General features: G+C 58.7%; 9 protein-coding genes across 13 annotated transcripts; 5 read left to right on the plus strand and 4 right to left on the minus strand.

Annotated features, from left to right (window-relative positions):
- Window positions 1-6888: 6888 nt before the first annotated feature.
- On the plus strand, window positions 6889-11106 carry CYP11A1 (cytochrome P450 family 11 subfamily A member 1). The gene is made up of 9 exons (XM_075160522.1): window positions 6889-7148; window positions 7721-7876; window positions 8082-8281; window positions 8695-8898; window positions 9419-9579; window positions 9657-9823; window positions 9961-10039; window positions 10254-10445; window positions 10563-11106. Exons 1-9 carry the CDS (start codon window positions 6889-6891, stop codon window positions 10683-10685), a joined length of 1542 nt encoding a protein of 513 aa, XP_075016623.1. The 3' UTR covers window positions 10686-11106.
- CCDC33 (coiled-coil domain containing 33) lies at window positions 11085-56510 on the minus strand. The gene is given in 23 exon segments (XM_075160521.1): window positions 11085-11203; window positions 11566-11678; window positions 11774-11853; window positions 12082-12240; window positions 12477-12521; window positions 12724-12855; window positions 13071-13159; window positions 13280-13508; window positions 14552-14645; window positions 14967-15073; window positions 24608-24733; window positions 30292-30363; window positions 30644-30765; window positions 30874-31003; window positions 35030-35150; window positions 35310-35401; window positions 35597-35698; window positions 36469-36578; window positions 38305-38429; window positions 43205-43368; window positions 54073-54249; window positions 55362-55822; window positions 56201-56510. Coding segments are annotated over 23 exon segments (3279 nt in total).
- A 9622-nt stretch (window positions 56511-66132) lies between these two features.
- Window positions 66133-78393, plus strand: STRA6 (signaling receptor and transporter of retinol STRA6). Its single transcript, XM_075159534.1, has 17 exons — window positions 66133-66257; window positions 68702-68780; window positions 69208-69293; window positions 69460-69599; window positions 69792-69958; window positions 70123-70248; window positions 71077-71144; window positions 71288-71364; window positions 72090-72151; window positions 72426-72606; window positions 73482-73557; window positions 73628-73761; window positions 74966-75083; window positions 75280-75381; window positions 76197-76360; window positions 76897-77034; window positions 77368-78393. The coding sequence occupies exons 1-17, from the start codon at window positions 66133-66135 to the stop codon at window positions 77544-77546; spliced, it is 2022 nt and encodes a 673-aa protein (XP_075015635.1). The 3' UTR covers window positions 77547-78393.
- Window positions 78394-81115: 2722 nt separating this feature from the next.
- On the minus strand, window positions 81116-85478 carry ISLR (immunoglobulin superfamily containing leucine rich repeat). 2 transcript variants are annotated; one of them, XM_075160539.1, is made up of 2 exons: window positions 85397-85478; window positions 81116-83870 (listed from the first exon to the last, which is right to left on the minus strand). In XM_075160539.1, exon 2 carries the CDS (start codon window positions 83860-83862, stop codon window positions 82612-82614), a length of 1251 nt encoding a protein of 416 aa, XP_075016640.1. In that variant the 5' UTR covers window positions 83863-83870; window positions 85397-85478; the 3' UTR covers window positions 81116-82611. The 2 variants fall into 2 exon arrangements, with proteins under 2 accessions (XP_075016640.1, XP_075016639.1); XM_075160538.1 differs by lacking the exon at window positions 85397-85478 and adding an exon at window positions 85189-85218.
- A 4613-nt stretch (window positions 85479-90091) lies between these two features.
- Window positions 90092-93288, minus strand: LOC142086474 (immunoglobulin superfamily containing leucine-rich repeat protein 2-like). Its single transcript, XM_075159535.1, has 2 exons — window positions 93125-93288; window positions 90092-92601 (listed from the first exon to the last, which is right to left on the minus strand). The coding sequence occupies exon 2, from the start codon at window positions 92593-92595 to the stop codon at window positions 90496-90498; it is 2100 nt and encodes a 699-aa protein (XP_075015636.1). The 5' UTR covers window positions 92596-92601; window positions 93125-93288; the 3' UTR covers window positions 90092-90495.
- A 5386-nt stretch (window positions 93289-98674) lies between these two features.
- On the minus strand, window positions 98675-107827 carry LOC142086877 (protein PML-like). Of its 2 annotated transcripts, none has more exons than XM_075160552.1 (10): window positions 107774-107827; window positions 106858-106959; window positions 105508-106075; window positions 104533-105110; window positions 104040-104092; window positions 103458-103538; window positions 103152-103368; window positions 102395-102447; window positions 99546-99702; window positions 98675-99452 (listed from the first exon to the last, which is right to left on the minus strand). In XM_075160552.1, exons 2-10 carry the CDS (start codon window positions 106907-106909, stop codon window positions 98878-98880), a joined length of 2334 nt encoding a protein of 777 aa, XP_075016653.1. In that variant the 5' UTR covers window positions 106910-106959; window positions 107774-107827; the 3' UTR covers window positions 98675-98877. The 2 variants fall into 2 exon arrangements, with proteins under 2 accessions (XP_075016653.1, XP_075016652.1); XM_075160551.1 differs by having other exon boundaries at window positions 106858-106963; window positions 107774-107821.
- STOML1 (stomatin like 1) lies at window positions 107712-113775 on the plus strand. Its single transcript, XM_075160554.1, has 7 exons — window positions 107712-108484; window positions 108675-108781; window positions 108927-109076; window positions 109578-109781; window positions 110637-110856; window positions 111477-111692; window positions 112793-113775. The coding sequence occupies exons 1-7, from the start codon at window positions 108337-108339 to the stop codon at window positions 112993-112995; spliced, it is 1248 nt and encodes a 415-aa protein (XP_075016655.1). The 5' UTR covers window positions 107712-108336; the 3' UTR covers window positions 112996-113775.
- A 1330-nt stretch (window positions 113776-115105) lies between these two features.
- LOC142086879 (protein PML-like) lies at window positions 115106-128277 on the plus strand. 3 transcript variants are annotated; one of them, XM_075160555.1, is made up of 8 exons: window positions 115106-115208; window positions 115851-116329; window positions 118538-119115; window positions 121725-121762; window positions 122786-123020; window positions 123485-123543; window positions 124320-124458; window positions 125103-128277. In XM_075160555.1, exons 1-8 carry the CDS (start codon window positions 115176-115178, stop codon window positions 125846-125848), a joined length of 2307 nt encoding a protein of 768 aa, XP_075016656.1. In that variant the 5' UTR covers window positions 115106-115175; the 3' UTR covers window positions 125849-128277. The 3 variants fall into 3 exon arrangements, with proteins under 3 accessions (XP_075016656.1, XP_075016657.1, XP_075016658.1); XM_075160556.1 differs by lacking the exons at window positions 121725-121762; window positions 122786-123020; window positions 123485-123543; window positions 124320-124458; window positions 125103-128277 and adding an exon at window positions 120334-121685; XM_075160557.1 differs by lacking the exons at window positions 121725-121762; window positions 122786-123020; window positions 123485-123543; window positions 124320-124458; window positions 125103-128277 and adding an exon at window positions 120352-121685.
- LOC142086880 (zona pellucida sperm-binding protein 3-like) lies at window positions 128277-132134 on the plus strand. The gene is made up of 9 exons (XM_075160559.1): window positions 128277-128682; window positions 129553-129671; window positions 129749-129852; window positions 130086-130263; window positions 130361-130481; window positions 130870-130961; window positions 131145-131287; window positions 131454-131543; window positions 131631-132134. The coding sequence occupies exons 1-9, from the start codon at window positions 128281-128283 to the stop codon at window positions 131744-131746; spliced, it is 1365 nt and encodes a 454-aa protein (XP_075016660.1). The 5' UTR covers window positions 128277-128280; the 3' UTR covers window positions 131747-132134.
- The last annotated feature ends 1694 nt before the right edge of the window (window positions 132135-133828 follow it).

Genomic DNA, 133828 nt, shown 5'->3' on the forward strand with positions numbered 1-133828 from the left:
TTATCGCTCGGGTGCTGTATGCGGACACCGAGATGTTTGCATTTCCATTGCTGCCAAGCGTTGGATTACCAAAGCTCTAAAACCCCCATTAAAACCCCAAACACTGAAGGGGTTTGCAGCGCCCTGGGAGGGCTGGGAGCAGGTCGGAAGCGATGGGCTGGGGCTGTGCGGGGCACAGGGCTGCGATAACGCCCTTTCGGCTGCCTGGGCTTGGTTTTCTTGCCCAAGAAGCAGGTTGGGAGCACGGGACCGAGCGCCACAGGGACAGCCCTGGGTGACATAGAGATCCCACAGACCCGCGCAGGGGCTGCAGCAGCATCTCCTTCCCCAGCCCAGCCCTTGTCCCCGCTCCCTGGGGACAGCCAGGACAAAAGACGAAGCCTTTTTGCTAAATTTCCTGAGAAAAGCAGCAAAGACTAAACATTTCAGGCTGTGTTTTGTTCTGGGCCGCGTTTCCCCCGGCCGCCAGCTGTTTCCTATGAATACAATGAACCGAAAACCGTGGGGCTGCTGAGCAAATACATGCGCCGAGGTTTATTGCGGGCTTCAGGGAAAAAGGTTTGCGTGGGGAGGGGAAAGCCGAGGCGCCGCCGCCCTCACCCCGACTACGGCCACACTGCTCGAGCGAGTTATTTTGAGCGCCTTGTTTTGATGGGAGCAGGCATGCCCAGGAAGGTCAGGTATTGCGGCGGCTTCTCCGGGCTTCCTCCGGCACAGGCGGAGGGGGGGATGACCGCACGCCTGGAACAAAAGCCTCGAGAGCATTTGATTTTTCCCAGCGCTGTTTTTTGGGGGGGGGGGGGCTATTTCTGTCTCCAGCCTCGCCGGCGGCCTTGGAAGCTGCTCTGGGAGGAGGGTTTGCTGGGCAGGACAATAGACCCAGGAAAGCCTGTATCCGCCTGAATCAGATGCAAGAGCTGGTGAGAAATCCCACAGCAGCTCCATGCAAGCACCCGGGGATGCGCTGGCTGTAGGCTCCTCCGAGATGCTGTCTCCAGCCACAGCATTCCCCTCGGCAGCCTTTCCCGGCGGGATGGGGGTACAGAGCAACCCCAGAAAGAGCCGGCTGGAGCCTGGAATTGGGATGCCCCGTCGGCCACCCCCGGTTTCACGAGAGCTGGGATCCCAGGGATGGAGAGGTGCTGCCATTCCAGGGCTACTTCTTCCATCCTCCCCGTCGACCAGCCTGAGCCCTCTCATGGTGTTTTTCTTATTTTATATCTTATCAGCCTGTCCAGCACGCACTGCCCTTCCCGGCCACGTCCGCGCTGCGGTTAGAGCTGGAGCCGGCCCAGTGCGCTCCCGCACGCCGTCACCCCCCGGGCCAGCTCTCCCATGGGTGTCCTACCCATCCTGCCCATCCCGCCTGACGCAGCCGGTGTCACCGTCTGCTTCCCCTGGGATGGGCAAAGCAGAGCCATAAACTGAGCTCAGTGTCCCGAAACCACGCCGCCCACCCGGCTGCCTTCATCCCTCGCTCCTCTTCGTCCGACCTGTTTTTCCCGTCTGTGATGTGGCAACTCTGTTTGCAAGGGGGGGGGTTTGCTGCCCTGCAGGTCTTTCCCCCTTTTCCCTAAGGATCTCGGGATTTAAACAGCCTTGGGCAGGTGTCTGTCTGTCCGCACGTGGCTCTGGGCTCCTTTTGCCCGTGGTCCACGCTGGGGCATGGGGGATGTGGCGTGGGTGACGCTACGCCACCGAGGTCGGAGCCATGCGAGTGGGAAATCCAGCCGCTTACTGGAAATGAGATGACCCAGGAGATGCTGGAGGAAGTTAAACCCGGGATAAACCAGTGTGCCTTCCTCCCACGTGGCTGTGCTCCTCCTCCCCGAGCTACACACGTGAAAGCTTTTCCCCTCCAGCCATGAATTTCCACCCTGAGATCGCCGAGGGGTGATCGTGGCCAAAGGACACATCCCACCAGGGTGAGATACCCCATCCCACCCCAATGGAGACCCCAAAAGCCAGGCGTCAGCCCGGCAATTTTTAGGTCTGGGACTGCACATAATAAATTAGTAAAAGGAGATTCAGTTTAACGGAGCAGGACAATAAAGACAAGCTAGAATCGCCCCTGTTTCAGATTAAAGCTTGTCCTGGCTGGGTCCGTGATGAGATGCTCTGGCAGCTCCTCAGCCCCGAGTGCCTCAGGGATGCTGCCCAACGCGCCGGGTCGTCCCCTTCTCTCTGCTCCCCAGGGAAACCTCCAGCAAGAACGGCTTGATCAGGGCTACGGTCTGTTTGCAGCTGAAATTTTTCTCTTTTTCAATATAATATTATGAAAATGAGTTTTTTTCCCCCTCCCTTCCAGCCCCGGAACTGAATCACAGGGGGTTTCTGGGCAGGAGTTTTACTACTGAAATTTTCCCAACCACCTGCTCGTGGGCAGGAGCTGAAAGCTTGTAATGAATGGATTCGTTCAGGCAGAGAGCGGGGAAGACCCCAGGATGAAACCACTGCAGAAAAGAAAAGAGCTTGTTGGAAAATACATGAAAAACACCGTCCTTCCCAAGGGACAAGCGCGATGGGTGGGGAGCCGAGCAGCGTCGGTCCACCTAGGGATGCGGGCTGTATTTTTAAGGTAAGAAAGCAATGCGGTCAGCTCCACGCCCTTCTTCCAGCCACCGATTTCACGCCTGCTGTGCTCCGCTCTCCACCCCAGTGATGCGATGCAGCCGCTTTATTCTCCCACTTCCAAACCAGATCCGCTGCCAGCATCACCCTGGCTGAAGTCCCCCCCATCCCGGCCGGTTCCCATCGGAACAGAGGTGTCTGCAGCGGCGTAGAAACAATGAGCTGCTCCGCCAAAACACCTTCCCTCTGCTAAATCACCACGGTCTTGGCATTCCCAGCCTCAGGTGCCTGAGGGATGAGGTCGAGGAGGGGGGGATTTTCCAGGGAGGTTGGGGTTTCGCCGGGGCTGGGGCGGCGGCGCTGGCTCAGCGAGGTTTCCTGCCGCGGAGGAGGAAGGCGGGGGGGTTCTCAGCAGCCTCTCGGAGGTGTCATTTACCGGGGGGAAGGTGTCATTTACCGGGGGGAAGGTGTGAAGACGCTGGGCGGTCAGTCACCCCGCTCGCTCGGGAGGTGATACACGCCAGGAAAGTCCCGCGGGTGGAAAGCGAGAACCTGACGCCCACGGATGCCACCTCCGGGTAGGAGGAAACCCGGCTGGAGGGACCCTCTTTGTCCCCAGCGTGGGTGGCACGGGGAGAAAGGCGCTGGGGAGGGGAGAGACTCTCTGTTTCGGCTTATCCAAAAATAGTGGGGGATATACCTGAGTCATGCGGGCTTTGGGGGGCAGCTGCTGCCTGCGGAGGCGGGGGAGACGCCTCCTCCCGTCCACGTGCCGCCCGCTTTGCTCGTCACGGCTGAGGCCATCAGCAAGAGCAGTCAGAGCCCCATCCCCGCTGCCGTTTCTGCTGGCTGGGGAAAGAGCGATGCTGTGGGTTTCTGAGCACCTCCCCGACCTGTTTCCTGCCCCTGCCCCCCCACTTTCCATCAGAGCCTCCCCAAACCGCGCGGGTTCCTGTGCCCACCGCAGCAGCCGGAGGTTTCCTCTGCGAGCAGCGTGTTCGGGGACTGGCGGAGGGGGGAAAAAGCGTCACGGTTCCTTCACGCTACAGAGGTGGCAATGGTGTTGGGGGGGGTGGCGTGAAAATTTGGAGACCTCCTGGGGTGGGGGGCATGGAGGGAGGAGGGCAGGTCCCCACGGAGGATGTGCGTGGGACCCCTTGGAGATGCGGGGGATAGGAACGGGGTGATGGAGCCCATGAGCTGGCTCCCCACGCTTTGGGGAGATGGTGACACTGAGTGTGATGGGTGGCTGTCCCCTCTTGGGGCTGGAGCTGGTGGCCGACAGGGCCACCCAGCCCCAGCCGCGTGGCCGTGTGTCCCTCCGTGTCCCTTGGGCCCATGACTGTGTTTTTATGAGCACCGAGGTGGCCAAGCTGCTCTGGACTGACCCCGTTCCTGCGGGCAGAGGGGAGGCAGCAGATCCCACCCTGGACAGTGACAGTGCAGGGGTGAGGTACAGTGGTTGGCACTGTGCCACCATGTCCCCAGGGTGTGGGGCAAGCCAGCAGGTGCTCACCCAGGGCGGGCATCTTCATGCAGTTGGTGGCAGCTGGGACAAGCGATGGGTGGCTGGGACAGGAGGGGACAGAGCCTGTGGCCTGGGAGGGGACAGGGAGCAGGGGGCAGGAAGGGACAGAGCCTGTGCCTTGGGAGGGGACAGGGAGCAGGGGCAGGAGGGGACAGAACCTGTGCCCTGGGAGGGGACAGGGAGCATGGGACAGGAGGGGATAGAGCCTGTGCCTTGGGAGGGGACAGGGAGCAGGGGGCAGGAGGGGACAGACCCCCCTGCCCTGGGAGGGGACAGGGAGCAGGGGGCAGGAGGGGACAGAGCCTGTGCCCTGGGAGGGGACAGGGAGCAGGGGCAGGAGGGGACAGAGCCTGAGCCCTGGGAGGGGACATGGAGCAGGGGGCAGGAGGGGACAGAGCCTGTGCCTCGGGAGGGGACAGGGAGCAGGGGGCAGGAGGGGACAGAGCCTGAGCCCTGGGAGGGGACAGGGAGCAGGGGGCAGGAGGGGACAGAACCTGAGCCTTGGGAGGGGACAGGGAGCAGAGGACAGGAGGGGACAGAGCCTGTGCCCTGGGAGGGGACAGGGAGCAGGGGGCAGGAGGGGACAGAGCCTGAGCCTTGGGAGGGGACAGGGAGCAGGGGGCAGGAGGGGACAGAGCCTGAGCCTTGGGAGGGGACAGGGAGCAGGGGGCAGGAGGGGACAGACCCTGTGCCCTGGGAGGGGACAGGGAGCAGGGGGCAGGAGGGGACAGAGCCTGTGGCCTGGGAGGGGACAGGGAGCAGGGGGCAGGAGGGGACAGACCCTGAGCCCTGGGAGGGGACAGGGAGCAGGGGACAGGAGGGGACAGACCCCCCTGCCCTGGGAGGGGACAGGGAGCAGGGGGCAGGAGGGGACAGAACCTGTGCCCTGGGAGGGGGACAGGGAGCAGGGGGCAGGAGGGGACAGAGCCTGAGCCTGGGGAGGGGACAGGGAGCAGGGGACAGGAGGGGACAGAGCCTGAGCCTCGGGAGGGGACAGGGAGCAGGGGGCAGGAGGGGACAGATCCTGAGCCTTGGGAGGGGACAGGGAGCAGGGGGCAGGAGGGGACAGAGCCTGAGCCTTGGGAGGGGACAGGGAGCAGGGGGCAGGAGGGGACAGAGCCTGAGCCTTGGGAGGGGACAGGGAGCAGGGGGCAGGAGGGGACAGAGCCTGAGCCCTGGGAGGGGACAGGGAGCAGGGGGCAGGAGGGGACAGAGCCTGTGGCCTGGGAGGGGACAGGGAGCAGGGGGCAGGAGGGGACAGACCCTGAGCCCTGGGAGGGGACAGGGAGCAGGGGACAGGAGGGGACAGACCCCCCTGCCCTGGGAGGGGACAGGGAGCAGGGGACAGGAGGGGACAGACCCCCCTGCCCTGGGAGGGGACAGGGAGCAGGGGGCAGGAGGGGACAGAGCCTGTGCCCTGGGAGGGGACAGGGAGCAGGGGGCAGGAGGGGACAGAGCCTGAGCCCTGGGAGGGGACAGGGAGCAGGGGGCAGGAGGGGACAGACGCCCCTGCCCTGGGAGGGGACAGGGAGCAGGGGCAGGAGGGGACAGAGCCTGAGCCTTGGGAGGGGACAGGGAGCAGGGGCAGGAGCGGCATGGCGGGGACAGGCGGCGGCGGTCCCCGCGCCGGGGCAGCGCACGGGGCAGGCGCGCCCCCCGGTGCCCGCCGCCGTTCTCGCAGCCGCCGCGGAGCCCGGCTGGGCATCCCGGGCCGCAGCATCCCCCGCTGCCTCCTCCCTCCTCCCAGTTCCCGGGGCAAAGGAAAACCTAAGAAAGGTTTAAAACCAGAGCGAGCCCAGCAGAGCCCTCCCGGAGCTCCTCCTCCTCCTCCGGGCCGTGGGGTGTTGTCCTCCAGGGACCCCCAGGTCACCCCAAGGAAAGTCCAGGGACCCCCAGGGACCTGCCCGGAATCCTTCCTCCGCCTCCAGGGTCACCCCAGAAACCCCCCCAGAGATCCTCAAGACCAACTCCAGGGACACCCCAAAGGGATGCACAGAGACCCCCCATTAGGGATGCCCGCCCCCCCATTAACTCTCCCACACCCTATTGATAACTGGTCATGAGTGGGTGTTGCTGGGCTTGGGGACAAGGGAAGGTGTCTGCCACCGTGCTTGGGGGTGGGGGCCTTTGTCCCCAGCTCCATGGGGGCCATGACACCCCAAAAAACCTCTCCCTCCTGGTAGGGGGGGTGTCTGGGGTTCCTGCACTAAATGGCAGCCAATGCCCTGGGACAGGAGAGCCTGGGAAGGGGGGGACCTGCCTCCCCCAGCACCCCCAGCCCTGGGGAGGGCGGAGGTGAGACACCCCCGGCAGTGGCCAGGCAGTCCCCAAGCCTGTCCCCTCCTGCGGTGACCCATCAGGCCTGAGCTTTATTAAGCCCAACCCGCGCTATTTTGTCCCCTGGATCATTTTTGTCACTTATTCTGCAGACAAAACGCTTCTCCCCTCGGCAGCTGCCGTTTCATTTTCAGTGCTTGCAACAGCCCCCGCTTTTATTGGGGTGGCACGGGCCAGCGTCACCCCTCGCCACCCCACGCCGCTCGAGGTCTGTGCATCCCCTGGCAAAGCCCCCGATGGCAAGGCTGGGAGAGGACGATCCTTGGCAAACCCACTTGCCTTCCCCCATGTCAGGCCACCTTGGTGCGGGGTCGAAACGCCCCGTGCCTGTCCCCGTCCCTGGGGCGGCCGTGACTCATCGGGAGGCGGGCGAGAGCCTCTCGCCTTGAGCGGCGGCCGAGGGCGGATAAGAGGGAGGCCACCCTCTCCTCCTTCTCCTGCCACCCGCTCCCATGCTCGCCCGGGCTGCGCCCAAGCCAGGCGCCTTGCGGGGACGTCCCCCTGCCCGAAGCGGGGGATGCCACCCAACTCGGGGGGCTGCCACCCCATTGCATTCTCCCCCCATCCCACCAACTCCTCGACCCTTTAACCAGTTGCCCGGTGACTGGCGAGCCGGCTGGCTCAACCTTTACCGCTTCTGGCAGGAGGGCGGCTTCCACAATGTCCATCACATCATGGCTCGCAAGTTCCAGCAGTTTGGGCCCATTTACAGGTGAGGCAGCGTCTGGCCCCGGCATCCCCCCCCCTGCTTCCCGGCTCCGGCAGCCTTTCCAGTCCGGGATGCCGCTGCTATTCCCAGCCCTGCTCCGGGTGAGAGGGGGGTAAATAGATGGCCGAGCTGCCAGAGCGGCTTATCTTGCCATGTGCCAGCCAGGCTCAATGCCACGGTGAGGGGCGAGAGGGGAGAACCTTGCGGATCTTGGGATCGTACCTTGCGGATGTGGGATATCGGGAGGAGGGGGCGGCAGGGCTGGAGAGGGGCTCTGCCCCCGTGATCCCCGAAGGTCCGGAGCTGACATCCCCAGGCAGAGGGGGATTGGGGGGGGGGTCCAGGTCCAGCACCCCCCGTTGTGTCTGCCTGAGCCCTGGGGGCCTGATCCTGGTGCCGAGCAGCTGCATCCCCTGGGATGGGACCTGCAGGCAGGATTTTTGTGGGGTGCGAGGGGGAGGGTGGTTGATTTGGGGATGCCACGGAAAGGAGGTTGATCTGGGGAGATGAGGGGCTGCGGGGGGATGCAGGTGGGGGTTGGGGTGCAGGGCTGACCCCCCTCTGTGCCCTGGCAGGGAGAAGCTGGGGGTCTACGAGAGCGTGAACATCATCAGCCCCCGGGATGCTGCCACCCTCTTCCAGGCGGAGGGGACGCTGCCGGAGCGCTTCAGCGTGCCCCCCTGGGTGGCTTACCGCGACTACCGCAACAAGCCCTACGGCGTGCTCCTCAAGTGAGTCGGGGGGCCGGGGGGTTCCCCTCAAAATGGGGCTCCCAGGTCCTATCGCGGTAGCCCCGGCACACGGGGTGGTGAGAAGCTGGAGCGTCAGGAGGGTGATGGGGACATTGGCTGGCCCTGTGCTTTGGGGGGTGGCACCCTCCGAGGGGGGGGTGGATGGGGAAGGACACGTCTGACCCCCCACTTTGGTGCCCCACAGGACGGGGGAGGCCTGGCGCTCGGACCGCCTGATGCTGAACAAGGAGGTGCTGTCGCCGCAGGTGGTGGAGGGTTTCGTGCCTCTGCTGAGCGAGGTGGGCGAGGACTTCGTCCGGCGGGCACGAGCCCAGGTGGGGAAGAGCGGCCGGGAGCGCTGGACGGCCGACTTTACCCACGAGCTCTTCCGCTTTGCCCTGGAGTGTGAGTGTCAGGGGCATCGGTCTGCGAGACGTGTCCCCCTGCCCAAAACACCCCTTTGCAGGGTGCCCGAGATGGGCAACACGCTGCGTTTCCCCCAGCTTCATCCTCAGAGATGGGCAAACCAGCTTCTCTCCCAAAGCCGTAGGGTCCAGAGGGATGTCCTCTCTCCGGACAGATAGAGAACAACTCAACACTGTTGATAAAACACTGGTTTATCACCTACTGGTCATCAACTGGTAGCCAACCCTACCCAACAAGGGATGCCTCCACGGCCCTGTGATGCTCGGAGTGAGGAGGAGGCCAAGCCATGTTCCCGAAGCCATGGAAAGGCTGGAGTTGGCCATGGGAGGGTGGAGGGGACGGGGACGGGGTCTCCTCTGGCCAGGTCCCCTCATTGGGTGATGTGCTCGCAGCCGTGTGCCACGTGCTGTACGGGGAACGGCTGGGGCTGCTGCAGGACTTCGTGGACCCCGAGGCTCAGCGCTTCATCGACGCCGTGACCCTGATGTTCCACACCACCTCGCCCATGCTCTACCTGCCGCCCGCTCTCCTCCGCCACCTCAACGCCAAGACGTGGCGGGACCATGTCTGGGCTTGGGATGCCATCTTCACCCAGGGTGAGCGCTCCTCTTGCCCGCACCTCCCTGTGTCACCCAAGGCCCCTTTGAGGACTCGGCTTCATAGTGCAGCCTCATCTCATCAGCATGGAGACCTTCTCCTAGGTCCAACCACCCAGCACAGGGCCACCAAGGCCAGGAAGGCCTTCCACATTCGGAGCTTGTGGGATGGAGCAGTGGGGGACCATCCAGGAGCGATGAAGGGCAGATGACAGGCATTGTGTTTAGGGGAGCAGCTCTCCCAGAGGGATTTGTGGCCTCAGAGAGCTTTTGGCACCTGGGACCACTCTCCCGCAGGGTGTCCCCCCCTGGGGCACCCTAAGCCCCCACCCTCTGTGCCCACCCCACCACTGCTGGGTCCCGCAGCAGGGACCGCAGACCCAGGCTGCTGCAGGGACAACTGTGATGGAAAAGCCACCGGCATGGGGCAGTGATGTCCTAAGGTGCCACATCTGGTGCCTTCCTCCTCCACCATGGCCTTGGGGGAGGAAGACCACGCCGTGCCTCTGTGTCTCCTCAGCGGACAAATGCATACAAAACGTCTACCGGGACCTGCGGCTGCAACGCAAGAGCACCAAGGAGTACATGGGCATCCTCTGCAGCCTCATCATGCAGGACAAGCTGCCCTTGGATGACATCAAGGCCAGCATCACCGAGATGATGGCGGGGGGGGTGGACACGGTAAGGAGCAGGCAGGGTTGTTGGGCAGGACGAAGGTCCTGGCTGGTGTTGAGCCTTGCTCTCCTGCCCCGCTCCAGACCTCCATGACGCTGCAGTGGGCCATGTTCGAGCTGGCACGGTCCCCGGGGATCCAGGAGCAGCTGCGGGCAGAGGTCTTGGCCGCCAAGCGGGAGGCAGCGGGGGACAGGGTGAAGATGTTGAAAACCATCCGGTTGCTCAAAGCCGCCATCAAGGAGACGCTGAGGTGAGGAGGAACCCCCGCTGAAAAACACCCCCAGCCTCCCCAGATCTCTGGCACTCCTGGGACATCGTGCACCGAGGTGGGACGTGGGTGGGCCAGGCTGTCCCCAAAACCAGGTGCGTGGGACCTGTGCCCCCCAGGCTGCACCCCGTGGCGGTGACCCTGCAGAGGTACACCACGCAAGAGGTCATCCTCCAGGACTACCGCATCCCCCCCAAGGTGAGCACGGCCACCGGCTCCCTCCTCACCCTGACCCACTTCGCATGGGGCTCTGGGCGGAGGTGGGACCTGGAGCATGGGTGGGTGACATGGGGGGAGCAGCCGTGGGGCTCATCCGGGGCTGGATCCCAGACTTGCATCCCCTTCCTCCACCCCAAGTGCTGGTGAACCTCCATGGGGAGCCCAGACCCACAGGGCTGATCCTTCCCTGCAGACGCTGGTGCAGGTCGGTCTCTACGCCATGGGCCGGGATGCCGAGGTCTTCCCCAAGCCGGAGCAGTTCAGCCCCCAGCGCTGGCTGGCAGCCGGCCCCAAGCACTTCAAGGGGCTGGGGTTCGGTTTCGGACCCCGCCAGTGCCTGGGCCGCCGGATCGCTGAGCTGGAGATGCAGCTCTTCCTCATGCACGTGAGCATCCCGCTGCTGGGGACACCGGGGACTTGGCGCTGGAAAGGACCGGGGAGGTGGCACGTGGGTGTTGGTACCTCCAGCATTTTCCATCCGCTCTTTTCTCCTCTATCCCAGATCCTGGAGAACTTCAAGATTGAAACCATGAGAGCGGTGGAAGTCGGGACCAAGTTCGACCTCATCCTGATCCCGGACAAACCCATCTACCTGACTTTACGGCCACTCGAGTCCCGGGCGTGAGGAGCCCAATCCTGGGTGACACCCAGCCGGTCCCAGTTTGGGGGACATCCCCAACAGCCCGGCAAGCGCTTTCGGCTCCTTACAGCCAGACTCCGGCGCGGGGATGGGATTTGGGGGACGGCTGGGACGCTTTCACGGCCACAGCCTTGGCTTGGCACATCCCTGCCTTCGCTCCAGCCCGCTCAAGGCTGCGCTTACGCCACGGGGGAGATAAACGGGAGCAACCCCAGCCCCCCCGCTGCCCCTGTAACCCCCAAGGGAGCGCGGGGTGGGTGGGTGGGTGCTGCTGCACCCCTCCGGCTGCTCGAGGATGCCCAGGGACCACGCCGGGGACCGCGGCCGTGCTCCCCCGCCACCCTCTAATGTTTTGCTTCGCCTTGAATTTGCTCCGTAATTTCATCACGTGCTCCTTTTTGCCAGCGTTAGGTTTCTCCGTCTCTCTCGCCGGGGGCGGGTTAGGGCAGGGGGGCCAGGGGCTGGGGTCTTCTCAGGGGGGCCGTGGGGATCGCCGGCAGGTTCTGGTGGGGAACGGGAAAAGGTCTCGGGGAGCTGTAAATCCATCCCCCCTCCCCGCTCCCCTGGGGACATCGGCTGGGGATGAGAGGGCTGCGATAAGGGGGTCTGGGGTTGGTAAGGGGGTATCCTGGGGTGCTGGGGGGGGGGTCCTGCGGCCCTAGAGACCACCCACCCCCTCCCTCTTGCCCAGGGGAAGGGAAACTGAGGCAAATCTCCCCTGATGTGGGGGTGGGCATGAAGACCCCCCACTATCGCCCCACCCCAAGCTCTGAGCCCCCCTCCGTCCCCCTGGCAGCAAACACCAGCTGCCAGCCCCCACGTGGGGTGGCCCTGGTCCCCCCCGGGTGCTCACCGAGGTGGGGGCATGGGGGAAGCCGTGCTCCCGCTCCAGCAGACGAGTGCCGAGCTCCTGCTTCTCCCGTCCCCACCTCCTCGCCGCCTCCTCCAGCTGGGACAGACCCAAACCAGGCTGGGTCTCTCCAAAGCGGGGGGCCAGAGGTGCCCCCCACCCTGGCCAGACACCTCAAGCCCCTCGCCATCAAGCGGGGTGCGGGAGGCCAATGCCCACCTGCCTCTCCAGTACCCGCCCGCGGGTTTGTGCCTCCTCCAGCCTGGCCAGCAGAGACAGCTTCTCCGCACCCCCAAAACTGCCCTGTGGGCCACGAGACAGGCAGGAGCAGGGAAAGGCAATGCCGGATAACCCCCCCTTCCCACCCCCTGCTCACGGGGGGAGCAAGCCATGGGGGTGGCTATCGCCCTACGGAGCCGGAGATGCCACCTGGGTGATGGCCCCGGCGTGCCGTCACCCCCCAGTGTTGCTTTCTGGGGTGTCATGGCTCTGCCCCCCTTCCCAGCCCCAAGCCACCCTCCCCAGTCTCACCAGCAAGGTTGGGGGCCGCGGGGCGATGGGGGGCGAGGGGTGAGGGGGCTTCGCCAGCTCCTCCCGCAGCCTGCGGTTCTCGGCCAGCAGCACGGTGTACACCTCCCCGGAGAGGGCTTCGCCTGCGGGATGGGGTGGGAGGGGGCACTGGGACGTGTCCTACACCCCCCTGGGCAGAGACGGGGGCTAGGAGCAAGCCCTCGCCTCCCCCACACCCAGGGATGGGTGACAGGGGGCTCAGGACCTCCTCTGATCCCCACCACAAACCATCCCATGCTGCAAACCATCAGAAGGGGATGGCCACCAGCGGAGCCCAGCAGCTGTATATGGGTCCCCCCCGAGGGCACCCATCCCCACTTGCACCCACTCGCCGGCTTCTCAGCGCTCCTGCCTGCCCTGGCGAGCTTCTTCTGCAGCGTCCGCTCCATCGCCTTGATCACCTGCGGGAGAGAGCAGAGCCATCCCCATGTCACCAGGGCATGGGGACAGCTCGATGCAAGGCCATGGTGGCCATCACATCCTCCCCGACACCAGGTAGTGCTCATGGAGGGGTGGAACAGGCCAAAGGGTCCCATCTTCTCCAAAGAGCCTCGTGCCCCTCAACCTGCCCTTCTCACCCCAACCTCATGCGCCCCAAGTCACCTTCTCCTGCTGCTGCACTGTCTCCTCCAAGCTCTTCGTCTTAGCCACCTTCTCCTGGCACCTCCTCAGGGTGGCTTGCTGCTGCTGGTGGGCTCGCTGGAGCAGCACCAGGTCCTTCTCCCGGTCATATTTCTGGGGGGGGAGGAAGGGGAAAAGCCCCCAGGGACCTCTGTGCTCAGCCTCAAGCCTTGGGGCATCACTTGTAGGGCTGGGAGAGCCTCATAGTGGGGGTCCTGGGGCTCTCAGGCACTTGCTTAGCTATGGGGGTGCTGTGATGCTCTCCCTGCTGTCCCCCTGCTCCTCCGCCCCCACCCCATCCCTCGGGCAGCCCCTGCCCACGTCCATACCCGGATCAGCTCATTCTGCAGCTGCTGGACACGGTTCTTCAGCCTCCTCATCTCCGCCGTGCTGGCCACCAGCTTGCGTTTGAGGGTGGCTGCAAGAGCCCATGCCACGTCCTCGGCACCCGGCCCGGGGGACGGTGTGGTCCCCTCCGCTGCGCAAGGGAGAGGGGTCCCCTAATTTCCACCCCCACGCCCCCTTCCCCATCACACACCAAGCCTGTCCAGCAGCTCCTCCCGGGTCATGACGTCCAGGTCCACGTCGGCAAGCAGAGAGTGGCCCAGCTCCTCCTGCGAGGCCAAGCTGCGCCGCAGGTGCCCGTTCTCCACCTCCAGGCTGGTGACGTGCTGGCGCAGGGACAGGAGGTCCCCCGCCATCCGCTTCAGCGCCAGGTGGTAGCTGCTCACCTCCTGCCAGCCCAGAGCAGAGCCGCTGGCACCCTGCTGCCAGCCTGGGCTTCCCCCGGCACCGAGAGCTCAGCTGAGGATATTTGTCTTGAGGGTTAGACCCACCAGGAGGAGCTAAGAAACATCCAGGTTTTCCCCTCCTCTTGCAACCATCCATCCTTCTCTTCCCCATCCATCCATCCATCCATCCATCCATCCTTCTCTTTCCCATCCAACCTTCTCCAACTATCCTTCTCCAGCCATCTATCCTTCTCTTCTCCAGCCATCCATCCTTCTCTTCTCCAACCATCCATCCATCCATCCATCCTTCTCTTCTCCAACCATCCATCCTTCTCTCCTGTCTCTCCAAACCTTCTTCTGTCTACCTGCCCACCTCTTCCTCCACCCTGCAGACCGCCTCTCCCCATTTCCCCATCTCTTCCTACCACCCCCTTGGTGGAAAAACAACTCTCCCAAGGACATGGGGTGGAGCAGCGTCAGAGCTGGGGGTCAGCCTCAAGCTCTGAGCCTTACAGGGCTTTGCAGGTCTTCAGAAGAAAGGAGGTGGTGAAGAATAACGGAGGGGTGAATGTTTTATACAGAAGAGCCTGAGGGTTTTTTAGCACCCGTGCGGCTGGGGAATGTTTTGCCAGGGGATGCTGGGGGGAAATAATTCCCTGAGGGTTGGAATCTTCTCAGGCTGACCCTCCGGAATCCCTCCCTATCATGCTGGGCTGCGGAAAGGATCCTGGCAACGGGGACCTTGGCTGGGGGGAGCCGCGTTCCTCCAGCTCCCCCGGTCCCCCGCTCCCAGCCTTGGGGATGGCCTTGGCCAGCGGCCCGCGGGGGGGGCCGGGGCGCGGGGAGGGGGTGCAGCAGCATCACGCGGCCTTGGGGAAGGGGGGGAAAGCGGGGAGCAGGTGCTGCCAGAGGCTCGGCTCCTTCCTCCCCATCTGCCCGAGAGCTGTTTCATCCAGGACTCGGTTCATGCCCAAGATAAAGCCAAGGGCTGCCCCCCCCAGACCTTCACTCATCAGCAGTGTGGAGCCAACAGCAGCCTGGCTTCGGTCCCCACAGGAGCCAGGACCCACCTCGGGGACACTGCTGTCCCCCCCGGTGCCCCCACAGCCCCCCGCTCCTCCTGTCTCCCTGGCACTCACCGGCCTCTGGTGGTCCCTGATGACCTCCTGGGACCTGTGGAGCAGAGAGCAGGGGGACACCCTTGGCCAGCTGCTCCTGCTGGAGTGAAACACCAGCAAAGCCTTGGCCAGGGAACCCTCCGGAGGAGACAGGAGCCTGTTCAGGGTGCTGGGGGGCAAGGCAAGAGCTGGGGGGAATGGGGGTGCAGGGAGGGTGGGAGCCTGGAGGAGACGAGGAGGAAGATTGGCCGTGATGGGGCAGGAGGAGAAGCTTCTGGAGAAAACATGGGGAGAATGGAGGAAGGAGGAAGCCACCCCAAGGAAGATGAGAAGAAGGAGCCAAGAGGGGGCTGCAAAACCGGCGTGGCCCCTGTACCTCCGCTCCTCCGACGGCACTCCCGTCCCGTGCGGGAACGGCTGCTTTGCAGGCAGGATGCTGGCCATGGCATCAGCCGCCGGGAGGGACACATCGTCTCGGTGGAGCTGGCAGGAGACATCAGAGCAGAGGGTGAGGATGAGGAGCAGGCTGGAGAAAGCCCTCTGAGAGGAGCAGCAAGCTCCTTCAGCCCCTCCCCCACAGCCGGGAGCAGCTCTCTTGACTTTAGCTGGAGCAAAACACTTTTGCCATCGTTGCTTTGGGGTCAGGATCCAGCCCTGTCCCAAAAACCTGTGGCATCGCTGGCTGCGATGCTTCAAGTGTCCTTCTTTGGGGCTTGGATGCAACATGGTGTGGCCACAGGGCTGGAAGACCTTCTCCTGAAGGTGGGACACTTAGCAATGCCTGGCTTTGAGCATCGTCTCACGGCTGGACCGTTGAGCCATGCACCCTTGAGAGGAAATTCGGCTACGACCGAAAGCAACCGGGTGCTGTCCCTGTAACGGGTACCTCTAGGTCCATCAGTTCCCATTGGTGACACCAGCGACAGGCTGATGTCCCCATCCCCACCCGCCGCCCCCCGGCACTCACAGTGGAGGAGAAGGGTCTGTAGTACAGCATCATCCCCGCTTCTGGGGTGCCCCGGTCCCCCCGGCACCCTGCTCCCGGCAGCCAGCCCTGCCCGCCGGCGGGTTGCCAGGCTCTGCCCGCCCCAAACAAACTCCCCAGCAGCTCGGCCACCCCTGGGCGAGCATCCCCTCCCCGCGCCGCCACCCGAGCTGCCGGCCAACGGACTTACGGCGATGCCGGGGCGTTGCAACATAAGGAAAAGCTGGTTTTCCCAGGCCCTTTCTGCTGGCAAAGGGATTTAGGTGGCGCGGGGGCTCCCGGCAGCCTGGCACGCCGGCGGCTGTTGCTACAACACAACCCTCCTCTTAGCAACTCCTCCCTGCAGCAGCTCAGCACCTCAAATCCCCCGGCTGCACCCCGCGGGGTGCATTCCAGGTGCAGGAATGGCTCTGTTGCTCCTTGCCCCCGGGCACCCGCATCTTTTCCCCTTTAGCATCCCTCCAACCATCCCGTTGGCATCCTATGGCCGCTTCCAAAAGCAGGGGGGGGCAGCAGGCAGCGCCTGCCCGCAGTGCTGCCTGCCTGCCAGCACCCCCTTCGGGACGCCAGCCCCTCGCTGTCCCCAGCCCTTGCTCCCCAGCCCCAGCTCGGTTTCGGCTGCCGTTGCCTTATCTCCTGCTCCCAGCTGACCCAAGGAGGTGACTCGGTGGCAGTCACTGCCGGGTCCCAGCGTGGCCGGGTGGCTCTGGCGGTGACAGCGCCTCATTTCCATGCCTTGGATGAGGGCATGGAAACGCTCTCCCCTCCCAGCACGCTCCTCTGATGTTTCAAACGCTCAATTAACTTCTGAGGACCCACGTCTTGGAGATGCTGGGCGGCATTGGGCTTCAGCTCTGCCTTGGATGCAACATGGTTTGGCCTGATCCCGAGCAAGAGAATAATTGGCTGAATAATTCACTGATCAAACCCCACTTTCATCCCGAGATTGAATTTAGAGCATTTTAAGGCAAGGGATGCTCTGCCCCAACTGGTCCCTCCCCTTTCAGGGTACCCACAGAGGCTCTTGTGCCTCCCACCCGCCGCGGCATCCCGCATCCACCTCTCCTCCGGTGTTTGTTAAGAAACAAAGAGGCCGGTGTAAGTCGATGGAGCCCCTCGCTACCTCGTCCCGTGCCATCAATTTTTCATCAAAGAGCCGCTGGGAAGCGCGCAATTATCTGCTCCATCAATAATGCACGGGACTGCACTTGGCTTGCCCGGGCTGGGCAGCTGCTTTCCCTGCCTGCGCTGGAAGGTGCTGGCTTGAACCAACGGCTTTTCTGGGCTCAGACGACACCTGCAGAAGCTGGAAAACCATCTCCAGCCTTTAGTCCCAACCGAACGTTGCTCAGAGACCCACCGTCCCGTATTTCTGCCCGTGCTTGTCCCAGCATCACCCCGGCGCTGCCTCGGGGGACGGGGGCAGAGTTAAGGGTGTTTGAAGACGCTGTCCCCTACCCCTCCTATCTCAAATCCACCTGGAGAGAGCTGCGTCTCTCCTTCCCGCAGGGGTCCGGGATGAAAGGCTGGGAATCCACAGCTGAAATGATGGAAGCTTTGAAACTCCTGGCACTCGCTATTTATTTTTTAATTTTTTGTTTTCCCCATCATTTCTCAAGCCTCTGAAGCTTCCCCTGCCTTTAGAGACTTTCATCCGCCCCGACGAGCCGCCCCCCTCCTTCCCGTATTTGCTTAGGCCAAGTCTTTTTTTTTTTTTATTTACTTAACAAATTGCTCCGAGACGCTTTGATGTATCCGATTAGCTTCGACTGCTGGAATCAATTCATCTCCAGATGGAGCAGCACGGAGCAAAGCGAGGCGGGGGCGGAGGGGGGTAGCAATAGACCTCCGCGGGAGGCAGGAAGGTCCGAAAATGGCTGAAAATAGGGTGTGCCAGAGGATTCAGCATCCGCATGGCATGGCCTGACCCCATCCCTGGCCGGCGAGGGGACGGCAATGCATCCCGGAGAGGGGCTGAGGACGGGCCAACTCGCTTCACTTGTGAGCACGGAGGCATTTGAGTCCCTGGCAGTGCACCAGCCTCTTCTGCAACACAATCTCCCTCCAGCCCAACAAATAACACGTCCCTGGATGAGTATTAAGCCCAATTCCTTCCTTGTTATGAAGATGGGATAAGCTTAGATTTACATATCTGAGAAAAAAAAAAAAAATTGCTGCAGCAGCTTAGGAAGATCAGAAGGAAAAAAATCCAATTTTTCCCGCTTTTCTGTTACAAAAGCTCATGAAACCATCAGGAGATAATGACGCCTTCATTTGCTTTGCCCGATGCCCCCATCAACCTTACCCATCCCCTTGGGACACGGGTACTGGCTGGGGCTGGGGGGGGATGTCAGGGCCCCGATGCCCCCAGCCCCTCCCTGGTGACACACCGGTACCCAAACCCATCCTCAGGACAACACCTGGGTGGGTGGATCAGTGGGGCAACTGGTTTTTTTTTTCCCCTTCTACTTCCAAAATCAAAGCGTTACCCTGGGGAACCCCAACTCCCGGGGAATTTTTTTAGGGAGATTTTTTAGCCCGGCCGCTCCCCGCACCCCTTGGCAGGATGCACCAGCTGGCGAAAGGCAGCAAATAAGCGGGGTTTTATCTGATTAAACCAAGGCTGAACTCCCTTCCCATGCATCGGGGCTGGGGGGGAGCGGTGCTGGGGCGGGGTATATTAGCCAAAGCATTACAATTCAATTTAAGAGTTAATTGGATTGCATTGAAAAGCGCTTAATCTGAGCCGAGTTCGATTTAATAGAGACACCACATCTTCTGCTCCCTTCCCAACCGGGATGATGATTTTAGGGCGGGCGATTACCATCGCTATCCGACTCCGGGCCCAGCTGCCGGCTGCTGATATCGTGTCGTATAAGGAAATAAAAGCCTCTGGATTACACTGGGTAACTCGGGGAGGCAAGACGCTCAGCGGAGAGACGACTGCTCCTCGGGCTCCCACCCGCCCGCCTGCTTCTTCAAGATAAGGCTTAAGAAAGCAGTCGTGCCACCAGCAGGGACTGCGATTCCTCTGCGAGTCGCTGCTGGTTTATTTTGCTCAAAGAAAAAGGGAAAAAAAAAAAAAAAAAAAAAGAAGAAAGTCGGCAGCTAGGAAGAGGTGGGATGACTTTTGAGAGCAAACTGCAGCTGAGTCAGCTCCTGGCTCCTGAAAAACAATTTTTCCCCCTATCCCGCTGCAGGGATGGGGACAGCGGAGTGATGTCCCCAAGTGATGTCCTGCTGCTCATGGTGACCAGGGTGAAAGGGAGGCAGGGGAGGTCAGCAGAGTCTCCCAGGATGGGTATCTCTTCCCAGCGTGGGTCAGAGCATCCCCCAGTGCTGCTGCTCACCCATGACCACAAACTGGGGCCAGACCTAAAAAAACCCCCTCCTGAGATCAAAAAATTAGGGAAACAGGTTACGACTGTCACCCTGGGTTCCCGCTGGTTCTTTGCAGGTTTTTTTTTTTCCTCCTAGGAAAACACCCTCATCTGTTCTTAAGATAAACACGTTTCCAGCAACTGGGGATGTGAAGAGGTGGAGAAATATCACAAAAAAAACCCACTACTATGGGAGACTTGGCAGCCCCCCGAAGAGTCTGTTTTCCAAGCATACCTTTTAAAATCCGTGCATGGGACGCGAGTTAAATACCCTCCCCTAAGCCCCACACTTTTTAAGTGCCCTCAAAGCATTTTCATCCCCTGGGCTTTGAAAAATAAGCGGCCGCAGAGGGATAAAACCCAAGCATCCCCATCACCCCTGGTGACAGGCGCTGCCGTGACTTGCCCTTGGCCTGGCAGGCGGTTTAGTGCCAGCGCTGTGGCCATCCATTTTCAGGTTTGCTTACGTATTGACTCGATTTGCTGATAAAACGCCTCTTGCATTTCAGCAGCGAGCATAAATCCATCAACGCCCCAAGCCACTGCGCCGAGACATCCAGCGCTGTGCAGCACCCGCTGCCCTGAGCACCCGCCACCCTGAGCACCCCCCACCCTGGGCATCTCCCCCCGGCCATTGGGTCCCATCCTTCATTAATTAGCACCGGGAAAGACTGAGAAGTCACTAAACGAGGATGGATGAGCCCTTCTGTGTTACGTTCACTGAGGGTTTAGTAGTGCTGCCGGGACTGGGTCGGAGCAGGACACACAGGGCGCACACATGCCAACCCACGCACCCCCAGACACACAAGAAATGGTATTTTGGAGCCAGTTTTCTCTTTTTCCCCTGCTCTGGCTCACTGCTGGGGTCCCCGGTCCATACCCCCAGCAGCCACACCCACGGCCACCCAGACCCAAGCAGAAGAAGCACACGCAAAGCCCACCAAGCCCAACCTGTTTCCCATACCTGCCCGGAGCCTGGATCACCAAAAAAACCCTCATGCAACATAGCTGCGGCACTCAGACCATTTGTAAACCCCCCAATCCACTCCCACCGCCCCGCCGTTGGGTCCCTGCCCCTCCAGCACCCTCCGCTGCCCTGCAAAAGCCACGTCCTTCTGTCCCCCTCCTCGCCATCCCACCTCGCCCCATCTTGCCCCCAAGAAAACAGCATTTCCAGCTGGTTTTACTCTCCCCCAGCCCAGCCAGGCTGGGAGCAGGGACTGGAGATATTGCAGGTGGATTTGGGGTGGCTGGGGGGCTTCTGCCATGCCCTAAAACCCATCAAGAGCCTCTCCCTGCTTTGTGGGTCACCCCATCCATGCCCCGGTGTCACACAGGGGGGACACGGGGGGACCCACCCTCAGCACCCTTCGTGCACCAGGTTCATCGTCAGCAGGGCAAAAAGCTGATTAAATAAAAGGGGAAGCAAATTGCTGAATCCTTAATCTCCTTGCGAAGTAAGACGGGCATAAATATCACCTGGGGTCACATTAGCTGATTTATGGGCCTCTTTTATTAATTGGCTTAATCCTGCGGAACGGGCGTGCTGGGGAAACCCACCCGGCCCGGCACGCGCTGAGCCTGGTGCCTGTGGGTGCTCGGGCACCCGTGGGTGTCCAGCTCTGGGGCAAACCTAACCGTGCCCCACCCGGGGCGGGGCGGGGCGGGGCGGGGCGGGGCGGGGCGGGGCGGGGCGGCGGGCGGACGCTAGGTGGGGCTGTAGCCGCGCGCGGGGCCGGCAGCCCGGGCTGCGGGGGAGGGGGAGCGGGGCCGCGGCGTCCTCGGCCCTTGCGGTGGCCTTCGGCCTCGCAGCACCCTCGGCCGCCGCAGCACCCGCTCCCCTCGCTGCACCTTCAGCCCCCGCAGCACCCGCTCCCCTCACAGCTCCCTCGGCCCTTGTAGCATCTTCACCCCTTGCAGCAACTTCTCCCCATGCAGCACCCTCTCCCCATGCAGCACCCTTTTCCCTTGCAGCATCCTCATCCTTCACATCCCCCTCTCCCCTCGCAGCATCCTCTCCCCTCGCAGCATCCTCATCCTTCGCATCCCGCTCTCCCCTTGCAGCATCCTCACCCCTTACAGCTCCTTCGGCCCTTGCAGCATCTTCACCCCTTGCAGCACCTTCTCCCTGTGCACCACCCTTTTCCCTTGCAGCATCCTCATCCTTTGCATCCCCCTCTCCCCTCACAGCACCCTCACCCCTCACAGCACCTTCTCCCTTTGCAACACCCTTGTCCCTTGCTGCATATTCGTCCCTTGCTGCATATTCACCCCTTGCAGCACATTCACCCCTTGCAGCACATTCACCCCTTGCAGCACCCTCTTCTCCCCTTGCAGCACCCTTGTCCCTTGCAGCACCTTCACCCCTTGCAGCATCGTGGCCTCTTGCAGCACCTTCACCCCTTGCAGCATCGTGGCCTCTTGCAGCACCTTCTCCCTGTGCACCACCCTTTTCCCCTGCAGCATCCTCATCCTTTGCATCCCCCTCTCCCCTCACAGCACCCTCACCCCTCACAGCACCTTCTCCCTTTGCAACACCCTTGTCCCTTGCTGCATATTCGTCCCTTGCTGCATATTCACCCCTTGCAGCACATTCACCCCTTGCAGCACATTCACCCCTTGCAGCACCCTCTTCTCCCCTTGCAGCACCCTTGTCCCTTGCAGCACCTTCACCCCTTGCAGCATCGTGGCCTCTTGCAGCACCTTCACCCCTTGCAGCATCGTGGCCTCTTGCAGCACCTTCTCCCTGTGCACCACCCTTTTCCCCTGCAGCATCCTCATCCTTTGCATCCCCCTCTCCCCTCACAGCACCCTCACCCCTCACAGCACCTTCTCCCTTTGCAACACCTTCATCCCATGCTGCATATTCACCCCTTGCTGCATATTCACCCCTTGCAGCACCCTTTTCTCCCTTTGCAGCATCCTCTCCTCTTTGCAGCACCCTCTCCCTCACCCTTGTCCCTTGCAGCATCATCGCCTCTTGCAGCACCTCAGCCCTTGCAGCGTCTTCACCTCTCGCAACACCCTCTCCCCTCGCAGCACTCTCATCCTTCACATCCCCTTCTCCCCTCGCAGCACCCTCATCCTTGGCATCATCGCGGCACCCTCTCCCCTCGCAGCACCCTCTCCTCTCACAGCACCCTCATCCTTGGCATCCCCCTCGCAACCCCCTCTCCCCGTGGGCCACCTTTGCAGGCACCAGCCCCGAGGGGCTGCTGGGCTCAGCAGTACCATACCGTGCTGGGGGTCCCCTCCCAGCTCGCCGAGGCAGAAGACCCCGCTTGGCGGGCGCAGGAGCCCCCGTCTTCCTTGGGGGTCACCCAACAGCTGGAAATGGTTCCAGCAAAGGGGGCCCGATGCTGCTGGCAAGCAAGAAATCCTGCCCTCACCAACACTGCCTGTTTTACCACCCCGTGGTGTGTTTTGGGGGGACAAGCTGCACATCTGGGCTCTCATCTTCTGTGATGGAGCTGACGGGACACGTGCAGTGCTGGGAACAAAATGCCAGCAAGGAAAAAAAAAATGACATTTACTTCTCCCAGCCCCACAAGAAACCCTTCGGCTTGTAAAAACCCCGTTGTCCACGTGTCAGGGAAATACGGTGATGGGAGTGGGGAAAGAAAGGCTTGAAGAAGAAGCAAATGTTTGAAGAGGCTGGAGAAAACGCCCCCCTAATCGTTAAGTGCTGCTTGTAAATTATTCATCGACTGGTAAGAGAGGCACAAATCTATTCAGCGAGAGGGCAGAAGGGTCGAAAAACATGCTTAGGCTGAGCCCAGGGTAAACCCCAGCCTAAGGTCAGAAAGCTCCGAACCTTGGTAAGCCCAAGGCGGGGGTTTAATGCCCCAGCACAAACCTGCACAGAGGCTTTTCTGCCCCTGTGGGACCAGGGCAGGGAAGGGTTACCCCACCTCCGATACCATTCCTCATCGCTTTGTTTTCCTCACCCCCCCACCCTTTAATGAAGGCATTAACGAGCGGATCCGGAGCAGGACCTCAAAAGCCGCAGGGGAAGGATGGGGATCCGGGTTTGATCAGCCGGAGCTGAATGGAAAGAAGTGACAGGGCTGTGTGATCAGCCAAGTGCTCCCCCCCCCCAGACCCCCTGGACCCCGCTGCCGGGGGGGGCTGTCATGTCCCGGCTCCCTCCCGCACACACGCTCCATTAGTAGGGTGTCAGCCCTGATTCCCGGGGCTGTCAGGAGATGGGCTTTCCAGGGCTTTCCAAGCAAATCCCCGGCGTTGCAATGCAAGCGGAGTGAAAATAATTTGCGCTTTAGGGAAAGCAAAAAGCGAAAAAGAAAGAAAATGGCTGTCAAAAGTTGGAGGAAAAAAACATAAATCCTACCAGCAACACTTTCTAGCATTTTTAGCCAGTAAAAGGGCAGGGCAGGGTGTGCCCAGGGCTTGTGCAAACCCTTTCTGTCCTCCCCAGCTCCCGTTGTCCCAATTTTTAAGCATCCTTAAAACCACTTCCCACCTTCCCTCGCTTTATCGACACAGGGGTGCTCTTGTGAGGGTACAGCGAGCTGGGTTTGGGGCTGCTTGGGGCATCGGGGCAAGCAAACAGCAAAGCTGGGGGTGCAAACGCATCGCACGGACCATGTAGTGATGCCAGGGCCGGATCCTGTGCAGGTTTGAAGGGTGTTGGGGTTTCTCTGGAGCCCCGGGCAATTTGGTCCATCAATTTTGGACCTCGCATCCTCATCACATGGAAGCTGTGCCGTGGTACCCGCCTCCGCACACCCCATTACGGGTTTCTATTAGGCTGGGCATAAAGCAGCCGCCGCGGCCAAGGAAAAGGAAGCAATAAAGCTCAGTGGATTGGAGGAATTAAAACAGCTGGAGGAAAAAAAAAAAAAAATAGCTTTTCTGTATTTTTATGGTTGGTTTTTTATTGCTAATTTTCTTCCCGCTTTGCAGCCTGAATCGCAGGCAGAGGGATTGGGTTGAAGGCGGGGTTTGGGCAGCCGCTGGCGGGGAAAGAGCTGGGCGTTTGGGCAGCACAGGGCCCCTCCACCTCCTCCCTCCCAGCTATTTAATAAGCAGAATTGAGGTTTAACGACCTGTTATTTTTAAAGCCAGATGGCTTAAAGTACAGGAAGATATTAGGACCATGAGGGCTGGGTTTGAATTCATCCAAGGGCTCCATTTATCAATACAAAAGGCTGGCGGAGGAGAGCAGCCGCCTTTTTTTTTTTTTATCCTGGAGCCGAAAGGTATGAGCTGGAGGTGCCTGGGGTCTCCGACAATAATGCAGCGGTAATGGGAGAGAATTTGCTAAATGGATTTGGGATTGAGCAATCAGATCGAAGCTGGTGCATCCTGGCTGCTCCGGCGAGCGCTGCCCCCAGCAAGGTGATGGGATTCTGTCCCCCCTCCAGCCCCGGTGCCACCCCGAAACAGCCGGGGACCAGGGATGCAGGCACTGATGGAAAGGCTCCTCCATGGGCACAACACAAGAAATTATTGGTACAACCAGGCTCTGGATAAAGGCACCGCTCCCAGCAATGCATACATTGGAAGAGGGATTAAAATTTGGGATTTTTGCTGGTTTTTCAGCGTTACGAGGCGGGGTGCATTCCTTCGTGGAGGCTGGGCAGGGGGCAGGGTGCTGGCGCGGCATCGCTGGCTGCTCTCGTGGCTTCTTACCTGGCAAGAAAATGGGCGCACGGGGGCTGCCCGCAGCTCTTCGCCCCTCTCGAGCGTGTCGGTGGCGGCGGGGTCCAGGCTGGGGAGGGCATCGCTGCCCGACGGGGTCAGGAACGCCGCTGGTCTCTGGGAAGGGAGAGGCAATGGTCTATAGGATGGATGGATGCGGTGAGAGGGGCAAGGAGGGGGGACCCGGACTGAGCTGCATGTCCCCTGTCCCACCACCCGCGTCCCCAGTATGCCACCAGGACCGGCGTGGTGGGAAAGAGAGGGGGGGTTGGCCACACTCATCTCATCTTTGCAAGGTGCAAGGGGAGCTTTGGGCAGAGAGAGAATCCCTGGGGTGAACCAGCGCTGGACCGACAAGGCGAGGAGGAGGAGGAGGAGGAGGAGGAGGAGGAGGAGGAGGAGGCAGTCCTTCTCACTGAAGCCTATGTTGGTGGAAATAGCAGCTCCGTGCCCGGCTCAGCCCATCTCCCCCCTTCCCCGGGCGGGCAGGAGGTGGGTACCCAGGCCCTGCGGGTGCAAGGGGATGCTAAAAGCCACTTTGCCGCCTGGTGCTGCCGCCGGCTTCGGTGCCTGCCGGGTAAGGCACCTCCGGCTCACCAGCAGCCCCTGCCAGGCCCCCTGCCAGACGCTCCGGCAGCAGTAATGTCATTTCCCTGCCCCCCATTTCCCGCGCCCGGCTCTGCACACCCCGCTCTCCTCCCGCCAGCCTGGCTTTTATAGACTCCCCTCTAATCCGGTTAGAGGGAGAAGTCGGATCTAATGGAATAAACGATGGAGTCCGCGCACTCCTCGCTGCCGCCTGCGATGGCAAGATCACGGACAGGGACCCTTGCCGGCTCCCAGTACTGGGGCAGGTTTGGGGGGACGGGGACCCGCCTTGCCACTGGGATCTTTGCATCAAGGCATGGCGCCCCGGCACCCACCTATTTCACCTCCCGAGAGCCGGCGACCGTGACCCGGCAAATCCTCGGCTCCCCGCCGCCTCCCCAGCTCGCAGATGCTCTCTTCGCTTCGCCGGCCGAGCAATCAGGCTGGGCGCCATCTCCAAATTGGCTGCGGGCATGGGCAGCGGCCAAGTGGCCCTCGCTGGGTATTACTCCGTGCCTGCGCCCGGCCTCGCCTCGTTAGTGTGGCTAATGAGGGCAGCGAGCATCCCCCCCTCTGCAGCAAGGGGGGACGAGGAGACGTCCGGAGGCATCCCCGTGCCCTTCCCCATCGCTGCCTCATTAACACCATCAGCATCATCGTCCCCTGTGCCGCCGCGTTTCATTACGCCGCCGGCCCCGACCTCGACCGAGCTCCTCCAGCATCAAAGCCGGGGTGAAGATGCCCCCCGCCCCGCCGTTTTCCCCCTCCCCGGGGAATAACATCATGCAAAATGCAACAGTTTAGGCTCTGCCTGCAATTACCGGGGCCGGCGTACAGCTGCTGCCCGCCGCGCCGGAGCGATGGCCAGCCCGGCCCCGCCACCATTGCCCACCGGAGAGCTGCTCGCCGGAGCGCACGTGCTCTTAATTCAATTAGCGCTGCCCTGAACGCTCCCCCGGGACCGGCGGGCGGAAACCAACAAATTCTCCTTAACAAAGACATTCCCTGCTTTTTTTTTTTTTTTTTGGTTCCTCGCTGGCTCGACTCTCCCCAGCTAACGACGCTCCCGGCCGGCCGCGATGCCGTAAAGCTTCTTGTAATCTGCCGTGTGATAAAGGGGAATGGGTGATACGTTTGATGGACAGGTGTCAATCAAAAGCTGGCAAGCAGGAGCTCAGCTGCCAGCAGTTCGGCTGTGCCAAAAGCCCTCAGCCAGCTCACCGAGAGAAGATGCTCAGCAGGGAAGGGCCACGCTCCCCCCCAAAACAAGCCTTTCACCAGCTTCTGCATCCCCCGCAATGCGGTTTGGGGATAAAACCCCAACTGCGGTGCTGGTGGAGGACAAACCTGGCCGGACAGGCTGGAATAACGGGAAAGGCATGGCGATTCCCTCCTTCCCAACCAATTGTAAACCCATTTTTTTTGCCAGCCCAAAAAGGGGTTTGATGGCCGGGCTGGCACGGTGACAGTTTACACCCCGGCGCTGTGATAATTTACGCCAGGCGCCGATCTGCTTCTGGTTTTAAATGGCAGCAATTACATAAATTAAGGCTGTTTAAGCAACGCTATAGCCAGCCTGTTGATTTTTTTTCCTTGCCTGGGAAAAAACAGCACTAGCTTTTCCCTTTTTTTCAGAGGCTGTCACCGCGTGCCGGCGCGTCCCCAGACCCCATCCTGGGTGACATGACCAAGGGCGCTCAGCAAAGCGGGTGGCAGAGGCTTGAGGTGACCCCGAAGGTCCCCAGTGCCGAGTTAATGAGCTGAGCAAGGTGAGGTCGTGCCAAAACGAAGCGTAAAACAGGGCTGGTTAATAAACAGGGGCGATGAATAAATCCCTTAGGAATAAAGATGCCTCCGGTGTGTATTTTCCAGCCCTTGGATGGGGCTCAGCATCCCCCGGGCACATCGGGGACCGCATCCCGCTGACCCTGCCCATGGATTTGCCACTGGCTGCTGCGTGGTCAAACTCATCTTTCCTGGGCGAGACACCAAATTTGGGGTGGAAAAAGAAGAACGAAGGGAAAACAGGCGCCCTGCCTTGAGCCACAAGCCAGTACGGAGGTGGATGAAGCCGGCTGCAGGTTTTTCCCCTGCAACAGTTTTTCAGCGACAGCCGTTAATTTGCTAAAACGCCAGCGTTTTGCTGAAGTCTTTGATTTCTTTGTCTCCCTGAGATGATCAAAGTCTTTTGTTCTCCTTTGGGCTCCAAAGAGAGAGCGCAGGGGGATGAAGGCAGGGAGAAACGGGCTGGGTGGGGGCAAACCCAGGGGTCTCGGTGCCTTTACCGGGGCGGGGGGGGGGGGGCTGCAACCCAGCGCTGCCCTTTCCCTGGGATAACTCGACTCCTGTTTGCTCATCCCTGGTGTCGCGGCTCTTGGCTTTTAATAAAGCAGCTGCTCCAAACCCTTTCCCTGTGGCTATTGAAAATGTAGGAGGGTTTTGAGACCCTGCAGAAATACTGGGGGCTGAGCCCTCTTTATGGGGAGCCCCTTCTCCCTAGAAAACCCTGGCGCTGAGGACATTTTCCCAGCACGGAGGGTCAATGCGAGCGTCCGAAGCCAAGCTCGGGAGCATCCGGACCCCTGGTAGGAGTCGGTGAAATCCCCGCAGAGGCCACGGAGCAGCCGGGATTTACGCCCGGCTCCGAGTGTGCGGGGAGTACAGATGGCCCAGGTTTATTTAGCTGCTGTTTGTTATAAAAAGCCCAGCCAATCTAGGTTATGCATTTTCAGCTCCCTACGTTAAAGTAAAAAAAAAAAAAAGAAAAGAAACGATACAAGCTCGGTGAGTCTGTCCTCCTTTGCCTGGGGAGAGCTGTGGGGCGAGAGAGCACGGGGCAGGACGGGCAGGGACGCTGGGGCTCCTCGCACCCCAAGAACAACCAGGGATGCTGGGGCTCCTCGCACCCCAAGAACAACCAGGGATGCTGGGGCTTCTTGCACCCCAAGAACAGGCAGGGATGCTGGGGGGCTCCTCGCACCCCAAGAACAAGCAGGGATGTTGGGGCTCCTTGCACCCCAAGAACAGACAGGGATGCGGAGGCTCCTTGCACTCCAAGAACAGACAGGGATGCTGAGGTTCCTCGCACCCCAAGAACAGACAGGGATGCTGGGGGGTTCCTCACACCCCAAGAACAGGCAGGGATGCTGGGGCTCCTTGCACCCCAAGAACAGGCAGGGATGCTGGGGGGTTCCTCACACCCCAAGAACAGACAGGGATGCTGAGGTTCCTCGCACCCCAAGAACGGACAGGGATGCTGGGGGGTTCCTTGCACCCCAAGAACAGGCAGGGATGCTGGGGGGGTCCTCACACCCCAAGGACAGGCAGGGATGCTGGGGTGTTCCTTGCACCCCAAGAACAGGCAGGGATGCTGGGGCTCCTCGCACCCCAAGAACAGACAGGGATGCTGGGGGGTTCCTCACACCCCAAGAACAGGCAGGGATGCTGGGGCTCCTTGCACCCCAAGAACAGGCAGGGATGCTGGGGGGTTCCTCACACCCCAAGAACAGGCAAGGATGCTGGGGCTCCTCGCACCCCAAGAACAGACAGGGATGCTGGGGCTCCTTGCACCCCAAGAACAGGCAGGGATGCTGGGGCTCCTCGCACCCCAAGAACAGGCAGGGACGCTGGGGCTCCTCGCACCCCAAGAACAACCCTGGTACGGAGGTTGCCCGATGCCTCGCTGGGTCAGTACGGGTCCTGTATTGACTGTCTTTGCCTCTCGGTCCCCCTTTGGCCACCCCTTGCTGTCCCAAAGCCGGGCTCAGGACTAATCCATGAGCTGAGGACTTGGAAATCCAGCTTCAAGCATCCCTTGAAGCCTGGGGCTGCCCAAAGCGGGAGAGGAGAGGCTCTGCCCCTGCAACCACAGCAGCATCGCCCCTGCCCGCCGGGCTGCGGTTACGGGGTGCTGGGGATCACAGCCAGCTGGCTGGGCATCTGCCTCGGAAAATCCTGACCTCCTGGCAAGAAACAAGGGCCTCGGCAAAGCCGGGAGGAGCTGAACCTGCCCTAACCTGCTGGGTAGCAGCTCCCTCATTGATTTGCATCGCTCCGGGTCCGTCTGCCCGGGCTGCCGCCGGCTGAATTAACCAGACGCGGAGCCGAAGGCCGGCTCTGGCTCTCCTGTTTTTTGTTTCCACTCCCAGCTCTTACATACATTAAGAAAGGCAAGGCTGGAGGGGGGGGGAAAGGGAGAGGTTGGGGAAGAGGAGAAAAAAAAAAAAATTACAGCTCCCAGATCAAAACAATAATCAGCTAAATGAATTCCGCAGCATTTTCCCGCATGACTGCGAGTGATAATTTAGTGCAGCAGCCAGCTGGAAGCAAAAGGATTAATTCTGCACTTAGTGACACCCATGTGAATAATTCATCACACGCAGACCCCTTTTCGCTGACCCCCCTGGGCAATCACTCCAAAGACCCCCACCAGCCGGCCCCGGCCCGCCGCGGCTCCCCGGGGGGACGGGGGGGATGCCGTTGCCAGCGCAGCATCCAGACCTGTCCCAAATTCACTTTACGGGTAGGATTTTTTTTTGCAGAAGGGAGCAGAGGCTGGCAGCTGCAGTAATTGGATCGATCGGGCTCACGGCCGCATCCTAACCTGCCCAAGGGCCGGTCCTGGAGCCAAGGGCAAGCGGGGTTCCCTCCTCCCCGGGAAAAGCAGCCAAATTCCCTCCCTGCTGTGACATCCCTGGGGATCACAAATGCTGAAGGATGAAGACAGCTGGACATTCGTCACCGTGGTTAACCAGCCTGGCCCTTCTCCGCACGGAGACAGCCTCTCCCAAATATCCTGCCCGTGCCCTGCCTGCCCCCCTGCCTCCAGCCGGGATTTCCCGGGAATACGAGCACATGCCAAAAGCCCTGGGAAAGCGACGGATGCTCAAGGGCAAGAACGACGCTGCTTTTTCCAGCTGCCCGGCGGCGCAATCCAGACCCCTGAGACAACAGGCACAAGGGATAAACCCGGATCCAGCCCAGCAGATCCCCACCTGAGAGGTTTGGCAGCTCTGAAGAGCCATCTCCTGCCCTGTCCCCATCCCCATCCCTCCTTGCCTCGGGGTTCGCCATCCCCAGCCTCTCACCTCCGATCGAAGGAGCTGCAGACAGAGCCCCACGGTCGGGATGGCCCCAGACGTGGTTTTGAGGTCCGTGCCCTGGGGAGGCAGAGGAAGGGTCACCGCCCGCGCTGGTCTCTGGGTTTCCATCAGGGCTCTGGTGGCTTTGGCATCACCCAGATGCCATCCAGGGGTCCAGGGCTGTGGTTCGGAGCAGGGACCCCAGCTTCCCATGGGATGCTCAGGAGCTCTGCGCCCAGCTGCCCAGCCAGACCCGGAGATCCCTCCCACCGTGCCAGCAGCTATAGGTACCATCACCTATAGGTACCATCCCTTATAGGTACCATCACCCCGCGTCACCCCACAGCCCCCGGCTCACCTGCACGGTGAGGCCATCCACGCGCATCCCCCCGTTCTGTGCCGCCAGTTCCCGGAAAACGCGGCTGGTGAGGGGCAGCACCGAGTATCCCACGGGAACGAGGGTGCCTGGAGCATCCCACACTGGGGAAGGGGTGAGAGCAGGCGGCTGGGGGCACGGCAGCCCAGGACCTGCCCCCAGCCAAACCTGGGGATGAGGGGGAGCGTCCTCGGTGGGGTCCCCAGACTCACTGGCTTTGTACGGATAATATTCGATCGCCAGGGCGGTGTCTTCGGAGAAGATGGTGGCCACGTCTCGGCCTTGGAAGAGGAAGGAGGTGTCCCAGGTTGGCTGCTCTGGGGACCCGGCTGGTCGGGACATCTTAGGAGACAACAGGAAAATTATCCTTCAGATACCTTCTCTCTCTAGAGATGAATAAGCAGACAGACAGGAGGGAGAGGAGAGGCGGGGGTGAAGAAAAGCACAACCCGTGCAGCTGCATCCCATCCCTGGCTCAAAAGCAATCCCGGATCCCAGTTGCTTGAACTGGTTTTCACTGGGTCTTTGAGCTTGCCTGCTTTTCTCCAGCTAATCCCTACCAGCATCTTCCCCCCTCGCAGAGTCGGAGGAGGAAAACAGCACACGGACCAACTACCCCATGCTTAAAAACACGATGGGAAGAGCCCGGAGGCTGAGCTGCGCTAACTCCAGGGGTGAGCCTTTTGGTATCTGTTGGGCAATTCACCGCTCCCGCTTGGGAAAGGGTTTTGCGACGATATACGGACCCCGAAAGCCTGCTTGCAGGCTTTCGGGGTCCGTATATCGTCGCAAAACCCTTTCCCAAGCGGAAGGACCGGGTTGCCCATTAGCTAGCAAACAGCGGGCAACGTGTTTATCCCCAGAGCCGCGATCTGTCGTTGGAAATGGCATCGGGTCCATCCCCGCCAGCAGCTGCTCCCCCTTCGCCTTCGGAGAACCCCGCCAGCTCTCCAAAGGTCAACCTTAACACCGGCTGCCCAGCGCCAAGAAATTATTGACAGCGGCTCTTTTTTTAATGCTCTTACTCCATCCCCTCGGCCAGCATCGCCCCAGCGGGGACGAGATGCCGATCGGCTTTTCTGCATCAGCACATTTCTGCTTCGTCGGGGAGGGTGGGAAGAGGAGAAGAGGCGGCGGGGGGGGGGGGGGGGGGGAAGGTGGGGGGGTGTCTCCCTCTGCGCACGTTTGGGGATGCTAATGGGCATTACGCACCTCGGAGACCCGCAGCGGTGCATTACCCAGCCCCGGGGGTTGTTAGCAAGGGGAGAGCGGGGCTGGGATGCTTCAGAGCCCAAAAACACCTCCACGATGGGTTGCATCGGGCAGCGCTCTTAGTGCTGGCTCAGCACCGGGCTGGCTCTCTCAGCCAGGAATTTGCCAGGGGCTCCCCAGCATCGGTTGGGATTTTTAGCTGGGATGCAGCTTGCTTTGACTGCAGGGAGCCCAGCCTGTTCCTGTAAATCCTTAGGGAAAACCCGCACAGACTGGGGCAGCTCCCAGCAGCCGGATTGGGCTCAGCACCCTCCAGTCACTCCTCTCCTTTCCCAGCCTGCATCCCAGCCCACGGGGCTGTTTCATCAGCCTCAGAAAGCCCAATTTGGAGGGAAAATCTCCTAAAAAACACCGAACGCCGCCTCCGGTTACTTTTCCTGGCATCGACCTGTACAAGGCGCTGCGAGATGGTGCCGTTTTAGACTCAGCGGGGAAGGGAAAAGTCAAACGTGGGAGCATATTGTTAATTTGACCCCAATTGTCGGAGGTCCCGAGCCCACGTGGCTCCTCTCACCGGGACAGGGATGGGAGATGACATTCCCGAATTTCCCCCCCTGATTTTGGGGGCTGGCGGGGGGAGACAGGAGTGCTCGCCAGGGCCAGGCTGTCTCCCACCGGCTCAGCGGGACAGATGGACGCTCTGCGCCGGGGCATCAGAGCCGATGCACTGATCTGGGCAGACGTCTTGGCACAACAACCGCCTCTGCCCAGGGCCACCTGGAGAAACACAACAAAGGGGACGGGGAGGAGGAGGAAGGAGCCGCCTTCATCCTCCTTGGCTACCCCAGCTCGTCTCCCGCACAAAGCCTGGTTCCCCGGCAGCATCGTTGGCACCAGCAGAGGCAGAGGTGGCCAAGCCCACCGCATCTCTCCTGCCTTCCCCAGGGCTGGGGCCATCCCCTGGTCCTCACGGCTGCCCATCTGGAGGGTGCAGACCCCAGAAGAGAGAGAGAAGCTCCAGATAGGTGGGTTAAACCGGAGGGTCCCCAAGGGAAAGAGCCCAAAAGGAGATTTATCCTAGAGGGGACTAACATCATGAAGGTTTGAGCTTGGTGCCGGGAGGGCAGGCACGCCGTGGCTTTCTGTAGGAGGCACAGCCCGGTGCCCATCCACCCCACGGATCTGCCATTGCCACCAGCGTGTCCGAACCCATCCCTTTTGGTGAGAAAAGGGCTGTTGGCCCAACGAAAGCACCCAAAGAGAGCACCCAAAGCTCTTGCAGGCGGCTCTGTGCAGGTCTCAGCTAACTCCTGGCCAGGAAGACCAGGTCTCCAGAAGCCCCGGCCAGGCAGGGAAGGGTTAACCACCCGGGAACCCAAAAAACCCCTATGTAAGAGGGGTGCCCTGCTGAAGCGCCGTTGTCTGCAGACGCTGATGGGAACCGACAGGCGAGAGGGACGTGCTGGGCTGGCAGAATTATCGAATCCGATTAGCCTGCCCGGGAGTTCGCTCGGGGAAAGCCATTAACCTCTGGAACCGGAGCAGCAACGCTCCCTCCTCCTCCTCCTCCTCCTCCCAGCCTTCCCCTAACCTTTCCTCCCAGGCGTTAGGAGTTCATCCTCCCTGGGACAGAACCACGTCCTACAAGTGGGGAAACTGAGGCAGGAGACGGGGCGGGGGGGGAGAGAGCGGATGGGAGTTACGCAGCTCCCCAGGGCACCCTGTCCGTGCATCCCCGGGGAGAGCATCCTCGGCGATGTGCAAAGACAGACAGAGCCATGTGGGCGCCGAGAGGAGGAGGAGGAGGAGGAGGAGGAGGAGGAGGAGGAGGAGGAGGAGGCGGCAGCAGCATGCACGCAAGCCAGATGGCCGGGTTTAATCACTCGTCCTCCCGCGTTGGGCTCCCACGGCTCCGCGCTGGCACTGCCGCCTCTGCCAGGGCTGTGGGGCTCGGCAGTGCCCGGGTCCCACCAGTTCACAGGGGTTTGTGTCTGTATTTATCCATATAAATCCGAAGGAAATGGATTTGGACTGCCTTTAGAGGAGAAAAACATCCCTGCTCCGGCTGGGAAACTGCAGCCTGGAGCAAAAAGATGGGGCGGGGGGGAAGATAAGGTGGGGGCAAGCGCACGGGGATTTCTTTCCTAATACCTGCTCCAGAGCCGGGGTGGGCAGTCCGTACCCCGAGCCCATTGCCATGGTGGGGCTGGGGGTGCTGGTCCCAGCCCCAAAGCAGAGGGTCCCCCGCACTCCCCCCACCTCTCACCTGCAAAGAACAACCCAGGGAGGCGGAGGGGGGGGCACTAAAACAACAATTATTGTAATGAATGAAACGCACTAGCGATTTTTATGATAATTCACCGCCTCGTGGGTGACTTGGCATTTGGCCGGCCTCCTCTAAGTAATATTTTATTTATGGGCTCCCTGAACGTGTTGATACAGGGCGTTTCGCTCCAAGACGATCAAAATTCAACACATGGGGGGAGAAGGACCGAGACGGAGAAACGTGTGCTCCGCTGGCGTTCGGGACCAGCTGGATCCATCTTTTCGGGGCGGCTGGACATCTGTCCTCGCCACGCTTTCGGCTGGCACTTTTCAGAGGTGAAGGGATGGAGAAGCTCTGGTTTTGAGGGGCGGCAGCTTCACGCTGGCATCTGGCTCGGCTGCCCCGTCACATCTCCTCCCTGCCCCAGCCTCCCTCCAGTCCCCCAACCTCTCCCTCCCTGCCAACTTTTGGCAGGGTTCAGGAACAAAAGCGGGGCCCTCCTCCTGCTCGCCGATGATGCCGCGTGCCGAAAGCATATGTTGCCCTGGCAACAGCTATTTTGAAGATGTGCGTCGCTAGCTTTCCCGGCGGTACTCGAGCCCCGGGGAGGAGAAGGTCTCTGCCTTCGAGAGGCGGCACTCGAGCCGGAGGCGTGAGCGGAGCAGGGGGAAAAACGAAGGACAAAGGCACAAATGAGGAGCTGCCCGTGGATTTCTGCAGGCAGGGCGAGGCGACCGTGTCTTTGATGCTCGAAGCATCATTTTGCCCCTAATGCTTTTCCCTGCGCGGGGTGCTCAGCTCCCCTGCCGAAGGAGGGATGCTCATCGGCACCCAAGTGGGATGGATGCTGCCAGACCCGTGCATCCCCACGGATACGCTCGGCCTCATACCTGTGGGCAGCCGTGGTTGGCAGCTCGGGCAATGCTGAAGGCTGCTGCCGGAGGGTCCGGGAATGTGATGGTGGTGGGGCTGATGGTGGGACAGGCGATGGGATGCTTCTCCATGTGGTGCCTGAGAGGTGATGGAAAAGGGGAGGGTCAGCACATGCGGAGTCCGCTCCTGGCAAGCCAAGCACCGCAGGAGGGGGTGACGGCACCAGGGGTGCTCAGGTTGTCCCAAGCCCAGCGCCCCCCACCCATGTCACCAGCAGCCCCCGCGGCCGTCACTCACTCGTACTCCTGAATGTTGGTCACAACTCTGGCCACCGCGACAAGGGTCCCAGGGGGGGTGGCCAGGGGGGACGACAGCCCCCGCAGCAGCACCTGGGAGGTGGGGAGCCCATGGTGAGGGGTCAGCAAATGGGGGGGGGGGAAACAAGCTGCCCTAAATCAGCATCAACAGCCACTAGAGCAGGAGACAACGTGCAGCAGCATCCTCCCCGAGTCGAGATGCTCTGGTCCATCCCGGACCCTGCAAACCTCCCCCTGCCACCTCCTGTCCCCAGGGCCACCTCTCACCTCCAAAGCCACGTAGCTCAATCCATCGCAGCGAGGGATGAAGTTCCCTTTGCGGATGACGGTGACATACAGGACCGTCCCCGCGGGGTCCCGCGTCCTCGGCTGTTTGCGGAGGAGAGCGAACCGTGGGAGGAGGAAGGGTCAAGGCCACCGAACGCGGGCGCTGGGCGCGCAGACAGCCCATCGCTGACAATAAAGCACCAACTGATAATTAAAGCTCGCTGTCCCCCAGAGCCTTCCCGGAAAAGATCAATATAATAAATCCTTCTGCATTTAAATATTTAATCACTCCCAATCTCTGTGCAGGGAAGAGGAAACTCATTTCTGCCAGCCAGAGCGTAGGGGAGGCTGATTTGGGGGAAGTATTGAGTGAGTTTGCCAGGTCTCAGCCGTACAGGGAGCTACCAGCCAGGTCCCCGGGACTGTTCGCATGTTGGGACGGAGAAATCCCCACCGAGGGGCTTAGGAAGCGGCTTCTCTCTGGGGCTGGGCACCTGCCTGCATTAATTAATGCACGGTGGGCCCTGTTTAACGAACGCTCTGACGTATGACCCGGCCCCGCATCTCCTTCCCCAGGATACTGAGGGCGAAAGCACGTCCCAGCTCACAATCCCATCGTTTTTCCTCCACGTTTTCCCACCGGAGAGAGATGAAAAAAGCCCAGCACAACGCCTGCCTTGTTCCCACCTCACGGGAAGCTCACAAGCCTCTTTGAGCACCTTCCCTGACGTGCCAAATTCGGTTTTCCCACTGGGATTATGCCGTTACACAAGGCTCCCTTTGCCCACAACCCCCAGCTACAGCCCCCGGGTGAAAATTGAAGTTATAAGCAGGAATAAGCAGCGGGATGGAGGGACAGGCGCCGTACCTACCAGCACCAGCCTGCAGTGGTGGGGCTGGAAGGGCTGGAGGTGCCGCACCGGCAGCTGGAAGGTCCCCAACGCCTCCTTGGAGGCTTTGTCTGCCACGGTGAGGGTCAGGGCTGGAAGGGAGAGGGTCGGCCGTCAGGATGAGTGGGGCTGGCCACGGGGTTTGGGGAAGGGGAGAGCAAGTGAAGCGATGGGGAGAGGTCTGGGGGAAGGTCTGGGTGAAGAAGGGACAGAGGCGATGGGGGATTGATCCGTTTTCAGCAGCTCTTTCCCCTCACAGGTCATGGTGGGGGGGACAGGGGCAGGATTTACACCCGTCCTGGGTTTATACGCACACACACACACACGCATCCCAAGGAGCCATCAAGAGCATGTCCCAGGCATTCCCAAGAAAGCAAAACTCATGAGGAACCGGCACCAATGCAGCTCAGATTCCCATTTAAGAAGCCGGGATTTCCCGCTGATCCATCTAATCCTCCTCCCTGTCTCCAGGGGAGCTGCCGGGGTGCGATCCTGCCCCGGGGTCAGCCCGCAGCCGGCGGGTGGGTTTTGCAGACCCTTGCCCCCACGGCATCTGCCCTCTCGGGGGTGCCCGGCCTCCGGCTGTCCCCCGGCACGGCAGCGTCACCCCCACGGGTGCTGGCACCTCCAGCTCTTCCCTTAATTTAAAGCAAAGCTGCAATTTAGTTGACAAGCACGAGCAGGAGCCTTTTATCAAAAAAAAGGAGCTGATGGAAGGGAAAACCGCCCTCTCTTTATGCTGCCATCAAGACTTGGGTTTCCCTTCCCCCAGCTTAATGACTGTGCCGAGGCACCCGCCTTAACTCCTGCTTGGCCAACCTGGCGATGCCACAGGTCGTGCATGTCCCCAAAATGAAGACGATGGACCAGGCAAGTGCATGGACCGTGCTTTCCCGAACCCGTGCTTTTCTTCAAGTGCTCGATTTATATGGAGATTTTCTTTATCTCCCAGCCCCTTGTAGAAAGAGCACCAGGGAAAATGTTCTGGGGTCGAGCGAGAGACAAGTGGCTCTTCTGTTAGTCGTCACCGATGATAGATCACGCTCGGCAGCCCCGCCGATGGAAACTGTATTTCTGGGCAAGAAAAGGATGGAAACCATATTTCTGGGCAAGAAAAGGTGCGAGCTGCACCTGGAAATGACAGCTCTGGTCTGACCATCTAGAAGATGAACATCTCTGAACATCTGGGGGATGCTGGGAGGCAGACAAGGGGGGCCGGAGGTCCCATCGGGTCTCCCCGTATCTCTCCCGGTATCGCACTGGGCAGGTCCAAAGTACATCAAAAGCTCCTCAATTTCATTTAGGTCAGGGCCTAATGGGATTAGGCACGATGTGAAGATTGGCTCCCACAGTTTGTTTTGCCAGGGTCTGATTATCATCAAATCCCAGCCCCTAATGCCATGAGTTTTATTACAATTACAGACTTAGCCGCCCCGCGCGGGAAGCGACAGCATCATGATGTGGGTCCAACCGATACAAGGTGTCGGGGGCGGGATGGCAGCGGGGAAAGATTTGGGGTGCTCTCCCCTGATGCCAGTTCCCATGGGATGCTTTGGAGGACGTCCGGAGCTCGGCACCGTCACTCGCCCCGTCCTGCAGCAGCGTATCTGGGGGCACGTCCCTCCCGGTCCTACACTGAAGCCACCACAGCCATGCAGGGCTCAGGGCATGGCTCGTCCCCATCGCGGTCACCCTCTGCCTGGGTGCTGCTTGAGGTCCTTTGGGCTCCCTAATATCCCAAAATTAACCCTTTGAGGAGATGAGTCCCATGGGCCGGTCCCCAGCATCCCTGGCCCCATGGTCCTCCGATGCTCTCACCTTCCCAGCCCGCATCTTCAGCATCCATTTCCACCGTCACTTCCTCCTCCCAGGTGGGCGCGTGGGTGGGCACCGAGGATGCACGGGTCACCTCCGGCTTCTGCTCATCCCCTCTGCTGGTCTTACTGGGAGGAAAAGGGAGGCAAAACAGGCCGGTTACTGGGTGAAGAAGGGGAATGTGTCAGCAGGGAGCTGGGCCTGGGAGAGGGATGAGCACCGTCCCCGCTCGGTGCAGCTAACCGCGGCCAGCCCACCCTCCCACCACCCCTGGCAAAGTCCTGCCCCTGCTCCGGCGGGCTTGCGCTGGGGGTCCAGGACTGGTTTTAATCCCGGCTGCTGGATCCTGCCGAGCCCCCAGCGGTGGGGTTTGCAGCCCCTTTTATCCGAAAGGCTATTTCGGACCCCGGAGGCTAATTATCTGGCTGTATTGATGAAAGGACAGGGAGGAGGCTGCTGGGAAAGGAGAGAGAAGATTGAATGTTAACGACCGCCATCATTAAACTCAGCGCATAACGAGGCTGAGCAATAATTACGGCGGCGTTAGCGGCTATGGGCCCCGAGTAATTCTTCATCCGTGCTGGTGCAGGGCCATCACCATCAGGGCTGTTTCGGGGTTGTTCCTCCCACTTTTATCAATTGGTCATCAATTACTCACAAGCTTGGCTAATGATAATAATGACCCCCCCTCCTTAGGGGGGCTAGCAGATCTTTTAGAGGGTCTCCACTGCCCAGCGAGACACTTGGTGTTATCCTGGGAATCCCAAAACCACAGCAGAGTCCCACCGCCTGGTGATGTGGTGACCTCAAGTCCTCTGCTTCCCCGACCATGGGGTGAAGGGGGACGGTGACGTGGCATCAGGCCAACATGAGACAGATGCCCCAGCCCTGCCAACGGGTTGCTCTGGATATTAAGGTGATAAAGTGTCCGGTGCTGGCTCCTCCAGGAAAGCTCTTGCTGGAGCAGAGCCAACGTGGCTCTTAGGGAGAGGTTACTGGAGCACTGTGGTGACAGAGAGCAGATGGTGGCACTTTGCCACCCCATCTCTGGGGAAAAAGAGATGATAAAGGTCCTTCCAGCTGCAGCGTGAGCTCCAGGTAGTGGTGGGACCAAGCAGGTTCATCCCAGAGGTATGAGCTGGATGGGAGGATGCTCCACGCTTGCAAGACCTCCATCCTCTCTCGTTGCTGGAGAGATCAGTCTAACAGCCCCTCAGCCAAGCTGCACCCATGTCCCGTGCTCCTCTCCCGTCTCCCATGTGTCCCTTCCCCACCGGAGAAGCCCACCTGCATCCCGCAGGGATGGAGCCGAGCCGGCCAGCTCTGGCAGGTGGGAATTAGCATCGGGCTGGCACCGTTGTGGAGGGGCTGGAAGAAAATCGGCTCTCCCGTAATGAGCTCTGTGGGGGATTGCTCTACCAGCAACGTGCTCGGAGTCCGAATGAAGCCAGACCTGGACTGGGGGGGTGGGAGGAGGAGGACGGTGAGAACCGGCTGCTCTGGGCCCTCTTCATTATAGACTTGCCTAAGGACGAGAGAGCATTCAAAAAGCTGTGAAGTGGGGAGGCGGGGAGGGGGGAAAACAACCCACAACAGTACAACACATGGGGATGTGCTTCAAAATCAAATGAATAGGCCGGGGGCAGCAGGAACGGCAGAGAGCGGAGATGGTTTGATGTCTCCTCCTCACCCCAGCCAGCTCCAGACCCGCTGGTGGGGCAGGAGATGGGGTCTCCAGCGAGCAGGCGCTGCAGAGAGCTGCCCATGGGATCGCATGCATTGGGGCAGGACATGGCCGGGATGGAGCAAGAGATGCTCCTCTGATGCTCTGCATCCCTCCCTGCCTGCTCCGGGGCAAGGCACTTCTCTCTGCCGTGCGGGGAGGCACCGGGTCACCCACCGCTGCCATAAAAGATAAAGATAAAAGGTAAAGACGGCCACCCCCCGGGAGTTATTATACACCACGTCTCAGCTACGGTGCTTGGGGACAGCATCACGCAGCCGCCCCGCTGCATGTGACAGCCGGGTGCCCAGCAAAGGGCTTGGCAGGGCTGTGCCCAGCCCTCGTAAATATTTATTTATCCGGCGTTATAAGTTATTATCCCTACAGGGTGAGTTATTTCTCAGGGCTGACATCCCTGCAGAGCAACGCAGTGGTGCAGGTGCATCGTTCTCCGGGAAGAACAATCCCGCGCAGCACGGCCGTGGTTCACAGGACCGGCATCCAGGGTGTTACTCCTGCAGCAGTTGCAGGATCTGGCCCTGGGGAAGGCGCTGCTGCCCCCCGCCACGCAGCCCCACTGTGCTTGGTGCTGAGCTTGGGGGGGCTCAGGGGCAGTTTGGGTAAATAAATATGGAGAAATAAATCACAGAGGTGTAAGAGCAGTTTCTGAAAAGATTCAGAATGAGAAAGGAAGAATTATAATTTCCTCTCTCCTTTGAGAAACCCAGTTTTTACATCGCTCCTGACCCTCTAGTGCTAGGACGGTCCATCTCCATCCCACCATGACCTAAGCTGGGTGCCGGGGCGAGGAGGGGACCCCCAAAGACCCCGCTTGGTCCCACTTCCCACACCCCCTTGCTCTGGGGTTATCACCTGGTTTATTATTGGGCACGTCGCAGAGCCAAGGGGCTTTGCTTGCAGGAACACTCTAACCCCTTCCCAGGCACCCATCCCATCCGCACCACGACCAGGACCGCTGCCTGCGCAGGCAGACCCGCAGGCAGGAGGACATCGGAGCCCCCATCCCCCAGGCTGGGAGCAGACGGTGCATTCAGCAGCGACCTTGAGCTTCTTCTCTTGGTGCTGAAGAGCAGGAAGGAAGAAGCGAGGAGGTACTTTCACCCGCCCGCGGTACTCAATGGAGAGGAGAAGCTGGCCGGAGCCGGGCGCTTTGTGCCGATAATTGCAAACACACCTGGCTCTGGCACGCCAAGGTCATCCCTGCATCACGCCGGTCCGGGAGCAATTTATCTGTGCGCACGAGGGAGTGAAAGGAAGATGCAGAGCAAAGCCACGGATGCCCCTGAAACCAGGGAGTGGGGATTTGCTCAGGATTCAGAGGATGAGGAGCAGAGCCAAGCCGCTGCCAGGTCCCCGGAGAAGCCCCATCCTCTCCGGGGCAGGGATGAGCCCAAGCCCATCGGGATGCCTGTCCGGGCTCTCCTGCTGCTCGAGGTCTTTCAGATTCACTCTGCCAAGCCTTTCCCTCCCCGATCCTCTGCACCGAGAGCTGGAAGCGATGCACACGACTACGGAGCGCTATGGGATGTTGAGTCCGGGCACGAGCGACTGGGCAGAGCCACAAAGGGCTGGTGGCGGTGGTATCGCTCCCCTCCTCCCATCCCACTCCTGCTTTTGGGGGGTGATGCTCTGAGTGCCGGCAGTTTGAGCTCGGGCTGGCTCCGCTGGTGGTACCCAACCGCTTTCGGGGGGATCAGCTGCCACCAGGTCCCCGCCGGCACCATCCACCGACCGCTTCTCCTTCCCGTCCATAAAAACCCACCTTTTAACTGCAACATGCTACTCTCCTTCAAAAGCGAGCGCCCTGAAAAACAATAACTGATTCCCTTCTGCCTTGGCTCCCTCACTATGGTTACTAAAAGGCCCCTCATGTGTCCTGCATCCCTAATATCACCCTCCCCTCCCCTCCATCACTCCCCTGTTACCATGGCAATGCGGTGATGGAGCAGCACCAGAATGTAAAGAGAGATGCAACAATCACACGCCACCCTCGTGCTATCATTTAGGATATTGATGTTTAAATCTCCTGAGATTATCTGGGGATAATTGGTTTATGGAAATAGAGACAACTCCTGCGGTGGAGTTACTCAGGCTGTCGGGGCAGAGAGCGGGTCCTTGGCATGGCGGAGGTGGGAAAGAGGGGGAAGGGGTGATGGAGGGGCGGCAGTGGGGGCTGCCAACCCATGTGCCAACCAGCTCCTGCCAGGCTGCAGGTGCCAGCAAAAACCCAACAGACGCTGCTCTCACGATGGAAAGCTGCATCCCTCCTGCCCAGGGAGCCTCCGGGATGTCCGACACGGCTGGCGCCGGTCACCGTGGAGAAAAGGTACGCTGTGCCACGCCGACAGACCTTGGGACCCCCTTCACCACGGAGCTCAGGGTTTCGACATTGGAAAACACCCAGCAAGCAACAGTTTGCTCTACATACTTGCAAAGAAGATGTTTCCAGGCTTTCACAGCCCCGGCTGCTGATTGTCCCCAGCGGACGAGCTCCGGCCCCGCTTCCCTGTCCCCTGGCATTGATGCACCCACTTGGGTACCAGCCTGCCCGGTGCTGCCTCGGGGAGATGCCCTGGAGAAACCGAACCCCGCAGCCAGGCGATGCTCCGAAGCCACCGACAGCTGCTTTCTCCCCCCTTTTCCGGAGAAGCGGTGCCGAAGCCGCTCTGCCTCCTGGGATCCGCTCTTTGGGATCCCAAGCTCACCCCGCAGCAGCGCCGAGCGGAGCGGCCTCCCTCTTGACACAGACCAAAGCATGACCGGCTAATTGAGTCCCTCGGCACATGCATAATGCACGAGGAGCCAAGTTCTCCTTACCCAAGCATCCTGTTTTATTTATTAAAACACTCCTTTATTTATTGTGATATCGTCCCGAAACCCAGGCGGCATTACCCTGTGGATTCTTTGACATCATTTTATACTTTCAATATTAGGAATGCTTTCTTCCCGACGCCCCAGTGAGCCAAAGCGCCCCGTCCCCCGCCTTCCCCCACCTCAGCTCCTCTCCCCGCACCGAGCATCCCACGGAGGTGATGCTTGTGCATGTCACCGCAAAAGAGGTTTCCCCCTCCCCGGGGCTTGCAAAGAGTTAATAACAGGGTGACAGCTCCTAAACCGCTGTGTCCCCGTTGTCCCCCTTCGCGGATGCTGGGTACTCACACGATGACGTACGGCCACGGCACCCGTCCCTCCCGCGTGGCTGGCAGGTTGCTGGCACCGTGGAGGGTGATGGTGACGGCTTCCTTCCCCACGCGGGCCACGTGCCCCCCGCCAGCCCCCGGTGCGTGCCTGGGCTCCTCCATCCCTGCAGGGGACTCAGATACCTGCCAGGAACAAGTGGGAGAGACATCAAGGTGGGCAGCAGCTGGCAAAGCTGCAGGCACGTCCCCGTCACCCAACCTTTTCCCCACGGCCCCAGCTCAATGCTGAGAGCCCAGATAAGGGAGGTGATGCCCCTGGTCCATCTCCATCACCCAAACTTGTCCCCACAACCCCTGCTTAATGCTGAGAGACTGGATGGAGGAGAACAAGCTGAGGAGATGGTGTCCCCAGCACATCTCCATCACCCAAGCTGGTCCCCACAACCTTTGCTCGACACTGAGAGCCCGGATGGGGGAGAACAAGCTGGGGAGATGACGCCTCTGGCACATCCCCATCGCCGCTGCCTCTCGCCTATCCCCAGGGCCCAGCTGTGGCTCTGCACCAGGGATGTCACCATGCCACAGCAGGGCCACAACGGGTGCCAGGCTCTCTGGGAGGACACCAGCAGCATGAGAGCATCCTGCATTGGGTGAATCCAGCCCAGCATCCCTGCTCAGCTTGGTCCCATGGGGGCCAGCTACATCGTGGTCCTACCAGAGACCCCAAGCCAGGTCACCGAAACAAGGGGTTAACCATCTAAAGCATCTCCATTTCCCCCAGGGCCCTCTGATCTGCCAACAACCCCCCCTCTGGCCCCTGCCATCCCCCTGCTCCCCCTTCTCACCAGCCCAAGCATCTCTGCAATTTATAGGGACTCTGCAGGAACTGGGATCTCAGCCCAATCCGAGGGGAAAAGGGGAGAGCGCGGCAGCTCCCCCCCGTCCCAGCTCATTAATTCCCACCAGCTGATGTGATAAGGAGTGGCAGAGCCGCAAGCTGCCGCTCCTCACCCGCGGGGGGACCATCCCCCGCGCCCATCACACCCCGTCCAAGTGAGAGACGGCGCCGTCCCCCCCGGCTGCATCCTCCCTGTGCCACCGTCTTGGGCAGCAGGCAGTATTAATGCATCGAATATCGCATAGCGCTGTGCCTACAAGGGGTTAAAACCCACCCCGCACCGCTTCAGACCCTGACGAGCAAACCCTTCCTGCAGCCTTCTGACCTCCTGGGGTGAAAGCAAGAGCTCCAGCCCAGCAACCACCCTGTGGGCTTCTCAAAGCCGCTGCCTGCAAATCCCCTGCGACGCATGGCTTTGCCTCCAAACTCTGTAACGAGGGGCTGGTTCATCCTAAACCTTCTCCCTTGTGTCTCCCGAGGCCGCCCAGCCGCAGTGGTGATGGGCTTGGCAGCGGGGAGGTGACCTAAGGATTGCTTGTGGGATGGAAACCTGGGTGCTCTGACCACCAACGGCTCAGAAAAACATTTAAATCAGCTTTTTTCCCCCCTTATTTTTTTGCTGTCAGCTCAGAAGGCAGCTGGGGCTGGGTGCTGGGGACCAGCTCAGCACCTGTGACAGCCAGAAAGTGGCACCGAAGGAGCAGAAACAAGGGGAGAAGTTGGGGAAGGATGCCCCGACCTGCAGAGCGGATGGGGGGGATGGACCCCAATCCCACCCTGGCTCCAGCCCTGTGGCAATTATCCACCCGCCCCGCAATGTTGATGGAGAGGGGAAATTCCAGGGTTTCTTGACCCGAGGTGAGATAATAAATACCCGTCAAGTCCCCCCCATGGCACGGACTCTGCCCGCTGGCAGCCGGAGCGGCTCCGCTCCCTGCCCGAGCACCCCAGCTCTCCCTGCACCCCCAAAAGCCCGGCACAGCAAGCCCTGACACCTTCCCAAGGCTTTTCCAGAGAGGAAGAGGAAAACGGGGTGTGTGTAAGAACATAAACTCTATCCTAAAAAAAAAAAGCATGATTTTGCCCCATCCCAGCATTGGTAAAGAGGGCAAACTGTGGGATGGAGCTGGGGAAACTGGGAGGAAAGCACAGACTTGGGTTTAAGACCCCCGAGCTGTATCAACACGCAGCTGCATCACCAAGGGAGGGCAAGGATGGATGGGGGCTTCAAAGAGGCAGGGTGCCGGATCTGCGGGCAGGAAGCAGGCACGGGTGTGCAGGCAGGGCAGGCAGGGCTGCTCTCCCTGGAGACCCCTCTCTCCTTTCAAGAAAGCATCTGTTCAGGCTCCGGCTCTGGAGTTTTAGTGAGTATTTGCACCCCAAATACTCACTAAAAACCCAATCCAGAGGAATTCCAGCTGGCAGAGCCGGGAAACAACCTTGCTTTGAATTGCACGGACACCTCCGAGCTCGCTGATGGAGCCCCGCTCTGGGGGACCCCAGGACCTAAGCTGTGATACTGGATCGGTGTCCCACACCACACCCTTATTTATGGCCCCAGATCACTAATTTGGGACATTTTCCTATGTTTTCCCTATTTTCTTTCACATTCCAGATAACAGAAGCAGGTTTCTTAGCACACATCTTCATACCCACCACTTATATTTACATCTCTCTAAAAAACCAAGTAGGTTTTACCGCTAGCAATGGTTACAGCACGATAGTTAGCGAGGTGTTTTAATAGAAAATTCACGAGCAGTTAAGCTAAGTAAAGCTCAGCAGGAGAACAAAACATTTCAAAAATAGAAGGCGTGAACAATGCCAGGCTTTGCAGGCAACCGGTACCCGAAACCCTCAGCAAGGCTGTGATTAACTACCGAAAAAAACCCAGTCACTATTCAAAGCCAGGAGAAAATTCAGTATTTCTTCTAGAAAGGAGCGTGCCTGCGGTTCCAGGTAGAGCCTACGCTTGTTTTTCAGCTCTCTTACTCAGTGGGAAGCAAAACTTCTCCATCCCTGCCAAGCCAAGTGCTCTCAGCCAGGAGTTTGCAACTTGTAGCTTGCGGAGGCAGAGAAAAAATAAAGTTCCCATGTCCCCAAGGGTCTCAGCTGGGGACACCACACGTTTAAAACATTTTGAGGTCCCCTGGAGCATCACCGACTCCTGCAGAGCATCCCGAGCATCTCACACAATCCACTGCCCTGATCCCACGCAGCACCTTAACCCCAAGCTACCCTTAAAGCATCCATAATGATGATTATTAATTATTCCCACTGCAATGTTGGGGGGAGGTTGATTAACGGTGCCTGAGCTGCCATCCTCGTAATTTGTTTTTCTATCAACTCTTTATCATCTCGAAAGCAGCATCGGGGCCCAGGCAGCTCCTCTACAGCAACGTTCAGCCAAGATTAAATTGCTTCTGGCTGCGGGCTGACAAGACATAAATAGCCTCAAGGGCCCGGCGTTTAGTTCGGGGAGGGCAGCCCGGGCTGGGAGCCAGCGGGGACCTCCAGGCATGGCACTGCAGCGGGGCAGGGGCTCCTCCATCCCGGCTCGGCCCCTGCCCGCGGCTGGGGCCTGGAGCTGCATTTTCCCCCTTGTGGAAGGTCGGTGCTTGCAGGATGCTCCTTCAATTTTGATTTCTCCAGCGCGTTGGACAGCACAAGAGTAGAGATGGGCGCCTGGGGCTGTACCGCTCCATCGTTCACCTCCTGAACCCCAAACACAGTCCTGCCAGTGCTCCGTGGGACGATGCACCGCTGCTCTGCAGGAGAAGACACCAGTCTACCATGGAAGGACTAGGACCCTCCTGGTCCTTCGTAGCGAGCCCCACAAGCCCCCCCAGCCAAGAGCGATGCTGCCACGGGAGCGGGGATCCGCTCCTCCGCGGTGGGAGCATTTGCAGTCCCGAGCTCCTCCCTGCCCCTGGCAATTTATGAGCGGCTGTTGGGAACATGTCAGCTTTATCCTCCTCCTGAGACTTCATAAAATAATAGTAGGCTCCATGAGCGAAGATGGACTGGGGCTGGTGTGAGTTTTCCTACGTGATGTCTCCCCAGGCTCCTTTCAAACCTCCTTACGGCAGCTAAACACCGGCAAGCCGCTTCCCCTCCCCTGGCAGCCGAGAGGAGGGGAAATAAAGTGCCACTTGGCTTTAAACAAGCAGCAGGATGAGGCCACAGGTGACACCTCCAGCGCTGTGCCCTGGGGGGGTCTGAACATGAGGTAGGAGCATGGCCAGGACATCCCGGAGCCAGCCAGGACATGCCGGAGCCAGGCCAGCCCGAGGATGCTGGGTCTCCCTTGGGACATCCTAGCAGATCCAGCCACCTCTCAGGGCTGGACCTCAGGGCTCTGGGATGGAAGAGCACGCCAAGAGCCCCCGGGACACCGCAGAGCAGCTCCTGCTAACCAGGGCAAGCAGCCAGCTATCGGACGATCGGCTCCGTCATGGGCAGCAAGCAAGCAGGCACTTCTGGGCACAGCGGAACTTGGGGAGGGGGATTTTACGTCATCAGGCAGCAAAATGGGGTGAAATAGGGGCTTACAGGCCACCAGCAGCCCAGCAAGGACACGGCGGCTGATGGGTGAGCGGATGCAGCTGCTTCGCCCGGACCAGCCTCCTCCCAACATGCTGCGCAAGGGACAATTTAGCATCCTGAATTCCGGGTTTTCTAGCGGGGGGAGACGCGTTGCAGCCCGGCTGCACCGTGCCCTTGCTGTCCCCACGTCCCCAGGCTCCGCGTCGGTCCCCGCAAGCCCTGGCTGTTAGGGTACAACGTGACATCCCACATCCGTATGGATTTGCACCCCCCCCCCGCAAGCATGACGGCTCCTCGTCTGTCTGCCCCGCTCTCCAAAGCAACCGGAGCCTCGGCGCTAATCAGATTTGAGGCTGTGAAATCTCATTTGAGTCTCTATTAATGCATAGCTGGCATGACACAGGCCCCGGCCTGTCTCCAATGAGGAAAACAAGGAAAGCCATCTAGCTGGGAAAAATGCATCTCCCGGAACAAGCTCGGGGGAGCCGGCCAAACGCAATTACAGTTAAAAGGAAGATTAAAACAGTATCAGCACTCTTCTTCCTCCGACCCCTGCTCCCACCCGTCGGAGAGGAGCACCGAGCTGCACCGATGGGCATTCCCAGCACCGGGGTCCTTCAAGCAGGGCTTGCAGGTGTTTGCAGGGTGCAATTGCAGCAGAACGCTGCCCCTTCAAAGCAAAGGGCTTTTGCACGATGCCACGATCTCCCTGCATCGACGGCAGGCGCGTGGGCTCGTCCACAGTTTGCTGATGCAGCACGGGGAGGTGTTATCCTGCTGGGTCCAGCCGCGGGTGCTTTCTTTCTCTTTGCTCCTACACCGCTGAGGTTTTGCTCCCCGATGCCTTGGAGCTGCGTGGCATGGGATGGAAGGAGAACACAGCCCCGTTATAACGACACCTACAATTAGCATCTGATGGAGAAGCCCTTGCCCTTGAAAAATAGCTTCTAGGGTGACACAGAGGTGGGTGCGCAAGGCAAGGAACAGCCATCCGCTTCCCAAATGAAAGGAGCCGGTTTCCATTTCTAGGAGCTAGCAAGCGTATCCTCCCCCCTGCAAAGGCTCTAGACTCTGGCAAGCGCAGCTCAAAACACAGCCCTAAGATAAACAGCCATATGGTTGGAGAACTTCAGCTCCACCGACAGCCCGAGGCAGCCCGAGCTCGTTTTTTGAAGCAAACCCAATTGTATTACAAGGGGTATTTCCCAACACCTTCACGCAGCTGGTTCAAACCACCCTCCAAGGAAAAAAGAAAAACACCCGAGCGGTTAAAGCCCTTTAGTAGATCCCCAGCAAAACAAAAGCGAGAGGAAGAAAAGCCACGCAGGAAAGCAAACACTGTTTTATTCATCGTTTCATCCTGCCAGCCTCAGCCCTCCCCGCTGCTCCAGTAACCCCCGTTGCTGCGGGCAGACACCACTGCTCTGCTCCCATTTCCCAGTCAGCAGCAAGGACGGGGGGATTTTTTTCCTTGGATTCAGGCTGAGCTTCATATATTCTTCTTATTATTATTTTTAAGCAAGTTGTTTCCTCGAGGGGACCCTGCGGGAGCTCATTAGAGATCACAGGGCGGTTTCGGGGCGCCGGGAGGGAGGATGCTCTCCCCATCGGCACGCAGGGATGCTGACTCCGAGCCGATTTCCCCGGGGAGCCCATTGCCGCCGGCTGGGAATCCCTTTGGGCTAAAAATTGCCAAATTCATTTTCCTTCCATTTATGTAGAAAACTCCCAATTCACCTGTCAAATAATTAAATGGGCCAGCAGCCCAGCACCGCCTCGTCTGCTCCATTAGGAGAGTTTTACACTTTCTATATTTATCAGTGGCACCAGTGCAATTTCCTCCCCCCATCTCTCAAAATGGAGCAATTTTCTCTTTTTAACCCCATTTGCTTTTCTCATCAAGGCAGTTATTTGACACTTAAAGGGACATGATGACTTAAATTGCAGGAATTAAAGCTAGCAGCCACTCCTCCTGCCTGCGCTTCCTCTCAGCATCCGAAGAGTTTGTGCTTTACAGACAAGCAAATCGAGAAGCAGCTTGGAAAACCTCTTGAGGATCCGTCTTCTCCATCCGAGAAGATTTTTCTCCATTTTAGCTAAGAAAATGTGAATTGCCACTCTGCACTGACCCATTTCCGTGCCAAATCTCCACCCGGCCAGGGAGAAACACGCGGAGAACGGGACTTTTGGACCAAGCTGGGCAGCCTCCGCTCCCCAACGTGACGATAGGGGATATCACCTCCTTGCAATACATCACTAGGAACATGCATTTTCATACCCCAAAAAAATCATCTTTCAGTAAATCAGAGCTATGCAAGCAGCACCCCAAAGCCATTTGCCTCAGGTCCCTTTTTGCTCCCGGCTCCCTCCGGCACGGAGTGGGGATGATCAAGGGATGCCGAGAGCCGGGCCGCTGCGGGAGGAAGGCGAAGTCCCCGATGAACCCGTCAAGGCGCGCTCCTCCCCGGGCTGACGGCTTTTCAAAGCCCTACAAATTGCTCGCCGGAGCGGTGTTATTCATCTCGCCCGTGTCCTGGGATGAGCCCTGCCGGCAAAGTTTGTTTTTCAGCCTCATTGGGCTTTCGGTGAGTGGAGGCAGCTCCAGCCCCTCACCCCGGTGTCGGGGTGGCAGGCTGTGGAGAAGGGCTGGACCCCTGCCACCCTCCCTGTGACAGCCGCTGTCATCAGGACGAGTGATGGATGAGCCGGCCGGGGGACAGACAGGAGACACACGCCATCCATCACCCGCTAACAGAGACCTCTGCCCCAGCCCTGCCGCTCCAGCGATGGGAAGACAGAAGCTTTTATCCCCCAGCATCGCTCAGCGAGATGGGGCACATCACAAGGGCATCCGCATCCCGGCGCAAGCATCCGCATCCCGGCGCAAGCATCCGCATCCCGGCGCAAGCATCCTTGCCCTGCCCCTGCAGCCCTGCTCCCCCTACCACTGCAGACGGACAGAAATGCAATGCCTCAGCCCCAAACCACCCCTCGGCACAGCCAGACGGTTGAGCCAGGCTTGCAAACGGGTCTGAGTTTGATTTGAAGCATTCGGGAGAGGCCAGGGCTGGGCTCTACTCCCCACCGAAAAGCAGCAGAGCTAGCAAGTTAATTCACTTCACAGCCTGTCATCCACATCGGACCGGTGGGGAAAGGACTCCCAAGGTACCCCCTGCATGCATTAAGGAAGCCGCAGCCTGAATTCCCCCAAAAAGGGGCCAAAATTAGTCCAGCTGTGGCTCAGACTCCGCCAGGTCCCTGTGCCTGAAACACACTTGGTGCTTGAGGAGCCACCGCTTTACTTTCTGTATCCTGTTTAAAAAATAAAGGTGATCCTTATTCCTGGGGAACTTCTTTGCTCATCCCTGTGATTTACGTTCCACCAAGTCACTTCGCACCCGCGCACGTTTTGCTAGGGAAGCTGTTCAGCTCCATGGGGAATCCACGGGGATAAAGCACAGCGTAAGCGGAGCCAGGAGCTGTTTTGGTCCCATTTTTCAGACCTGTTGAAGCTCCGCAAGTCACAGCTGGCCTTGCGCGGCGTGGATGGGGTGTGCTTACCACAGGAAGCACCAGCTGCCTCTCACCCAGCTGCCTGATACCCCTGCGCTCTTGCAGCCTGGTAAACAAGCGAGACCGAGCGGGAACACAAGCTGTGTGCAAACCCATTTGTTTGATGCAGAATGGTTGCGATTCCTTGTACCCTGACAGCAACAGATTGCTGTTTTGGGATGGGCGCCCTCGCTGCCAGCTGGTCTAGGGAGACTGGAAACAAACCATCTTCTGTGGGCTTGCAACCAAGTCCAACTGCCAAGGAGATCTCCAAAAGCTGGCTCCTTCCCCCCCAGCACCACGTAGACCTGCTGGGAGTGAAATGGGAATTGTTCCCGGAGGAAGGGACCGGCTTCTGCTGACCTGGGGGCTGATTCCCCTTAACCGAGCCCTGTGCTCTGCTGCAAAGTCCCCAGGGGTCCTGGTGAGCCCAGTCCCCTCTCCTCCATCCCCACCAGGCTGGGGGAGGAGGTGTCCCTGGGGCTGACAGCTCCAAGGCTCAACCTCAGCCATCCCAGCGACTGAGACATCACCCATGGCACGTTATCGACCTGCTCGGTGCTGTGCCCAGATCCTGGGACAATTAGGGAGCCGTCTGACCCTGCAACACGCGCGCAGCATTTGAACAGCCAGCAGAGCCTCCCGCTTCATGCCTAGGAATACATTATCCGCAGGTTGCAGTGAGATGAGAAAATCATTATCCCCGTGCCTTGGCCTTTCGGGTGGAGCTCAGCACCCATCCATCACCCCCACCATCCTGCAGATGAGATGCTCGGCACGGAGGCAGTGTCAAGGAGCTGGTACCCCACTGGGATGCGCCCGCATGTCTTTGCCATTTGGGAAAGCAAAACAGATGGACACAATATCCCAGCATCCAGATTTCTCAGCACAGCGGTCCAAGCGGCAGCCCTGCGATGGAACTCCTCATCCCTCTGAAGTTGCCCCTCTCCGTGCCCCGGCATTACTGACTCCCCAAACTATTGATCACCCAAGTCCTGCTTGAATTTAGGAAGATATTTAGGCTCTCAAACTTCAGTTTAGGGTTCAACTTCACCAGGCACCGCAGGATCAACATGTGATGCTTCGCGATGCTCAGGTTTGGACCATCAAGAGCCAAAACAGCTCCAGACTGACAAGCAACTCCCATAGCTTCAGCTTGCTCCGGGCGGCAGCATCCCAGGAGTGCTTTTGGAGATTAAAACTCCCGCCCAGCTCCACCTGGTCCATCCCCCTTCCCCATAAGCCAGCACAACTCAACCACCCTCCAACACATTTTCCATCACTCCAGCCCTCCCAGGAGGGCGGGCAGCCAACATCCCCCCGCCTCTCAGCTTTTAATTTTTAAATAAAACCCATCCTGGCAAATACTTGCTGGGTGACATCAGCAGCAGGTGATTTATTGCATTCCCTCCGGGGGCCCAGGAGCAAAATTGCATTTGCTAATGCCTCGCCTTACGCCCCTGGCCTGGCTCCGCAGCATCTCACTCTGCATCCCAGCTGATTGCTATCGATTTCCGCAGCTCGAAAGAGTTTACATCTAGATGTTTGCTGAGCAAACTCAATCAGGCCTCGCTAATAAGCATTTCTGGCCAGTAAATTTTCTGCTGATTGGGGTGGGGATAGCACATCCACTTGAAAATCAAAAGAGGCCAAGTGCTGCAAAGGGTGAGGAGTTGCTCCAGGGTCCTGAGGGTTTGCAATGCTCAGCATCCTGTGCAAGGAGCGGGCGGCTGCCCTGGAGAGGTGCTGAGCAGCTCAGCAGGGCTCGAGCACCCCATAACTCCTGTGAAATATATGGATCAAGTGCTCCAAAGCCATCAGCCTCACATTTATCCTGTACAAAGGAAAGAGCCAAGGCACGAAGGCGTCCTGCAGCCCTGCAGCAGCAGGTAGCCCCGTGCAGGGCACACCACAGGGGAGAGGGATCCCAACCCAATTTTTACCCAACAGCCACACCAACGTAGTCACCAGGACCAAGAAGCACATGTCCAGCATTGAGGACATCCTTGTGACTGCACCCCGGATACAAGCCACCACCCGTGGAGTCCCTTGTCACCTCTGCACTGCAGAAACCCTTAGCTGGGGGGATGAGTAAGGGCTGCCAGCCCCATCCCTGAGGCAGCGGTGGCCCAGAGGCTGCAGAAGACCTTGCCATCAAGCCCACCATCTCCAGCTCTCCCACCAGCCCAGCTGGAGGACACGAGGGACTCCCTGGAAGGAGAAGAGAGCCCAGAGGATGCCTGGGGAGGGTTCATGAGATCAATCCCATCTCCAGTGCTGTAATCCAGCTTTCTCAAGCAATGTTTTCACAGGTGTATGAGACACCTCTGAGAGCAACACAGACAGCTTCATCAACGGATGTGTTATTCTTACAGCGAGATGCAGGAAATGGAGCCCCTGGGGGAAGAGTTGTCTTTTTTCCCTTTATTTAGACAGCTTTTAACATGACTAAGGAAAGAGAAATGCAGCCTCTCGGACTGTGTTAGCCCTGCCCTATGGTTTCTGCAGTTTTTAGAAGTCTAGATTTGAGCTGCAAGACGAAACATTTAAGATGTGTCAGCCCCAGATGCCCGCCGTCGGCATTTTAAGAGCTTCTAGGTGACACCATCCACTGCCTGGGCAGGCCAGCTTGCAGGGCTGCCTTTCGGTACTAGAAATGCAAAATTTTGATGTCTCATTCCCCCATCCCCACGACCAGGCTGGGAACGCAATGGCCTGGGAGCAGGAGCAGTGCTGGTACCCAAGGTGAGCTGGGGACAGGATGGAGGTGGCCATGTCCCCTTGCACCCTTCCATCTCCTCTCCAGCACTGCAAAGCACTAACGGGAAGCTACTATGAATAATAACGTTTTGTTATTTATTTAGGACGGTGTCTTCTCCACCGGCTGCACTCACCTGCACCAGCGAGGAGGCCAGATCCAGGCTGTAGCCTGGCAAGGAGAGGTGGAAGCTGCTGACGCTCGGCACAGCAGGGACAGGTACCGAGGAAGAGGAGGAGGAGGAAGGATGCTCGCCTGCTGAGTCACCCAGGAGCTCCGGGGAGGAGCTGAGTGCAGGGTCAGCCCACAGCCTCTGAGGGTAAAAAAAAAAAGGGTTTTGAAGACCCAGCTTTGGGCTCCAGCACCCCTTTCCCTGTCCCACCAGTATCCCCCATAACACATCCCCCCCCATCCCAAGGAGACCCCCTGCATCCCAGCTCCATCCTCTAACACTTGAACTCAGGACCTCACCCTTCAAGGGCAGAACTTTTATAAGAAATAAAAAAAAAATCCCAACTAAAACAGCCATAACCACCCCAACAATGTTTATTTTAGACTTAGAGACCCCCACACACACATCCCTAGGGATTGCTCCTCCACAACCCCAACTGCCTCAGGAAAAACAAGAAAAGAACAAACCTATTCTCATTTTAAAAATTATCTTATTAATAAGATTTTTAGCAGCCCAGCCCTCCCTCCATCCTTTATAGGGAGCACCTGCCCAGCTCCCAGCTGCCTCTGATGGGCACCGGCTGCTCCCAGCCCTTAAAAGAGCAGGGCAGAGGAGGGCAGAGGGATGCTGGGGAGCTTTGTCCTTCCTGGGGGGGTTGGGGTCTCTGTTGGAGGGGCTGCCCTGCCCTCAGGAGGGTGAGGGGGATTCAGGTGGGTTAAGCAGGTAGGTTGGAGGTTCTGGTTCTGCTCCAAGTGCTGTGGGTGAGGTTTGGAGCAAACTGTAGGTCTTGTACTTGGTTAATATTGTGTTGGACTGGGGTGGGCAGAGCCAGGTGAATACCCCATAAAGGATCTGTTCCTACAGCTCTGAGCATGGTTTGGCTGTAGGACCCTCTTTACTGGCTTTGCTTGGGTGGTTGCTGTCTCACCAAGACCCTGCCTGCACCTTGAGCTTGTCCCAGTTTGCTCCTGTCCTGGACAAAGAGGGTCCCTAACTTTGGTGGCAGGCAGGGAAGAGGTACCAGGCTTCTACTCAGCAATGCTGGGGAATGAGGGAAGGGAAACTGAGGCAGGACTGTGCTGTTTACCAAAGACACCCCTGAAAGCCCCAGAGACCTCTCCCTTTTTGCTTTTATTCCAGCTGGTGCCTATGTGGGACCATCTAGCTAGGTCAAACCCTGTCCTAAGCAGACTGGTCTGCTCTTGTTTTGCTGGAGCATAGGATCTCTGGCCCCCAAATCTGGGTTCTCCTACCTCGGGGGAGCGGGCACGGCCCTCGGTGGGCAGCGAGTGGTAAGCAGACTCGGGTGTACGGAGCGAGCGGCTGGGGACGGGTATGTCCAGGGTTGGGGATGCAGGGGCTGTGCCTGCTGCTTGCTGGTCCTCCTGCTGGGTGCCGGGGGAGAGCGGTGGGGGTGAAGCCAGCGTGGTGGGTGGCCGGTGCTCGTGCAGGGTCGCGGTGAAGGCCAGCCGGCCGCAGTGCATCGCCGGCTGCTCGCTGCCCACCCGCAGCAAAGCCATCACCTCGCTGTAGCGGTACCAGTCCTCGTCCCTCCCAGCAGAGAGCTTCATCCGCGGCTGGTTGGTGCGGGGGTAGATGGCAAAGAAGGCTTCGCCCACCCGCCTGCTCCTCCTCATCCTCTCTGTCCTCCCGGGGAAGTGCAGGGCCTCGATGTGGAGCCGCACATCGTGGTTCTTGTCGTTCTTGCAGAAACCTGCCAGGAGCAGGAGGGGGGGGGGTGAAGCCTTGCTTAGGAGGGCTGGTGGTCCCAGGAGCATCTCCTGGGCTCCTCCATCAGCGGCCCTGGTTAGCTCTGCTCTGTGAACACTAGGAAATGGGTTATCCAGCCTGGATGCATCTAGACCTTGGCAGGGGGGGTGTTTGCAACACTGGTGGTGTTGGCCCCACTCTCCAAGCTGGACCTGCCCCATCCACCCCATTAAGCTCAGACAGCTTTGACCCTAGCTGGGGGGGCAAAGGTATGAGCATAGTATGGGGGTCCGCAAGCCTGAGACAGGCTGTGCTTGCTGCAGAGCTGAGCTCCTGGGTCACCTCTGCCACCAGCCCATCCCTGTGGCATCCAGCCTCTTACCTCTGGGCAGGGTGAAGGTGAATTTCCTCCTCTGGAAGGAGTAGATCTGGTTGAGGTCGCTCTGTTCGATGGTGTCGGTGGTGCCGGTGCTGCTCTGGACGACTTCCCCGCTGTTGATGCGGAGCTGGACACCAGCACCGGAGCCCTGCAGCAGTGGGTTCTCCACGGTGAGCCGCAGGGCGTAGCGGCCCTGCCGGTTAAACTGGGCACTGACCACCTCGAACTCAAAATCCAGGGTCTTTTCCTCAGCCTTCAGCCGGGAACGCTGCAGGGCCGGGGGTATGCGAGGCTCCCCTGCCTTGCCCGCCATGGGGACAGAGATGGGATCTGGAGATGAACCCTCCTTGATAGCAAAGACCTTGCAGATCTCTGCCCCGGAGCGAGCCCTCCTGGCAGCCTGGGGCAGGTTTCTGAGCTGAGCTGGTTCTGCTGCCACTCTCCCCTTCTCTCCAGTGGGGAAGGTGCCTGGGGGTGCCCCTGGGTATGTGTTGGCTTCACATCTCAGCAGGCAGCTTTCAAAGGCAGCAAAAAAAGGAAAAGAAATCCCTGTCCCTTCGGTGCTGTGGGGAGATGCTGAGAGCTTTCCTGCCCCTGTGCAATGGCAGGGACAGGGGCTTTGAAACTCCAGTTTGTTTGCTGGGAAACCAGGTAACTAGATGCGAAGCGGTGGCTGCCTTCCAGCAAACAGCCTGGGATATCCAGGGTGATGCTGAGTGATGCAACACGGACGTGTGTGTGCATACAGGGTGTGTGCATCCCTGCAGCGGGGAGTTGATGGCTCCTCGAGCCCTTTGCTTGGGAGATTCACCACAAAGGGGTTTGCTGGATGTTGCAGAGCCTCCAGGAGATGGTGGTGCAAGCCATGCCGGCTGCTCCCATGTGTTGCTGACCCCCATGGGACTATCCTGCTCCTCTGGCACCCATGGACTGTTTGGATCTCCTGCTGATGGGACCGGGCAGCCAAGCCTGCAGCTGCTTTTTGCTTTGTCTCTAAGGCAAGTTTTTAGCCGGGTTTGCTCCTGGAAGTGGCTCCCCACAGGGTCAGGCAAGCCAGGGGAGAGGAACGGGATGAGCCTGGGGAGCAGCGCTTGGCTGCTAGATCAGGTCCCAAAAGGAATAGGGGGCATTTGCCCACCTAATCCTAATGCCTGGTAACTTTGCAGGCAAGCCCAAGGCAGAAACTGTCTCTACAAAACAAGCAGTTGAAATGGTTCTGTGCATTTGCAGCTGGAGATGTGCATTTGCAGCTGGAGATGTGCATTTGCAGCCTGCCCGGGAGCTCGCTGGGCTTTGGGCACCAAGGGATCAACCCAGAGCTGGGATCTTGCTGCTGCAGCAAGGGCTGGGAATGCCCTGAGAGTCTCAGTGGGGCTGCAGAAGGGAAACTGGGGCTGGTGGGGTGCCTGCGTGTGGGTCGGGAGCCTTTCAGGGGTGATGTCCTGAGTCAAAGCGGGCTGCAAAGGGGTTTTGGACCAGCTCTGCTCTCCTCCAGCTCAGCATTACACGGGCTGCTCTTTCCTGCACAGGAGTATGTGATACTGGTTGGTGCAACTGGACCTGAGCTCCCTGTCTGCTAAGCCTGCCGCCAAGCCAGCTGAGCATCCAGAGCTTAGTCCCACCATGGATATTTTGGGACTGACATCAAGGGGGTTGATGGTCTGGGGTGGCCAGGGGCTGGAATGACACAGTCTGATTCTTCCTGGGAGCCCCCTGTCATATCTCATTCCCCCATTGCTGCTGAGAATAGCATGTTCCCACAGCTTTCGGGATGTTTCCAGTGAAACGTGAGCTGGAGCCGGGCTAGCAGATGGCCCTTCTCTAAGACAGCTCCGTGCTCCATATAAAAAGCCACATTCCAGTCTCTTCACGCTGGTGCAAGCTTGAAACAACAAGGTTATCCTCGGGGGGGGAGCGGGTTGGGGGATAAAACAGCATCTAAGACCCTGGAGCGTAAGACTTTTCTGCTTTTTTTTTTTTCTAGTATGGGAACAGCCCGGGGATCTGCAAGGCAGCCAGCCAAGACCTGTACTGAAATCACCGCCTCCAAGAATCCCTTTGGAAGGGTGCTTGGGCCATGGATGGACTCACTAAAAATAACTCCTGGTGTCTCACAGCTCCTTGCTGCTTCCAGGGAGGCCGATTGTACCTCCTGGTCTTTCCTCAGTTTCTCTTTGGGAAAGAAAAATACAGGTTGAGTCTTGCCTTGAAGCACCAATCCCTAACGCCGTTGGGTGTATTGAGGATGCTGCGGAGGTCAGGATGAGGACGGGAGGGAAATGGGTCATAATTCAGGAATTTTGGGGCACTGAGTTGGCTTTAAAGCAGAAGAAAAGGGTTCTCTAGGCTGTTAAGCTTGAGCTGCTGAAATGGAGGTGGGGGGTGGAGGCCAGCCAAGCCTGTTGGGAAGAGTGCTAATGTCTCCAGAGTGCTCAGGTATGCTGACGGCTGGATTGTTTCCTTGAGAGGGCTGAGAGCATAAATGCTTTTAATGCTGTTGGAGGGCTTGGTGGTTCTTTCCCCTGATAGCGGGAGACCGCTCGGTGCTCTCGAAGCAGAGCTGCGTTGGAGCAAGGTGCTCTCTCCCAGCCGAGAGCCTGGGGATGGCTTGAATTGAGTGCGTGATGCTGCTCCGAGTTGTTTCACCTACAAAATTATGGCAATCTGAGCTGCTACTCCCTTACGGAGATGTCACCGTCCTGCTTATCTGTGCAGCTGGGACTTGCTCCTGTCCCCCCCCTTGCACCCCCGTACCTTGGTGGGGACCCTGTGCCATTGAAGCTGGGCTCTGCTTCCCTGGGGCACAGGAGCAGGAGGAATCGTGGTGATCAAATTGGTGTATGTGTGAAGGATCCCGCCCCGGTCTTCAGCTCCCAAACGCTTCTGAAAGTTTCCTCTGCCTCAATTAAAACCCTGCCAGGCTTTAATGTGGGGAAATGGGAACTATTTCATCCTTAACTAGCCTGTTTAATTTCCTTCCCGCCCTTGTGCAAACACATTACGGAGCCACGCTAATGACAGCATCATCAAAGACTAATTTTCCCATAATCTAATCTAAGGCATTCATGCAGCGTTTTCCCAGCTGTACCAGAGGTGCACGTGCAGCAGGTCTGGAGGTGCCACCTCCATCGTGTTAAACCTGGGGTGAGACCCTCCCAAAACTAAATACCAATTTCCGTGGGAATGAGGTTGATTCATAGGACAGTGTGAGGTCTATTTATTTTGGCAGCCTGTGGATTTTTGTTCTGTAAAACGAAAGGTGGCCTTTGATGGCTGGAGTTCTTGCCTGTGTAATGAGCTCAAGGTTTGGGGCTGAAAAGCTGGGTAATAGTGATGAGAGCTGGGTGTTTTGGCCAAAGGTGGGTTCCTGCTGTCCTTAGCGATCTTCTTCCACGTAAGAGTCCTGTCCCTAAGGGAATGGGTGCTCATGGCCACAGTGATTTGTTCGTGGCTGCTGAGTTGCACATGAATCTCCATGCCCCTGCTCCAGCACCTTAGCCAGTTTTACAAGATAAAACAGGCTCAGAGCATCAATGCATACAAGGAGAGGACGCTTCTTCTCCAGGAGCAGAAAAGGGATTTGGGAGAGACCTCATGGTGTGGGGCAGGGGCCAAGGATGCGTGTAGTGAGGGGCTCGTGGTGCCGGAGGGTCTCTGCACCCTGCAGCTGCTGCTCAGGACTGGGAGAGGTGTAAGGAGCAGGAAACCCATCCCATCTCCACGCTTATCCAGCGCAAGCACCAGCATCTGGGGATGCCACCGAGCTCCTGGTTCACCCGCACCTTGCAGGGCTCTTCCCAGCCTGGTCCCTGCTGCCCGAGGAGAGGACAGCAAACCTCGGCAAGGCTGGGTGGGAACTGCCCGTCCAAGGCTTGCGGCTCGTTTCCCAACAGCCATTTTTGAGTCGAAAATGCCAAACTGCTGGAATACCAACTTTTTTGCAGGGCATTAGAGTGCCTTGAGATGTTTTGGTAGCAACAAAGCCTGTTGTGAACCTATACAACCATCACTTTGCTAGGATCAGGATGGACATCACTGGAATATTTTTGTCTGGGGGGGGGTGGTGGGGGAAAAACCCCTGTGACTCAAGTTCAGCCTCGTCCCCTCTCTGCTGGCCCTTTCCCAGTCCCTCAGCGCTCCCAGGAAGCACCTTTGGGAACGGACAGCAGCATTTCTGATTTAAAAACAACCCCAGGGAGGGGGGGAAAAAAAACCCGCAGGTCATTTTGTTCACCATTGCCACAAGGTTTTGGCTAAAAATTAAACTAAATCTTCAACCTTGATTAATTTTCCTTTGCTTCACTTGCTGTCACGTGTGTGTATTTGTCCAAATTATATTCTTTTTTTTTTTTGTAGGTTGCTGTCTCCTGGACAAAGTGTAGCCGGTGGGAAGGAGCAGATGGATAAGGACAGTGTGGCAAAGCTGCCTGTTCCTCCCAGCTGCCTGCACCCACCCCTGGGGCAAAGCATCGCCCAGTTTGCACCCCGAGATGTTTTGCATCCCTTTCCCGCCTCCTCCAGGCTGTTTCCCACTGCTGTGGGACCGTCATTTTGCACCCATGGCACTTGCTGTGTAAGCTCTGGGCAGGATGCGGCCATCTCTGAGGAGCTGCAGGGAGGATGCCGTGGTGGTGGTGTCCCCAAACCAGGGACACTTGTCCCCAAGTTTGCACCAACCCAAAACTTCCTTTCCCTGTTCCCAGCCCTCCCAAGTTGCACTGGGTGGGGACAAAACCAAATAAATCTTGCAAGATTTGGGCAAAGGATTGGGCTGAACTGATTTACACCAGTGAGGAGCTGGTCCTTTGGTTTACCCCAGGAGGAAGCAGAGATGTTTGCATCCCGTGGCGGGGGGACACAGCAGCATCTCAGTCCCTGGGCTTCCCCCTAAATCTCGGCACGGGGAGGGGTGGAGGGAGCAGCTAAAACCCAGCTGAGCTGGCGGAGAGCTGGGGAAGAAGGGGGCTGGGTCAAGCTGCCTCCTCTCCCGAAAAGCTCTGCCTAATCAAAGGGAGAACCAGAGCACGGGGTTGGTTGTTTTTAATTTTCTAAACCCCAGGGTGGCCCCCAGCCAAGGCCTCCTGGCGATGGAGGGGATAAAGTTCCCTGAGCCACCGCAAGCCTCCGCTCGCTCGCCGGTGCTCTGAACTTTGCCTTTAAGCTTGCATGGCCGCATCCGCGCCGGGCTCCCGCGAGCGGATGCTTTAGACCCCGCTTAGCAAGGCCACGCTTCTCCCGAGACCCCCATCAAGCAAAACCTCTGGGTGCCTTGCAAGGAGGTCGCTGGTTGGAAGAAGGTAACTTTTTTTTTTTGGGCTTCTTTCCTCCTTTTTTCCCCCCTTCTTTTTGTCGTCACTTCTTGCAAACTTGGTGTCGCGGGGGAAGCTGGGCTTAACGAACCCACAGAGTTGATTGCTCCAGGTTGTAACTGCGAGCTTCAATCTGCAGCCCCTTTGCTTACGGTGGGGTAAATCCTGCTCGGGGGGTGCAGGAGTCTCAAAAAAATCCAAGCTCTGCCCTTCAGCAGGGATTTCACCTCTCTTTCGGGAAGCAATCCCGGGGGGGGGCTTTTCCTGGGAGATGCTCGCTCCCTCCCAGTATCAGAGGAGCCGAGATTATGGGGTACTCTGCCCTGAACCCCCCCCAGCGCCGCTTTCTGTGCTGATACATGACTTTGTCAGCAGGTTTCGGTGCAATCCTGCAAACTCCTGACTTTTCCCCTTCGCCGGCTTGCGGGGGGGGGGGCTTCGTGTGCAGCAGGTGCCACTGCCTTTCCTTTGAAACGAAGGAGGGGGGGCTCAGGAGCCTAAAAATAACCTTAAACAGCCTCCTTGGCTTAAATGTTTAAGCTGCCTTTGCTTTTAAAATGCAAAAGGGGCTTCTCCTTTGGCTTGCTGATGTGTTTATGATCTCTGCGGTGGATTTATTATCTGCAGGCTCCAGCTTTGCAGAGGAAAGGGGCTGTGAAGAGCCAGCCAGGCTGCTGGGCTCTCCCCAGGGTGGTGGAGGTCGGGGTGCAGGAGGGATTTGGGGGAGAAGGGGGTTGATTCGGATGAGAACTGGCCTCGCTATGTCTGAGCTGGGAGGAGGGAGGAAAATGCTGGATGGGATGAAAAACTTCCTCCGGACCTTTCCCTGCCCCGGGCAGGGGCTTTCCTGAGAGGATGAGGAGAGCCTTGGGCTGGGGTGCAGGGAGTTCATCAGCCACCGGGCTTCCCGCATCAGCTCACCAGTGCAACGAGTTCAGCGTCCTCAGTCCCCTGAGAGCCTGTCCCGGGGGAAGAGTGGGCAGTGATTTTTCCAGAGGTCCCAGCCTCCAGCTGGATGGTCCGGGGTGTGCGTGGGCTCCTCGGCACTTGTGTTTGGAGAATTTGGGGGCAGCATGAGATCATCACACAGAAAAAAAGCTCTGCTTTTCCAGAAAGATGATCAAAGTCTGCAAAAAGCTCTGGGCAAGGGCTGGCCAGGGCATCTTTGGTGCTTGGAGGGCTCCAAAATCACCGGTGGAGGAAAGGGATGGGACCGACTGTCCCCTTGCTCTTCCTAGCTGAGCACAAGCGGCTGCAAACCAACTTCTCTCATCTCATTTTGGGGCCGGGACACTGAGTTCGGAGGACTTCGGGGGCTGAAGTCGGCTGGCTTGGCTTGTGCTGAAGTGAGACCGGACTTTGCCTCTCCGAGCATCAGCTGAAGCTGCTAAATCCACCTTTGGGAATGAGCATCTCATGAGCTGGGTCACCAGCTCTCCTCCTGATGTCCTCCGAAGCCATCCCCGTGTTACCTGGCTTTGCGGGACCAGCCCAGCAGCCACCAGTGCGGCTCCTGAATGGCAATTGAATTAGAGGAGATCTCGCTTAAACAACTCTTCCCCCCCCTCCCGCCCCCGGCCCAAGGGCTCCCTGAACAATCGTGAAATGAGATCTTTATCATTTTTATTAAAAGCTGTACACAAGGCATCACCATTAGGCTGGATGGGAGGAGGGAAGGGGGGTAATTCCCCTATGGCTCCCCTCTTCTCTTCCCCCCCAGTTTAATTCATAGTGGTGGGATGCAAAAGCTCCCCGGAGAGTGATGGATAGCGGGAAATGAAGAATATGAAGGAGCTTTATTGAACCCATCAATCTCGGGCGAGGCTGCTGCGATCAAAGGCCCAGCCTGTTTCGGCAGGGGTTATGCGGAGGAGCAAAGAGATCAGGTTTCGGGGAAACGCAGGGCACCGAGGGGCTGCGAAACCGGCAAGTTCCTGGCTCGGCCCCGGCGAGAGGAGCCAGCGCCCACGGAGCAGGGTGGGGAGCGGTGGCCTTGCCCTGGCTGGGGATGCTGATCCTGCTGAGATATTGGCCTCTCCTCCGGGACACCAGGCTTTGCAGCCTGGGCAGGAATAGGGGGGTTAACTCTTCCCTGTGCTGCGGTGAGGCTGAAGACCCTCATCACATGCTTTGCCCCAGCTGAAATGTCCATCCGCCTTGCCCTCCACGTGCCAGCGAGGTCTCTGCTCCAGCACAGCACCAGCCCTCTTGGCCAGGGCAATTGGGGTCCGGGCTTGGTTGTCCCCACGTCACACCATCGCTCATTCAGCCTTGTGCTGCCATGGCTTGCCTGATGGTGTCCAGCAGATGGGTTGGAGGCTCTGAAGCACCTCCTGATTTCTCCAGACACCTGTTTTTTCCAGATGATGACCAAGATGTTGCCACCCTGCTTGGTGGACCACAAGAGGGGACCTTCCCCTGGAGCAGGAGAGCATCCATCTCCTAAAGATGAGCGAGCTGGGCTGGAGGATTTGAAGATCACCTGGTGCTGGGACAGTATTGACCCACCTTGGTCCCATACCCAGCTAGAGATACGTAGCAAAGCCCCGGGGTCTGGGTGTGCGTGATACTCCGAGCAAGGATGTGCTGGAAGGGGAGCTGACACACCACCCGGGGAGCTTGTCAGCTTGGTCTTGTGATGTTGCTGCCCAGCCCGGCGCGGACTCAGGCTGCAGCTTGCCCGGTGGGGCTCCCTGACGGCTGTTACGTGCCTCTCGCTGGGATTTTCTCTCCTTTCCTTCCTGCTTTTCTGCGGCCGCTGTGTCCCAGGCAGCTGAAAATCAGGGCATTGGCAAGGTGGCATCTGCTGGCTTGTTTGGAGGCGGGTCGTATGGGGCAATGCTGGTGGGTAGGTAGATCTTGCTTTCTGCTGGTTGTCTGTCTTTGGGTGACCCCATGGGGAGGTGAGAGGGGCGCGGGCAATCCCACGGTGGCTTTTGGAACTGGTCCTTCATCCGAATACTGCTGGGCAGGGGCAAGAGCATCCCCAGAGGGATGCTGCCACATGCCAGGGCTGGCATGGCTCGCTTTACAAGCCTAAACCCCAACATCCAAGCCCTGCCAGCCTTCGGTGACCCCATGGGAGGGGAAAGGGGCTTGCGGACGTGCGTGTGCGCTGCCGTGAACTTTACAGGCTCCTTCTACCTTTTTACGGAGTGCTACATTCCTGAGAGGTGAGGTCAGAGCAGCTTCCCTCGCAGGGGAAACCAAGGGATGGCTGGAGAGTCGATGCCTTGAGGCTGGGACATGCGCTGGGTGGGTCGAGGATGGGGTCTGGGGTCCGTCTGAGTTGGATGCTCGCCCGGGGCTGATGGGGGTCCATCCTACCTCTGCTGGAGCCTGCGCTGGTGGGGAGCGGGATGGTGGTGGCACCCTGACGTGGACCAAATGCTGGGGTGGGGGGGACCTGCTTTCTAGCTGAGTTTTGGTCCTCTGGGAAGGGAGGTGAAGGTCCCAGGTCTCATGTCCTGACCTAGAGGGAGTCCCTGGAGGGGACCTAAAACCTGGCTGGGGATGTGATATCCAGTGGGGAGCATCAGGCCATGGGGCAGCGTGGCCATGGTGGTGAGTGCCACTCGTCTGTCCCGAGACAGGGCTTCCTGCAGAGCCACAGCCCTGATTTGGGGAATCTCTTTGAAGCTGGCGTGCTATATCCATCACGGTCCCTGGCGAACACCAGCTGTACAAACAGCAGCCCAGAGCAAAGCTGCCAGCTCAGTCATCCATCTCCTACCTGTCCCCTCAGAGCCACCGAGCAGCCCTGGGGGGTTTGGTGATGTCCCTGAGCTGTGGGATGAGGTGTCCCCAGGTCCTGGGCTGGTTCCTGGGGCTTGGAGGCTGCACTGAGCATTTGGGGCTGTCTTTGGGCACTGCCTTTCCAATAGCGGTGCTAGATCAAGCACGTTGCAGCTTGTGCGATGTAGCTCTGGGACAGCAGTGGAGGGTGTGGGGCTGTCTGGGCCAAAGTCATCAAAAAATAACGAGGAGAAAGAGAAATGAGAGCTTGTTGGGTCTGGCACCGCAACAAACCCTTCTTCCTTTTTATTGCTACAAAGGGAGAGGGGCTGAGGTTTCCTCCCGAGGCTGGGGGAGGCTGGACGCTGTGTGGGGCATCTGGTGGCACAGAGGGACATTGGGGACAGGGGTCACGGGCTCCCCAGCCGCGGTGAGATCTCATCCCCACTTTGCCAGCCAGCCTGGTGCTACCGAGCCCAAAACTTGACCCTTGCGCCAGTTTTCGAGTCGTTGGCGTAAAAGCTGTTAAACAACCCAAACAAAGGCTCCGAGTCTATCAGCATCCCGCGGCGGGCAGGGAGCGGCTGGGGGACGATTAGGTGTGCCCTGAGCGCTCGGGTTGTGCAGCGGGGGGGGGGTTCATCCCTTCTGCCTCCCTCTGAGTCCCAATAAAAGCTGGATCCTTGGAGGCACAGCTGGATTTTGAAAGCTCCCGGTCCCCCGCCCAGCTGCAGGAGTGACCTGAGAAGATAAAGTCTCTTGGCTCAGTGCCTCCATCCCTGCATTTCCAAGAGCCCAGGAGGACCCACCTTGGGAAAGCCCGGTTGCTTTCTGCCTTTGGCTTCCTTTCACCATCTCTCTCCAGCCCGCGGAGGGAGGAAGGAGACAGCCATGGCAGTCAACGGCTCCGGTGGGATGCATGATGCTCCGCTGGACAACGGCTTTGCCGGCACAGACGACCTCGTTTCTGACTGGTACATCTACGAAAGCATGGAACCTGCCGTGCCACAGGATGAGTAAGTGTCCAACCCTGCTGGCGGGTGCCACATGTCCCCCTGTCCCTGCTGGGGTCACCCTGGGCAGCTGCCAGCCTCCTGCCCGGCTGCTCTATCCCTTTTCTGTAAAGCAATGTTCCCTGAGCAGCAGAGCCAGGATTTATTCCCGGATGAGCGGGAGGTGATTAAAAAGGCTTGGTTTGGCCCCCTAAAAATGCTTCATTTCCTTAGGGTGCTTCTGGCAAGAGCTGGGGTAAATCCCACAGTGGGCACCTCTGGTGGTTACACTCCATTTTGCTCAGCCTTCCCCAAAATGCAAAGTCAAGTGCACGGTGTGAACCTGCTGCCCTGACCCCAGGGCCCCCAGAACCTTTGCTGGGCTAGAGAGGGCTGCTCCGGCCCCATCCTTCTGGGTTTGAAGACATCCTCACGATGCAGCCTTGCGAATCTGTCCCCTGCCTTCATCCCAGCCCAGCTCTCCGCAAGCAGCTGTGCAGATTTTGGCTAGGGGTGAAGAGAGTTGGCAGCGTACCCCGATCTACTGGCTGGGATGCTCGGCCGGGTCCCTGCACAGCACGACGACCCTGAACAGGTTTCCTACCTGCAAAATAAGGCTGAGCATCCCTGGGCTTGCATGGATGTCTTCCTTCCCCACCCCAAATTGGTGTATCAGTGGGTCTTGTAAAGCCTATTCCCTCTCCATCCGTGATGATCCGCACTTTAACTGAGCGTACTCCCAAGAGCAGCGTTGTGTTTGACCCGGGGACGGGACCCCAGGGCCCAATCTCACAGCAAGGACCCGGTGCTTCATGCCTTCCTAGCTGAGCGCCCTTCCCAAGGACAAGAGAAGTGCTATAGGGAGGGGAAACTGAGGCACGGAGCAGCGGGGCAATTTATCCAAGGTGTCCCACAAGACTCAAAGCTGGGCATCCCAAGGCCCATCTATCAGCATCTATTGTCCCTCTGTTGACTTAGTCCTCTGTAGGTGGGTTTTACGCCGCTCAGTTGACTGATACCTAATCCTGAGGGCAAGCAGGAGGAGATACCAGCCGTGACCAGCCCAAAGGGTTCCTCCTCGTCCTTAATCTTCTGCATTGCGAAACAGCCTTTGAAATCTTACCCAGCCCCGGTTTCCCCATGCAAAGGCCCACCTGCATGACCCACACCTCTCCTAGAAACCTTTGGGGTATTTTCTGGGTGTCCTCCTTTGTAGCAACCCATGGTGAAGGGATGGAGGCAGCACCGGGGGTTTTGCCCATCTGATGGCTCCTGGATGCTCTGGGTTTAGATGCTGAAGCCCTGGTGATATCAGAAAGGGTTTTGGTATCCCTGTGCTCTCAATCTTGTGAGTGGGTGCCCTGGATTTCCAGAGCCTGGATATTTTTGCACAGCAGGAATTTTCTGGTCTATCCAAGGCCAGCCGTTGGCAGAGAAAAAAAAAGCAGAAATCAGAGCTTTGCTAAGGGCAGCTGGTCCTATAAGGTCTTTTCTGGCAGGTTGGTGACAGCCTTGGATGCCCGAGAAATCCTAATTTCACTGTCGGACCCTTCCCTGCAGCCTTTCTCATGGGAGCTCTGCAGCTGGTCTCCCGTCTCTGCCCACCCCACCGGCACCGTGGGGTTTGGGACGGCACGAGGGCTTGTGTGGGGTTCCCCCGCTGCGAGTTACGGGGCTCAAGGGGTTCCCCCGCTGCGAGTTACGGGGCGCAGGGGGTTCAGCTCCCCGGCACAGGGATTTGCTGCCCAGTGTTGGGTGAAGGTGGCTGGGCACGATTGCGCCTGGCCTTGGGGAGAGGCGGAGGGCTGCGGCAAAGCAGAGATTAAGGGATGTAATGGAGGCCAGAGAGCGAATAAATAAAGCAAAGCCTGGCACGCCTGCTCGGCCGGCCTTGGCTGGCTGGGGGATGTGGACGGATGACCCCGTCCCACATGCACCTAGCCCGGGCAGCCGTCCCCCCAGCCCTGGGGCTGGTCCCTCTCCCATGGGAAAGGCGTCGAAACACCCTACAAGGGGTCTCCAGCCTCCCAGCTGGCATTTAGTAAGTGCAGTGCCGTAGGAAGCAAGGAGAACTGCTGCGTTGCAGGCTGCATCCCTTGAAAAGACAGAGCCAGAATGGATACGGGTGTAAAAGAGGTAAAGGGGGGGGTTTCATCCTTCCTCGCTGATCTCCTGTTCAGCCTTGGCATCCCCGTCCGTGCAGGGAGGTCGCCCAGCCCCAGCTTGGGGCCACTCCCGGGTGTTCTCTCTCTCACTTGATCATAAAGTCACCTCGTGCGTGTGACTTCACCCCTGGTTATCCATGGTTGTGTAACCCAGCTCTTCGGAGGTTTGCCCCTTCTCAGCAGCAGACCAAAATCTCCGCTGCTGCCGTGTACGTGGACATTACCCCAGCATCTTTGCTTTGCCCTTTTGGGACTAAATACAACCACGCGTGATTTTTTTTTTTTCCCCTCCCCTTTTTCTAGCATGTTTCCCAGCGTAATCCCAGACTGCGACCCCACCATTTCTCCCAGACTCTATCACATCTGCATGGCACCCGTCTCCGTAAGTACCTGCCAAGTCCCGCGGGGTGGGTTATCTGCCCTGACGTCGTATTTGCTGTCCCCCAGCTCGGGTCATGCCCATCTACTCCCAAATAGCAGGTCTGGGCTCTTCAGCTTGAGCTGGAGCGAGGTTTGATGCTCTAACAAGGGACTGGCACGTCTCCAGACTTTGTTTCGTGCCTGTAGTCAATGGAAGGCTTTGATTTATTTTTATTTTTTCCCCAGCATGGTCCCTCTGAGGCTTTTAGAGCCCTTAATTCATCAGAGCAGGTTGAGAAGTGCCTGTCCCTGCTTCAACCGTGGCTGGATTTAGGGTGTTGGATGGAGACAGTATCTCTGTGGAGGCCCCATCACGTAGCAGCATGTCCGAGCCCCCCACCCAGACCCCCCCCATGTATTTATTGCTCCCTCGATTGGGTTTCTGGCAGCTGGCCGTGCTCGTGGGCTTGTCCTTGCTGGTGAAACGCAGGCGTCTCCACCGGAGCTGCTGGAATGGCATCCCGGGATTGCTCAGGTACCCTGGCCCTGCACCCCGGTCCCCAGGGTCCCTGTCACCCTGCAGCCAAGCAGGTGGAGGGATGCTGAGGTGCAGCATGGGATAAACCAGCTCTGGGGCAGAGGATGGTGGGGACAGGGTGCCCATGACCTGGTGTCAGGCTCATCCCTTCCTTGGCTTGCAGCCCGGCCAACTTTCTGGAGGAGGAAGGCAACCAAGGGCTGGTGGCTGCGGTGTTTGGCATCCTGTTCTCCTCCCTGTGCGTGCTGGTCTTGGACAAGGACCCTCTGCCGCTCATCGCCCACTCCTCCCAGAGCACCCGAGGTAAGGCGAGCACCCTCCCAGGGTACGGCGAGCACCGTCCTGGCCCATGGGCACCACGCTCCTCCTCACCCAGGAGGCACGCAGCTTTGGGTGGCATCACCTGAGCAGCCTGGTCGCTCTGGTCCATACTGAGAGCACTGCCTTCTCTTCCCTGTTTTGCTCTCCCTCCTCTCTTCCCACCATCCCATCTAGAGTACTGGAAGATCCTGGCTTTGCTCTACTACCCTGCCTTCTACTACCCCCTGATCGCCTGTGCCACCATCCGACACAGGGTCAGCTACCTCGTGGGCTGCCTCCTCTCCTGGTGCCACTGCCTGGTCCACATCTGGCAGAAGGTGGATTGTCCCCAGTCACCGAAGGTACTTGTCCCACCGCCTGGGGAAGGAGCGAGGAGGCTGGTGTGGCCCAGGGTTGGAGGTGGCTTTCTCACCACCTCCTTGAAGTGACATTAAGGTGTCACCTGCCCAGGACTAGACCCCCAGGCTGGGGTGGGCTCCCGTGTGACAGCTCTGCTTCTCCCCAGATATACAGGTACTACTCCACGCTCTCTTATGTCCCCATCATCCTCTGCCTTGTGCTCTTAAGCCTTTGGTATCCAGCCCTGCTCATCAGGAGCTTCACCGGGCAGGAGGAGACCTTGGATAAGGAGGTAATGAAGATCCACGGAGTGACTCGGGGGGGGGGTGGCAGCATGGGAGAACCCCTTGATGGACCTGAGTGGTTTTGGGAGCTCTCCGTCTGTCTGCCTGGAGGACTGGGAGAACTGGGGTGCTCCCAGGGCACTTGTTTCCCACTTTGCTCCGGCACTGGGAGCTGCCTCCCCTCCGTCCCTCTGACGGCACGGGTCGCGGCTTTGTTTATCTTGCTGGATTTGAAGAGGGAGTGAAAAATCCATCTTTGGAGTAAACTCCTTAGTACAAGAGGCTTAAGGCATCAATGCATCCCATTCAGGCCGGGACTGGGGTCGCCTTGTTTTCCAGGCAGGCTGGATAATCCCTGGCCCTTTGGGAAATGCTGAGCTTTGTTAGGAAGAGAGGAGGAAAAACCTACTTCAAAAAAAAAAAGCCGTCAGCCCAAGCGTGGACTGAAGTGACCCCCAGGCGCTTGCTGGGAGCTGGCTGGTGGTGATGAGGGTTTTCGGCTGTCCTACCGGTGCGCCCGGTTTTCCGCTGCTTTGTTGATGGGAGTAAGGCAGATTTATTTCCACCTTTGCAGTGTTGGAAGATTTGCTGCCAGCATCGCTCCAACACGTTCGTTATCCAAACGAAGGCTGGGAGCCCATCACCTGCATCCCGTTCGGAGGGTGCTGCGGGGCATCGTGTTAGCGACGGGTGGGCGGATGGGGGTAGCAGAGCAAGGAGAAGGCTGCCGGGTGGGCTGCAGATGCTCTGGCCCCCCAAAAGGCAGAGTCACCTCTCCCTGCCCCTGAGCGTGTCCCTGTGCTCAAATCAGGCAACTTATCGCTGCCTTCCTTAAGGTTACAGGGCGAGGTTATTACAAGACGTACCTAAAGGCTGTCCTGTCCAAACGCCCTCGGAAGGGGAGGTAAGGACGACACCTCCCCGTAGCTCTGCCTGAGCAGTGGGCGCCTCTGCCAGCCCTGCCTGGCTGCCCGCTGCCTGCAGCGGGGTCAGAGAGGGTCCCTCCTCCCCAGGCACATGCTTTTCACCCTCTCCTTCCTCCTCCAGCTCCACGAAGATAGAAGAGAACATCCTATCAAGGGTCCAGACGTATTTACGCTCCTACATCTACGCTCCCGAGGAAGGTAGGCTGCGGGCAGGCGCGGGCTGCGCTCTTGGCTGCAGCAGCAGCTCGGCAAACCGGCTGCCTCCCCCTCCCCGGGGAGAGCAAATGCCTTTCCTGGCTCCTTCCCCCAAGCATCTGTGCCGCGGCAGCTGCTGCCTGCCGCACGTGCGACGCCTCAGCTTCGCACAAACTGTTGCGGTTTGGGATGGGGAGCTGGACACCCCCCCCCCCCCCGCCACGGGGGCATGGGTGAGGCAGTGAGGTTCAGGCATGGATTGTGTTAATATTGCAGCCTGCTGCTTAATAAGGCTACGATAAGGGAATAAAATCTATAAGTGGATAAAATCCCTAACAGCCCAGGAATGGGGAGCTACTCCTCTGCCCACGCAAGAAGCAGGGGCTGTCCTGGGAGGTGGCACCTCAAGGGACGCGGCTCCCCATGCAGCGGGCACCGGCTGCTGGCACTCGGTGCTGCGGGTGCACGAGGTTTTATGGGCTTGCGGGAAAAGAGGATCAACAGGAAGGAAATCCATCCAGCCAAAGTACGGAGAAACCGCTCCCAGCTATACATCCTTGCAGGATTTCTCGGGGGAAATCCCAATTAATATTTGACCGCCCTGTTCCAGTGAGCTCTCTCCCAGACGTTTGCTTGGGCTGTTGGGTTGGGTGGACCTGCAGCCTGCTTCCCCCGTGATCCCACATCCCAGCTCCTCTCCAATACACCCCTCCCATTCTGCCTTACAGGTTTCCGGATCCCGCTGAAGCTCGTCCTGTCCCTAACCACGGCCGTGATCGCTGTCTACCAGGTGATGCTGATGGTTAAATGCCGAGCAGAGCCCCCTCCCTGCCTTCTCGGCTGTGTCCTCTCGAGGCAGAGGAGCCCAGAGGTCATTGCCATGCCACAATTTTGGCTACGGGGATGGTATTAGCGTGCCTCAAGGTATTACCATCCCTCGGCTGAGCCGCAGCAACCGGCCATGTGCTTCCAGGGCTCAGCGAGCCTTAAGTCTTTAAGATAAGGCGGTGGCTCAGCAGCGGGATGCCATGAGCCGGGGCTCACGTGGCACCGCTCCCTCGCAGGTCGCCCTGCTGCTCCTGGTAGCCGTCGTCCCCACCATCCAGATCGTGCGGGCGGGGATGACGAAGGACATCGTGGTGTTGTTGGTCCAGTTTGGCTTGGTGCCTTCAGAGAGCCCGGCCGTCCCAGGTGACATGGAGAAGGAGCTCAACACCGTCAAGTACTACCTGTGGTCCCTGGAAGGTGGGTTCCCAGCCAGGTCCTGTATCCATAGGTGGTTTTTGGAGGATTTCAGAACTTAACAGAGAGATTTCTAACCCAGAGGATGGTCCAGGAAACCAGTTCTTGATGGGACAGCTTCCAGGGGGACTTAAAAACCAGCTGCCGAAGCCGCAGCCGTGCAGACATGAAAGGTGGCCGCGTGAGCCTGGTGCCGTGCCAGGCATCTCCGAGTGGCCGCCGCGTGCCAAGACGGCGAGGCAGGGAGAGCCGGCAGCACCGCGCTGCAGATGCTGCCCTTCGGCTGCGGGCTTTGATATGTGCTGGAATCGAGCAGATGGCCCCCGGCCCCCCGGATAATTGAAAGCCCTGGATGGGGGGGTGCAGGGAAGGCAGGGGTGCCTCCTTCCCTCCACAGCAGTACCTTGGGGTACCACCAGCCAAGGGGAGCCCTTTTTGTGGCTTTTCCAGAGTCACCAAGCCCCTCTCATCCTCTTTGTTTTCCTGACATCTCCATCCCTCCTTCCCCCCTCTTGCTTAACCTCCCCAGCATCCCCTTTTCTGAGAGCACCTTCCTAGGCTCTCTCCATTGCACTGCCTGCTTATCACGGCTTGCTGAATGATTTTTCCAGCGCTGAGCTAGCCCAACTCCTTGTATTTCCCCTGGCTGCTTGGCTTTCCCCTTCCCTTTCACTGTCTCACCAGCTCGTGCCCACCTGGGAGATGGAGGAGGGTCTCCCTGTATCACAAAGGGGGTAGGGAGGGAAACTGAGGCACGGTGCCCCACTGGGGGGGTACATCCATGCAGCTCCATAACTCAATGCTCCTGAGATACATTTTACAATAAAATCCTGTTGCTGGGGCTGGCCGCAGCCCTGACCCGGCCGTCTCCTCCGCAGTCTGCTACATCTGCTCGCTGGTGCTGTGCTGCCTGCTGACCTGCGCCATGCTCCTGAGGACGCTGGTGATGCACAGGTACGGTGTCCTCACTCCTCCGGCCTTGACCTTGTCACCGAGCCGGGATACAGCTGGTCTCTCTCCCCAGGAACAACCTGAAGGCGTTGTACCAAGGGGCCGTGCTGGATGTTTTCTACAAAGCCCATATCCTCCGCCCGTCCCGACAAGCCATCGTCTGCTGGATGAGCTTTGCCGCCTTCCAGACGGCTTTTGCCTGCCTGGGTAAAGGGGGCTGGGGGGCAGGAGGGAGCGGGTGGGTTCTGGACCCCCACCTTGCACAGCCTACCCCGGGCTTAAGCATCTCTTCCCCCTTTCTTGGCCCATTTTGCAAAGGGACGGCTGCGAGGCTTTTGTTCCTCTTTCCCCAAATACAATCTGTCCTTCTGCGAGGAGGACCATTTGCTGAACACCAAATGGTAGGGAAGAAAATAAGGAGGGGGGGGGGGGGAACCGATGACTCGTTTTGGCTTAAGCCCAAATATTTTGATTTGAGAAGCTGTCGCAGCATCTCGTGCAAAGGACTGTCTGTCTCCTCCGGTCCTAGTCTTCACATTCCGCGTGTCTTCCCCGGCACGTCCTGGGTCTCCCTGGCTGGAAGGGCTGGCCACCCCATGGATGGGTGGAGGACATCAAAGAGGGTAGAAATCCTCACCCCACCATGGTTTGGAGACATTTTAAATTCTCTCTGCCCCATGGGAGGTGACTCTGGGCAGTGATGCATGTGCAACACCCAACCATATCAGTACCCCAAGGCTGCGCAGGAGGGTCAAGCTGAGGGTCCAGGGGAGCGACGGAAGGACAGGGGGTACCACCAGGTCTGGTGGTGACCACCCCTTGGGAAAGGGGACCTATTTTGCAGGCAGATCAGTGTGGAGGTAGGAGCTGGGGAGCGCCAGTCCTTGCACCCCTTTGCCAGCAAGGAGCAGCTTTCCTTTGTCCACCCAGTGCTCGGTGCGTCCCACCCAGGGCCGGCTGCATCTCACCCTGCTGCCGTGGATCTACCTCCTGCTTAAAAAGGTGGTAAACGACTTGGTTTTCAAGTCATTAAAGCAAAGCAGCGGAGGTGAAACACAAGCTCAAGCACAAGGAACCACAGCCGCTGCTGATCTCGGTGTGATTTATGATTAGAAATCACAGCTCAGGCTGAATTTTATGATGAGGGATCATAGTTGCAGCCCCGAGTGATGGCTTTTCTCGGCGGGGATAATGTGGGGAGCGATAAGAAAGGCTGAACTTGTAATTAAATCCTGTGCGGAGCATTGTGTTTGGAGCGGGGGAGGCAGGTAAGGATCTCGCAGGCTTTTTGTGGGATTAAAATGAAAGACATGCTCAGCAACGAGCACAGGTTTGGGGAACAAGAGCAAGAACAAGAACCACTTCTCTATCCTCCCCTGCCATGGTTTCTTTCCCCGTGTCTCTCTCCCAGGTCTCCTCATCCAGCAAGTGATTTTCTTCATCTGCTCGGTGGGGTTTACCTTCCTCTTCGTCATCCCGCTCCAGTCCGGCACAAACACGCACCTCTTCAAAATAATTCAGAACATGTGGTGAGCGCTCGCAGCCCTCGGGGAGGGATGGAAGACCCAAGTGGGTGCCATGGCCGTGGTGTGTTTTGGGGTACTCTGTCAAGGGGAGGCTCTATTTTGGGTTCTTTCAACTTTGCTGGAGGTTTCTGCTGCCTGGGATGGTGTCTCATGCTTGGGACCCTCCTGGTGTCCAACCTACCTCTTCCCTCCCACCCAGGCCCTTCTGGTTGACCCTGGTTGTTGCCGTCATCGTGCAAAATTTGGCAGCTCACTACCAATTCCTGGAGCAGCATCCCCTCCGGAAGGAGCTCACCAACAGGTATGGGGATGTGGGGGGCCTTTGGGGCAGAGCTGTCCCTCCCAATTCCAGGACGCCGGGACTGTGTTGGGTTTACACCTGCCTCTGATGTGGTATCCTCTGTGCCGTGAGCTCAAGGGGGAAAGCCTGTGGGTTGGAGGGGTTTAAGTGGCTCCATGCTTCCAGAGAGGTTTCTTTAGATGCTTTAGAGGGCCATGGTCCATTTACAGCTTTGATTTCAGTGGGGTGAAGCTGGTGAGGTCTGTGCCCTGCTCCACCACCCCCATTTGCAAGCCTCAGAGGAAGCCTAGATCCCTCAGGATCGGCTGGACCAGTTCAGATGCTGCCAGCAGATGTGGTCCCTCACTCATGCATGGTGTCACTGCCTAAGCTGCCTCCTTACGCTGAAGACCAGGGTGACAGATGGATCTAGGTCCAGCCAAGGCACTTCCATCACCTCCATCACTTGCCCAGCATTGCGGGGAGGCTGCTGTAGGCTCTTCTGGCCTCCACAGGAGCTAGCGTCCTCCATCCCAAACCACCATACTCACGATTTGTCTGGTTTCTAAATCTTCAAGGAGAAATGGAGACCCTATGCGTGCTGGAGGCCAAGTTTTGAAGTCCTGACAGTGCACCAGGCTGTCTCGTCTCCAAGAGCCCTGAAGGGTGTTTGCTTCTCTCCATGGGATGGAGACACCTCAAACAGGGACCATGTCGGCTGGGAAGGGAGAGAAGGGTGGGAGGCTTATTTTGGCAGGAGGTTTCTCTGGCAGGGAAGGGCTGTGCTTCCCGTCCCGTGGTGTTTGTGTTCCTTACTCCTCCTTCTCCACCCACAGGCGAGCTCTCTACATAGTGACCTACCTGCTCTTCCCCATCAACGTCCTGGTGGGTGTCCTGGCCGGGGTGTGGAGGATGGTCATTTCTGGCCTTTATAACGCTGTCCACTTCTGCCAGCTGGACATCAGCCTGCTGAACCGCGGCGTGGAGACCTTCGACCCCGGTAGGACACTGGGGGGTCCCTCTGCAGCACCTCTGTGAGCATGGGGGCCCTTCTCCCACCATCAGGCTGCTGGGGGACATGGCCAGGGGCTACTGCATCATCTGGAGCTGCTGGGACCGAGGGTGGCTTCAGGTCCTCATGCTCTGTGCTCAGAAACAGGCAGGTGGGACCACGGGAGCAAGTAGCTCCTCCTGATGCCCACTTAGTCCTGCTTTCCCATCCGTCCCCAAGGGCAGGTGATGCCCTGCTGGAGACCCCTGGGCTTCCTGAGTGGCCAGACCACGTTCCCACAGGCAGCGGACCCTTGTGTCTCCTGCGCTAAAGGCAGCAGGGAGGAGACCTCAACCCTTCCTCTGCTTTTCCTGCTGGGATTTTGGGAGCAGAGCTCATCCCCAGCTCTGAAGGCAGAGCAGCTCTGGCAGGGCAGAGATGGAGCCCGGCAAACAACCCTCCTCTCTGCTCCAGGGCAGGAGAGAGGGGGGAACCATGAAGTCTGGCCCCACCACAGATGTTTACCGTGGGCTGTGTTCCTCCAGGCTACCACACTTACTGCCACTATCTGAAAATCGAGGTCAGCCAGTCCCACCCGGTGATGAAAGCCTTCTGCTTGCTGCTTCTCCAGCTAGCCAGGCCAGAGGGGCCGCCGGGGCTCCGGGCCAGCAACGTGGAAGAAGGTGAGACCTTCCCACCACCATCCGGGGGGATGCACGGCCATCGCGGTGGGGTGGCATCGGGGTCTCCTCTGCAGGTTTGCTGCTCCTCTAGAGATGCTGTTGGTGCCTTGGGGTAAAGGGACCATTGAGGGTTGCGGTTTTGCTGCTCCCTCTGCTTTTACACCACCTCCTCTCTTTGGTGTGTGACCACCTCCATCCCAGGAGCTGCCCCGTTCCTCTGCCCGTGCAAGGGGAAGCTCATCTGCTTTCACCCCAGGGTGCAGCCGGCATCTGGGCAGCCCCAGCGAGGGGGAGCTGGGGCTGAAATCGTTCCCCCCTCCCGTCTCTTTTCAGGCATCCAGCTGATGCAGCCCAAGAAGGCGCCGCCGAGCAGAGCCAGGTTCAAGCAGAGCCGAGCCCGGTGGTGGCTGGCCTACACGCTCCTCAACAACCCCTCGCTGACAGCTTGCCGGAAAACCGCCCTCTCCGACCCCACGGCCAACGGCACCCAGCTCAGCCCCCCCAAGCCCTGACCTCCAGAGAAGCCCCCCACCTCTCTCTGCCTCCCACGCACGCTCCCGTCCCATCCCATCCCTGTCTCCTGTTGACTCTGCTCCTGTGCTGGCAGGACTTTTGGGCACCTCTTGCCCCTCTCCAGCCTCCGGTCCCTCTCCAGTGGTGATGGGGGCTGATTTTTTAGCTCTAGGTCCATGCTGAGCTACTACCAAGGTCCAGAGGTGAAGACACAGCCAAGGCAAATGGGTCACCTCCAAGCCTCATCTAGATGGAGAGGGGTTGACGAGCCAAGCTAAAACCTTCAGGCATCTCAGAAACATCTTCTTAACACTTCTGCAACGAGCCCACCAGTTCTCAACAGTTGCCTTTCCAACACACGGCAAGGCAGGCACAAGTCCCCAGCACCAGGGCAGTAAGGAAAGAGGGAGAAGGTGTGTGTGTGGAGGGATCCTCAGCCAGACTGAGCATGAGGAGCTACCTGCATCTCGGTGTGGTCTCCCTGCGGAGAAGGTCCCCACTGCCAACCCCATCCGCAACTTCTCCCTTTCAGGTCTGATCCTGGCTCTCCTCGGGCACCGTACCTAATCCTGGGACTCTTTTTTTTTTTTTTTTCTCCCAATATTGTGAAGGCTGAAATCCCCATCTGCTCTGCTCTGGGCCATGAGGTTGCAGAGCCATTTGTTTTCTGCTCCCTGTAACTCTTGTCCCCTCGGTGCCTCTTGCTGCCACCCTGTTTTGTTTAAAGCCAGCAGTTCCCCAGGGCCAATGACCCTCCGAACGAGCTGCGCTTGAATCCATAGAAAGCAGTTTTACACCTCGCTTGGACAAGCCCAGTCGGGGAAGGTTAATAAATCACATACCTCATTCCTATGCTCGGGATGTGCTTGGCTCTTGGCCGTTCCCGAATAAGCCAGACCTGGCAGGAGGGACATGAGGACTGTCGTAGCCGTGTCTCCGGGTGATGGTTGGGACTGACTTTGCTCAGCAGAGACTTTGTGGTAGATCTGCTTGACCTGGGGCTGTGATGGGACCAAATTGGTGATCCCCCTCCCCACCTTAGGGAGCAAAGCTGATCAGTTTGCTTTCCCATCAAAACGGTTGACCCCTAAACCACAGCTCCCATGAAGGATGGGAACTGAAACAGGATGTTTTGTGGCTAAAGCACCGAAGGTAGGTGTCCAAGGTGTTGCTGGATCACCTCTTCCCACAATGTGTCCCTTGAAAATCCTGCCTTCGGTGCCTGGAAGGAAGCCCGGCATCAGCCCGCCATTGCAGGTAGCAAGCAGGGCTCTTGGTAAGTTGTACTGGTGGCTCCTTACTCTGCCATCTCAACACCATCTCAAACACCTCAGCCTTGCTAAAGCAGGTGCCTTTGAGACTTTGCAGCCCACCCTGCACGGCGCAGGGCTGCTGCGCCATCCCCTCTGCTCGATGGGGTCGATGCGGTTTGAGCCCCTCGCCCCCGGGGATCTCCTTGGAGGTGAGCAGACCTGCTCTTCGTAGGCTTCCAAGGACCCCATGCCCTCTTGCTGGGGTGCTTGCAGCACCATCGGTGTGGTTTTGGGGGTGAGCGAGGCTGAGCCCTGGGCTTTGGGGTTTGCCTGGAGTGTCCTGGCATCTCCCCTGGGTGCCTTCAACATTGAAGCTCCCTGGGTGAGAGCCAGCCCCCTCCCCAGGAGCCCGACCCACTCCCTTTCCATCCCAGCAAAGAGAGGAAGGTCCTTGCCTTCATCTGCTGCCTGCAGGCGCTGCCCGAACAGCCACCCGGTGCGCTTGGATGCTCAAAGCCCTGTCGCATCCGCTGCCCTGACCAACACTGTTTTAATTGTATTTGATTAGTCTAGCGCGCAGTACAATGTCACCGAACCGGGTGACAGCAGTGGCACCGGAGGCAGATCTGGGTCATTTTCTTTTTAAGACAGCAGGAGCCCAAGGCGCAATTCCTGCTGCTTTCCCAGCTCGGGGCTTTGCCTGCTTGGGTTTGCGCGTCTGAGCACAGGAGAGGTGCGGTGCTGGCGGGTGCTGGGTGTCCTGCGTCTATCGGGTGAAGGGATGCCCTAAGGCAAAGGCTGCGCCTTTCCCTTGCAGCCCATCCCAACGCATCTCCAGCCTCCCAGGCGCTGGGGCTTTGAAGGCAGCCTTGGTAATCCCTGACATCTTTCGCAGCTCTGGGACATGGGTGGAGCTGGATTTCAGCATCTGTTTATGCAGCCCTGCCCGAGGCTTCCTGGAGATGTCTTGGCAGGCGGCGGGCTGTGGCCGAAGTGCGAGATGACAGCCCTGGGAGGAAAGCAGGAGGTGGCTTCATTGATTTGCTTGTTTTCTTTCCCTTTGATATAAGCAGGGTGCCCTGGGGGTGAACTGAGCTCCTCTTCCTCATGGTGGCTTCTCACCTCCTTTCTAAGCCCCCCCGAACATCAGTACAGCCATGGGATAGCTCTGCATCCACAGTCCTCCACCCAACCTTGAACTGATGGGGAGGAGGTTCAGGGAACTGATCTGGCTGAAAACTGCCCTTAACAAAAAAATGCCCACGGGGGGAATGGAAATTCAGGTCTGGGTCATGCTTTGGCTTTGCAAACGTGAGGGACAGAGAGGAGCTGATGGCGGGTTGTGGCATCCCAGACTTGCACCGGCCGGTGGCCGTGGTGGGTCTGATGATGCCAAGCGTGGGATCACCTGCAGCATCCAACCCAGGAGCCGCGTGGCAGGGTGCCCTGTTTGTTATGAATGAGAGATGCTTAATATTGCTAATAACTTGCCATAAAAGCTGTAAGAAAACTTGGCGAACACGGAGGAATTCACCTTTCTGGCAACAAAACAGCCACGCACCAGCAAAGCCGGGGGCAGCAGCGGCTCTGCAAGGCCAGCAGAGGCTTTCAGGCATGGCTTAGGGCTGCTGGGAGCCTACATCTTATTTTTTATCCTTATCCCAGCCTCCAAACCCTGTTCCCAACTGAGGGTGCAGGAACAAGCTCCCATACGCCCCTATTCCCAAGCAGGCAGGGAGGGGAGGACCCCGGCTGAGTAAAATTGGTGTTAAAAGTTGTATCCTACAAAATGAAACCGAAACTCTCGTAGGGGCCGTGATGTTTTTCATCCTTTCTGCCTGTAATGGGAAAAATATGTGTCTGCTTGTTAGCATCAAAGGCCGTTCGGGCGAGGAGCCGCCGGCTGTTTCTGGGCTGTTTCTGCCTGGGGACCCCCGCAGAGACCTCGGCGCCGTACCCGGACGGTGTTGGCGTGTGGCAGCTCCTCGGCTGGCTGGACACTGAATCACGGGGCTGGAGAGCTTGTGTGGAGGCTTGAGGTTCCGGGACAGCTGCTTTTCAGCTGGTTTTGGTGTCGCTGCCTTCCCCTGCCTGCTGCAGGCAGCGATGTGGGGGGGGAGTTTTGGGTACCCCGTAAATGCATCCTCCCTCCAGGGTCGTCATGGGGGGATGCTACAGTGCGGGGAGGGCTTTTGGGGGAGCTGGGGGGAAAGGAGGTTGGTGATGAGTTGTGGTACCCTAGATGATGCTGGGTCTGGGGGATTTGGGGGTGCACAGAAGCAGCACGCACCAGCTTGTTTTAAAAAAAAAACACCCAAAAAAAAGGTATTTATTGCGCTTGGGACTTCGCTGTCCGTACAGCTTTGGTTATAAGGCGAGGGTGGCCGCAGGGGTCCATCCAGCTCCCGCAGGCGAGCACTGGCAGAAGGCAGGAGAGCCGGACCGCCCGTGCCTCGGGGTGGGGGAGATGGAGATGCTCAGCCCCCCCCCCGCCATGAGACAAGGGGTCCCTCAGCACCCCGGGGCAGCCGGGTATGGTATATATATCCCGCGTAGGAATGCTAAAGCACTTAAAGAAAACTGTGTTTATGGCTTATAGGTCAGCTCAGCCTCTTTCTCTCTCGTCTGGGTTTTCCCAATCTTTCTTCCTCCCGCTCCATCATACAGCCCCCGCTCGGTTTCCCATCGGAGAGGAGCGCTGGGAAGTTATTTTGGTCTCTTTGGGCTCAATCCCTCCCTGCTGGGGTCGGAGCCAGAGCAGTGCAGCTCGGTGGTTCCAGCCCAGCCGAGCGTTTTGGACCGCAGGCTTCAGCGGTGAAAGGGAAGGGGGGCAAAAAAATCGTAGAAGAGTTTGGGTTGGAAGAGACCTTTAAAGGTCTTCTAGTCCAACCCCCCTGCCGTGGGCAGGGACATCTTCAACTAGATCAGGTTGCTGCATCAAATCAGCTAAATCATTAAATCAGCTGCATCACGTCTGGGAGAGGTACTGAGGGTGGCAGGGCCTGATCCTGTGACATGCAGGGAGGGTGCAGGCACCCTGAGTGCTCCCAGCACCCACCCAGCAGGAGCCCTTTGTGCTCCTACAGGGACGAAGCCTGTGAGAAAGCTTCTCCTGCTCCACAAAATGGCCTGATCCAAGCCCACGGCCCCATCCAACGTGTCCTACCGTACCCATCCTGCTTACAAAGCACCATCATATCTCTGTCCCCCAGAGCCACGTGTCCGGGGAACCCATGCCCAGGCTATTCCCCCATTCTCAGACTGGTCCATCTGCTCCTGGTGCTTCACGTGAGGTTGGTGGTAGGAAGGATGCGCCTGCCCGGCCAAGGGCCCGGGCGCTGGTCACGGCGGGGATGTCATCTTTGGTGCCGCTGGACTGATGGGATCCTCTTTGTGAGAGATCCCCTCCCTGGTTGCGGCTGGCTGCTGCGGGTGGAGGAGGGCTCCTGGTGGACTCTGAGGATGGGTGATGGTCACCCTGTTGAGGGTGGACTTCAATCCTGCAGCCACACTTTGGTCTCAGAAGGGAGATAAGTCAGGAGGTGGCAGATTTGGATGCCTGGAAAGCGGCAGCACGGTGTGGATCTGCTCTACATCACCCGAGCTTGTTGGAAGCTCTCAACTAACGGAGCCCAGTCCTGACCCCCATCTAAGGAGGGGTTGAACTACCAGCCCTGGGCCTGAGTCTCAGCCCCCTCTGACTCCTGACCGCCCGCAGTTCCCAGAAGCTCAGCAAAGGCATGGCACTACGTGAAGATAAATGCTACAGAAAGAGGGGGAACCCCCGAGGCACCATTTCCTTCTCCCCCCTTTAACAGCAGAGAGCGATGCCCAAAGCCAGCAGGAGGGTCCCCAGGTGGACCTGGGGCACTGCTCCTCCAGCCCTGCTCTTCGACTCTCTTGGCATGTGGTAAACGATCACCAGCTTTTCTCCGGCACCGGAGGGATCCATTTCATCCCCCTTGTAGCAGCTCCGACCCCCGAGGTGGCTGGCTTGGGGGTCATCTCGAAGCAGGTCTTCAGCTGGATTCTCCGACCCAGCCAAGGCCACGTTGACCGAGACGTCCCGCGTGCCCACGTCATTGACAGCGAGGCAGGTGTAGATGCCTTCATCCTCCTTGCTGAAGTTGGGGATGGCCATGGTGCCGTTCTTGAAGACCAAGAAGCGCTCCTGGCTCTGCTTGACGTTTCCATCCCGCGCCACGTTGGGCCCGTTGATCTCGACATGGCGGCTGGAGGTCTGGATCTTCCACCTGATCTCTGGTGGGGGGCTGCCTGCCACGCTGCAGTGCAGGGTCAGGGTGAGGCCGTCGTACATGACGGTGTTGTCCAGGTTGGAGAGGTAGGTGAGCTGCACGGAGGGAGCAACGCAGTGGTGGTCGGGGATGTCCGTCACCGCCCTGCCCTTCAGCCTGCTGGGAGCCACGCACAGGGTAGACCCCCCCTTGGTGATGGAGACGGAGGTGTTCTCAGTCCACTTCTTCAGCCAGAAGACCTTGCAGGAGCAGTTGAAGGGGTTGTTGAAGATCTGCAGCTGGGACAGGGAGGGCAGGTTGTCAAAGGTGCCCTCGGCCAGGGTGGTCAACTCGTTGTCATTGAGCCAGAGGGAGCGCAGGTCCTTCAAGAAGCGGAAAGCATCCCGGGGCAGCCCGGTCAGGCGGTTGTTGTTCATCTTCAAGATCTGCAGACCACTGAGGTTACGGAGGTCCTGCCAGGGGAAATCCGCAATCTTGTTGTGGCTCAGGTCCAGGTTCTTCAGGTGCACCAACAAGGCGAAAGCCCCCGGTTCCACCACCCCAATCTGGTTGTAGCCCAACCACAGTGACTGCACTTCGGGAACCTCGGTGAAGGAGCCCTGCCCCAACCAGCCGATCTTGTTGGCCGACAAGGTGAGGATGGTCACGTTGGAGGACAATCCTTCGGGTACCTCCTGGAGATCCTTGTAGGCGCACTCAGCCAACAGCCGTCCGTTCTTCTTAGTGGAGCAGGAGCAGGCGCTGGGACAGGCCAGGCAGGGCCCCAGGAGCGTGGCCAGCCCCAGGCAGCAGAGCAGGGGCCTCATCCTTCCTCCTGGGAACAGAGACGGAGGGTGAATGAACAGGACGGGTCTAGCCGAAATGGGGATCTGCTTTTTCTTGCCAAGTACTGAGAGGAAGCAGCAGAAGGGCGAAGCATCCATGTGATTATCCCCAACACTTCAGCTGGAAAAGGCTGTTTGAAATATTCCCTAATCTGAACAAGGCATTTCCTCACTGAGAGCAGAGCCTTCGACTACCTACGTGAGCGGGGAACTTCCCCCTAAACCCTTTCCTTCCCCCACTAGAAAATGCCTCTTTTTGATCTTTGATGAAATACCAAGCCCCCGGGATGCTGTTTCCCCAGATTTCGGGATGAAACGTGGGAGTCGGGGGTTCAGAGTTCACCCTGCTGAGGCTGGAATTAGGGGAAACGGAGCAACCACAGCTCTTTCACAACCAGCCTTCCTCTAAACCACCAAGTTGTTGGGATTTTCAGCACGCTTTCAGACCTCAAACCAACCCCCCACCTCCATATTTTTCCATGTCATGGAAAAAAACAGCTTCTCGAGTGCTTTTTCTCAGCAAGAGAGTGTGGGGTCCCTGGCTGCTGGAAGTCTTTAGAGCGAAATATTTCTGAGCTAACTCCTTACTCCCCTTCTTCTTGCCTCGCAAGGGGGACTCTGCACGCTCGGTTCCCGGCGCCTGGAAGCTTCGTCCCACCAGGGAAGAGGTTAACCGCGGCTCCGCGAGGAGCTGGCAGCGAGACCCCTTTGTCTCTGCCTTGTAGGCAAGTTTTGCTGCTCCTTCCAGTCCCCAACCCTGCCATTCACAGCGGGGGGGGGGAGACATTTTGTTGGCAATGGAGAGGCTGAAGAAGACCTGCACAATAACTTGGGGGGCAGGGGGCAAAAGGGTCCTGTCCTGCAGAGATAGACCACCCCCAGGGCTGGGGTTCAAGGGATGGAGAAGGAGCCCCGAGGGCTCTGGGGGTGATGGAGGGGTGAGAGCCCAGCAGTGCCAGGGCGGGGGGTTCCCCTTGGCTGATGTATTTAAAGCCCCTGACTGGTGTAATTTTGGGGTGCCCCGTATCTGTCCCAGCCCAACCTGCCCGGCGAAGTGTCGGTCCCAGCTTGCAGGGGCAGATCCCCATCACCCCCACCAACGCGCTGCGGGATGCAGGGGGGGGGGGCAGGGCTGGGGGGGCACCCCCAGGGCAACACCGGACGAGGAAGGGGGGTGCGTCCCGCCGGGACGGGGGGGTCCCGCGCCGCTTCAGCTCCCGCAGCACCCCTCCACCTCGGCTCCCTCCCATCCCACCCACCCCCCTCCACCGCCAGCATCCCCCCCCGGGGGGCCCGGGGCGCAGTTACCTCTCCCCACCGCCTCTCCGGCTGCCCCGCGGGCGGGGCGGGCCGAGGCAGCCCGGGGGCGGTGTGAGCAGGGCCGGCACGCCGCATACCAGAACCGTGAATAACCATCCAGCCCTCCCTCCCTCCCTCCCCGGCCCGGCCAGCTCGCTCCTCCCGTCCCAGCCCCGGCGCCCCCCGCTCCCCTCCCCGGCCCCTCCTGCCCCTTCACCGGCAGCTTCAGGGGGATGGAGCCCGGTCGCCCTCGCTCCTCTGGAGGGGAGGGAAAAAGGGACCGCCGGTTCCCTCGGCCCTCGTCGGGCTTCTCCTCCCCTCCCCGTCCCCTGGGCCCTTTTGTTTTCCATGGCACCGACCCACTCCCGCTGTCGGAAAATGGCTGCGGGGGCCCTTCCTCCGCCCGCCCGCCCGCCTCCCCCCGGAGCTGCTGCCGGAGCCCAGCCGCGCCCGGCCCCCCCTCTGCCCCCCGAGCTGGGGGAGCATCCAAACCTCTGCCTCCCGGGGCACCCCAGCCCCGCATCTGGGGGTTCATCATGTCCCCCCCCCTTGTAGGGGACGTCGGGGGGACAGGGCGGAGGGTGAGAAGTTTCTGGAGGACATGGAGAGGCTGCTGGCCCATGAGTTGCCTCTGAGAGGGGGTGAAAGGCTTCGGGGTCTCGGGGGGGGGCAGGATGCCCCCGCTGCAGGGCTGTGTGGGACCGGGGCAGGGTGGGAAGGAGGGTGGGTGGGTGCCCAGAGGCTGCACCAGGGTGGCAGGAGGAAGGAGGACGAGCCGTCGAGGTACAGGGAGGTCACCCAGAACCATCTCTCTGCCCTGCAATAAGCTGCTGATAAAAGCTTTTAAAAGTAGATCATGGGGCATGCCTGCCCTGCAGCCGCCATCCTCCAGCCTGGCAGGACCTCAGGCAGGGGTGGGCAGCCAGGACCGGGATGCTGAGTGGTCCTTGCTCCCTGCCCTCCCATACTCATCCGCTGGCCAGACTGGGGCATCTCTGGTAGGAAACCCACCTTATGCTGGGCTGGCGTTGGAGCAACGCCGTGCGAATCGCCTGGAGCGTGGAAGCACCGAGGTGTTGCAGAGGTGCAAGGACCTCCAGCCTGGAGCAAGCCAGACCCCCTTTGGTAAAGGTCCTGAGCATCACCAAGGTGGAGTGGGGGTGAGCTGAAGCCCCCCGGCAGAGCTTCAACTCCGTGTATCCCAGCCACAGCTTGCTATCTTCACACTTGGGCTGATGCCGCTGCCTCTGAGGCCAGGCTGTGAACAGGATTGGGGTTAAAAATAGCGCCGTGTAAGGGAGAAGGGGATTATTTTGAATCTAGAGCAGTTTACTGGGCAGGCTCGCAGCGTGGCTGCCGCAGGTCGTTCAGGCATGCCGGGTGAGCTAGGGATTTTCTCCATGGGGCCCAGGACCTGCTTTACTTGTGGGGGCTGTCACTGCCCCTCTTGGGTGTGATGCTCTCACGGGCAGGGCCGGCATGGGGGGTTGCTTCCTGACGCCCCCGTGGGTTGATATCGCTGGTGCCCATCACCTCGGAGCAGGGCAGGCTGATGTCCGGCTGGAGGCGGGTGGTCCATCAGCCCCCCGTGCTGTGAAGCACATCTTGAACAGCTTCAGAGCCTGTCTGGGAGGGTTTCGGGGGCTCTGAACCAGTGGAGGATGCAGAGCGGGGGTGGCTGCAGAGGACCAGGCCTAATTCTGCCCACTCGCACCTACGGAGCAGATGAAAGATGCTGCTCTGACCACTTCTCTGACCCCAAAGTCCATCTGTGACCCCACCGAGGCACAACCCCTTCAGCGAGTGAGGGCTGTAGTGCTGCCGGTGACCGTAGCGCGGGGGACACAGCGATGCTCTTTTCCCTTGATTTTTTGATCTGGGATAAGAGAGAATTTGAGGATGGAGGGGATGAAAGCTTCTTTATTCTGAGGCTGTCCTGGGCAAAGGGTGCCAGACGCCTTCCCACAGTTTAGGTGACACCATAAGTGTGTGACAGCCCGGGCTGCGTGGGTGCGAGCTTGTTGTCATCACGCGTGGGCATGTCCCACTCAACCCCCCGGGCTGGTGACTCTGCAGAAGGGTTAATGCCTTAGGAGGGGCTGAGCCACCCTGCCGGGATGCTTTAACCCTTTCCAGGAGAAATCCTTTCCAGGCACCCCCCTCCCCGGGACATGGAGGGGGAGGGAGGATGCAGAGCTCCATCCCTGACCCCTTCTTCTGCCTTTGGGCTCTGGGTGCTAATTAGTGCCCTCCTGAAAAGGAGCAAATCCAGCGCGGGTAGGTAGCTCATCACGGCAAGATTCCCTGTAGATATGTTAGGCGGGGAAATCTATTACTCTCTAATTAAACAGAGGCAGAAATGATTGTTCTTTTTCTATTCCTTATATGTTTCTAAGCGTGAAACTCAATTATAAGTGTATCAGCAGAAGGGGATTTGTCTACAAGAGGGAGTCTCTGTTTGGCACGGGGTTTTAAAAGCTGGAGCAAACACCTGGGCTGCTGCGGCAGAGCCTCAAATTCCCAGGATTTGGGGGATTTGGGTGGGCACCCCCCTGCCCGCCCGCCACCTCTTTGCGTGCCAACCTGCTTTGTCTGTCTCCCCCACGCTCCCTGCCGCAGGAGAAAGATGCAGAGGCCGGACTTAAAATAGAAAGCCGTTCTCTGGAGGATGGAGAAACGAGTGTTTGCTTGGGGGGGGATCTGCTGGGATGCGGAGGCTGCTTTTGGGGAGGGCGAGGGGCAGCAGTGGGGCCTCAGGGGCCACCCGTGGGTGCTGGTGAGTGGATGACCATCCCCACACGACGGCGGGATGCCGCCTCTCAAGCAGGGACACTAGGAGGGCATGTGGCTCCGTAGCTCCAGATAAGAAAAGCAATCAAAGGCAGCCTTAAATCTTCACCGTGTAATTGTGGGCTTAAATCATCAGTGGGAGGAGAGGGGAGTGCGCCCGGCCGGGCTGGGGACGGGGCGTAAATCCACCGGGCACCTTCTTAGCACCCCCGGTCTCAGGGCTGGGAGCGCTTGGGGACCAGGGTGACACTAACCCCGTCCTGCCCCCGGCACGGCTCTGTGGGGTGGCACGGTGCTGGGAATATAGTCCTGTATGTACATACATACAGGGGGTGTGTAGGAGATCAGTGTTGGGGGGGTGTGTGCACAGGGAAAGAACATGTGTACATGGGCAGTGTGAGTATTTAGCGTGTATTTGTACATATATTGAGCATACATATTGCATGTGCATAGATACACAGGGTTTATATAAATTGTATGTATATATCGTATGTATTCTTACTGCATATGTATGTATATAGTGTATGAGTATTGGTATGTGTATATAGAGAGAGTGTGTATGTGCTGGGGGAATTATTGTTTGTATTTTTCTATATAGTGATTCTATAGAGAGTGTGTCTACAGACTAGATAACATATTTGGTTTATTATATTTTCATACATATGTTGTATTTACGTATATTTATGTTGTGTGTATAGACTGAGTACCTACGAAATGTGTGTGCATATAACAATTATTTGTGCATATACATAGTCTGTATATATATAAAATGAGTGTATACAGCATAGATGTGTATATATAGTGTGTGTGTATCTATATATATAGTATGTGTGTGAATTATATATAATACGCATATACATAAATACAGAAATATAACATATATACTCTATGCCTGCATGGTGTATGAGTAGAAAAAAAAAATATATGTATTTATAGCGTGTGTGTGCGTGCTTCGCCTGTAGCTGCGGCGATGTATCTCCGTGCTGTCTCCCACCTCCTCGGGGTCCCGTCGGCCGTGCCGGGGGCTGCACCGGGGGCCTGTACCGGGCTGTACCGGGGGCTGTACCAGGTTGTACCGGGCTGTACCGGGCTGTACCGGGCAGAGCCCGGGGGCAGCGTGGGGGGACCAGGCGCAACCTCCCCCTCGCCCCCGTCAAGCACGGACCCGGCTCCACTTTCAATCCCTTTTATTGACTCTTTCACAGACAGAAACTCGCAGAAAGGCGCCCGCGGCTCCCGCCGGCCCCGGGGCTCCCGGGGACCGGAGTGCGGGGGGACGGCGGTGGCGATCCCTCGCCTCCCGGGGCCGGGCCCCCCCGCCGCCCGCCCGCCCGCCCGCCCGCCAGCAGCACGGGCGCGTCTACGGCACAGACACTTGGCTACAAGGCTACTCTACCCAACACACATCGAGGGGTCCCGCCGGGCCGGGGGGGGCGGGATGGGACCGGGGGGGGGCGGGGCGGGCCGCCCCCGCCACCCCGGGGACCGGGCGGGGGGCGCGGAGCTGTCCAGCCCCGCCGGGTGCTGAACGGCGCACCGGGGGGCGCACCGGGGAGCGGCGGGGAGCGCAGCGGGGAGCCCCGGCACCCACCGGGCAGCAGCAGGGCTCGCAGCCCGGCACCCATCGGGGAGCGGGGAGGGGATCGCACTGAGGAGCCCTGGCACCCACCAGGGAACGGAGAGCACCGCTGGGGAGCGGCGGGGACCGGGGAGCCCCGGCACCCACCGGGGAAAATAGGGATGCACCGGAGCGCGATGGGCACCCACCGGGGAGCGGTGGGGACTGGACCGAGGCGCGGCAGGGACCCACCGGGAAGCGGCGCGGAGCGGGGAGCGGGGAGGATAACGCCGAGGTGCGGCGGGGACTGCACCGGGCTGTGGCGGGGTTCGCACCGGGGCTCGGCGGGGCCGGACCGGGGAGCGGCAGGAACGGACCGGGGAGCGGAGGGGGACTCACCGGGGACCGAGGGAGCGGCGGGACCGGACCGAGGAGCGGCAGGGACGGACCGGGGAGCGGAGGGGGACTCACCGGGGACCGAGGGAGCGGCGGGACCGGACCGAGGAGCGGCAGGGACCCGCCGGGGACTGAACTGTTTCCAGAAAAAAAAAAGGTTTTGGGATATCGGGCTTTTTTCTTTTACCTGTTTTCTCTCTTTTTTTCGTTTTTTTCCTTTAAGGGGAAAGAAAATACAGGGCGAGCGGAGGGCAGAGGTGGGCGGGGGACCGGGAATCGTTGCGGTGTTGCCGCCGAGCCAGGAGCGAGGACCGCCGGTACCCAAAACAGAAACGAAATCGTGGGAGAAACGTCCCGCCCGCATCGAGCATCCTGGGGGCAAAGTCCCTTCCCCGGGGACCTGCCGCCTGAGGGAGGAGGAAGAGGAGAAGGAGGAGGAAGGTCAGGCCGGCGTCGCTGAGGATGCTTCGGTCTTTCCTCGGAGGAAAAGCAGCGGCGATGCGCCGGGAGGCAGGGGGGGCGTGCCGGGGAGGAGGTGGGGACCGGGGGGAGCGGAGGGGGTGCGGGGAGGCTCAGCGGGGGCGCTGCCGGTAGTTGCCGTTGATCTCTTGGGAGATGGTGACAGCCTCGGCGCCCAGCGGCAGCTTGTCGCTGTACTCGGAGCGGACCTCGAACTCCTCGCCGTTGGCTTTGGATTGCGACTCCGCCATGGAGCTGGCTGCCACGCTCTCCTCTCGCTCCAGCTCCGGAGCCCCTTCGGCTTCTCTCCTCCTCCTCCGCCTGCCTCCTTCGTCGTCATCCTCCTCCTCCTCGTCTTCTTCCTCCACGTCTGCTTCCCCCACCTCGCTGGGATTGTAGTTCTTCTCGGACTCCAGGTAGGAGGCGCGGGGGTCGAAGTCGGCGGCCATGTGCTTCTCCATCTGGTCCGGGTTCTGGGCCTTCATGATGAGCTTGTAGGTCTTCCCTTGGTACTTGGAGAGGAGGTGGCACCACGTGGCCCCCATCAGGGGTAAGGTGGCCAGCACCAGCAAGAAGATGCTCACGACCACGATGATGATGAGCGAGGGGATCTCTTTTTTGGTGGTGAAGACCACTTGTACCTGGCAGTCCTCCCCCAGGTAGGTGAGACACACAGAGTAGTTGGTACCAGGGTTCAAGCCCTGGAACCAGTATGAGTTCACCCCTTCCTCGATCTTGGACCACTGGACCAAGGCGTGGCCCTGGCTGCTCTCCTGGCACAGGTAAAGCATCCTGAGGTGGACCTTCTCAGGCTGCATGTAGGTGGGCGTGAGCTGCACCCGGGCATCGCGCTCCGACACATCTAAGGCGATCACCCCCAGGTCGAACGTGTGCTGCTTGAAGTCGCCGCTCTGGTTGAAGGCGTGGTTGGAAATGTACTTGCTGGTTTGCGCGGAGCCACACTTCTTCTCAAAGGGTGGAAGCTGGAAAGGGACTTGCCCGTCTCCCGCGGACTCTGTCCCAGCTGCCGAGGATGGTTGGCTCTGCCGGGTGGGACCGAGGGGTTTGTTCCTCTCATCTGGCATGAGCACACTGTTCTTCGCTCCCTTGGCCCCAGGCTTCTTGTCACCTGGCTGTGCTTTACCCCCCAGTGGGTCCCTCCCGGGCTGCAGTGGGTATTTCTGGGTGCCCGCCACAGCCACGTTGACCGAGGTCTGATTGCTCCCCATTTCGTTGGTGGCCAGGCAGGTGTAGGTGCCTTCTTCCCGCTTGCTCAGGTGGGGAATCACCAACGTGCCGTTCTTGAAGACCAAGAAGCGCTCAGGGTCCTGTTTGGGGAGGTCCTTCCCAGCGCTCTCCTTTGGGTTCCCATTGAGCTCCAGGGTTTGGCTGGAGGTGCGGATCTTCCAGCTCACTTCGGGCAGCGGGGTGCCCGTCACGGCACAGTGCAGTGTCAGGGTGAAGCCGTCAAAGAGCTCCGTGGTGTCCAGGTTGGGGTAATAGGTGAGCTGCACGGTAGGCGAGGTGCACTGCACGTCTGGGATCTTCCCCACCGGCACTCCTCGGAGCTGCTCTGGGAGAGCACAAGTGATGGAGTCCTTCTCGGGGATGGAGATGAGCGTACTGTCCATCCACTTCTTCAACCACTGGAGCTTGCAGGAGCACTCAAAGGGGTTGTTGTAGATCTGCAGGTGGGAGAGGGAACTAAGTGAGTCGAAGATACCTTCTGCAAGGGTGGTGAACTTGTTGTTGTTGATGCGTAGGGACCGGAGGTCCTTCAGCGTGTGGAAAGCCCCCTGAGGCACCAGAGCCATGTGGTTATTGTTCATCTTGAGCAGCTGGAGAGCGCTGAGGTTGTAGAGGTCCTGCCAGGGGAAGTCCACGATCTGATTGTGGCTGATGTCGAGGTTTTTCAGCTGCACCAGGATGGCAAAGGTACCGGGCTCGATGGAGCGGATCTCGTTGTGTGCCAACCAGAGGGAGGTGACCTGGGTCACCTCCACAAAGGAACGTCGCTGCAGCGAGGTGATCTTGTTGGCCGAGAGGCTGAGGGTGGTCACGTTGGAGGGCAACCCCGTGGGCACCACTTGAAGATCCTTGTAGGCGCAGTCGGCAAACTGGTGGGCGTACTTGTCCACGCAGGCGCAGGGCTCGGGGCACGCCCGGGCCAAGCCGAGCAGGGCCACCAGCCACAGGGACAGCAGCGGGGCCATCTCCCCCTGCCAAGGGACACAGGGGGCTCTCAGGGCTCCCGCCCCCTCTCCCCGCCCCGCTCCCGGCCCCGGTCCCCGCCCGGCGAGAGGCGGCGGCGGGGCCGCGCCCCATTGTCTGTGCCCGGCTCCCCCCGGCAGCCGCCCCCGCGCCCCTCGCTCCTTCGCATCCCCTCTGCCCCCTTCCCCTCCTCTCCCCCGTTTTCCTCCCTTTCCCCCCCGGCTCTTCCCACCCTTCTCACTCTCTTTTTCTTGTCTTGATTGTGCTTTTCTTCTCCCCCCCCCAAAAAAAAAATTAAATCTCGTTTTCTTTCTTCTCTGCTTTAATTTCTCCTTTTCCTATTATTTCTTTCGCTTTTCTTTTTTCTTTCTTTCTCCTTCCAGCCTTTTCTCTCTTCCTCTCCCCACTTTTCTCCCTCCCTTCTCCGTCTCTCCCTAGTTCTCTCCTTCCCTATTTTCCTCTCTCCCCTGAGCCCCCCCTTCGCCCCTGTCCGTCCCCCCCCGCCGCACCGGGGGTGACCCCGCACCTTACCCGCTCCTAAGTGGCGTTAAGCAATGCGCAGCCCTTCTCTTCGCCGTTACCGGTCCTCCGCATCCTCCTCCCGACCCCCGTCCCTGTGGCACGGAGGAGCCTCCGCCAGCCCGGACACGACGGTGAGGGGCGCGGCGAGGAGTGGGAGGACCCCACCCGTACCCCCGCACCTCTCCGGGCTGAGCTGCGAGCCGGAGCGGGGCCGTACGGGCACTGGGTTGCCGAGGAGAGAGCGAAGGGAGGAATTAGCATTTCTGCCAGCCTCCCCCTCCGCACGGCTGCCCCCTCCCTCCTCGCCACCCCTTTCCCATCCCACCACCCACCCACCGCCGCCGCTCGCCAGCCTCCGGCGGGGACGGAGCCGGCTGCTTCCCGGGGCGGGCACGGCACCCCCCCTTTTTTCCCCCCCAAAATAACCATAATAAATGCCCTCCCCGCAGAGCAACGAGTACAACTCACACGCACTTGGCAGCGGCCATAATCCAGCCCCCCTCCCCGCTTCCCGCTTTCCCTCCGGGTCGCCTCCCCCGGTCCCCCCCGGAGGGACCGGGACGCCGTCGGGTCGGATACGGGACACGGCTACCCCCGTCCTCCCGGGACATCGCGGGGCCGCAGGCCTTTGGGAAGCCCTTGTGGACGGGGAACCGGTGCTCGGGACCCAGCCCAGCCCTCCCGGTCGCCCCCCGCGGGGCTGCCGCCCCCCCTGCCCGGGCGATGCGGTATTTCTGCGGGGCGATGTGCGGCGTGTGCCGCCGCCCCAGCCCGTCCCGTCGCGGGTGGTTCCCTTCTGCAGGGCGCTAATTGAATGCAAAGAGCTTTTAGACATTCGAGCGGAGGGGGAAGGAGACGCGGGGGGGGGACACGGGGGGTTCCCGGGACGGGGCCGCTCTCCCTCCTCTTCCTCCTGAAGGTTTCAACCCCGTGGAAAGGCGCGGTAACGGGAAGCCCCCTCTCCCCTCCGCACTTTCGCCTCGACATGGGGGTCTGTTCTCCCACCCCACCCCCCCGGCCCTGCCCCTCGCCTCTCCCCCCGCCATGAGAAACCCGAGAAATCATTGATTTTGTGAGCGGGATCGATTCCTGCCCCCCGCCCCCCCCCCGCCCCCCGCCCCGCACCCCTCCATCTCAGCCCCACCGGCGGCTGCGCCCGGGAGCTCTGCCGGGGGGGCCGGGGCGGGCTCCGCATGGACTCGGGTGGGTCATCCCGGTTCCCCCGGTGTCCCCGATAACGGTTCTGTCGCGACAGCCAGCGGCCCCGCCTAAAGCTGCGACCCGGCCCTGCGGCTACCCCCGCCCCCCGCGGGGGCTGGGCACGTCCCGGGGGGGTCCGGGGGTGGGGAGTCTCGGGGGTCTGGGGGGGGTCTCGCCGCCTCCCTGCTTGCTCGCAGGCAGAGTAAAAGCCCGGTCACCTCTCCCTCGGGGGGAGCCCGGCTCCGCATCCCCGCCCCGAGGCCACGGGGATGGGCGTGTTCTCCCAAGGACGGAGGGGGGGAGCCGGGAACGGAGGTGGGGTGATGGCTGGAGGGGCAGAGAGGGGAAGCTGCTTGACAGCAAAATGCCAGGTCTGATTCTCGATGCCGGCTCCAGGCACCTCTGCTTTCCCAGGAGCCGTGTCCAAAGTCCCCCAGCCTGACGCCTGGTGCCCGGGGACCACCTCGGCCAGAGTGGTCGGCCTCAGTTTCTCTTCAGCCCTGCGATCTGAGGGCTGGTGGGTCGCTGACACCCACGGGGTGGGCGAGGTGCTTGGATGATGGGTGGCCACCAAAAATGCCTTGTTTCCATGCAAGTGAACCAACACCGTCCGAGTGTTGCACCGTGGCCACCTACACCACGGCTGTCACCACGCTCCCCGACACAGTTTTGGACCAGCCCAACTGACATCCCCCAGAAAAGCCCTGGGCATGGTCCAGGGGACTGTCCCAAGCAGATGGACAAGGCCACCTCAATTTGAGGGGCTACAGGGATCTGCAGAGGGGTCAAGCAGGAGGGAGGCACCGCTTCAAATCCAGCGCAGACATCTGCAGGGCAGCGCTTCCACGTCTCCCTTGCTGCTGGAGCGGAGTTTGAACCGCCGAGGTGCTCTCAGCATCTCTGGGGCTGAGCCATGACTCACTCCCTTCCCATCCCCGCGGCTGGCTGGTCGCCCAAGCATGCCCTCACCCTTACCGTGACACTCTCCCAAGCACTAGCAATTTGCAGCTCGGGGAATTACGGCATCGCACATTTAGAGTTGTGGTTTATAGGCATTTTTTTTTTCCCCCTTTCTGCTCACTCTCTGAACGCCCACAGGCTGTCAGCCTCTCCCAAGCCCCACGGCAGGGAGTCCCATGGTCAGTGGGGCAGCACTTGAGAGCTCGGCATCTCCAAGCATGTATGTACCCACACTGCTCCTCACCCCTCGCTGCTGCGTGTCAGGTTATTGCATGTCTCCACGCCGCCATGGGGCTGCGGGACCGTGGATCAGCCCTTGATGGGACTGACCCATGGCTGGGACTTGGGCTGCAGAGCTCAGGTGGGAAACACAGGGCTGCAAGACTGCAAAGTTGCTTTGAGAAGCATGAAAGTAGGTTAAAATGCCACAAGGATGTGGCCAACATGGAGAAGATGCTCGCTTTCTGGCTTGGCTGCTATCCACCGCACTACGCTGAGCTCTTCTCAAGATGCCTTCATTCATCATGCAAGAGGAAGAAACCCAAATGTCCTAGATACGGTGGCAGCGTTTCAGGAGCATTGAAGGCAGCGTATTGTGCTAGAAATGGGTCAGGGGATGAGGCACGTGTGATGGGATGGATAACACATCCCTCCTCCTGTTCCTGAGGGCCAGACCCCAACCTACACATTCTGGAGGTCATCGTAGCATGAAGCTGCATGGCATGGGTTACATCATCCATCCACCTGCCCATTCATGCCTCCCCAGCGGACACGATGTGTGGGGTTTGTGACACCATTTGTGCCTCAGTTTCCCATGGGCTGAGCGCAGGGAACAACAACAGTGCTCTGCGGTGGCTTTTCAATCCCTTCAGATGAGAGCTCCAAGAAAGGACGGTGGAGGATGGAGGCCTGGATGGATGGATGGATGGATGGGTGCATGGGTGGATGGATAGACGGGTGGATAGATGGATGGGTGGGTGAATGGATGGATGGATGGATGGATGGATGGATGGGTGGGTGGGTGGGTGCGTGGATGGATGGAAGAGCAGGCTCTGGGGCTGTCAACCTCTCCTTCTCACACCAAACCTGCCTCAGCCCCAGGCACCCTAAGTTTCAGCCTGCTCCTAAACATGTGACAAGTAGAAGCTGGGCTGGGGGCCAGATCTACAGCTGGTGTTGACCATCGCAGCTCTGGGCACAGGTGTCCCACTGGTATAAATGAGGGCAGCCTCCCAGCTGGAGGAATCACTGGACCACCACTGCGGACAATGAGGGTTTGCTGATTTACACCATTAACCTCCAACTGGTGTCTGAGGGAGGAGCCGGAGGAGCCCTCCTCACCATGCTGGTCAGGGGCATTGCCTGTTTAAGGAGGAGAAGGCCAAGCTCCCAGTTTGGGCTCTTCTGGCTTCTCTAGCTTCTAGCCGCAAGCCAGCTCCTCCAAGTTCAGGTGAGTGCTTCAAGCCACCACCCCGGGAGCATCCTGGCTGCAGGACCTGGTGGGCCAGAGACGATGTGGCTTCTTCTTCCATCTAGCCAAGGCTTCCCTCAGCTTTGCCTCGTCACTTCGCCGAATATTTAAGAGTTCTGCTCTTGGTGGTCCATGGGATGCAAACCTGTTCGGATGTTAGCAGGCTGATGTTTTTATTAGAAATATAATCCAGGTAACCTTTCTCAGGCTTACTGGGGCAAATCCTTCTCTGCCTTGGACTTCCACCCACCCTGGCCAGCCCACCTGAGCGATCTCGCAGGGCATAATCAAAGGCAGAGGAACCGGCCCTTTGGCTCTAATTAGTTTTGCATGATTGTTGGGGGAAGAAATCCATTTTCATAAACAGAAAGGATTTATGCTGCTCCTTCTTGCCTTTTTTTTTTTTTCCCCTCCTGAGTCCCAGAGCACTTTGCTCGGGGCTAGCAGGGACTCGTTTTATGAATGGTTTAGATTGAGCAATGCATTATTAATAACAGCCAATCAAGCAAGCAGCATATTATATATCATTTCAGGAGATTCGCTTAATTCAGTAAAGTTATTTATTGCTCTAAAAAAAAGCAGAGAGACTCCGATTCTTCCTTATACCTCTGGCTTGGAGGGGGATTTTCGTGTGGGTGGAAGGGAGGTCCAAGCGGGGCTGTACCAGCCTGCGAGTGTGTAGAAGCTGGAGGTGGAAGCTGGTGGGACCTTTGGGGAGCCCTCACCCCGCAGGGGTACCCCTTCCTCCAGGGCTGGGGCTTGTTGGGTGCTGCTCTGCTCACCCTGCGGTGACAAACCCTTTTCTAACCGGATGAATGAGCTTTACGGCAGCTCAGGGCAAAGAAACAGCTAATCTGGCTCCCGCAGCCCATTGACTTCGCTATTGTTTTACAAGACTTTGATGAGGCCGGTGACAGCAGACAGATGGGGTCTGCTCTCCTCCGGCTGTGCCCCTTGTAGAGGCTGCTCCCCGCGCACAACCCTGTATCAGCCACCAGAGAATCCCCAGGGTGAGACAGCATCGTCTGAATTTGGTGAGAAGCCCTGCGTGCCGCCGTGTCGTCGTGGGGGCTCCTTTGGGATTGCTCCCTGTGAGGAGCTGCAGGGTGCTGGGTCTGTCCCGATTCTTCCCTGAGCCGGGGAAGGGAGCAGGCAGGACAGGCAGGGGGGAAGGCAGCCCCTTGCCTATCCCTGCCTCGCTGGCCGAGACCCCGCTCCAATAGTTCACAGCTGTGTCCAGGCCACTGCGTGTTCCCGGGGGGCTCCCAGAAGATGGGGGTCACGTTTCTTCCCCATCTCCCCCCAACTTTCCAAGCCTGGCAGCTCCCACCGCACCCTCTGGGAGAGGAGACCTTCACCGCATCCCTTTCCTGCCCATCTTCACCCACCTCGACCCACTCAGAGGCTGTTCATCCCCCCCTACCCCTCTCTCTCTGTGCCCGATGCCGCAGACCAGACGCCCCGGTGATGGTCGCAGTACCTCCCAGGTACGGAAGGGACAACCGGTGGGCTCCAGGGATGCGTGTACGTGTGAGACGCGTGGGTGTGCGTGTGCCCAAGTGGGTGTGGGTGTGCGTGTGCCCAAGTGGGTGTGGGTGTGCGTGTGCACAAGCGGGTGTGGGTGTGCGTGTGCACAAGCGGGTGTGGGTGTGCGTGTACAAGCAGAGGACCGGTCCTTGCGCGCCCGGCCGTGTGCGGCTGTACACAGAGGACACCTGGCGGTGTGTGTCCCGCACTGCCTTGTCGCACACAGCCCCGGCTGGCGACACCGCTGGCAACCTCTGCCTGTCACCCGGGGGGCCGCATCCAGGCTGCGGGGCGGGGGGGCAAGGTACCTGCTGCGAACAGCGCTCCGAGTATCTCCCTTCCCGCCTGGCTGGGAAAAGGAGGGGTGGAGACACCCCAATAAATGACGCTGGGCTGCGCTGTGTAATTGATTTTTATAAAGATATTCATTTGATTGGGTGGTTTCTTCCCTTTAGAGCTGACCCAGGGTCCTGAACCTTTTAAGCCCCATGCTGGGGAAGCAGAGAGGGTCTGCGAGTCCTGTTCGATGCCGCTGCGAGCATCCCTGCATCCCTGGCGGGGTTCGCCTGAGACCTGGCCAGCTCAGCTCACCCCACGGTTGCGCTCACACCTCTTCCAGCTCCCAGAGGATGAGGTTGCGCAGGGCCAGGATCTTGGCCGCCCTCCTGGTGAGCAGCTTCTCCTGTACCAGGGGTTGCAGGACGGTGTAGCTCTGCAGGTTGCAGTGGGTGAACATCATCCCCGCGTCGGCACGGGTGGGGAGCTCCAGGGCTCCCCAAAGCTCCTGCAAGGCCTTGGCCATGGCCAGCGCGCTGCCCTCGTTGAGCTGCCGCTGCAGGTGCCTTTTCAGCAGGTTCCTCAGCTTGTAGGAAGGGGCTTTGGGCAGCTTTTGTTTCATCAAGGACAACATATCCACATAACCACCCACAATGTGGCAGAAGTCCACTTTCCTGCCCGTGGCATCCAGGGCTTTAAAGAGAGTGGACAGCTCCGGAGCCCAGAAGTTATAGATGATGAGGATGGGTTTGGGGAGCGAGGAGAGGTACCAGAGGAGGTGCTGCATCCCCACCTCTATGGGGACACCCTGGGAGAGCAGCGCCAGCACCGACTCGGGCGTCTGAATCAGCACCTTGAAGGAGTGCTCTCCGTTGGCCACTGCCACCTCCGTGATGCGCTGAGCTGTGGAGGGGAAAGGATGGGGCTGGAGTAAATATTTGGGGGTGCCCCTCTTTGTCCCCCCAGCCCCCTGTGCCCGGGAAAGGCAATGCTCACTTTTCTCGTCAACCTTCAAGCTGAGGAACACCAAGGTGCTCAGCTCCGACCCGTTGTCCCAGGGGCTGGAGGGGCCGGTGCTGTGGTGGGGTGAGGTGCCGTTCCCAGACCACGTGGGGCTGGAGGGCTTCTTGCCGTCCTTGGGCCTGCTGGAAGCCTGCAAGAGATTGGGGAAGGGGGCCAAGTCCCATCTGCCTGCTTGGACCTGGCTGGGAAGGCATGAGGAGCACCCTTGGGTGCACCATTGGCCATGGGCAAGGACCTGGCTGTGAGCAATGCAATGAAACCCAGAGGGTCTGATGTCCCGGCACTGCCAGGGGTGGGTTGGGTGTGCGTTGTGTCTCAGGAGTGGGCTGGCCATGGGGACCTCTACTGAGGGCCCAAAGCCAGGATCTGGGCCAAGTGAGCAAAAGCAGAGCCCTGAATGCAGCTCGTCCGAAGCAGGGGGTGGGATCCAGGCAGTGGCCAGAGGGACACAACACGCAGGTCCGGGGACTTGCTGTCCCTTTCTGCACATCTCATGTGGATGCAGCTCATGCAGGGACATAAACACGGCTGAGCAACCTTACCACATGAGATACCGCTCGACTTAAAGGTCTGGTTGGTGTCTAGAGGGAAAGAGGATTGAATCGAGCCAGGAGGAGGTTTGGTGCCTCTCCAGGCTCAGCAGATCCAGTGCCTGCAGCGGTGCTTCCCGAGGGTGAGTAAAAGCAGCCACACCAACCACCCCCTGCCCAGCCTCAGCAGGGATGGACATCCACAGAGAATACCTCCCTACGGGAAGAGTAGGACAGCAATGCACTCAAGAGGTTCCAACCTTGGTTTTCCTCCCTCTTTCCCTCAGGGACAATCCTGCACCCCTGGCCTGGGCACCCTGCAGCGATGGGGGGGGTCCATCTCCCTCCGCACCAGCTCTCTGCATCTTCACCTGCAGCCCAGGAGTGGTGGAAACGTGGCTGGACCGGTGTCTGCAGGCACGTGAACAAAACCAAGCGCTCCCCGGCTCAGGGAACGTGGGATCGTTTAAACGCCAGGTTAAAATTAGGTGTTTGAAGGGCATATGGGGTTCCTCTGTCTGGGAAGGGGCAGGAGAAGGATGGTACCGGTGGCTGGGTGGTGGCAGTGACCCGTGTCCTCCTTGCCTGGCTGTGCCCAGAATGACCCAAATGGCCTGAAGGGAGTTAGATGAACCAAAATCGGCAACAAAATGTGATCGCAGATGCTCTTGTTACCCAAACCAGCAACAAGCAAATGGAATTTCTATGCAAAAAAAAAGGTTTTATCGAAGGGTTAAGCAGAGAGGGAAAACGTGCGGGATTTTTGGAGAGAAAAATCACCCACACAGAGACACACGCCCGTAGCACCACGATGGCCGTGGGCGATGGATCCAGGCAGAGCTGGGCGCTGGCGATGCTCTTGCGGCTTCAGCTCAGCGCGCAGAGCGTGACAGTCCCCAGGTGAGCCCACGAAGGTTCCTCCCCAGCCCCAAAATCTCCTTTCAGATGTCTGAGCCTCTAGGCAGGTCCTCAGCCCTTGCCCTCCACCCCCTGAAGGCTGCAGCTTCCCAGGGCTGCATCCCGCTGCCTCATCCCATGGCTCAGCCTTTTTTCTCACTCAGCTGCTCTTTTTTCCCCCTTTTCCAGGCTTTAAACCAATTTTTCCCAGCTCTCAAGCTTGCACTTTTCTAGTGCTCAGCACCAGAAAACCGGCGAGATGTTTATACCCCTGGGACCTCTCTTTTTTCAGCCTGCACCCTTAAATCCACATCGTACCAAAGGATGCTTGATTCACGCAGGGATTTCTCACAGCAAGCTGCTAACATCCCCAAAAGCCCCAGCCTCAGGATTTTTTGGACTAGCAGGGAGTGGGGACAGGGTTTTAGCCCCACAACTCTTTTTTTTTCCCCTCTGTTAAGAGATGAATCAGGAGAGCAAGGAAAAACAGCAAAGGTAAAAAATGAATAAGGAAGCCAGCAGCAGGCTGAGATTTAATCTGGAAACAGCTTTATTGAAGAGTAAGAAGAGCTGCTGCATTGGTTTATACAAAAAAAAAAAAAAATATGGGGCTGTTAACCCCTCATTTAGCCAGTGCTGGAATCCCTCCCTGATCCCAAATCAGCCACGCTCGCCTCCATTTCCAAAGGGATCCCCTGCTCGTGCTCGTGATGGGGTACCTCGGCGGGGATCCCATGCCCTTGGTTCATCTAACCACCTCGGCCAGGGCCATTTGGTTGCAACACCAAATGTGTTGCATTTGTGAAATGTCACGGCCGGGAGCTCGGAAATGTCACTTTGGGGATGCTCAGGTGGTCCCTACCTGCTCTGGTGGCTCCCGGCAGCTTCTCAGCTGTGTAGGCACAGGAGGGATGAACTCTCCGAGCACGGATGCGACATTCAACTCGCAAACTTGATTTTTACAGGGAAATCGATTTTTTTTTAAGCTGAGAACAACCTTCCCCGCGAGGCGGAAAGGAAGAAGCCGTAAGGACCGACTCGAAAGGGTCATCTTGGGGCATCGGCTGGTGAGGGATCCCACCTCAGAGCAAATCAAAGTGGGGTTTGCTGCCTGCGAGAGAGGACCTGGCTATTCCAGAATACCAGGAGATACCGGCAAAGGTCTTAGCCCAGGAGGACTAGATTTGGGATGGCCCAGATGCCCTGCCGCTTGGGAGCAACCGAAGGGGAAGAGAAAGATGCAAGCAAGTCTCTGACTGATGCTAGGAAGGGAGAAGGCTCGGGTCTGAGCATGGCTTGAGGAAAGTAAAAGGCACCCCAGAGGTGTCGGGGTGCAGCTGCCTCTTCTGCCTGCGGCGTGGCTCAGCAAGGAGGGAGGTCTGGCATTACACTCACCGCCGTGTCTTCCTCGCTGTCCTCCGAGCTGCAGATGATGATGCTGGTGACTTCTGCGGAAGGAACAGGAGGGTGCTGAAGCTTCAAGACTGTGATTTTTGGATCCCACCGTTTTTCCCCGTGGGAGGACTGACCTTATCTCCTGATTTTTGCAGCAGAGGGCAAACGCTTCTACCAGGACTACGAACCACCCGGCCCTTGGGTGCTCTTGGATTCACCCCCAGTGGGGGCAACCTCTCCACTGCTGCTTCACCCCCACGGGCCCTCTACCAGCCTCTCCAGAAGATGCATTTCATCCTCCCTCCTCTTTGCAGAGCTGAGCCTGGGAGCCCTCGCTGCGGGATGCTGCAGCAGGCTGGAGTGGGGCTGGGTGAGCTCCGGGAAGAAAATGCGTTTTGCTAAAAACTGTAGTGTTTTTTGCCCCAGGAAATTCCAAAGCTCCTGGAACAGGAGGCAGGGGAGCCTCTGTGCACACTTGCCCTGCTGCTCTGCTCTTCCCTGGGCTTGGTTTTGGCTACCTCGGAGGCAGGACCTGGAGCTGGATGGAGCTGGATGGAGCATCCGCATCCACCCCTGGGCATTGCTCTCGTATTTACCTCCTGGGAACCAGCTCCCACCCTCTGCTTCTCTGACCCAGGGGAGATTGGCCACGGCTCTGAGTGCACGGGGGGTGCAGAGAGGCTGGGAAAGATGGGGGACCCCCATAAGGAGAAGGAAGAGATAGGGTAACGAGGAGGACCACGTCCCCGGTCCCCACCTGCATCATCATTGTGGCAGCTGGCGGCACGGATGCTGCTGCAGTTCTGGCTCGGCGCGGAGGTGCTGGGTCCCCTTCCGCCATCCCGCTGGCTTGAACTGGGATCGCTGGGGACTGGCGTGTTGTCAGACTCCAGCTTCAGTAGCTTGGGTGAGATCTGGCTGCCCTTTTCCACGCAGTGCAACATCCGCTTGGGCCATGTGGTGACGGGGACAACCTGGAGAAAGGAGAGCACGGGGGATGTAAAGTGCTGGGGTGGCATCTCCTGGTCCCTAAAGGCTCCTGCCTGGCCGGGGCTGTTCTTACTGGGCTCGTCTGCATCTCCGCGAGGCTGATGGTGAAGGTGGACAAGATGCTCTGGCTCTCGGGCTGGACCGGCTCCTCTTGCTGCGGAGAGAGTGCGGAGCAGCGTTAGGGTGAACCTCGAGACCACCGACCCCTCTGCAGGGCTGGGGTGTCCCCGAGCAGCAGGCAGAGCCGGGGGGGGCAGGCAGAAACATCCTCAGCAGGGGGGAAACTGAGGCACAGCCCGGCCCTCCAGCTTGGCTCAAGGCTTATGGTGTTTGGCAGTGCTACAGCCGGGGAAGCCTACGGTTTTCCCTGCTAAAAACGAGGGATGAAGCAGCAGGCTCGGAGAAGCGGGATGCGGTAGGAACACGCCTGGGTAGCGGGAAACGATAGCTACAAAGCAGGTTCTTCTCTGCCCAGGCAGAAAGAGCCCTGGGGGTTTGTTGGTAACAAAGAAGTGGGAGTGGTGGGCTGGGAAGGGGAATGCGGTCTCTTGGGAAAGGCTTGCAAAGGTGAGAGGAAGGGGGGATCCACGTCTTGGCTGATGCAGGAACCCTCCCTGCACGGCAGCGCACCGGGAAGAAACACGGACAATCTCACCAGGTCGTTCTCCAGGGCCACCTCGACCACGGGGACAGCTTCGGAATTGGTAGCTGCAATGGAGAGAGCAGGGCTGTAATCCCAAATTGGAGCCTCCGGAGCTCCCACCCGACCCCAGCAGCAGCCGAGCTGGGAAAAACCTGCCCAGCGGCTGCAGCAAGGAAGAGACAGCTCTGGTCTCCTTCCCCTTTCCCAGCCCTTTGGTTTGGGATGGCCCAAGGGGTTTAGGAGCCTCTGGGAACCCAGAAATCAGCATCAGCAGAGCCTGTCAGATTGGTGGGAGACCAAAAAGGGGCTCTGGCTGTATAAGCAAAGGAGCACATCTTGGACCAGTGGAAATAAGCACCCTAAAAGAGTGAATTTGGGCTCCTTTTGCTGCAGGGAGGTGGCTCTGAACCCTGCAGAACCCAGAGCTGGGTATTGGCTTTCTGAGCTGGCCCAAGTCCCCGCTGCCTGTGGGGTGCCTGGATCCACCCCCGTGGCAAGTCCTGACCTGGGTGCCCGGTGACGCGTTCCACCAGCGCCTGCAGCCTGGCCCGGCACTCGGCCATGTCCCCGGGCTGCGCTCGCTCCCCGGCCGCCGGCGGCTGCAGCCGCTGCAGTTCCTCCAGCGAGTCCTTGATGAAGGGCTGCATGTCCATCACCTCCTGCTCCGTGGCGTAGAGGCTCATCTTCTCCACCAGCCGCTCGCCCGCCTCCATCCGCCGCAGCACCCCCTCCACGTGCTGCAGCTCCCTCGCCAGCTCCCGCCGGCCCTGCTCCTGCCGCGCCTCCACCAGCCCCAGCAGCTCCTCTTCCTCCTGCCGGATCAGCCGCACCAGCTGCTCCACGCGCTGCCGGATCAGCTCCCGCATCTCCTGCTGCGCCTGCTCCAGCCGGGCGGCCTCATCCTGCAGCGCCGCGTAGGTGGCCTCGAAGCCGCTTCTCTTCTGCTTCAGCTTCTGGCTCATGGTGCCCAGCTCCTCCTGCCTGCGCTGGGTCTCGCTGTGGATGTCGGAGAAGGGGGCGTGCTGGCTGTCCAGCAGCGCGCACGAGCAGCACAGTGGCTTCTTGCACTTCTGGCAGTAGATGCTGGAAGGAAACGGGAGCATCCTTCAAAGCCGGAGGGAAAAAAGCATTTCCACTGTGCTGGGCATGATTCCCCCTCCCCCAAGGGGCAGCTGAGGAGTTTAACGAGAGGGGAAACTGAGGCACAAGGCAGGAAAGGGTTTTGCCTCACATCACCAGCTGCCGATGTGGGCATGAAGCTGGGTGTTCAACCCACTTTTGCTCCCCTCCCTCCTCCCGGGGACCTGCCAGCCCCGTATCACACCCTGCTCCTGCCCGAGGTCTCATCAGGGCTGCAGCAGTGATGAAGGCAGGAGATGAAACCCCTTTAGCTCTGCCCTCCCGGCAGAGTTGGTCCTGGAGCAGCAGCCCCAAAGCCCTTGGTGCAGGATGGGACCTGGGGATAAGGTACCACTCTCACCTGGAGATGTGGCCCTGGTTGGCATGACCAGGACTGGAGCAAAAGAGGTTGCAGGACTTTCTGGTGTCTTCCAGGAACCGATGGGCTGACTCAGCACGAAGGTCCTCCACCCTCCTGGCCTCGTGGCTCCTCTTCTTGAAGAACCACTGGTGGTCCTCAAAGCACTTGGTGCAGAGGAAGTCCTCGCACTCAGAGCACCACACCGCCGCCGTTTCTCCCTGGCACCGGCTGCATCTCGGGCCACCGCTGTCACTGATCTTCTTGTAGACCTTGAGCCTGGCCTGCAGGTTGGTGAAGAGCAGGTTGTCCATGTCGGGGATGCCGCTGGCCTGCGGGATGGCCGTCCGGCACACGGGGCACTGCCCGATGGGCTTGTTCTCGCTCAGGCAACCGAGGCACAAGGTGTGGAGGCAGTTGAGAAGCTTGAGGTTGGGCGATTCCTGCCGGCAGCCCTCGCAGAGGACGAACTGGAAGTCATCGTTCACTGCGGGCGGGTGGGGTGGAGGGGAGCACGGGGATGTACCCGGCTGGGGTTCCATCTCCGTGGGGGCAGTGGCACCGTCTCCATCTAGGTGGGATGGGGGGGAAAGACCCCGTTGGAGCAGGTGAGATGGAGGGGGACGGGAGGCTCAGTCCCACCCGTGGGAGCCATGCAGGCTGTCCGTGGGCAGTCCACTTTACCCACCCCGCTGCGGGGAAGGGACAAGGGAGCCGCAAGGCGGGTGAGCGGCTCCTCTCCGTCCCTCTTGCCGAGGGCGAGTGGGTGGCAGCACCCCGGCAAGGCAAAAGGGGGGCTCCCGGGGAGATTCTCTGGCTGCAAAGGGTTCCTGCCCTCAGCGTGGGACCCTCGGAGGCTCCCCTCCTCCCTCCCCAACCTCTTTCCCTTCGGGGAATTTTGGATTTCAAAGCTGGGGGGAGGGGAACGAAGGCTGCAAAGCGATTTTTCTTTCGCTTTGCTGCTGCCGCCTCTTCCTGCCCTGCGAGCGGGGAGGGCTGGGGAGGGAAGGAAGGGGCCCTGGCGACCGTACCCCCCGGTTTCTGCAAAACCTCCCGGGCAGCACCGGGATGCTGGCACCAGCCCTGTCCCCAAAGGTGTCCCCCTCCCCACCCCTCGCCCTCCCGGGCCTCCCCCAGCCCGGCGGCGCAGGCAGGAGCCCCCCGAATAAAGCAGAGACCCCTCCCTTAACCGCCTTCCCCCCTCCATGCAATGATTTTGCGACCTAAAAAACAACGCCCCCCCACCCAGGCAGGCAATCCCCGCGGCTCCCTTTGGGGGGGCCCTGGGTCAGGCTTTGCCCCCCGTCCCCGTCCCGCCTCCCCCTCCAGAAAAGCGGGGAGCCCCCCCCTTACCTGCCGGGGGGCCGGGGTCGGGCGGCCGGGGGGCGGCGGGGCTGTCGGGCATGCGAGCGACGGGGCGTAGGAGCGCTCACCGGGGACTTTCGTTTCCCCAGCCTGCCTGGGGGAGGAAGAGGAGGAGGAGCTGGCGGGAAGAAGGCGGGGAGGGCAGAGGGGTTCCCCGGACCGGAGAGGTGCGCGGTGCCGGGGGGGGCTGGTCGGTGGGACGGGAGCGAGCCGGAGCCGGGGTTCCCCGCTCCCACCCGGGCAGCGCCCTCCGCCCTGCCTGCTCCTGCCTCCCCGCTGCCCCGGGGTGCCGGAGGAAACTTCGGGGGGGGTGAGGATGCTGGCATCGGGGGGGGATGCTGGCACCGGGGGGATGCTGTACCAGGGGGATGCTGTACCGGGGGGATGCTGGTACCGGGGTGGGGAATGCTGGTACCGGGGGGGATGCTGGTACCGGGGGGGATGCTGGTACCGGAGTGGGGATGCTGGCACCCGGTGGGTCGGAAGACAAAGCTCTGCTTCAGCTGCTAGATTGGACCCCCCGAGCTGTGCTGGGGTGCATGTCTGGGTGCCAGCTTGGCTGCAAGGGCTGCTGCTGTGTCTGGGGCAGTGTCTCAGGCCCCCACTTCAGCCGGGGGGGGCTTTAAACCTGCCCTATTGCCACCCCCCATCCTCGGCAGCACTGCTCCGGGCTGCTTTTTAGTCTCCACTACCCTTTGCAGGCCGGTGAGATGGGGTGGGGGGGCTTTGTCATGGTGAGAAGGCCACACCGGAGCAGCAATCACTGGGAAAAATACCTCTCCCCGTTCCCCGTGGGGCTGGGGTACCCTCCGGAGCCCCCCAAGGTGTGTGTGCGATGGAGGACCCTGTCTTCCCCATGGCTGGCAGAGCAGTTCCCGGGCAAGGCCTCTCCGGAAAAACTCACCGAGCCGTGAGCCGTGAGCCGTTTCGTCCCTGTGCCGTCAGCAGCCACATGACAGGCGGACCAGGAAGCGCCAGCGGCTCCCTCCTTCCCTGCCGCAGCATCTTCGCTGCGGCCTCCGGTCCCCACGGCCACGGGGCTGGTGGCCGGGGACACCCCAGGGTTACCTCCCAGTTCCAAGGGGGTGCGAAGCGGAGGGCGGCTGCGGGGCCGCGGCTTTTGTCTCCCGGCTCGGCTCCTGCCCAGAGGGTCGCGAGGAGGATGTGAAGCCCCCAGCTCCCAGCCTGGGTGAGACCTGGGTGAGACCCCGGCACAGAAACCCCCTGAAGGATTTGATTTCTTCTAGCAAGCGTGATAGCAGCAGGGCTCGTCAGCTCTTCTCCGGCATCTCTCCGGTTGCACGTCAGGGCGGGGAGGGTTGCAGGCAGCCGGGCAGGGACGTTGGATCCGGTCGGGGGCAGGCAGAAGCTGTGCTGGCCACAGAGGGGGCTGCGATGGCAGCGGGGAGCCGGGCTTAGAGGGCTCTGAGCACCGGGAGCGAGGTCCCGTGCCAGGCACCAGTAACCATGTTCAGCCGGTCGGGATACCAGGCCCTTCCCTTGGGAGACTTTGACCGCTTCCAGCAGTCCAGCATCGGGCTCTACGGTGCCCAGAAGGGCTTCTTCTCCTTCGGATCCAAGCAAGACCCTCTGGGGCCAGCCGGGAATACTGCAGGTGAGTCCCAACCTTAGAGGAGAGTTGCTGCCTTCCTCCCTATTGCCACCTTTGCTGTAGGGTGTCGCGCTGGCTGGGTGCTCCCCACAATGCCAGCTTCCCTGGGGTGCAGGGAGGAGGCTCGGATGGGGGTTCACAGGCAGGGAAAGGGGTTTTGGAGCAGGTACATCCCCCTGTCACCCCCCTGCAGATTCCTCCCAGGGTTGGCTGTCCTGGATCTGCCATGGGATTATCACCTCCTTGGTCTTCTTGCTGATGGTTGTCACCTTCCCCATCTCAGGATGGTTTGCCTTGAAGGTAAGGGAGGAAAGCAAATGAGAAGTGGGATGACAACCCATCCTCCGTGGGGGGGACCATTCCCGGCTGCCCCTGGTCCCATTGCTCCTGGCACCGCAGGACCCAGGGTTTTGCTTCTGCCCTGGTCTAAACTTTCCTGTTCCAGATCGTGCCCACCTACGAGCGAATTATCATCTTCCGCCTGGGCCGAATCCGGGCGCCGCAGGGACCCGGCATGGTCTTGCTGCTGCCCTTCATCGATCACTGGCAGCGAGTGGACCTGAGGACGAGGGCCTTCAATGTGCCCCCCTGCAAGGTGAGCTGCCTTGGGCCTCAGGGCAGGATGGAGAGACGTCTCTAAAATACACAGAGCAGGTGGATTTTGGGATGGTCTGACTCTTGGTGCCGTGCATGGACCCAACTTTCAGTTCCTCCATCCTCACGGTGAGGCGAGGGGGGTTGTAGCTGGTTCTGTGAACCCACAGTCCTCACCTGCCTGTGGTTGAAAAGCAACCCTTGACTTTGCACACCTTGTTCAGTGCACGTTCCTGGCTGGAGACATCTTAAAAACATCAACCCTTATCCTTCCCAGATGTCTTTCAGTAACAGCCCAGTGCTGGAAACTGGCCTCACCATTCAGACTGGCCCAAACTTCATCATTTGGGTTGGTTTTGTTTCTAATAACCCTCTTAATAAAGAGATCTAGAGCCAGTTGCCAGCTGGGAAAAAAGTGAATGCCTTTGCTGCCAGGCTCTATGCACAAGGGTTGGGCTGTGGGGCAAAGAGGGGGAGAGATCCTGACTCCCCTCTGCCCCAGGTGACCTCCAAGGATGGGGCGGTCATCTCCATGGGTGCCGACGTCCAATTCCGGGTGTGGGACCCCGTGTTGTCCGTCATGATGGTGAAAGACCTCATCGCGGCCACCCGGATGACGGCGCAGAATGCTATGACCAAGACCTTGGTGAAGAAGAGCCTCCGCGAGATCCAGATGGAGAAGCTGAGGATTGGGGAGCAGCTGCTGGTGAGAACTGCCCCCGCTCTGCACAGAGTCCCCAAGCCCCCCCCAGATCCTCAGGCTCTTGATGTGGAAAAAACAGTAAGAAAAAGCTGTAGCTGCTGAAAGTCCACCTGGCCATGGACCTGGCCAAGGAGAAGAGCTGGGAAGACGTGGTGATTAGTGGGGAGCAGACACCTTCAGCCTGTGGGTCTCTGGAGCTCTGTGGCTTATCTCGAAGGGCTTTGGCCACACAGAAAAGCCCACGTGTTGTTGGCACAATTCCAGGCTGAAATTCCACCTCCATATCTCCACCAGGAAAATATCTGGAGGGGGCTGCAAAGTGGAAAAGGCTTTTGGGAAGAGAAGCAGGACAGGGCGGTGGCAGAGGGACGATGACTAGTGCCCACAGTCGACCTGGGCCAGGCCAAGAGCTTGTGGGTTGAATATCTGCAAGGAAGGATATAAAAGGAGGCTGGGGAGATATAGTGGTATCTCTGGGGTATCTGGGGTAGTTTGGAGGTTAGAGATGCTGCCTGGTGGAGCACCATGCCAGCACCATGCCAGCCCACGGAGCCCAGGGGAGAGCGAGGAAAGGGGCCAGCTCGGGAGGGAGCCAGAGAAAGGAGAACAAGCCAGACCTGTCCTCCCTGTCCTGACCTCCTCCAAGCCAGGAGAGCAACTGGCCAAGCAGGGTTGGACAGCTTGGAGGAGATGGACTACTGAGCCTGGTTCAACACCCTGCATTTAAAGCTGGTGGGTGGCAGAAGTATAAGCTATGGGACTGCCCATGGTTGGGGGTGCTGTGGTGGGTGGTCTCCATGACCATACTCAGCTCTGCCTGGGCTGCCAACACCTTTCCCTTTCTTCCCGGATCTGCAGCTGGAGATTAACGACATGACCAAGTCCTGGGGCCTGGAGGTGGACCGGGTGGAGCTGAGCATGGAGGCCGTGCTGCAGCCACCCCGGGAGAACCTTGTGGGCCCTCTGGTCACCATGCCACCCGTGCCCGGGCTGGATGGCACCATTCAGCAGCTGGCTGCCCATTTCTTCAGCAACACCCTGGCTCTGGCGGGCAGCGGGACCGGCGCTCCGGAGGCAGGTAACCAACCCAGAGCCACCGTTTCTCTGCTGGGGGATGTCCCCCCTGCCCGACGACCTTTGTGTCTGCTGGCTGTTTGACAGAGGAGTCAAAGTCTGAGAGATATCACGCTCCTGCAAGCACAGTCCCAATAGGCTGGCAGGGAGGAGGAGAGAGGACTGCTTTGGGCACAGCTCCGTACGGCACGTGGCACAACACAACCTTTCTAACAAGATGCTGGAGATGGGACTGGGGAGGGCAGGAGCAGATCTGTAGGAGCCTGGGCTCAAGACCAACTTAGTCCTCAGCATTTCCATCAGGCAAACCCAAGCCTGAGCTTGCTGAGAGAGTCAACATGGGTTTTTTTCCAGAAGCCCTGCACCAATTTGTGCCTCCCTATATCTTTCAGGGATGATTTTCCACCCCCTGGTAGCAGGGGAAGAGTAACCCATGGCAGACAGAGGAGCAGGCAGTAGGAACTGGCAAAACCATATTGTCCTCTTCTTGCCTTGCTGGAAACTTGCTAGATAAGTGGGTTTCTTTGCTCTGGAGACCTTTTCTGGTGGGTCTATGCAGACCAGCAAAGCTCACCCACCCAAAGGTGTCCCCGCAATCCACTTCTGTCTCATTGTCCCCAACAGACAGCGTGGAGACGGTGAACGAGGTGGAGCCTCCCACCGCTCCCCTCCTTGCTGCCGCCAGCAGCGCCCGGAGGAAGCCCAGTGTGGATGAGCTGCTCTCAGCGGTGGAGCCCGTCCTCTCCGAGGCCCTGGTCGGCCAAGTGGGAGCATCCTACCAGGTCAACATCACCCTGCCCAGCGGCACCCAGAGCACCTACTTCATAGACCTCTCCTCAGGTCACCACTTTTCGGGGTTGTTGTCTTGGAGGTGGGAGGGTGTTTGGTGCCTGTGCCCCCTTTGCATGCTGCGAACCCCACCGAGCTTGGTGGTAGGGGGTCCCAAACCAAGCCCGTTTAGTAGCTCCGTGACAGGCACCCCAGGGTCCATCAGCTGAGCACTGCAGTTTGATGACCGTGGCCTTGAGTCCATACTCCCTGAAAGTCCAAAGTATAATTTGTTTTGGGTTAAAACCATGAGTCTTCCTTCAGAAAGAGAGTATTGATAGAAGATTGGCAGCTAGGTCTCCTCGTGGCTGGCCAGGTGGGATGGCCAGAGACGTCAAGGTTTGTTGGTTCTTGTATGCCACCAGCCCAAAGGGGTAGTGATGGAGGGACATGCATGGCCAGCGCCTTGGGCCACTGCCATGCTGGAAGATGTCCTCCCAGCATCCTAATCCATTCACCTGTGGGTGCTGATGGTTTTCCTGGTGGCCATGTGTGCTGGTTTTGGCTGGGATAGAGTTGATTTTAGAGTAGCTAGGATGGGGCCATGTTTTGGATTTGTGCTGGAAACAGGGTTGATAACACAGGGCTGGTTTTGTTGCTGCTGAGCAGGGCTTACACAGAGCACTTTTCTGCTCCTCACCCCACCCCACCAGCGAGTAGGCTGGGGGTGCACAAGAAGTTGGGAGGGGACACGGCTGGGACAGCTGACCCCAATGACCAAAGGGATATTCCATACCATATGACGTCATGCTCAGCAATAAAAAGCTGGGGGAAGAAGGAGGAAGGGGGGACATTTGTAGTGATGGCCCCATACTAGCTACTATGAAGAAAATTGACTTTATCCCAGCCAAAACCAGCACAACCAGCCCACCATGGCAAAAGTAGGACAGGGCTTAGAGGTGGACCACTGTAACAGGACATTGGTGGAGCAACACAAGAGAAATTTATCTCCATAAGGAGTAAGGACTCCTGTCTCCAAAATCCCCCTGTCAGGCCCTTGTCTGTCACTTGGCCCAACTCAACCCACGTGAAACAGTGGAGGAAACACCGGCAGGAAAGGCTGGATCCTGAAGACTTCTGTTTCTCCCTCTCCCACCCATCGTGTCCTACAGGCAGCGGGCGAGCTGGCCGCGGCGTGCCCGAGGGCAGCCCCGACGTCATTCTGGAGGTGGCAGAGAAAGATCTGCAGGACCTCTTCTTGGGCAACCTGCGCCCCTTGAGTGCCTACATGAGTGGGAGGCTGCAGGTGAAAGGCGACCTGCACCTTGCCCTGAAGCTGGAGGAGCTCGTCAACGCGATGAAGCAACGTAGATAGAGCATGCGTGTGGGTGCGTGTCTGTGTGCATGTGTCTTTGTAGGTGTGCAAAAGCAGAGGACATATAGGGGTGCTGCGCGGTGGGGGCCTTGCCCTGCTGGAGCTCGTACTCCTTCACTGTTGGGTGAAGACCTGAGCAGGGAAACTGAGGCTGAGCTCCATTGCTTGTCCTTGTCCTTGGTTTTACCTTCCCTGCCCATCCTTTGCCTACAACGTTACGGGGTGGGAACCAGTTGGCACCCCAGCGTGTGCCAGTTTGCTTCCAGGTCCCTTGGCCAATATGCCACCAGGGCACAGACCGATGTCCTGCTGCCCCCACAACGGGCTGCATGGCCAGGTATCTCAGACTGGAAGGGGCATGAGCTGAGCAGATTGGACTGGGAAGAACTTGGGGACACTGTGGCCAAGGACGGTAGTCATGGAGTGGGGTGGGCAGCCAAAGTGGGGCACGAGGGCTGGCTGGACCAGGCTGGGATGCCACCAGCGGGCTGGGGTTGGGGTCCAGCGTGGCACTACTGTCGGGATGCTGGCCTTTATGGGGAAGGAGAAGAGGTGGCGATTTGGGCAACGACCTTCCTGGAGGTACCCGAACCTTCCCGACACAGCGGTTTGTAATAAGTCATTGCGCTAATTTGTGCTTCAAAGTGCTTTTGCATGCGTGCAAGGCCTGTCCATGGGAGGCATGTGGACTGTATATAGGCGTATATAGATACTTATTTATTTTGTAAGCTTCCTTTCTATCAACTCTCCATGGACAATAAACCTCATCTGCAGCCTTGCACTTGAGCAGCGATGGGCTGATGACTTCTGCAGGCAGATGGGGCTGCACTCCTCGGTGCCTCAGTTTCCCCAAGGGACCCCAGGGTGCTGTGTAAAGAGGCCATGTGGTGGCCAGGGCGTAGGAGCTGCTGCCAGTCAAGGAGGCTGCGTGGTGTGGCTCCATCTCACCATATGGTCGTGATGAACACATGAAGTCCCGCCACGGTGAGGAAGAGTTGTCAGGATGCGGCACGGCCTCTCCAGGGATGCTCAGCTCCCCTACAGCACACAGCACCCCAGGGGTTAAAATGTCTTGGAGCTCCAGGCAGCTTTACCAGCCCTCAGGATGTTTTGCTGGACCAGTGGGACAAGCAGACCGGTCCTGCTGGCCTGGCCTGTCCATGCAAGGGGCTGCTTGCCAAGGCAGGGCAAGGGGAATTGAAATGTTTCCAGAATTGAAATGTTTTGAATTTAAATGTTTCATGGGTGCATTCAGGCCAAACCACCTGCTAAATGTCTTCTTCAAGGCCTGGGGCTGGCTGGCACCAGCCTGGGCCAAGCTTTGGAGATCCCACAGCCATCAAAAGCCCGGAGGGGAGGTGACAGCCCTCCTTTCGGGCAGGATGGGTGAACCCCAAGTGTTCCTGGTGGTCCCCCCTTCATGGTGGTCCCCTTTTTTGTGGTGGTCCCCCTTTTGTGGTGGTCCCCCATTTGTGGTGGTTCCCCATTCGTGGTTGTCCCCTTTTTTGTGGTGGTCCCCCTTTTTTGTAGTGGTCCCCCATTCGTGGTGGTTCCCTTTTTGTGGTGGTCCTCCTTTTGTGGTGGTCCCCTGTTTTTGGTGGTCCCCCTTTTGTGGTGGTCCTCCTTTTGTGGTGGTCCCCTGTTTTTGGTGGTCCCCCATTTGTGGTGGTCCTCCTTTTGTGGTGGTCCCCTGTTTTTGGTGGTCCCCCATTTGTGGTGGTCCCCCTTTTGTGGTGGTCCCCCGTTTGTGGTGGTCCCCCGTTTTCGGTGATCCCCCTTTCCTGGTGGTCCCCACGGTGCAGATGGCTGGGGGGTACCGATGCCCTGCAAGGAGCAAAGGACCACCAGGACACAGCCAGCCTCCCGGGACAAACAGGGATGTGGAAATGCTCTCCAAGGCGGGGTGGGGGGGACAGTCCCTGAGCCCCCTCCCAGCAGGGCCCTGCAATACGTTTCCTGGGAGGGTGCTGCTCCTTGGGGAAACGCTTTTTGGGGGGTCCCCTCCGGGTTTCTCCCCTCCTTTCCAGGGGCGTGCCGGGGCCGGCAGCGGGCTCTGCGCAGCCACGAAGGAGGTGTTATTTGCAGCGCTGGGGAAACCGAAAGTGCAGGCAGCGCAGGCAGCGAGGGCAGCGCAGGCAGCGAAGGCAGCCGGAGGGGCCCCCGACCCTGCCCGCCCCGCCATGGCCGGCTCCGGCTCCGGCTCCGGCGCCCGGGTGAGCGCCGACCGGTGCAGGGGGGCACGGCGAGGGGGGTGCGGGCGGTGCAGGGGGATCGGGTTGGGCGGGGGTGTCCAGGCCACAAGGGAGTCCTCAGCCCCAAAGCGTGGCCTGGAGGGGGGGGTGGGCGGTGGGGATAAGAGTTTTTGGGGTGTTCCCCCCCCACCCCCGGTTTTTTGGGGGGGCTGGACACTAATCCAGCCCCCCCCAGCCCTGCGAAAGCACAGATGCGGAAGGGAGGGAGGCGGGAGGCCAGAGGGATGGGCTGAGCGAGGGAGGTGGGTGGGGGGATGGCTGGGAGGATGGTCCCCACCCTGCCAGGGTGGGATCCAGCGGTCCTTAGTGCCCCATCCTCTGCGCTGCCCCTCTGCAGCCCTCCCCAGCCCCATAGCCGGGGGGACCGTCCTGTTTCCTCTTTGCTAGAGGAGGAGGAAACCTGGCCATCCAACCTTACCACAGTGCACGGGCCATCCCTGGGCTGCTTACAGGGCCTGGGCATCACTGCTGGGAAGTGGTCGCTCACTGGTTGCTCCAGGTTGGGTTCGCGGGTCACGTCCCCCCCGAGGATGTGGTTTCAGAAGCTCTTAAAAACGCACCCCAGTGCTCATTCATCTTGTGCTCTTTCCCGCCCTCCCCAAGCTCCTAGAAGATGACTTCCAGTTCGTCCTCTGCGAGGGCTGCCGGCGGGAATCGCCCAACCTCAGGCTTCTCAACTGCCTCCACACCTTGTGCCTCGGTTGCCTGAGCGAGAACAAGCCCATCGGGCAGTGCCCCGTGTGCCGGACGGCCATCCCGCAGGCCAGCGGCATCCCCGACATGAACAACCTGCTCTTCACCAACCTGCAGGCCAGGCTCAAGGTCTACAAGAAGATCAGTGACGGAGTTGACTTGTTCTGTGACAACTGCAAGAAAGCCAGTGAGTTCTGGTGCTCCGAATGCGAGGAGTTCCTCTGCACCAAGTGCTTCGAGGCCCACCAGCGCTACCTGAAGAGGGAGAGCCACGAAGCCAAGAGGGTGATGGACATCAGGGCAGGGTCTGCTAAGGACTTCCTCGAGGGCCCCAGGAGGACTGGTAACTTGTCTTGCTCCAACCCAACCCACAAGAGCCAGATGATAAGGTAGGTCTAAGGAGGTCTGTCCCCATCTGGGTGGTTTCTTGTCACAAATCTCTTTGGGCTAGTCCATGATGGGACTGAGTTGGGTGTCCCTGTCCCTCTGCTGGCCTGATTGCCACCATGTCATGGAGAAGACGGGTGGGAAGTGGTGACCGGTGGGCTCTAGGACATGGAGGGAGGGTTTGGACGGAGCCGCGTTCGAGCTCATGATGGGAGAGTGGGGACAGGGTAGACCGAGGGAGGAGAGTGTGTGGGGTGCTCCTTGCTAGGTAAGGAGGGTGAGGTTGATGGAACTCAGCAAGAAGAAGGCCTGTTGCTTCAGCTGCCATGGTGGTTTCAGGATTCTGCACTTGTTCAGGGGTGAAGCTCCAAAACATTGGAGGTGGCCACTGTCCTAGGCACTTGCCCATGCTATCCCACTCACCCTGCCACTCCTAACTATCCAGCCTCGGGGCAGATCTCTGGGGGGTATTCTTAAATAGTTGTTTAACCTTAAACGAGGCCTGAAACACATCCAGGAGACATAGCAATAGGAACACGCTGGTTTGAGCATCCCAAGGATATTCAAAATCCTCCAGAGCTGTTGTAATCAGCCTGGAGGAGAAGGGGAAGGTGAAGGAAGGTGTCTCCCCCCTAAATTGGCTCTCTGAGGAGAAGGGGTAAAAAGTGTAATTATTAAAAGTTTCCAAAAGATAGCTCCCGAAGAACAGGAATGACGGCAGTGCTGAATACAGGCTCCTGATCAATAATTTTATCGTAACATAAACCGGTGTCACACAGTATAGCAAAGCAATGACCTTAATCCGTTTCCCAGAGATGATAAACCCCACATAAAAACTGATAATCAGCGTTTCCCAGAGATGATAAACCCCACATAAAAACTGATAATCAGCAGTATAGACAGCCAGTAAGGTGCTACAGACCAAAACTCCAAGAACAGATCCAACAACTCTGAGAGTAAACAAACCAACATTGTGACCAGCGACTACTAAACCGATATAATGAATGCTTATAACCAACTTGTTTTAACCCGTTCGGGTCAGATGTGTCGTTATCTCAACCCTTCGAGCCCCACGTTGGGTGCCAAAAAGGACTGTCGTGGTTTAACCCGGCAGGCAGCCAAATACCACGCAGCCGCTCGCTCGCTCCCCCCTGCCCCGGTGGGACGGGGAGAGAATCGGAAGGGTAAGAGTGAGAAAGACTCGTGGGTTGAGATAAAGACAGTTTAATAGAACAGAAAAGGGACAAAATAATAATAATAATGAAAATTATAATGATAGAAGATACAAAATGAGTGACGCACAATGCCATTGCTCACCACCCGCGCTGACTGATAACCAAGTAGCGATCGCTACTTCCTGGATCACGCCTACCATTCATACACTGAGCATGACGTCACATGGTATGGAATACCCCATTGGCCAGCTGGGCCGGCTGTCCTGGCTGTGCTCCCTCCCAACGCTTGGTTTTTTTTTTTTTAAGCTGAATGTCCTTTACTAGGAGGGAACTTAGCAACAACTGAAAACATCAGTGTTATCAACATTCTTCTCATACTGAATCCAAACCACAGCACTAGGAAGAAATTTAACCCTATCCCAGCCGAAACCAGGACGTGGTGCTAGACCAGCTTGGAGGGGATTTGGGGAACGGCATGGGTGCAGTGCAGGACAAGGTTTAAATGCCCTCAAAGGAAAGTCCAAGCAAGAAGGGAAGGGGCTGGAGCATCCGTGGAGGCCAGCACTGATGCTAGCCACGATGGCCCAGATGCCTCAGCGTGTCCCTAGCCCATCACTTGCCAAGGCTACCAGGACTTTTATGAGGGATGGATGATGATCTCCACTCCCCACTTCTTGCCTTATGGAGATAAGATACACTTTGGTTTTATGTTCTTACACATAACCCAAATAAGTGCTCGTGGAAGGGCAGAGAGCTCATTTTTTTACTGCCGTTGCGATGTGTGGATGAATGTCTACCACAATGCTTGCGCAGGAGCTGCAGTGACTGTAGCCAGCCCAGCAGAGGAGCAGAAACCCTGTGGGGATAGTGAACCAACATATTTTTTTGCAATTGGTAAGAGTATAAAACCAAATGCCTGGCCCAAACTCGGTGGTAACTTAAATTCAACGAATGAATGAATCTGCAAGTTGATCAATGAATGAATTGCAAAGTGCGTGGTCTAAATTACTGCTCCGCTTGTGCTTGGCCTCACAGCATCTACTGCCAGAAGTGCAAGAAGCCACTGTGCTGCTCGTGCGCGCTGCTGGACAGCCAGCACGCCCCCTTCTCCGACATCCACAGCGAGACCCAGCGCAGGCAGGAGGAGCTGGGCACCATGAGCCAGAAGCTGAAGCAGAAGAGAAGCGGCTTCGAGGCCACCTACGCGGCGCTGCAGGATGAGGCCGCCCGGCTGGAGCAGGCGCAGCAGGAGATGCGGGAGCTGATCCGGCAGCGCGTGGAGCAGCTGGTGCGGCTGATCCGGCAGGAGGAAGAGGAGCTGCTGGGGCTGGTGGAGGCGCGGCAGGAGCAGGGCCGGCGGGAGCTGGCGAGGGAGCTGCAGCACGTGGAGGGGGTGCTGCGGCGGATGGAGGCGGGCGAGCGGCTGGTGGAGAAGATGAGCCTCTACGCCACGGAGCAGGAGGTGATGGACATGCAGCCCTTCATCAAGGACTCGCTGGAGGAACTGCAGCGGCTGCAGCCGCCGGCGGCCGGGGAGCGAGCGCAGCCCGGGGACATGGCCGAGTGCCGGGCCAGGCTGCAGGCGCTGGTGGAACGCGTCACCGGGCACCCAGGTGAGGAGGCACTTGTCCAGGTGGGCTGGGGAGGGCGGGGAGTTGAAAAGCAGAGTTGAAGGTTATAATCCCTACTTAGATCATATTCTCCATGGATTTCAAGTCTCCTTCCACGTGGTGACTTGATGGACCTGTACCTCCAGCCTTTGCTGATGGGGTGGGCACACTCCAACCTCCCCCAAGGATGGGATGCAGTTATTGCATCCATCGCTTCCAAAGGAACGCTTGTCTCTTGCCCTTGCGGAGTAGGGCGGTCCCCCAAATGCAGTTGTACTGGGAGGGAACACGGTGAATCGCTTGGGATGGAGCCATGCCCTGGGTTGAAGGACAAGGGAGGTGAGTGGCACCTGGAGACGGCGCACATGGAGCAGGGGCTCGCAGAGGCTGGTGTTGGCAAGGAGGAAGCAGGTCAAAGGGTTGGATCCACTCTGCATCCTCTCTGAGAAATGTTTGTGCTGGTGACACGTGCAGGTCCCTCAGGGGTCATGACCATCCTCCAGGCCTTAGTGTCCTGCCACCCACTGACCACTTCTGCTCCTCAGATCTCCAGCCAGTTTGTCTTTACTCAACCTTTGTCCAAAACCATCTGGGGCAATTCCCCTTTTGGGTTGTTGATTACCGCCTTGGGATGGTGTGTCCAACCGGGAGGGCAAAATGTTCCTCAGGAGCACTCCCCAACAGGGATGGCAAGAGGTCCACGACCACTGCTGGGTTTGCCCAGGTCTTCCCCCAGCTCTTTGGCAGCAGTGCCGTGGCGGAGATGCTGGTGGTTTGGGAATGGTGAAGGCCTTGGCGTCTGTGACGTGTGCAGGGATGGTGTGCTGGAGGATCCAGGTTTGGTCAGAAGGTGGTAGCATCCTTCTAGAAAATGGGGGGGGAAAAAGCAATGGGAGGAAGAGACTTTGTGGGGTCTTCTGCTCCATCCCCCTGCTGCTGTCTTGAGACCTGGGCTATGACCAGTGTCCTCCCTGGCCCTCTGCGGGCATCCACCACGGAGCTCCTCAGGGCGAGCTCACGGTCTATGGATGGTCCATAGAAGAGCCCAGGGGTGATGTCCTGGATGGAGCTTGGGGTTTCCTGGGGGCAAGCTGCCTCCCACCCCACTCCTTGCGTCTCCGTCACATGGTGGGCATCGTCCCTCCGTCTCCCCTTGCCACCCCACCGAGGCAGGCTGGGAGGACCCTCTGAGCCCTGATTCTCCCCTCCTGCTCCCTTCAGCCTCCCTCCCCACGACAGGTACCTCTGCTCCCCAGCACGACTCCCTGTCCGAAGACGAGACCCTGATCCTCGACCTCGAGCCTCCCGGGGAGCATTGTCAACCGCATGGAGGTCTCCCTGCAGGGCTGCCTGCCCACCACCAGCCCTGTGCCCCCGTGTCGGACCCCTCCGGTGGCAGAGGACATGTGTGTCCAGACCAGGGAGGGGATATGTCCCCCACCCAACCCATACCTCCAGCCCTTCTGATGCAGAGGGATGAAGAAGCAGAGGAAGTCTCGGGGTCAGCCCATGGGGACACTGTGCCTCTTCCCAGGAGTATCCAGGACTCTCTGGCCTCCCTGCAGGAAGATTTCAGTGGCTGGGCCAGGTCCAACGTGCAGCAGGTGGACAAGCTCCTGAAGATCGGCGATCGCCTCCTGCAAGCTCAGCGCAGGGCAAACAGGCACCTGGTGTCCATGACCCGGGAGATCCAGGCCATGTCCCGCTCCCTGGCCACCATCGTCCCTGCTGTGGGACCCTTGCTGCAGCCTGTGGCCAACCCATGGGACGCCCCCACCGCAGACGTGGACTGGCCGTCGCTGCCCTCCAACCTGCTGGACTTATTCCCTCCCAGCACCCCGCAGAACCATGAACCGCTGGTCCCAGCGGCTGCTACGGCCCCTTCCCCTAACAGACCCCCTCCTGCCGCCTCCCCCACCAGCCCGGCGCGCTCGGAGCCCTCCAGCCCAGCCTCCGAGGGGGAATGCCCCAAATCAAGGCACCCCACCAGGGGCAAGCGTGGTGGGAAGCCCAGCACCAGATTTCAGAAGCGGAGGAAGAAGTGAGGGTCTTCAAATCAGAACGTTTGCCATGGACTGCAGCTGCTTGGAAGACCCTTTAAAGGTCCCTATGGAGACCAAGCTCTCCATCTCACCTTGCTATGCCAATAAATCCTCCTGGGATGAACGGTGCATTGGTCTTTTGCTGGGTTTGGGAAGGCAGCATCTCCCCCACGAATGAGCCCTCGCCGCTGCATGGCAATAACTTGCTCAGGAACAGCATGATCCTGCTAATTTTCTTTTTTCTTTCCTTTCCAGCACGTGTGACCTCCTGGCTTATGGGTATGGGATGGGTGGGAGGGCAGCAAACCCGTATGGGAGAGCTGGAGGAAAAGCTTTAGTGCAAAGATGGGTGAATGAGCTGGTGGGTGGCTGGGTGGAATGGGCACCTCCCCAGCCCAGCTGGCAAGCTCACTGCTGGATTTTGGCCTCAGTAGTATCTCCAAGAGGTGACCCTCCAAGGAGGTGGCCCCAGAGCCACCTGCACCTTCTGCAGAGTCTTTTCTTGCTGCTCTCAGATGTCCCCAGCATTGCTTGCCCTCCCCTCAGCTTGCCGTGTTTTTCTTCTTTCAGAAGCCACCCCAGCTGCAGCCACGGAAAACTCCCACAAGGTGAGACTTGGTTTTGCTTGCGTTGCTCTGGGATTTTTGCCTTCTGGGGTTACCCGGCAGGAATTTGGGGCTACCCCCAGCCATTGCAAGGTGGCTTGAGCTCTGGCGTTTGGTTGCTCCTTTCCAAGTTCTCTTTTGAAAAAGGAGATCAGCCAAGCTGGCTGGGCGTAGAGCTGCAGAGCCAGGGTAGATTTTGTCCCTTGAAGGCACCTTTCTGGCTAAGGCGCAAATGTGCGTGAGACATGCCGCTGCATGCACTGCAAAGAGCTCTCGTAGGCACGGTGGCTTGCAAATCGTTTCCTGCCTGCACCCTGCCCTGCCCTGCCCACATCTGGGGCTGGCGGGGGAGAGATGCTGTGACTGGTTGTGATGGATTTGGGGCCCCCAAACACATCTCCCACAAGAAGGGCAGAGCCCCACTCAAGCAGAAGTGGCCTTCAACGATGTTGAAGGCAAGCTCTCTTCTGGTTTCCAGTTCCATAGTGCATGAAGGACTTGTCTAGCATCAGACCTGTCTGCCTTTGCCTGGGACAAAACAGCCGCCACAGGGCCGGGGCTGGGGACCCCCAGGCTGCCCCTCTGCAGAGCACGTCCCCAGGCTGGGAGCAGAAGGGCTTAGCCCTGCCTGCAAGCCCTGCAGAGCCTGGGAGCCTCAGGGCTGAAGCAAGAAGATAAAGATGATTTATTCCCCCAGCTCAGGAAGGGGAGGTTCCCATCTTCTCCTTTGCAGCCGTTAAGCAAAGCAGAAAGTTTTCCTGACCCTTGTCAGGCAGAGAGGGGACCTTGACCAAGGTGGCTGGAGTGGCCACAGCCCAGGAGAGCCAGGGGCTTCATGCCAGAAATGAGGACGTGGTGCTGGGTGACCCCAGAGCAGCAGAGACCATCTGGGCAAGCAGAGCGCTCGCTTTGGGCAGGAACAAACCCGTGTGGTCAAGCTTGTTCGGCTGTACTCCGGTGGCAAAGGACATCTCCATCCCTCACCACGCAGGGCCGCTCTCAGTGGGCTCCTCCTTGCATACTTAGGTCTCCACTTCCATCCCTGCAAAGAGGAAGAAAGTCCAAGATGCGAGTGTCCTGACGTTGCCGGTGAAGGTGAAGGTTGAAGACAACGATGACGGGTGGAACCAGATGGTGCTGCAGGAGCCAAGCTGCTTGGGCCAGCCTGGCACCAGCTATTCAGTGTCCCCCAAGACTCTCACCCAGAAGGACAGCCTGCTGGAAGACATGGCAGATGGCAACGGTGGGCTGCATGACTCAGGTACGTGGTGTCCAGGGCGGTGAAGCCATGGGTAGACTTTACGTGTGTAGGCATCGAGGCAGGGGAGTTTGCAGCATCTCCATAGACATCCCAGGAGGATAGTTATGTCCCAGCGCATTGTCTTGTTCAAAGACAAGATGTTTGGTGGAGACTGATGGAGAACCAGACTTTATTCCTTCAACTGCTTGCATACTCTTAGGCTAATGCTGCATTTTGGTTCTCTCTCCCCCGAAGGATCTTGCCCAGTGTGTACTCTCTATCTGTGGCTTGAGGGGGAATCAGTCCTTTTTCAGGGGGACCCTGAGGGTGCAGTTGCTCCCTGCTTGCTCCCCACCCACCTTGTCCAGGTGCCACCTCTCGGCATGTTTGGTGATGCCGATCGGGGGACCCATCAGCCCTGGCACTCACTGCAGGGGTGGACAGCCCCACATCCGAAAGCTGACACCTCTTTCCTACCTTGGCAGATAGCGATATTCTCTGCTTGGACAGCTTTGAGGAGGACAGCACCGATGATGAATCGATGGTGAGTGCAGCTAAAGAGCTTTCAGTGCCTGGTCCTGCATTGCTCAGTGTTTAAGCCATGGAGACTGGACCACTTGGTGCTTCCAGACCTTCAGGACCATTCCATAATCCCCCTTAAAACCTGGCAAGGAACTTGTGAAATCCTTCCTGAGTGCCAAAATAAATCCCCTCTAGCTCTCCTCCACTTCTGGGGGAACTGGGCTGCCTAGCAGCTTGGAGACCTTGGTAGATACCATCTTGGCGATGCCAAGGTGGTGAGCAGCCAAAATGAAGGCCAGCAAGAAGAGGCAGCCCAAAACCTCACCTCCTCTTCGAGCCTATGGATGGATCGCGTTTTGTTGTTACTGTGCAGCACCGAGCAGTTCACATGACAGTCTGCGCGTCCAAAAGCTGGTGACCAGCTCTTCAGAAGAGGTTTTAGAAATGAGCAGCTTCCCTTCCCTGCCTGCTGTTTGCTGGGTTAGGCCCTTGGCTCACAGCCAGAGGGGAGATGTTGGGTAGCCCCAACTTTTCTATCACTTTTGAGCAGAAAACCTGTCGGGAAGGATCCAAGCAAGCCATCCCATGTGGACATGCATGGAGTATGCACGTCACTTTGTTTTGCGGTCCTGGCAAATCTTCATGACCAACCAGAGGGGCTTATTACACGCTAAGTCCTCTAGCAGGCAGTTTGAGTAGATCCCTGAGCTTTGGTAACCTCCAGGACACAAGTGCCCAGAGCTGCTGCCCTGGTTCTTCCTGTGACGTTTATTAAAAGCAAATTTTGTGCTCTTCCAGGACTCCAGTCTACTAGATGACCTCAGCTACATGCTCGACGAGAACACCAGCGTAGACTACCTGGGCCTTTCCATCAGCAGCCAAAAGACACTGGACACGAGACAAGGATCCCTGGTCTTCTTTGACTTGAAGATTTTGAGTAAGATCCTAAGAGAGGAGGTCCCATGTTGCAGCCAGCTCAGATCCCCATCTGTCAGTGTCTCTTTTTTTGCAGGGGAGAAGTTCAGGCATGTCCACCATGGCCTTGGCTGTGTAAGGGAGAGCACAATATCCTGAGCTCCCAAGAGGCCTTGCCTTTGAGTTTCAGGACATCTGGAGGAACGTGGAGCCCATAGGGCCATGGGGAGATTTCTCTGAGATTGCTCAGCCAGTTACCCAGCCCTTGCGCCGTTGTGTCAACATGGGCTCCCCTGCTTCTCCTTCCCATGGGCCAATCTCTCTTGGGCGAGGTGGATTTTACTTTTCAAGCCCCTCTCCTTAGTCCGCCCTCAAAAAGCTGTGAAAGCCGTTATGTTCCTGGTGGGGGGGATGATCCCAGTGCAGGAGGTGTTGGTGTTAATGGGAAGGGCACTCCTGAAGGACGTTGGAGGTGCTGGAAGCTGAGGGTGTGACTGAATGGTGGAGATAGGTGAAATGATGGATCAGTCCCCAGCTGCTATCGATGGTGAAGGCTGTTAGAGGCTGAGCAACTCAATCAATGTTTTATTTTCCTACTGAATAAGAGACTAATTCTGCCTTTCCGCCTTTTTCAATCCTCTTTCCCTTCCCCCTCCTCTTCTCTAGAAAATAAAAGCATTCAGATGACGGTGGTAGATGGAGAGAAAATATTCCCAGTCCTGATTCAGCCAGTGAAACATTTACCCAGTTTGATGGCCAAAAACAGAGTCTACGAGATCGGTCTGAGGAATCTGCTGTGCCACCTCAACACTGTCCACAGGCCCATCCTAGGTGGCTTTGGTCTCTGGTCACTCCCCTTTCCCATCCTCTTGAAAGCATTAACAGTCATGAACAAGAAAGAGGAGTTCAGCTCTGTCGTGTATGGTTTCCTGGACATTTTGCCCGTGATTAAGGAGGAGATCCCCAAAAGGGATAGCTACAAGCTGAGGAACTTGGCCAGTGCTTACCTCTGGTGCCACTTTGGTGACTGCAGCGCCATGGAGAACGCCAACATCGTGAAGTACCTGTGCAAGGTCCTGGACGTCAATCTGGTGAACAAACCCAGGCTGATCCTCAGTCAAGCCAGCCTGGAGACCTTCATCTCCCTCCAGCCCTTGCTGGCTGAGAAGCTCCTCACCAAGCCATCAGCCCAAACATTAGCTGCCCACAACATCGGCCTCTCTGAGCTCCGGTCCTACTACCAGCGCAACCCCGAGCAGGGGCTCCAGCAAGCATCCCGTCTCATCAATGCTCTCCGGCACAGCTCCGAAAAGGAAGTCCGAAACCTGAGCAAGGTCAAGGTCTACTTCCAGTACGAGGAGCAGTTGGCTGAAAGCCAGAAGACCCTGGAAGCAGTTTCCCAAGAGCCATAAAGAGCAAGAAAGAGTGTTGAACGATGCTAGCGCCTCTCCAGGACTCATTCCCCGTGGGTGAGAGGGAATGAGTCCTGGAGCCAAATCCTGGCTCACATCGGTAGTTTTGCCTTCAATATTTCCTGCCTGTTCCTGCCTGGGGTGATGAGTCTGGGTCTCTGGGGTGTGAGGGTCTCTTGCTGTCCTCTCTCATCTGAACTTGTGCTACAGTGAAGAGGTGAGGACACCAGCTTGGCTGAGAGATGTCCTGGCTCTGATCCGACACCCTGCAGTCACGCCGTGCCTTTGTTTCCCCCCTGGATGGATCAAGCCAACTCTTGGGAGAAATCTTTTGAACCATTTCTGGTCTGGGGTTTGGGAGGGGTCACTGGGATCTGAAGCCAGCTGGAGAAACAGCAGCTGGGGAAACTGGTTTGGAAGGACCAAGGATGGTGGTCATTGCTAGGAAGGAGGTTGGGCAGAGCTGCTCTGTTCCCGTGAGCTGCTGTGTGGGACATGGCTGTGGGAAGAACTGAAAATCCTCAGCAGGATCAGCAGGATCCGACCCCTCTAGGGGTGTGAACCTCCTAAGTGGGCACACTTAGGGGTATGGGTTTCCTACCTCTCCCCCTGCTTTCCAAGCTCAAAGAGAGCCAAGGAATTGCTTGATCAGGGGATGCTCCTCCTTGCTCTTTGGCTCCTGTGCCTGCCTACAGATGCAGAAGAAATAAATGATTTTCCTAATTTGCTGGGCATTACAAATGGTTTCCTTTTGCTGCCCGCTCCCGCAATACCCACCTGCTCAAAAAGGCAGATGTGCAGGGTGGTGGGTGCTGCGGTGATGGGCGCTTTGCAGCGTGATGCCCCTTTGAGTCCACGACGCCGCTGAGATGAGCGCGATGAGCAGGGGGTGACCCACGTACGTGAGACGTGTGGCTAACCCCAAGATAGGCGTTGGCTTGAAGACAAGCAAGAGAGCACCAAGAGGTCCTGTTTGCTCAGGGAGGTGCCGAGAAAGCCCGTCAGCCTGCTCCGCATGGGAACAACCCAAGTCATTTCCCTTCGGATGGTACCTACCTGTCCCGCCCGCCAGCAGCTCTCCAGTTTGGATCATGCCAAAACAGCCTGATTCAGCCACGGCTATCGCCCGAAACTCGTGGACATCCCACCTGGTCCTCACTTGTGTGTGCGAGCAAATGCAATCAGCACACCAACGTTCACCCAGAGGCAGGGGCAAAGCAAACATCCTTGTGCTGTCCCTAAAGCCCCATACAAGATCTCCTGTCCAAAGCCGTGCTCCTCCCCGGTGTCACTTCAATACAAAAAACCTGCTTTTCTTCCTGATTTATAGCCTCTAACCAGGCACGAGGAAGCTTGCAGGCTGATTCAGCTGGGTCAACCTGCCCCGGTCCCCTCCCTCTGGGGACCACAGAGGGGACAACCTGCTGCTGAATCATCCCAGGAAGGGATGGATTGCCCAGACACCGTGGGAACTGTTTTGCCCCAGGTCTAATAATTCTAATAATTATTAGAAATCATTATTATTTCTAATGACTAATAGCTCTAATATTATTCCCAGTAAGGATTATTCTAGTCATTATTTTACTACCACTCATTTCAACACCAGTCCTGCCCAGGAAGCTGGTGGCTCCAAGGGACAAGTCTCTTCAGGAAACAGTTAAACAGCCACGTGTGCCCAAGCGTGTTCCTCTCTTTTGCTAAAATCCCGGGAAACACAAGGAAACACAAGGAAATAGGTGCGGACGCCACTGTGTGGAGTCTGGACCTGCAGGAACAGGGATACAGTTCAGGGCAACCGATGAGGATCTCCTCCACGATCCCCCCTTTTCCTTTTAATCCTCCACTTGATTCAAGTTTAAATTTCCCCTTCTTCCTCCAGAAAATCAATTTTTGCTCGGTAGTGAAGAGCCAGCCATGAGTCCCTCATGTCCTGGAAATCCCCAATTGCCCTTGACATGAGCGGCTCCATGAGGATCATCACCACCTTGAAGGAGCTGGGGACAGGGACAAGTTTGGGCACCTGAAGAGTGGGTGTACCTTGGGAAAGTGCCACCCCCCACGCCATGCCCCCGTGACCCTGCTACAGAAGGGCCCCATGATCTAGAGATGGGACATATGGTCTGAAGGTGGGACACATCTCTGTGCGTCTTACGGAGCTGGTTGTCACCAAAAAATAGAGGAAAAACCTGCAGCTGGCTGGACAGCAAACTCAGCATCTCTCCTGTGGGCAAGGGACCCAATCCAGTACCTCATTAGCTCATTAGAGCCCACCACGATGGGTTCCCAGGGAATTGGGTGCTCTCAGCTGTTGCCAATTGCCCTTATGGGAGGTGTGCCGAGCATCACCTGGGGTGGGAGAGGCTGTGAGAGGTGTGGGCTATAAAAGGTCCCTGGGCAGCAGTTGCTCCTTGTGCTGGACCCTGGTAGGCAGGATGAGGCCTAGAAGCAGCCTGGGGTTTGCTCTTTTCTGCTGGGTTTTTGGGGAGGTGGTTGCTTACAACCCCTGGGGCTTCTTTAGAGGGGAGGCAGAGCTATGGAGGTACGGAGGGGAGCCTTCCTGGGGGCAGCCCCGTGCCTTCTCCCAGCCCTCTCCCTGGGCGTGGGTGGATGTCTCCCAGCTCCAGGCTGCTGCCCCGCTGCACCCCGTGGCCGTGCAGTGCCAGGAGGCGCAGGTGGTGGTCAGGGTGCACAGGGACCTCTTTGGCACGGGGCGCCTGGTCAAGGCTGCGGAGCTGACCCTGGGCTCGGCTGCCTGCCTGCCTGCAGTCTGGAACGCTGCTGAGACCACGGTGACCTTCGTGGCTGGACTGCATGAGTGTGGCAGCACCCTCAGGGTAAGGTGGTGGGGGGCTGGAACCCTAGGGTGGGGGTCTGCCTCTTGGGTTGCACCTCAGTGCCTTGGGATGCTGAGACTGGCAGGGGGTTGTAGGTGGGCTTGGGGAAATACTCCAAAGCCTTTCCTACAGGCTGAACATCTCAGCCTGCTTTTCAAGGGCAGCAGAAGCTGTTCTGTCTGGTTCAGGGGCTAGCTCTGGTGTTGTGGAAGCAGGGAAGGGCATGCAAGAGGCAGAGAAATTAGGTTTTTCTTGATGAATACAGAGGTATCTAGATCTCCCAGGACTACTTTTGCTGTTGCTGCCACCTCCAGATGACCTGGTGCTGGGAGCCTCTGCAGCAAGCCAGCAGTGGATGCCTACCTTAGGAGGCATCTGGGTGCTGCTTGAGCGTAGCATGAAGCTACTTCACAGAAAACTTAAATTTGAAGTGGTCTCTCCCCCCTGGGAGAGGCTTGGGGCCACCAGGGTGAGCAGGTACCCTCCCATACTCCAGCCAGCAGATATCTTCATTAAATGCCCTCCCCCCCAAGCAGAAGTCACCCTCTTATATAGTGGGGGACAGACCTTCCTGTCTGTTGTTTTGGGGCATGGAAACTAGAAGAAAAAAAAAAAAAACAATCAGCTTGAGCACCTCTGCATCCAGCTCTGCTGCTGACCTGGGACAGGCTGGAGCAGCTCCCCAGCCCAGAGCATCCCTTGCAGCAGGATGAGTGCCACTCACCTGCCTCCGACACACAAATACTACTGGCTGATGACCAGAAGAAACATCTCAGCACTGAGTCTCCAGGTTTAAATGTGCCGCTCTGTGTGTGCAGGCAAGGAACAGGGCTCTTACTGGACTGGATAATGTGTCTTGTCTTTCCCCAGGTGACCCCTGATGCTCTAGTCTACAGCATGAGCTTAAATTACAAACCAGTTCCTGCTGGTAACCCTGTCATTGTCCGCACCAGCCCTGCTGTGGTTCCTGTTGAGTGCCACTACCCAAGGTGAGCCAATGTGGGTGAGTACCAAGCAAGCCCATTGGCTGCCACAGCGCCTTTAACTATGGGCATCTCTTCCCCAGGAGGTACAACGTGAGCAGCAATGGCGTCAAGCCCACGTGGACACCTTTCCGCTCCACCCTGTCCTCTGAGGAGAAGCTACCCTTCTCCCTGCGCCTCATGAACGGTAGGTTTTGGGTGAGGGTCTCCTCTGGTGCAGCGCACCCTGGGCTGGCCACGCTTCCACTAGATGTCACAGCTGGTGCTGGTATCACCCCAGTGCTCCTGGAGCAAGTGGGGTTTGGTACAGTTTTGGGGAGCACCCAGGGCCTTGTGCCTGTTGGGGCTTCCTTGGGTGAAAGCAGTGAAGCCCAAGCTGGCTTCCCGTTCACGAGTGCCTGGTGACCGCTCTCCTTCCAGATGACTGGAGTGCCGAGAGGGTGTCCACCATATTTCAACTGGGAGAGGTCCTCCACTTCCAAGCTGGTGTCAACACAGAGAACCACGCACCTCTGAGGCTCTTTGTGGACAACTGTGTGGCCACCCTGGCCCCAGACAGGAGCTCTTCTCCCCAGTATGCTTTCATTGACTTCAGTGGGTAAGAGCTGGTTGTTCCCTTATTTAGAGATGCCTTTTTTTCAGGTTATGGCTATCTCTGATAGCAGGATCCTGCTGGTCCTTGCTTTTGTGTCTAGGTGCCTGGTGGATGGGCAACTGGATGATGCCACCTCGACTTTTATATCCCCAAGACCCAGGCAAGATGTGCTTCAGTTTGCAGTAGATGCATTCAAGTTTGCAGGAGACTCCAGCAACCTGGTAAATCCTTCCTGAAGCAAGTGAAGTCCCTCGTCTAGATGGGGCTATGGCCTCACTCCACCAAGAAAGTTAACGTGGTTTGTCTAGAATTACATTCCCAAGGCAACTACCTCATAGCAATGTGTGAATGAGGTCACCCTGTATTACTGCTTCTGGATCATGGCCCTCTGAGCCAAGGATCTTCCTTGAAGACCAGTTCTGATACTGGTCAAGGCAAGCCCTTCTGATGGGCTTCAATATCTGAGCCCTTAAGTGGCTGGAAGGAAGCAGAGGGGTTTGAGCTGCCCTGGGGAGTTGGTGGTCCCATTGGAGACCAACTTCATGGTGTGTGGGAAAGCCATAAAGGCAAGTGACAGCCTAACCCCTCTGCCCTGCCTGGCCTCCCCAGATCTACATCACCTGCCACCTGAAGGTCTCCCTGGCTGACCAAGCCCCAGACCCTCTGAACAAGGCTTGCTCCTTCAACAAAGCCAGCAACCTGTGAGTAATTGGAACAGCAGTTTGCCCGAGGGTGAAGAGCTTGGGCTTCTCATCTGGTGTGTCACCTTTCAGGAAGGTGGGGTTGGCCATCTGGGTGGGAGGGTTTTGGTCTCTCCTGGGAGACCCCAAAGCATGTGAGGGATTCCTACCATAGGATGGGCTACTCACCAGGCTCTCTTCTAGCTGGGCTCCTGTGGAAGGCACCCGGGATGTCTGCTCCTGCTGCGAGATGAGGAGCTGTGGCTTGGCCAGGCACTCCAGGAGGCTCCATGCTCCCTCCCCATGGCAAGGAGGACGTGCCCGGAGAGAACTGCCCTCCCAGCTTGGTATGTCTCAGTGTGCCTCTTGGTCTTTTGTCACCATCGTGGTAACTTGCCCGGAGCTGGATGGCTGGAGCTGCCTCACAACCTGTTGGCTCCTCAGTGCTAATCTAAGACTTGGGAGAACTAGATGGTCAAATGAGTTTGAGTGCTCACAGGTCCTCCCTTTCAGATCCCTTGGTGAAAGAGGCAGATGTTGCAGTTGGACCTCTCTTCATCCACAGCTGGCAGGATCACCCAGTGAGGAGGATGCCTTCACGAGGTAGGGCAAACCCAGGGAATGGTGGAGGGGGGTTGTGGGGCAGGTCCTGGCTCTAGCCATAACCATCTCCTTACTTCTCCTTCCTAGATGCAGGTCACTTGTGGATGGTCTTGGGACTGGCAGCAGTTGCTGGTTTGGTCATCCTGATCCTTGCTGTTCTAGGAGCTCTGACTGTCTGCCGGAAGCCCAACAACCCCGTTTAAGTCGCTGGTTTCAACTTTTATAGACTCTGAAGGACTGTGAGAGACTTGGGGGGAGGTGGAGAAGTCTTCCTGGAGCCTGAGCTAATCAAATCTTCATGCTAACTTTAACTGTGCTTCTTTGCCTCCCTAAACCCAGTCTTGATGTCTCATTCTCCTGAAGCCCTGTCCTCAGCAGAGCTTTGTACAGCTTTACACCCCCATGAACTTCCCCCAGAGCACTTAGTTGGCAACTGATGCTCTGTTTTCTTGTCTTTAGAAGAACGGAGTTGTGTTTAGCCTCAAAACATCTTACCTTTTTGTGGAGCTACTTGGGTCTGCCCTATACTGGTAACTCCTTACTCGGTAAGCCAAGGGGAGCTAAGGCTTTAATAAAACTTGGACCACTCTCCTCCTGCCTGAAGCTGTCTCTGGGAGAGAAATCCAGCTTTGCTGGATGAGGAAGGGAGCACAACTTGCGGGTTGGTGGGTTGGGCTCTGCCTGGGACAGAGGCAGGAATTCCAGTCCCTGCCCCAAGGACTGTTTACACATAGTTGTATGTAACAAGCCTTGGCTGAAGTGTGTAAACAGTCCTTGGGGCAGGGACTGGAATTTCTGCCCCCACTCCCCTCCTCCAAAAGGGGCTTTCTGACATGCCTGAGTCACACTTGCTTTTTTTCCCCTCCTGTTGCTATGAAACTTGGGCTTTTCTGCTCAGCAGAGCAGCTATAATGGCAAGATGTTGCTCCCCACTAGCTGGGAGAGGTTCCCACTTTAGGTAGTGGTGGGAATGGGACCAACTGAACATCTTGGGGATGCGATGTTTGTTGTCAGAGCAAATTCAGGTGGCTGGATTCGTGGGAAAACTGAGACCTGTGAGGAGCTGGGGCTTGCTCGCAGCATGGCCACCGCTTGAGCTGGTTTTGCAGGGGGTGGGAGGACTTCTGCAACCTCTTAGCCTGCTCTGGGGAGCTTGGGCAGCTCTCTTGGTTGTGAGGGACAGAGGAGAGTGGTGTACTGCACAACCTGGTATGTCTTTAGGTGTCATGCAGCACCCTGGAGACCTTCAGCTGGATGCCCTTTGATAGATGTCACCTTGCAGTGAGATCTCTTTGGCACAAGGTACGGAGCTCGAGTTGAGACTTTGGGTCACCTAAACCCCAGTCCCATCCCTTCCCTTGGCTGCTCTCGGATCTAAAAGCAAATTAGCCCTCCCTCAAAATTACAAGATTAGTTCTGGGTTGGATGAGGGAGCTTTGGGTTGGGGTTGTCAGTATGGTTTCTTCCCTCATCCATGTAATCTGACCATCGCTGGAGGGGTTTGGTCCTTGTCTTGCAGCAAGGTGGGAGGTAGGAGCTTTTAGGGGGAACAGCTGGGAGAAGTCTTCACCATCCCCTTAGAGCTGTGAGCTGTCAGGTTTTGGGGCAGAAGGGAGAGGAGCGGGGCATGGAAACGTGGGTGGAAAGGATCTCAGAAGGTCTCCAGTCCAACACCAGATGTATCAGCCCTGTGTTGGCCTGGCTGAGGCTCGCAATGTCCGTGGATGGAGATCCCCCACCTCTGCGTGCCCAACCCAGGGTTGCACAACCCTGCTGGAGAAGAAGTATTTCCTCAACCTGAACCTCCCGGACCACGAGTTGTGGCTGCTGACACGTGTTAAATCTTCACATAACTGATTCCTTCTCGATCAGCATTTTCTCTAGATGTTCAGTGCCCTGACCATCCCTTGGCACACGTGCTCTGAGCAGGGACTAGCTCAGAGGAGTCTTTTAAATGAAAACCCTGCTCTTATGCTACTTGGCATCGTTGCCCTGCAGTCACCTAAGCAAAATACCTCAGCTGGCTCCAGGAAGGCAGACAGATATCGGCCAAAACTGGTCTACAAAGAAATTGGGGATGGGGAAACGCTCTCTGGCTTTCCAGAGCAGCCATCCCCCTCCAGCAGCTCCTGCCCCTTCCCAGGCAGCATCCCCAGCTCTGGTGACGCTCAACGGCAGCACTGACCTTGCCGTGTGATGGGAGTTTTTTGACTTAAAACTTTGTTATAAGCAAAAATGAGATGTGCTTTAAAGTCCCCTTTATACAATGGGGGAAAAAACACTGG

Source organism: Calonectris borealis, chromosome 11 (assembly GCF_964195595.1).
Source record: "Calonectris borealis chromosome 11, bCalBor7.hap1.2, whole genome shotgun sequence".
Classification (NCBI taxonomy): domain Eukaryota; kingdom Metazoa; phylum Chordata; class Aves; order Procellariiformes; family Procellariidae; genus Calonectris; species Calonectris borealis.

Coding starts and splice junctions, on each gene's coding strand:
- LOC142086474 (XM_075159535.1), bottom strand. CDS start 92,595: ATGGCCCCGCTGCTGTCCCTGTGGCTGGTGGCCCTGCTCGGCTTGGCC.
- LOC142086880 (XM_075160559.1), top strand. CDS start 128,281: ATGAGGCCTAGAAGCAGCCTGGGGTTTGCTCTTTTCTGCTGGGTTTTT. Junction 131,288..131,453: donor AGAACTGCCCTCCCAGCTTG/GTATGTCTCAGT, acceptor CCTCCCTTTCAG/ATCCCTTGGTGAAAGAGGCA. Junction 131,544..131,630: donor GAGGAGGATGCCTTCACGAG/GTAGGGCAAACC, acceptor TCTCCTTCCTAG/ATGCAGGTCACTTGTGGATG.
- CYP11A1 (XM_075160522.1), top strand. CDS start 6,889: ATGCTCGCCCGGGCTGCGCCCAAGCCAGGCGCCTTGCGGGGACGTCCC. Junction 7,149..7,720: donor CAGTTTGGGCCCATTTACAG/GTGAGGCAGCGT, acceptor GTGCCCTGGCAG/GGAGAAGCTGGGGGTCTACG. Junction 9,824..9,960: donor GCCATCAAGGAGACGCTGAG/GTGAGGAGGAAC, acceptor TGTGCCCCCCAG/GCTGCACCCCGTGGCGGTGA.
- LOC142086879 (XM_075160555.1), top strand. CDS start 115,176: ATGGCCGGCTCCGGCTCCGGCTCCGGCGCCCGG. Junction 116,330..118,537: donor CACAAGAGCCAGATGATAAG/GTAGGTCTAAGG, acceptor TTGGCCTCACAG/CATCTACTGCCAGAAGTGCA. Junction 121,763..122,785: donor CCACGGAAAACTCCCACAAG/GTGAGACTTGGT, acceptor TTGCATACTTAG/GTCTCCACTTCCATCCCTGC.
- LOC142086877 (XM_075160552.1), bottom strand. CDS start 106,909: ATGCCCGACAGCCCCGCCGCCCCCCGGCCGCCCGACCCCGGCCCCCCG. Junction 102,448..103,151: donor CTGCCACAATGATGATGCAG/GTGGGGACCGGG, acceptor TTCCTTCCGCAG/AAGTCACCAGCATCATCATC. Junction 99,453..99,545: donor CTTGAAGGTTGACGAGAAAA/GTGAGCATTGCC, acceptor TCCCCTCCACAG/CTCAGCGCATCACGGAGGTG.
- STOML1 (XM_075160554.1), top strand. CDS start 108,337: ATGTTCAGCCGGTCGGGATACCAGGCCCTTCCCTTGGGAGACTTTGAC. Junction 109,077..109,577: donor TCAATGTGCCCCCCTGCAAG/GTGAGCTGCCTT, acceptor CCTCTGCCCCAG/GTGACCTCCAAGGATGGGGC. Junction 111,693..112,792: donor CTTCATAGACCTCTCCTCAG/GTCACCACTTTT, acceptor CGTGTCCTACAG/GCAGCGGGCGAGCTGGCCGC.
- ISLR (XM_075160539.1), bottom strand. CDS start 83,862: ATGAGGCCCCTGCTCTGCTGCCTGGGGCTGGCCACGCTCCTGGGGCCC.
- STRA6 (XM_075159534.1), top strand. CDS start 66,133: ATGGCAGTCAACGGCTCCGGTGGGATGCATGATGCTCCGCTGGACAAC. Junction 68,781..69,207: donor TCTGCATGGCACCCGTCTCC/GTAAGTACCTGC, acceptor GGTTTCTGGCAG/CTGGCCGTGCTCGTGGGCTT. Junction 71,145..71,287: donor AAACGCCCTCGGAAGGGGAG/GTAAGGACGACA, acceptor TTCCTCCTCCAG/CTCCACGAAGATAGAAGAGA.